This window comes from Phodopus roborovskii, unplaced genomic scaffold (genome assembly GCF_943737965.1).
Source record: "Phodopus roborovskii unplaced genomic scaffold, PHOROB, whole genome shotgun sequence".
NCBI lineage: Eukaryota > Metazoa > Chordata > Mammalia > Rodentia > Cricetidae > Phodopus > Phodopus roborovskii.
In genome coordinates this window covers 8077261-8219751 of record NW_026126516.1, presented here as the reverse complement: position 1 = coordinate 8219751, position 142491 = coordinate 8077261, and the positions used below count along the sequence as shown (strand labels likewise).

Here is a 142491-nt window from a genome sequence, read left to right as displayed (position 1 = left end):
TTGTGTCTGGATGTCCCCATCTGGAAGGACACTGTCATGTTGGATGAGGCCCACCCTAAGGAGACCTGATGGCATCATCTTGACTTGTTTACGTTTGAGAATCCTTGTCTGGCTGGCTTGTTCTCTGCTGCAAGTACTCAGTAGATGGTGTGTGTGAGTGTGTGTGTCTGTCTGTCTGTTTTTCTGTGGTGTGTGTGGTGTGTGTGTCCTATTGTGTTAATTGGGGCTGGCGCGGCGGCGGGCGGAACAAGACCGGAGGCGGGAGGAAAAGCCCTCCTCCTTACAGGGTCCCTAGTAGAGAAGGGGACAGGAGTACATTCATGATTGTGTCCATGCAGTTCTGAGTCCTCATGGCTGCTGGCCTGCCCACAATGGGTGTCCACAGCCTCTTTGCTGGCTGATGCGTGAGTGGGAATAGACTAGACAGCATTAAGATGGCTTGCTTAACTCTGCTCAAGAAAGGAAGCCACTTAAAGAGACAGGAAGGAATTTCCCTCCCACCTCCCAAGGCTCCATCCATCTCTTAAATGTTGAAAGATCAAATTTCTGGAATCTACCTCCTCTGTCTCATTGGACCAGCGCTCCATCAGCCTGGAGACCCAGGAGATGCTGGCAGCATGCTGCAGCCTGTTGGAGGGCTTAACTGGGCAGCTTGGATTCCAGACACTGCCCAGGCCAGCTCTGCATGTGTTCAACTTCAGTGTGGAATCATCCCTTCTCCCCTCTGATCTTGTCTCAACAATGGAAGGGTGTTCCCTTTGAATTTGGTGTCTGTTTTCCTGGGGCCATTCGCTAAAGAGCTATTGATGTGGTATCACTGCCCTGGCTGGGTAGAGCTCCAGTGTGATCCAGAGAAGGCTGGATGTGGCTTTGGGGTTGCTGTGTCCTTTGCCTTAGCCACCCCATCCTGCACTTGGTTGTATGCAGTATTCCAAGGTGTGTGTGTGTGTGTGTGTGTGTGTGTGTGTATGTTCCAAGGGGGTAGGTTCCAAGGTGTGTGTGTGTGTGTGTGTGTAGGTTCCATGGTGTATGTGTGGGTTTCCTAGCTATGCGTGTAGGGCTGTTATGACAGGCCCACAAAGTTCTCTGGCTGATTCCACTGCTCAAGCATGGCTCTGTCAAGTCTTTTTTCCTTGATGGGCCTCAGTTTTCCCAAATGTGAACATGGACAAAGGTATCGGGCTTAGATGACCTGTCACAATGACTCCCGACTTCAAGTTTAGGGTTTAGTTTAATTTGATTACCACTGGGACCCTCAACACCAAGATGACATTGGGCCTCACAGCCAGTGCCAAGATCTGATCACACGTGAGCTCTCTGCTGGCCTGGCAAGGGTCGCGTGGAATGTGGAATGTAGTACAGGCAGCCAGTCAGTTGCTGGTCTCCATCTCATACTGGTCTGCTTGTTCTTTGAAGACCAAATCTCTCTTTCCAGTGTGATCAGCACTAAGTTGGCATCCCTGAAAAACCAGCTTCTGTGAGTGCTTCAATTGTGTGGGTGTTCTCAGCTCCTTCCATAAGCAAACCTTGGCTGTTGTTGAACAAAAGGGCAAATGCTTCTCCTGGGGTGGACTAGGTCCTTGCTGAGCCTCCTTTGCTCACTACAGCACTAACCAGATTATCTGCTTACCTGGGAGGAGACTAAACTTCAGATTGACAAGTAGGGCCCTGGCCATCGTGGCAGAAGCCTGAAGGTGCAGTGTGTTTGAGTCTCACAGTAACCTTTTGCCGATGGGCACAGCATTCCCTGCTTTGTGTCCAGGTCCCTGGCCTCTCACAGCTACTTGGTTAACAGGTTAGGCTGGTGTAGCTTCGGGCGGCTTAGGGGCTTACCAACTCCCAACCAGAACTGTTTCCTATTAGGTGCTTATGGCCCTGGCACATCCTCTGAAGATTCAGGTGCTCCTGACTCAAGAGATCTTGCTTTGGGGTCTACACAGAAACACGGAGGAGAAAGGCAGGGCGCCCAGAGTTGTTGGGAAACGTGCCACGTGCATCAGACTACGATGCGGCTGGATCATGCTCAGTTAACACGGCCTGTCTGAAGAGTAGGGAGAACAGCAAAGGGAGTGGATCCAGGGGAGAGGATGGAGTAGAGACGTTCTGCCTTGTGGGGGGGGATCCGGTGGGAAGCCCCCTGAGGCTGGCACACACAGCGGAACACATGCAAGGGATTTGTGCAGAGAGGAAGTGTGTCGGGAAGCCAGGCCCCGTTCCTAGTCTCTTCATCCCTCCAGATCTGGAGGAATCCAAGGAATTGGAAGGGGAAGTGCTGGTAAGAAGATGAAATGAAACCAGGGGTGAGGAAAGTTAGATGTATGCCACGACCACGCAGACGCCTGTGAGCTGGAATCTCGTTGATTATTCATGTGGACTTGAGATCGAATTGGATGCTAGCTATACGGGGCACCTTGCATACAGAGGGTAGAAGTGTGTGGTGTCAGCATCCTCTATACACAGAGCATCTCAAACAGGTTGCTGGGCACGACACAATTCAGAAAGGGAAGGTCAGCAGTTCAAGGTCAATGTCGGCAGTCTGCTTGGATGCTGGGCTGTCCCGGGGTGCCCAAGTGTCTCTGGGTGAGGGTAATATTTGGATGAGTAGATTAGGGCTAAGCAGCTGGTTCTTCACCACACAGGTGGGCCTCCCCCAATCCATCAAGGACCTGAATAGGTAAAAGAGACTCCTTGGAAAAAGTTGAGGATGCTCGCCTGACCACCTTTGAACTGCAGTTTGAACTTTTGTTGGCTCTTGAGCTACCTGGAAGCCCAGATTGCTTGCAGCAGGATGTCTAGCTCGATCTCTCAGATGAGGGTCTTGGGGTTTGTCCAGTTCTTTCTGCTGTGAGTACTGGTGACCCATGGCCTCTGTTTTCACCTGAAGCCCTGATTGACACAAACTTGAAGCTCCCATTCCTAACACTGGCAGTAGCCCTAAGCTGTTCCCTGTGGCTGTTACCCAAGTGTAGTCTGGACAGTGGAGCTTTTAGTGGGATCCAACTCAGGCCTCTCTCAGGAGATGGTCGCTGGCCTGTGCTGATGCTGAGGTGCCCTCGGAGCTGGGGCTAGATGGAAGCAGATGAGCTAGCTGGAGGGAGGGGTATTCTTTGTTTGGGGGTTGGAGAAATGACCAAGAGGTTAAGAAAATGTATTGCTCTTGTAGAGGACATGGCGACTCACAACCACCCAGGACCCAGTGCCCTCTCTGGCCCCCATGGACACTGCATGTACAAGGTGTGTGTACATACATACAGGCAAACATGCACACAAAACGAAAATAAATAAATCTTGCAAAAGAGAGGTACTCCTTGTTTCTGCCCAGGTGGCACACGTGCTATTTTTACAAACAAGGGATGTGTCATTTGGTGAGGGGGGCAGGGAAGCCTCCTTTTGCGAACCTTCCTCTGTGCCTGTTTGCTTTGTTCTTGAATTCTCATAAGATTGCCTTTACATACATTTCCCTCTCACCCACAGCGGGATGCACAGCCTGCAGGAAGATGTATTTCAAGGTATTCCTCAGCTGCCTAAAACCAGTGAACGGAGAAGGCCTTGTGTAAACTGTGTTATTATTGTATGTGCATACTAATAACACTGTTAACTTTATGTAAGATAGTGAGAGATGCATAGTAACTAATAAAACAGGATAGGTATAATAATATGATATAATAAAAACACCAATTTGAAACTGAAGAGTTATTTCTGGAATTTTTCCAACTAATACTTCAGATCAGGGTTAACCTTGGGCAGTCATTGCTTTCTCATAGATGTGACAAAAATAGTTCAGCTTCAGAGATGTCATGGTCCAGTGGTGGGGCAGAACATTCCAGCTTCATAGTGGCCAGGGAGTGGAGAGACAGGAAGAGGCAGGGCCAAAGATGTACCCTTCAAAGGCCTAACTTCCTTCAGCAGCATCCTACCTAAGTTTCCACCACCTACCAGAATAGCTTTACCAGCTGGAGACCTTCACTAAAGCCTTCAATAAGAGCCCAGGAGTCCATTTCCTGTCCCGAGACTCAGGTGTGAAATCATCTGTCACACAATGTGTGGGGAGCTTGGACTCAAACTGAGGTCTGGTCAAGTCTGGGTCCTTAAACATGAGCCCTGGAAGTTTGTTAGTTTGGAGACAATGTTGAATGTAGCAGTGCAATGGGAGCACTCTCCCCTCCCCCCCTCACACACTGTAGATAGCCTCCCCCGTCCCAGCTTGGGATGGGCCACTGGACTGATTGATTTGTGGCCTCTGAGTTAATGCTAACCTTGCTGGATGGGGTCTGCCAACCTTTTCCGCTAGTAAGAACACCGAATTTGCAGCTGCAACTTCCACGTCCTCATAAGGTCCCAGAGGGTTGGAGATTAACCTTGGCTTTGATGGTTTTACAGATGACGTGTCAGTTTTGTTGGATAGGAATGTGTCCAGTTTGGCAGACAGAACAGGTATGCTGGGTCTGGACCAGAGTGAGGCCAGCCCACACACATGGATTCCAGTAATGTCCATGGGCACGTGGGAGGGACCAGAGCCTTAGCAGGTGGAACCTTGGAGGGTTATAGGCACTGTAGGAGTCATAGGAGGGGTCAGAAGGCCAGGGTCAATACAGGGTAAGGACAGGAAGTGGACTGGAGAGGCCAGCTAGCCAGATGAAGCTGGGACAATTATGCCACTCAATGAGCCACATCACTGGGCAAGGACAGGGCAGCAGGCCCCTGGCTCAGGGTGGTTGGTCCCTCACAGACCTGCTTTCAAATGTCTTCTCTCTCCAGTCCTCCAGAGGACTGAAATCATAAAAAGGTGTTGTCTAGAGGGAGACACCTCTGTGGGGAAGAGACTGTCCCTTCACAAGAGTCCCTAGCCCTCCCTACCTCCAAATCAGGATGCAAACACCCCCAAGAAAGACGATGTCGCCTGGAGCCTTGGAAAGATCACAGAAGCACAGAGTCCTGGGGTGGCTGCCAAACCCCAAGTTTGCTCCTTAGTCTAAGGCTGGAGAGGAGAGGAGAGTGGTGAACTTATGGGAAAGTCAGCATCCTTCTCCCGTTGCCGGGAGATGCAGCTCTTGTGGAAGCTCAGAGGCAGCTTACCCTTCCTGCATCCTTCCCTTCTAACCACGCCTACCTATCTCTAGGATGCATCTCTGGGTAGGCTCCAAGGATGGACCTCCAGTCCACACCAGCCCTTGCCGTCAGGGAGGCATGGGGATGAAGGAAGGATAGACGGGAGGGTGACAGGAGTATGTGGGCAGAGAGACAGGGCATTGGCTTCCTGGAATGACCAAGGAGGGCCCCAGAAGGCAGTGGCCGGAATCTGGTTGGGTTGGTGGGTTGACAGACGTGGGTTTCCACTCATGTGTGCATCTGAGATATGTACACACAAGAGCTTGGAGCTCAGCTTTCTCAGGGCCAATAGGTGAGGTAAGACGCGTTGGATCCAGGCCTATTCATAAAGCTACTTAGATTCCCAAAGGGGCTCCCTTGATCAGGCCAGGTTGACAGAAGGGAGATGCGTGGAAAAGGTGTGGTTCAGCCACCCTGGGTTTGACTTTGGAAGGAGGTCCTGGACTGAGGAGGAATACAACGGCCACTGTGACCAAGATGGGGCTAGAGAGAGATGGAGAGGCATACTCCAGACATCCCCGCAGCAGCATCACAGGCCATCTTCCTTGGCCTCGTGGCATGCTTAGAAGGTGTATGAGCATGTGTGTAGAGGTGTGTGTATGTCTGTGTATGTGTCCTGCCACAGCAGATTGTTGGTAGGCAAGCACAGCCTGTCCTGGAGACTAATACCCAAACTTTGGCACCAAATGAGCAGGTGCTATTCTGTTCCCAGGACTCGGTGGTGGCCTTGAGCCTGGCAACCCACTGAACACCCACAGACAGGCAAGATCAGCAAGAGGAGATCAATGCCGCATTGGCTGAGCAGGTCAGGTGACCTTGATCTGCTGACAGCAGCGCTCAGTGGTCCTTTTCTCTATAGACTAGGTTGGTGTCCGGCTCACAGAAATCCTCCTGCCTCTGCCTCCCAAATGCTTGTATTAATGGTATGCCTGGCTTGACTCTTTTCTCTAGAAGAGGAGGCCACCCCAGTGAATCTCCTGAGCAAATGGCCCGGGTTCCTGGCATCTGGCAGGGGAGGGTCCTAAGAGTCCCAGGACTTCCACTAAGGTTCCGACTAGGGGCTTGCATCCCTGTACTTTGACCTCTGGATGAACCCTGGAAGGGTGGAACCCTCCCGAAGTGACCAGGAAGTCTCTGGGAGGGCTCACCTCTCTGCTATCTGGCTGTCAGTGGTCAAGGCTGTCCTCCTTTGGACAATGACAGGACAGGTCAGGTTTGGAGGACTCAGGACGAGCAGGTCCGGAAGCAGAGGCACACAGGTGGGAGGAGGTGAGAAGTCAGCTGCGCTTAGCTCAGGGGTGTTTTCTCACATCTACAAAGGCCTGTCCCTGACCATGGCCTGTGTGGTCAGCTGGCTGGCCGGGGCTCTGACCTCTCTGCAGCCTCCAGGCCTGGGGGCGGAGGGGTGCTTCTCTCTGCACAGCTCTGCAGGCTAGGCTGCAGCTGTCCTGAGGTCTCACGCTTGGCCTTCCTGTGTCCCTAAAAAAAACCACTGAAAATCACATCTTAGCCCATTCCATTCAGCTGATCAGGTGGGCCTCCTAAAGTCCTTCTCAGGGCCTACATGCCCACCCCAGTCCTGTTGTGCCCAACCACCAGCTCTCTTCACCATGGTTCTGTGACAGGGGTCACCAGAAGCTGCTCTGGACCAGAATTTATAAGTTTCAGTGGCGCCCCCTTGTGGCAAGAGCTCACTTGCAAGTGATGGGCTCTCCACCTCCACTAGGATGGAGGAAAGGTCTAGAACTTTACAGTGGGGCACTGGTGGGGGTGGGGGTGAGGGTACAGGGGTGTAACTTGCCTTTTCTGATTTCAGGGTTCTGGGCTTCACCTGTGGCTTCACCTCAGCTGACATGCCATGCAGCAATCAATCCCCATCGACTGGCTTTCCACAAAATGAGACTTGCTAGAATGCTGCTTAGAGCTTTTGTTAAGAAAATAAGTAGCACAGCCCATCCCCTATAAAATCAAACCAAAATGACTTTATCACCAAGGAAATGATTTCCAGGGGTTCCTCTTCACCCCAACTTGGTCTGTGAAGCAGAGTCAGCCCACAGTTTGTGGGTGTGACTTTTTTTTTTTCTTTCCTGTTTTTGTTGTTTGTCTTCTGAGACAGGGTTTCTCTGTGTAACCCTGGTTGTCCTAGAATATTCTTTGTAGACCAGAAATCTGTCTGCCTCTGCCTCCCAAGTGCCAGATTAAAGGTGTGTGTGTGTGTGTGTGTGTGTGTGTGTGTGTGTTTCTACACTCAGCTTCCAGATATAAATTTTATGGCACATTCTATTCTGAATACTGATTCTCTGTGTCATCAGTCTGGAGATTTTAGGAGAAATCCAGGATTCAGAGAAGCACAGAGTTATATTTTGGGAGGTGAGTTCAAGGTGAGGATAGAATAGATGGTGTGTGTGTGTGTGTGTGTGTGTGGGACTTGGCACATAGTAGGTGTACCCTAAATGTTTAAAGCTGGGGTTGAGGCTGCTGAGTAATTATCCATTCCCCATCCTTAGCCTTACGAGGCACCTCTGCCTGGCACCCTATTCGCTTTGTCTGGGTGGCTCTGCTATGTTCCTATTCTATTTGCCTTGGTAATAACTGTAGTTCTCTAGGACCTACACATTAATTAATTAGCACAGGACAATGGATGCAAATGTGTCTCCAAAGAGGGCACAGAAGGAGTTGGTGTGGGTCACCACAGTGTGTGTAGGTTGATTGTTGATCATGTTCCCTCAGCTTTTCCAGCCTTGCTTGAGACACCTGGCTTTCTGGGCTGTGATAGGTTCGTTGACCCTTCATGTCTGGGCTGGGCTCAAACCCAAATGACTTCACAGGGTCACATCTCTCCTTCCCTCTGAGTCATAGAACTCTTTCAATTCCTTGGGCAAAATCCAGGGCAGCGGAACCCCTGCCCTCATATCCAGATCTGGCGCTCACCAAGGACCCTATGTGCCTCTGAGCAGGCATCCGCCCCAGCCCTCACCGGGAGGGGTGTGCACTCAGGAGCCACTGGCCTGACTGATGCAGACCTGAAACCCACAGAGATGACCCACCAGAAAGGACAGCTCAGCCTCTGTGAGCTGGGACAGGATGGAGGGAGGATGTCGCCTCTTCCTGCTGGCAGAGAGGGTGGGTGCTGGGCTCTCAGTCCCCCCCCCCACCAAAGGGTTCTAGCAGTCAGGGCTACTCAATAAAGCAGTGATCCAAGCAAGCATGGAGCACAGCAACTTAACTTAAAAATACACTGATTAAAAAAGGAGAGAGCACGCCTTTAATCCCCGTCCTAGGGAGGCAGAGACAGGCAGATCTTTGTGAGGTCAAGGCCAGCCTGGTCTACAGAGTGAGTTCCAGGACAGCTATCCAGAGAAACTCTGTCTTGAAACACACACACACACACGCGCGCACACACACACACACACACACACACACACACACACACACACACTGCATCTTTTTCTTAGTTTTTTAAATTATGTGTCTGTGTGCTTCTCTCTCTCTCCCTTTCTCTCTCTGTCTCTCTCTGTCTCTGTCTCTGTCTCTCTGTCTCTCTCTGTCTCTCTCTCTCTCTCTGTGTGTGTTTCTATGTGAGTGCAGGGGCTCCCAGAGGCCAAAAGAGGGCTTCAGATCCCCTAGAACTGAAGTCAGTTCTAACATGGGTGCTGGGAGCAGAAAGTGTCATCTGCAAAGGCAGCGTGAACTCTTAATAGCTGAGCCACCTTCCAGCCCCACAGGGTGGCATTTCAATCAGGGGCACATCACCCAAAGATGAGATAAGGGTCAGTCTTGCATTCATCACCTCAACCACTTATGATTTCTTTGTGTTGGGAATATGTTTAAAAATCTCTGCAGTAGCTAATTAGAAACAAACAATTAATTGTGGGGCACAGTTGTCCTACTGTGCCACAGATGTGAAGAATTCTGTACCCTCTAACATCTTCCTGCTCTCTGCTTCCTCTCTGCTCCTCCTGGCTTCTGGTAATCACCGGACTGCTCTCTGCTTCCATGGGATCAGTTTTCCCTCCCACTTTCAGATGAGAGCATTTTTCTATCTGCTCCTAAGACAGCACCCTCCAGTTCCGTTCTTTCTATGGTTAAATAGTATTCCATGTATACATGTACCACATTTCCCCCCTGCATACCTCTATCATTGGATCCCTAGGTTGCTTCTCTATTAGGGACACTGAATAGCGTTGTGTTGAGTTTGGATCACATGTCATCACCCCCCTTTGATTTCGTGTCCTTTGGATATATCCCTAGGAGTGGGATTGACGGATCATGTGGCAGTTAGCTCTATTTTTTTTTTCTTTTGAGGACCTGTCAGCCCATTTTCCATAATAGCTATGCTAATCTATTCCCACCAACAGTATGTGGGCATTCCCCTGCAGCCTTCTTACAGAGATGAGAGTGGGGTTGAAGGAGCCACCAGGAATGCTTCTATAGTTATATGTGCCAAGTGGTTGGACCTATGAGCTCTCTTCTGGGAACTGGAGGTGGGTTCCCAGACACAGGACATACCTCACAGACCTGTTGTGAGCATCACTACAGATCATTCACCATCACTCTGTCCCTTCACTCTACCCCTTCTTCATGCTTTGTACTGGTTTGGATGCTGCCAAGACCATACAGAGCCTGGTCCAACCCTGGTTATCCCTATAAAGAATAACTACAAAGAATAACAGTGTGATATTTCTGTATCCTCCTGTGGGGTAAGCCATGGGTTCCCATAGCCCCTGGTCAGGGGCAGCTGGCTTTCTGGGGACTCTTCAGGCCCTGCCACCAAGCATCTGAAGGCATTGAAGCCTCCCAGCCTGTGAGCAGAGCTGGTTGGCAGGAAAAGCCAGGCTCACTGTCTCCCTGACCCAGGAGTCCCAGCACCCTATGGCTCCGTTCCACTGTGTGGCCAGGGCAGCTGTCGTTCTGGAGGCCAGTGGTGGGCTCTGGGTGATCATTTACAGATCGGGGGTGGTGGGGGGAGATAAGGCTCTTGTGGCTGGCTATTAGCTTGTCCCTTATGGTCATAAAGCGATGGCACCGCATGGCCACACTCTCTGCCCGCCCCCCCTCTTCTGACTGCCTTTTATTGTCCACTCTTATCTCTCCCTCCCCATGCCTCACCCTGTGCAGATCCCCAGGACCATAACCTTCTTCAACTGCTGTTGGATTTTTTTTGTGACCTTCTGCCCCAGGTGTGGAAGGAGACCTTATCAGCAGGAGTGGGAAGGCTTGGCAGGCCCAGCCTTGGGTGGTCAGAGAGGGGGATAGTGCATTAGCAAGGCTGAGACATGAGAAGCCCAGTACTACAAGGGTTAATAAGGATTCATACTCTAGACTAAAAATTCCCTGTCAACTTCTGGTGCACCTCACCCCTCTCAACGAGCTTTTGCTCCTCGGGGAGAGGGATGGGGCTGGGTTTGTTCCTCTTCTCTTTCTTGCACACCGTGGCTTCTCTCGTTAGGAAATAAGATGGGATGTGAGCTTCTACGTGACTAGGGATCCTGAGAGACTCTTGGATTTCTGTCTCTATGTCTTTAAATGGATTCAGATCCTGGCGTGCTCTGTCTTCTTAGGATGGAGGAAAGAATAGCCATTGCAGGCTGGAGAGGTGGCTTGGTGAGTAAAATGCTTGCACAAGGACCTGAGTTCAGATCCCCTAGCATCTGTGGAGAAGTGGCATGCACCTTCAATTTCAGAGCTGGAAAGGTGGGGACAAGAGGGTCTCTGGGGCTTGATGGGCAGCCACTCTAGCCAAATCAATAACCTCCAGGTTCAGTGGAGATGCTGCTTCAAAAGAAAAAACATGCTGGAGTGTGATTGGAGGGAGTAAATGACACTGACCTCTTGCCTCCCACCGCCATGAATAATCTCGGATGGATGACAATCCACCACAGTTTCAGAGGACATGAATTCACATCTACCAAGTGTGGGGTTTGAGTCGTGATGGCCAAACTTTGTACTTCCATGTGTACCAGAGGAGAAAGAGGGCAGTTTGGGCTTCATGGAGATTTGGCTGCAGAACTTGGTGTTGCCATTGGGCAAATCCGTCTCCCTGTGTCTCAGTTTCCTGTTTGCAAAATGGGGCCGATGAGGCACCCTACCCAGGGACCAGGAGGACGGAAGCAAGGGATGTCCTCGCTAATAACAAATGCTTCCCAGGTGGCAGTAACTGACCATGATGATGAGAGGAATCACGGGCGTACCCATTGCCCAGGTGAGGAAACTAAGGCTACAAGAGGGAAGCTGACACATGTTAGGCTGGGCCAGCCTTAGCCCAGCACATATCTGATGCCTCATTCACGCAATTTCTCTCCTCGATGGATTGCTGCCACTGTGGGCTCAGCCTCAACTCCACACCGGGACTGGATACTGGCCAGTGCGGCATTGGCTCTCCCATTTTGAACATGCAGTAAAAAGCCGTTACCCAGGTGTCCTGCATCTCACCACCCCCAATCGAGAGATTCTGGTGGCATCCTGAGTGGGTCTTGAGTCCTTGCCCCAAGCATCCAGACCCCCTTTGTGGACTTTGGGGCATCAATAGGGCTTGGGGAAAGATGGGGTGTCTACTGGCTTCCCGCAGCCCGGCTTTCTTGAGTCACCCTCCTCTGGGCCCAGCCCTTGTTTGTTTAGTCTTTCTGGGTTTCAGCACTTTGGCCAACGAGGGTTAAAGATTATTGAAGCAGCTGACAATAAAGTGCCCGGCTCGCTGGCCTTTGCACCCCATTAGCGACAGCAGGATCACCTTCTACACAACGGCCAGAAAGGCGAAAGTGCCAGGGTGTGGGCAGGCACGCCTTGGGCATTAATATCGAAGGACAGTCGCTTTTGCTTGGCAGTTGAGCCAAGTTTCTCTTTTATCTGTAGCAGGGCTACAATGTGTCATTGTTCTCAGTCTCAAAGGCCACCGTGCAGCCCCAGAGTGGACCTGGTGTGGACCCCACCTGGCAGAATAAACATACACTCGAGGTGGCCATGGGCCAGGGGGATATGAGGATTTCCTTCTCCTGAGAAAGCTACCTCCCTTCCAAGTGGGCTGGGAATCAGAGGCCTCCTGGTCTCGCCAACCCCCTCCCTCACCCCATCAGCTCCTCACCCAAGCAGGTGGCTCACAGACTGGGCCCCCGGGCAGTGTCAAAGGCCTTGTGCCCTGGACCTGGGGCAGCTGGGGGCCTCTTCGCAGCATAATGCTTTCTAGGGGCCCCAGACAAAGCTCAAGGATTGAGAGGAAGCTAATGATACTGAAATATAGTTATCGACCTATTTCAAAACAATTTTGAGTTAATCCAGGTGGGTCTTTATGGATGCAATAAACAATCTGGCCACAGATCTGTTGGCAAGCCCAGTCTCTCACGAGCGGATAGTGCGAGGCATTTTACAAGGTATCTATCTGCCCGGCCACGGGCACCATTGTATTTCTGAAGGAGTTTTCTGTGTGTGTGTGCTTGTGTTTAAAAAGAATTCTTTTTGGAAGCAACTATTGATGCACAAGTTGCGGAAGTAGCAGAGGAGTCCCACTTCCCCTGCACCGTCTTTCCCCACAGCCAAATACATTGTCAAGAGCGAGCTTTCCGCTGCCGTATCCCTTGCTGCAGTTCCCATAGCGCCTGCGTAGGGGGCTTCACAGCTCCCACTTTACAGACAGAAAGCAGGAGCACACAGGAATGGGCTTGCTCAGTGACTTTCTTCTTCTAGTGATCCTTTTCATCCAGGAAATTAAAAAGTTACATTTATTTATTTTATTTGGGTGGGGCACACATGTTCCAGTGTGTTCGTGGAGGTCAGAGGACAGCTTGTGGTGGTCAGTTCTCTCCTTCTATCATGTGGGGTCCTGGGATTGAACTCGGGTCATCAAGCTTGGTGGCAAGCACCTTTACCCCTGAGCCATCTCACTGGCCCTCACCCAAGAATTTTTAAAAATGTGATTCCCTCTGGATAGGTTTTATACCAGTCAAACACTTATCAATATTTAAGCACAAAGAGATTGAATTTAAAACAGTTGTATAGTACAAATACAATTTTATCACTTGTTAAAAATCAAGGCAAATTTGCATATTAATTAGACGGGTGTGCCTGATCGTTTTATTTTTAAACATGGAGAATTAAATATTGAGTGAATATTTGATGTTTGCAGGATGCAAAGAATCTCCAGTATCTCCAGAGTTGATTGATAGCTTGGTTTCATCATTGTTACCACTGAGAATGCTTCTACTAATAAATGCACAGCACACCTGGTGTTTAGAATGAGAAATGTTCCCCATTGTCTTGGGCATTTGAACACTCAGGCCCCAGTAGGTGGCACTGTTTACTGGAGGAAGTACATCACTGGGCGTGGGCTTTAAGAGTAAAAATGTAATCTTGCCTATTTTCAGTTGGCTCTCTGCTCCTGTTCCTGCCTCATGCCTGCGGTTTGCTACGCTTTCCCACATGATAAATTGCTTTGGTCATGGTATTCTATCACAGCAACAAAAAAAGTAACTAGTACAGCATACAACAGGAGAAGTTAAGTTTAGGACCATTTTAGAAGTTGTTGGAAAATTCTGTTGTAATCCTAAACCAAAGTTCACTTAATGATATATTTTTGAATGAAATTCAGCAACTCAAATAGTATTTATTTATTTATTTACTTGAGACAAGGTCTCTTGACATAGCCTGGCTGTCCTTGCCTCTGCCTCCCGATTGCTGGGATTAAAGGTGTGAACCACCACACCTGGCATCAAATAGTATATTTTAAAATCAAACATTATATCATAGTCCAGCCCAAAGATGTAATAATTAGATACCTACGTGTTGAGGAATGACAGTAGGGAAACGTTGTTTTCTGTAATTAACCATTATGTTATGTGCTGAAATCTGTATAAGCAGCATAAATAGTGCAATTCATTAAGTACAATAGGGGTTACAGCTGTAGCTGGGTGGTAGAAAGCTTGCTTAGGATGTGTGAGGTCCTAGGTTCAAGGCCCAGTATTGCAAGAGAAATAAACAGGAAACAAACTTGCAACAGTGTTTAATCTGGTCTAAGTTGTCTTCAGCAGGGTTGGTTAGTGTTGTGTGGTGTGACAGTGTTTGCAGCATCATTTGAGCACATTGTGTGCTCAGAACAAGTTTGCAGTGGGGCCCTGTGATGCCAACAGGTAAGCATAGCCAGCAACTGCTCGGATTCCTTATGCATTTGACTTAGAGTTAATTTCCATTTGATGCATATTTAGAAACCTTTTACTGGTGTGTGTGTGTGTGTGTGTGTGTGTGTGTGTGTGTGTGTGTGTGTGAGACCTCCCTACACCTACTGTGATGGTTTGAATAAGAATGCTCCATGCCCATGTATTCGAATACTTAGGCACCATTTAAAATGATTAGGAGGTGTGGTCTCGTTGGAGGAAGTATGTCATTGGGGGGTTGGTTTTGAGGGCTTAGAAGCCCAAGCCAGGCCCAGTGGCTCTCTCTCTTCCTGTTACCTGCAGATGGGGATGAGAACTCTCATGTAAATCCATGCTTCCCACCCTGATGACAATGGCCTAAACCTCTGAAACCGTAAAGATAACCCAGTCAAATGCTTTTCTTCATAAGAATTGCATGGTCATGGTGCCCCTTCACATCAGTAGAACAGTGACTAAGGAACCCATTCTTAGTCATGTGACCCCAGGCAGGATCATGATCTACAGTTGGAGAAGCTAAGAACTAGACAAAAAGAGCCTACCCAGGATTCCCTGCTTTTTGCGTGTGCTCCATTTTTGCGTGTCTGTGTGGATAATTCCATGCCAGTGTGGCACATGTGCAGCTTCACAGACCTCTTGTGGTACCAAAGAGCTCATGCTCTCCCTCAGTCCCAGGCCCTTGCTGATTGCTTCAGGTATCCCCGAAGCAGTGTCTTTCTGCTTGCCTCAGCCTCCTTATCCCTTTGATCTGTTCTCTCTCTTGTGTGGGTACCAGAGGAATATGTACCACACGTACTGACCAAGTACGCTCTTGCGTTCATTAGAGGTTGGGTGATGCCCCCCCCCCAGTGACCCATCAGTCAATGGCAGAGGCATGCCACTCACATCTAAGCCTTCTGCTTAGTCACACCTGGAAGTAAAAATCTTGGGTCCAGTGGGACCCTTCACTGTTTTCTGTTCCATGGCCAATGGCAGTGTGATTTGAAGTATGCCCTGAACCTGAGTTTGGATGCAATTTCCTTCAGAGAAGGAGTGATGACCTCACCCTGCAAGGTTAGAGATGGCGGCCAGTGGCTACAATGGGGCAGGTCGGGCAGGGCAACCTTTAGAAAGGCCAACACTCCTTGTCCACACTCAGGTGATGGACTGTGAAACAACCCTCATCATTTTTTTTCCATGTCACTTGGGAGCCAGAGCATCTGTCCAGAGTCATGGCAATGACCAACTAAGAGAAATATGGGTGTAAAGAGGCCTGGGAACATCCTGCGCTGCCAGGTGCCTGGGGGTAGATAGAAGAGGTCACTGCTCAGTCTTGGGAACTTGCCCATAGTGCCACTGTGCAGAGCTTTCTGGGTTAGCGAGGGTCTGTCTGATTTCAAATAATGTACCCTAGGGTAAGGTCCAGAGAGCATGTCAATGTGTGTAGACCCAGGAACTTTCTCTCTCTCTTTCAATCCGTCTTTGGTTTTGTTTGGAGACAGGGTCCCAGGATGGCCTAGAATTTGTTACATGGCCCACACTGGCTTCGAACTCCCTGCTTCCTACTATAATTTCTGTGGAGGTTTGGGATTATAAGTATGCATCACTGTGGCTGGCCTCCCTCCATATTTTTGTCTCTGAGCATCTCTTCACTTGTCATCTTCATGTCTAGGGGTTGGGGAGGGACATGTGTCCAGCAGCAGCTAAAGAATCAGACACTTGGGTTGGGCATGGAAGCACACACCTTTAATCATAGCACTCGGGAGGCAGAGACAGGTCTTTGAGTTCAAGGTTCACCTGGTCTATAGAGTGAGTACCAGGACACCCAGGCCGACACAGAGAAACTCTGTCTTAAGTAAATAAAAGCAGACGATCAGATATGACTAAGAGGAATGGTAAATCTTCCACACAGTGAAGGCAATGACCAGCTGGCAGTGGGCCTCCTTCAGCTATCAGTCATACTGGGGAAACTGTGTTTGGATTTTCAGGTGGTGAAGTGAGGTTTGTCAGGACAGTGAGAGTATCTCAGGAAAGCCTGAGACAGTCTTAACAGACAAGAATGGAATCCCGTGAGTGAGGGAGTAGCCAACAGCAACATGGGGGATTGGTCACCATGTGCATACTTGGAAGTGTTTAGTTACTTAACATCCTTTCTCAATGTGTAGCTGTCGTCCAGATTAAGTTAAAAAGAACATATTGTCTGGACTCCCCAGGTTAAAGAAAGTGGGACAATAGGCTTCATTTATCCATCCATCCATCCATCCTCTATCCATCCACTAACCCATTTATCCATTCATCCACCCACCCACCCACCCATCCATCCATCCATCCTCTACCCACCCACTAATCCAGTTAACATTAACCATTATACCTAATATATTCACCACTCAAAGCAAACCAGCTTTAACAGTTTCCCTCAATGCAATAAAGTTATTTTCTGTAACAATTGTCCAACAGTCAATTTTAATTATTATTTTCTTGATTCTTAGGTTCAAAAAATAAATGCAAAGGGAAAATTAATACTAAAGGTATTACATTTCACAAACCAAGACTTTCACTTTTCAAACCTCTCAAGTTACCAATTTGAACAAATTTACAACTATTCTGAACATACCTTCTAAATGATCTACATACCTGATTTTATTCATATGTGTTTTTTGCAAACTTTTCACCTGGAACTTTCATCACCCATTTGTCAAATAATAGGTAATAAAATTATGCTATTGTGAAGGTGATGGCCGGGTTATGAAATCGCATCCATAGCAGACACAATTATTTATAACTAACACTACAAATATTTTTTAAGTTTTTTAAAACTCTTATAAATAAATAAAAACATCATATACCAAAATTAACTAGACCCAAAGTTTATACAACTCAGTGAAAAATGCTGTGGGATTTATTTTTTTCTGAGAAGAGAGTATGCCACTGGCATTATGGCTGTGCATAGTGTTAAGAAAAATCATGTCATTTTTTAGCTGGTCTTAACTGTCTTGAATAAGCTATAAATAAGTACTTGGGGACACCCTCCTCTTGTAAGCCCACCCTGATACAGTGTGACCTGCCACTAAGTTAGAAACTTCTGTTGGAGATTTCCATCCTGGTCAGAGCTCCTATTTTAAAAAGAATCTTTTGTCTATCACTGACAGTTCCATACCTAATAAGCAATGCATATTGACATCTCCACCACAGTTCTCCCCTCCCACCCACCCGCAGCTTGTTTCCCTCTCCCTTGCCTCCTACCCTTCTTTTTCTGGTAACCCACTGTCCAGGTAGTGCTGCTGGAGTGTTGAGCACTCTTGTCTTGACCTTGGGCAGATGACCATAGCTGCAGTGAGTTCCAGAAGAAGGCACTCCGATAATCCTCCCCATCCTCCAGCTCTACATTCTTTCTGTACCCTATTCCTTGGTGCTCCCTGAGCCTTGGGCAGGGGTGGGTTTTGATACAGATGGTCTATTCAGGGCTGAGCACCAACAGTCTCCTCTTACTCTCAACACTTAGACCAATTATGAGTCTCTGCGTTAATTGCTGACCCTGGCCCCGACCCTGACCCAGACAGAAGCAACTCCTGTTAAATTTGTTATACCTTGGTGCTTTGTTCCAAGCTATTAACCTAATAGCTATTTTTTTTTTTTACCTACCCTCTATCTACCTATCTATCACCTGTCTGTCCATCTTCCATTTATCCATCTATCATATCTATCAATCATGTGGTTGTTTATCTAGATATCATCTATTATCTTACTATTTATTGTTACATTTATCAATGTAACAATCATCTATCATTTATCTGTCTATCATCTACTGCTTACTGTCTACCTGCCATCTATTTATTATCGCTCTCTCTCTATCTAATGCTATCAATCATGTGTTGGTTTATCTAGATGTCATCTATCACCTATTATCTTTCTATCTATTTGTATAACTATCACCTATCAATATATCAAACATCTATCATTTATCTGTTTATCATTTATCATCTATACCATCTGTCTATCTATCATCTGCCTGTTTGTCTGTCTTAGGGTTTCTTTTGATATGAAGAGACACCATGACCATGGCAACTCTTGTAAAGGAAAAGATTTAATTGGGAGTAGCTCTCAGTTTCAGAGGTTTAGTCCATTATCCTTACAGTGAGATATAGCAGCATGCAGGCAGACATGGTTCTGGAGAAGGAGCTGAGTTCTTCTTGATCTGTAGGCAACAGAAACTGTGACACTGGGCCTAGCTTGAGTGTAGGAGACTTCAAAGTCTGTCCCGACAGTAACACTCTTCCTCCTACAAGGCCACGCCTACTGAAACAAGGCCACACCTCCTAATAGTGCCATTCCCTATGGATCAAGCATTCAAACACACGAGTACATGGGGGCATACCTACTCAAACACTACACTATCTGTCTTTCTGCTGTCTGTCCGTCCATCCGTCCGTCCATCCATCCATCCGTCCATCCATCCATCCATCCATCCATCCATCCATCCATCCATCCATCTATTATTCCCTTATTTTTGAGACAGGGGCTCTCCCTGGCCTGAACCTCACTAATTAGGCTGGGCTGGCTGGCCAATGAGGTCTAGGCATTCTCCTGTTTCTCTCTCCCTAGTGCATGCTAAGATTATAGATGCATATCATCACTCTTGGCTAGCTTACGTGAAGTCCTGGGTGAACCTTCATCCAAATGATGTGTATCTGGATAAGAGAAGGCGCTGCCTAAGCTGAGGGGAAAAGTGGCTGACACCTTGACCTTGGACTAAAACTGTAAGAAGGGACTACCTGTTCAGAGCGAGTGGTGGCAGAGAATGCCCTGAGATGTCAGTTCTTGCCTTCCATCTTGTTGGAGACATGGTGTCTCTTTTGACTGCTGCTGTATATGGCAGGAGAGCTGAACCACAGGCGTCTAGAGATTCTCCTGCCTCCACCCCCTCATCTCAGCCCTGGAGTTACAGATGCATGCCTAGTTTACGAGGCCCAGGGATTCAAACTCAGGACCTCAGGCTTGCACAACACATACTTTACCCATTGAGCCATCTCTCTAGCCTAAGTATTTCTTTCTTTATTTTCCCCTTTCCCAAATACCAATTTTACACCCATTTCTAGAGAATCGAGAGAAAGGAAACACTACTACGCTCATTTTGTGAGAATTAACTATGATCAAAACCCAAGGAGGGCATTAGTAGAGAAGAAGATTGACCAACTTTAACCCTCTATGGACACTCATACTTTTCACTTAATGCTATGTTCCAGAAGCTTTGCGCCACAAGGGCACCATATGTTGAGTGATCAGTCAACACACCCTACTCATGCATGACTACCCATCCCGGGAACTGGTTAGAGCTCTGTAGTCCAGTTGCATGTGGGTTACATCTCCTCAGTCACAAAATGAGCACAGCAGTGTTTCCTTTCTCTCCATTTTCCAGAAATGAGTGCAAAATTGATACTTCCTCCTGAAGTATTTAAAGGAATTCACAGGTTAAGCATGTGAGAACAGCTTTTTGGGGGCGGGGTCAGGCAGGAAAGAGACGGAAGGTCATAAACTAAAAACAGAGTCTTGGACAGACATGGCTCTAGTTTTTCCTCTCTTTCTTCTTGTGTCAGTTTTGATAAACAACACCTCCCAAGGAATCTTCTTCACACGTCACCCAAGTTGCTGGAATTTCAGTGAAAAGTAGTCTGACCTAGAGACCCTTGGAAATAGCTCTGCAGAATTCTGGGAGAGAGGAGACCAGCGACAGGGTATAGCAGACGCAAAGGCCCTCCCCGAGGCCTGCATTGAAGAGTGGTGACGAAGACACATTGAGTAATGGTGAAGCCAGCAGGGTGTGATGGAGGAAAGACTTGCTACATAGATTGCTGTCTGGGCTTTGTTTTATACTCAGAGAGATGTAGTTTCTACCAGAATGGTGTCATCATCTGCATTTGTGGTGGCCGGTTTTGTACAACAACTTGACACAAGGTAGAGTCATCAGAGAGGAAGGAGCCTCTGTTGAGATCATGCCTCCAGGTAGGGCATTTTCTCAATTAGTAATCGATGGGGGAGGTTCCTGACCATGGTGGGTGGGGCCATCCCTGGGCTGGTGGTCCTGGGATCTATAAGAAAGCAGGCTGAGCAAGCCAGGGGAAGCAAGCCAGTAAGTAGCACCCTTCCTCTGCATCAGCTCCTTCCTTTAGGATCCTGTTTGAGTCCCTGTCCTGACTTCCTTAATGATGAACAGCATTGCTGAAGTGTAAGCCAAATAAACTCTTTCCTCCCCAATTTTTTGGTCATGGTGTTTTGTTGCAGTAATAGAACCCAAACTAAGAAAAATTGGTACCAGTGTAAAGGGGGTAATACTGTGGCAGACCTGGCAATGTTTTGGAGAGGATTGGAAGGACTTTGGAACTTGGGGCTAGGAGAACCATTTAGTGTTAATAACTCAGTGGGGTGTTCTTTAGGTGCTTGGAAGATAAGAAAGCGTGTTAAGAGCAGTGCAGGAGTTTCAGAGGGAAGTGTAAAGATTCTATCAGGGCCATTTGTTATTTTGAATTAAGGTTCTGTGGTTCTGGTTAGCTAGGGCTGAAGAATCAGCTGTGATTAACAAGATACCAGAATTACCAAAGAGAGGAACTTGCCTTTACTGGGGTACTTGATTCTGGTCAGCTGGAGTAAAGAAGTTAGCAGTGAATGAGACCAGCATCACTGAGGTGAAATCTTCTGGGAAGTGTTTCCTGAGAAGCTGTGTTCCAGAGGCGGCCAAGGTTGTGTCTCATTTTGGCAGCTGGACTTGGTAATGTGTAAGCGTCACCCAGGTGTACTGGTTTCGAAGACATGGAGGGGTCATGGAGAGTGGCTGAGGCTTGGCACTGTGAGAGGTCAGGGGAGGCCGTTGGCGAAGGTGCAGCCTCAGTGGCAGCTGAAGGCCCAGGACTGAAGGGGTCACGCAGAGAAGCTGAGGCTTGGCACCACGAGGAGAGCCTAGGAGAGGCTTTGGTGAAAGTGCAGCCCAGTTGCAGCAGCAGCAGAACCTGGCATGCTGGAGATGCCCGGATGACCACCGAGAGCAGCAGCGGCATGGAGTGGAGCCAGCAGGAGCTTAGAAGACATCTGTGTGTGCTGAGGAGGGCGGAGCTGGAGAAGTGAGCCAGGCCCTTTGGAGGAGCTCAGGAGATTGCGAGGGAATCCTAGGTAACTGGACATCGAGTCATTTATGCTGTTAGATTTTGATTTTGCTTGGTTCAGATGTGGACAATGCCCTGATTCTTCCCTTTTAAAGAAAGTATTTAATTTTGACTTTTAAAGGAGCCCAAAGATGGGACTCGAACTTTTAAAAGAGATTAGTTTTTTGTTTGTTTGTTGTTTGTTTTTGTTTTTGTTTTTTTTGAGACAGGGTTTCTCTGTGTAATAGTCCTGGCTGTCCTGGAACTCACTTTGTAGACCAAGCTGGCCTTGAATTCACTGAGATCCGCCTGCCTCTGCCTCTGAAGTGCTGGGGTTAAAGGTGTGCGCCACCACTTCCTGGCTGAGATTGGATATTATAAAAACTAAAATTGTAATATGTTTGAATTTGTAAAGACTGTGGGACTTTCAAAATTATGATTTTAGTGTGTGATCTTGGGGATGAATAAGAAAGGAAGGGCTGTGGCTTAATATTGATGTGTTTGTGGATCGGGCTTAATATTGATGTGTCTGTGGATCGGGCTGACAAAGGGTCAGTTGGGTGTCAACTTGACACAAGCTAGAATCATCAGAGAGAAGGAGCCTCAGTAGAGGAAATGCATCCATGAGATCCAGCTGTAAGGCATTTTCTCAGTCTGGGGGGAGGCTCAGTCCACTGTGGGTGGAGTCATCCCTGGGCTGGTGGTCCTGGGTTCTATAAGAAAGCAGGCTGTGCAAGCCAGGAAAAGCAAGGCATTAAGCAATTTCCCACCATGGCCTCTGCATCAGCTCCTGCCTCTGAGATCCTGCCCTGTGTGAGTTCCTGTCCTGACTTCCTCAGTGATGAACAGCAATGCTGAAGTATAAGCCCAATAAACCCCTTCCTCCCCAACTTGCTTTATGGTCATGGTGTTTCATCACAGCAATAGAAACCCTAAGACAGTGTTATACCTCAAAGGTTTAATGCCTCTTGAGACTGGACATAGGGTCAGAAACAGACCAGCCAGGAAGTCTCTTGGTCCAGGAAGGTGGTTGTGTTGCAGAAGGGCTGTAAAGATAGGGTCATTGGGATGCAGTGATGGGTTGGATGCTGGTTAAGGGAAATGTCCTAGTTTGCTTTCCATTGCAGTGAAACAGCATCAACAGTAACGGGAGGAGAGGGTTAATTTGACTTACAAGTACTGATCGAAGTTCATCATGAAAAGAAGTCAGGGCAGGAGCTGAAGCAGAAAGCCCTTGGAGGACTTCTGCTTACTGCCTTGTTCCTCACAGTTTGTTCAACCTGCTTTCTTATACACCGGAGACTACCTGCCTAGTGATGGTATTGCCCACAGTGGTTTGGGCCTTCCCATATCAATCATCACTAAAACCAACCAAACAAACAATGCCTCTACAGCCTTGCCTGCAGGCCAATAGCACACAGACAATTCCTCAATGGGCATTCCCTCTTCCTGGCTATGTCTAGGTTTGTATGAAGTCGTCAAAAGCAACTAGTACAACCAGGACTTGTAGAACTCAGCCTCAGGCTCAGAGTGAGGAGCAGCGGGAACTTAATCAGGGAGCGGGGCATGTGGGGGCCGGTCTGGGGGTGGAGCATCGGGCACAAGTGGAGATGGCCCTTGTTGCTGTGCGTAGTGCTGCTATGTACAAAGAGGGAGTGTGAACTGAGGGGTCAATCAATCCTCACTCGTGTTCAGAACTAGGAAAGATCTCTCCAAGACCCCCTCATGGCTGCAGTCAGTGTATAGAGGCCAATACTCCGGTCACCAGCCCCTCACAGCCTGTAGCCTGGATGATCACTCTTCCTGGTCACTGGGCTTCAAAGATGGCCCACATCCTCTTCACCCCTCAAGCAGAGGGGTGTGCAGAGAGTTACAGTTGCCCCCTCTCCCCGTTGCTGGCTGCACCCCAGTCCTGCACACCTCCTCCCACGTCTCTCTGCAGAAGCTGTGTCCAGGCCTGCTGCTGGTGGCCCTTTGTTTCCCTACTTGTGACAGATGGGAAGCTTGGGCTCAGGGCTCCTGTGCACAGGGGCATCCTGTCCACCCTGCCAGTGACAGCGCACTTCCTCAAGACAGTTCCTGCCTTCTGGCAGGGGCCCTAAAACTTTGGGGTGTCCTCGTTTTCTCCAATGCTTGATTGACATCAAGAGGAACCTTAGCATGCACGAGAGCATGGTAGAGTAGCTGAGACTCTTGTGATCTCATGTTTGAAATGGAAGAGCTGTCGGACGGGTCTTTCTTCATATTGAGGTCCCACCAAGCATCAGCGACACTCCAGATCCTCTGCCCTCTACACGCCTACTTCTCTTCTGAGTAAGTCCTTGGATTCCTTGAGAGTACTGTGACCTTCCAGCAGGAAGATTCTTTGTCTGGGGTGAGGGTGGCCCATTAGACCTTGAACAGGAACCCTAAGGCTATGATGAAGGTGGTCAGGGACAGAGAACTTGAGTTGTTAGGGGAAAATGTGACCTATCCAATCTGAATATTGGAAGCCTCGTATGATGGTGTGAAGTGAGAGCTGAGATCTTTGGAGAGGGTGACTGGGTCATGGGGGGGGGATCTTTGAGGGCCAATAAATGTTTCAACTTGACAGAATCTAGAGTCACTTAAGAGGCAAGACTATAGCATGCCTATATAAGGAATTATGTAGATTAGGTTAGCCTCTGCGCATCTCTGGGAGGAATTATCTAGATCGGGTTAAGTGAATGGAGGGGGCAGCACCACTCCTTGGGATGAGACTGTGGACTGAATGCAAAGGGTAAAAGGAGCTAACACTACCATCCCTCTCTCTCTGCTTCCAGAGAGGAGCCAGCTGCCAAGCCTTCCACACCCTGACAGATCGCACCCTTACAATGTGAGACAAAAGAAACTCTTCCAACCTGAAGTGGATTTTGTCAAGTATCTTGTCACAGCAATGAACATGGTGTTTAGTAAAGGATGGAGCCCCGCCCATGGACTAGTGGCCTTATCAGAGGAGACACTCCTGTTATCCTGCCTCTCCACTGCTGAGAACTTACCTGAAAGATAGTCGGCCAGCCAGAGGGTGCTCACTCACCCTGGACCCTGCCTGGTACAGCAGTGGTTCTCAACCTTCCTAATGCTGCAACCCCTTAATACAGTTCCTCACGTCGTGGTGACCCCCAACCGTAAAATTATTTCATAGCTATGTTGTAACTGTAATTCTGCTACCGTCATGACTTGTAAATATCTGATATGCCATCCCTGTGAAACGGTCACTTGACCCCCAATGGGGTGGTGACCCACAGGTTGAGGGCCACTGCACTAGAGTCTTCATTGTCTTGCCTCCGAACTGTGGGGGATAGGTGATTTCACTTCCCCTCTCTGATGGCTGAAGAGTCTCTACACGACCCCACAGTATCTGTGGGGGGCACAGATACTGACACGGGCCTGGAAATCAGGGCATGAGCCTGCCTGCAGGTTCACACATCGCCCTGGGCGCTACCATCCCTCCAACTCCCCCTTAAGGTAGGTGGACTGCATTATCTCCTGGCTCTTACCAGCTTAGAATTCTGTTCCAAATCCATCCATCAAACACTGTTTGGAGGGCTTTGAAGGGAAACCTGGGTGTCGTTACATTATCTTCCACACCCACCTCACAGAGCTTTCAAGGCTCCTGATTGACGTGTCTAATGGACCAGTTTTGGGGTTAGAGGGGTCTTGTCTGTGAGCCATTTTCATAAGGAGCTAACAGGTCACCTTTAAATCTTGCAGGTGTGTTGGCTCCTGGTGGCAGACTCTACCAGAAGGGAAACAGCTTCTAGACCAAGATGTCTTTGCAGCCAGGAAGTCCCCAGCCTTCTTCTGTGGGGCAGGGCCAGCTCAGTGAGTGTGTGGTGAAGAGACCAGTCAGCCACACTGGGTAAATGGCAGAGGGTGTGAAGGGGAAACCCACTGGCCCAGAAAGCAAAAGTCTAAGCACAGCGAAGCCTGGCCCTTCTCCCTTTCCTTCACCCCTGGCCTTGTCCCTAGTCGAGTTGCACAGCTTTCTGCTACAAACCTGCTTGCATACATTTCCCAGCTTCCTTTGCAGTTACTTGTTCATGTGACTAGCTCTGGCCAATAGGCTGTGAGCACAAGAGCAAGCCCCCCCCCTTCGGATTTATGAGCTGCTGTGGCTCCCCTGACTCCTTCCCGCGTATGGAAATCCTGAAGTCCATCAAATGTGGCTAACAGAGCAAGACTGCTGTAGAAAGCCTGAGGTATAAGCAAAGATGTGAATTTTCCTAGTGTAAGCCGGTTGGATACAGGGGTTGAGTGTCCCAGCAGCACATCCTGGCTCATCCTGACCAACCTGTCTGCCTCTGCTGGCTGTGCTTTCTTGGCAAGCTGTCTGACTTGGTTCCAGCACTGTATCAGGGGACTGTTGAAATGACTGTGTGGGGAGCTAGGGAAGCAGATGTCACACACACAGCCAGTGCCCTGTCGAGGCACAGTCCCTGCCCAGCACTCCACTCCCTGTGGAAGTCAGGGTCTGACCCCTAAGCTACATCAGCCTGCTGCATTTGATCAAAGTGGCAGCAGGTGGTGGCCAGGTGTGAACCAGTGCTTGTGGGAAGTGTGAACTCTCTGTTTGCCTGCTAGGGAGGCGGAGCCAACCCGCAGTGGCCCTTGCCTGGGTTGGGCACTTGGAAAAGGCTGCATAGCAACAGAAGGACCCAGTGTCCTCCAGCCCCTTCTCTCCACAGGAGCCAGGTTGGAGGGCTATGTGCAGGAATGTTAGATTGAAACAGTTCTCAGTCAAAAGTAGGTCAGGTTCTAACCAAAGCCAGTGTGTGGGACTCAGTGGTAAAAGAAGAAGCCCTTCCAACACTGCCTTTTCAGGCTCTACACCAGTGGTTCTCAACCGGGGTTCAGGGCCCCTCTGGATTCACATATCAGATATTTCTATTACGACTCATAACAGTAGCAAAATTATAGTTACCAAGTAGCAACAAAAGTAATTTTATGGTTGCTGGGAGGTCACCATAACCAACTGTATTAAAGGGCCGCAGGGTTAGGAAGGTTAGGAAGGCACTGTTCTGCATGATGAAAATGAAACCTGACCACACTCACCAAGCTGTTGCCTTGGGGGCTGCAAAGGTTCAGTCAGGGCTGAGTGTCTTGCTTTAGGATGGGTTTCGTGTTGATGCTGGTTATGTGGTCACCGGGAAGGTGTGATTTGAGGACCACAGTGAGTACCCTTCAGCCCCTGTGTTTCCTGTACCGAACTCATCTTTAAACCAAACCCTGTGGCAGTAACTGAAGCCTGAGCTTGGTGCAGGGGCTGTGTGGGAACCAGAGGCTGTTGTGGAGTTCCAGGTGGGGCGTCAGGGTACGTCTGAATGGCTTGGGCCAGGATGTCTTCTGTCCAGCTGTTATTGCTCTTGGGCATCTGGCGGTTCTTGTCAATGTTTTCTTTCCAGCTGCACCACACAGGGTGCGCTTCCTCCATGTCAGCCCGCTTTCCAAGCCCTCTGACTTCAGGCTGCAATCCTGTGCAGATGGATTCCCGTGTTGGGGTGACAGTGTGGGCGGTGAACGTGTAGATGTCAAATGCCCTTGTAGGTGTTCCGGAGAGGACTATCAAGTAGGGAAGCCAGGTGGCCTGGTGGAATAGAGGAGGAGGGAAAGGAAGCCAGGAGCAAGCATAGGCATCCTTGCTCTGGGCTCCCAGGCTGCTGCAATGTGAGTGTCTCTGCTCATTGCATGCTCTGTTCTCCTTCACGATGGACTGGACAAAGCTCCTGAAACCTCAAACCACGGCGAGCTCTTTAACTTTGAGGTCAGGTGTCTTGTCTTGTCACAGCATCAAGAGAGAGCTAAATGTAAGGGTTTTAGGACTCTAACATATTTGGAGGAAGACACAATTGACTGTGATAAAATGTGACATACAATGAATGACAAGACGCTTGGAAGCAGAGAGTGTAGTGGGAAATGAATGGGGGGATGAATAGAAAAGAGGACTTTATGTTCAAAATATGTTTATTCTTTCAAAAGCTGGTGAGCACATGTGGGAAGGGTGTGGCTTCTCTGCAGCCAATCAACAGCTTTGCTGAAGCCAGCTTATTTGCTCTTCAGTGAGGGTCACAGGCACTTTTTCTGGCCCCTCTTGCTTCCACACCTTTACCTCCCTCCATCTCCTCTCCCTCCTCCCCTCCCTCCTCCCCTCCCTCCCTCCTTTCATCCTTTCCTCCATGTCTTCTTGTTCATTGGCTGTACTGAGGTCAAGCCATATTCTAGTGAGATGGAGAAGATGACAAAGGTCATCCTGTCTTTATAGTGCTCTGGGTCCTGTAGACGTGTTGGTGAACAGGATACATTGATCCCAGACCTGGCAGACTTGGGTCTAGAACTGAATGGGCCTTGGGAAGATGGGACAGAAGAAGATCTCAAATTTCCTGCCTGCTAGTGTGCCTTTTTGTTTTATTCAAGTCCAGACCCAGGGTCTGCAGACTGTTTGGGCTCCTGGTGGGCACTGGGGGGTGTCTTGGGTCCTCTGAAGAGGGTAAGGATTTGCTTCACAGTCTTGTGGACGTTGAGGACACAAGGGCCTTGGATAATACTCAGACATGGAAGCAAAAGCTTCTCAACTGTTTGGTGCAAAGCTTCCAGGAGATTCAGGGGATTGTCCTCTGTAGGAAGAACAGAGACCATCCTGTAGCCTTCCCCATCCCAGAAGGCTCTGTAGTGAATGCATAATTAGGCCCTCTGTAATTACCAGTTTGAATCTGCCTAGGACACTCAGGCTCCCACCCCCTAATTTACCTTATAAATTTATTCTGCTAAAAAAGTTGAAAATGTCAGTCTTCTGTGAGCGCTGCATAAATGAATTATCTACCCGGATGACAGAAGGTGGGGAGGAGGAGGAGGCCTGGGAGGACATTCCTCACGTTGAGTGTCTGCTTGTCTCTACCCTGAGCTCGGCCCAGCAGCGAGCTCAAAGAGGCTGCTTTCTGTGCAGGAAGAGGGCAAGGTCACCAGGCTCCGCCACTGTCTCCAGGAGGGCATTCAAACCAGCTCCCTGAGAACAGCTTTGGGGACATTTCCTACTGAGTATTAGTAAACGCTAATCGGTCATGGGTGGTGAAGGTCCCTGTGTAAAAGGCAAGGGCAGGAAGGGTCCAACCAAGTCCTGCAGTCCCCTCTGTGCCAGAATGGTCTCACTTGAGGACAGAAACCTTACTGGATCTCAAGGTCTCATTCCCTTGTTCCGCAGAACAGTCACTGCAGTCTCATTCTTGGATAAAGAACTACTGCATGAGACTAGAAATGTGTGTTGACATTGCTACACGGTGACACATGCCTATGATTCCAGCACTAGGGAGGCTGAGACAGGAACCCAGGCTTTATAGAAAGATACTGTCTTAAAAAGAAAGAAAATGAAAGAAGGAAGCATACAAGCCTTAAGACTTCAGTACCAGGGCAGGTGGCGTGGATGCTGGTGTTCTTTCAGAAGCCCCTTTAATCCTGTAATCCTAACAAAATGGTGGCTGTCGTTTCCAAATCTCCATCTAGCCTTTCTCCACTCCAATAGTTGTCTACCTCCCCCCCCCCCCCCGCCCCACCCAAACAAATGGCTCAGCTGCTATAAATTTAACATTTTAATTTTGGCAGTTGGGTTATAAAAACCACAAATGCAGCCTGTTGCAACTTGGTGACCAAGAGAAAATGAAGGATGGTGATCGGCTCTCCTCAAGTCTGAGAGGACACTGCTGGCCACAGAAACGTTCTTTCCTGCCACTGTCCACAGTTGTGGTTTTCCCGGCTTGTGGGTGTATTTGGGCTTTTATGTTAAGACCTCGACGGCTCAGACTTTAATGCTCCAGAATGTGTCAGTCACAGGCAGAGGCGAGTAGGTGGAACCTGAGTAGTCCACTTTAAGACGGATGAAGCAGTTGGAGGCATAGACTTAGACATTTTTCCTCTGCATATTCTTGAACTTCAGCCTGTTCACAGCACTGAGCAGATAGACGGCTTGTACATGCATCCTTCGAAATTCATGTTGACTCACCTTCCTTTTTACGTGACACTGAGAGGTGGGAGGGGAATGAACCGAGGGGGCTCCATCGTCACAAATGATCAGTGCCTTAAAAAGGAATGGGAGAGGGGATGGGGACTCCTCTCTTTGCCTTCTACTGTATGAGATGCAGTACTGGTCCTCTCTGGCAGATACAGCACCGCCCTGGAAATCCTCGCTGGCCTTTGACCTTTACCCTTCAGAGCCGTGAGAAGTGCATTTCCATTGTGTATAAATTGGCTGCTGTAGCCACACAAGTGAACCACACCAAGCTGCTTTATCAACACTAGCAGAATATTCACAGGGTCAGGGAAAATTTCTCCTTTTGGATGAAAATGTTGAGGTGTGGGCCGTGGATTGAACTGGATGTGAATTCCTGTAAAATTGGACATTGACCTCTGTCCACAGTATTATCTATAATCTGTTAAAAACCTACAGTGTTCCGTGTCCTGCATTTTCCCCAAGGGACTCCTGACCGAGGCATTGGCCTGAACCAGGAGGACCTGGGATGCTTGGAAGGGCACCTGCTTGCCTAGCTTATGGCAGATGCAGCATGGATTTGAACCCAGGCCTATGAGGATGTAGGCATTATGTTGGTGCCCACCCTGTACCTCTTACAAAGTTCCAGGAAGGATAAACTCAATCTAAGAGACAAAGGACTTGGCATGCTTTCAAGCTCTATCCCAACAGTCAGGATGGCCTGACTGACAGCTCAGCATCAGAACCTTCTGCTGGGCCCCATGGACTCCGAGTCCATTTATTCTGCCGGAGACAATGCCCCAGGCACTTTTCTCTTTCACTCCTCACCACTTTCTCTCTGTTGTTTGTTTTCCTGGCCATGGTCACAGCTTCACTTCCCATAAGCCCTATCTGGTATTTTCTGTTAGCTGGTGTCCTTGCTTGGTTCAGAACTGGCTTACCTTGGTTCTTTTCCTTCCCCTCCTTCATGTCCTGATCTACCTTGAACTTTTGTCATCCCTATTCTAGTCCTAGGTCTAGTGATAGCTCTGGTACCCTCTTCTTCTTGGAGGATGGTTGGAGTGGGCTGGGTGGAGGACAGAGTCGTGTTTTTGTGGAGACAGGCCTGGGGGATTGGAGTTCTGACTTGAGCATTCCCAGTCTAATGGGGATGGTCTCTCTCTTGCTAGAATGAGCTAATACAAACCCCTGGCAAACATATTTAGGCAGGGTATCTCTGTGACTCAGGAGGCCTGGAGAGAATGGTAATAGTGATTCTCTTGGTAAGAGGGACAGACAGACAGCCACAGGTACATCTAGGGGACTGCCATGTCCTCCATCCAGACAGCTGCCGTTGCCTTTTGTTTGATGTCACTGGAATGATGTATTGTGTTTAGGTTTGTTTGAACTAGAAACCTGGGTATCAGCCCGTAAGTAGAATTGCTATCTCAGTCACAGAGTGCTTGTTAAGGTGTGTCCAAGGAGAAGTCACAGGGTAACGGTAACAGGACTGCTTTGTGGCAGAGGCCAGGATTGTCAGCTCACAGGTGTGCTGAGCCTGCATTCCAAAGACACCCTAAATCAGAGACAGCCATGAATTTCCCTACATTGTTCAACAGCTGGGCACCTTTTCTGGTGCATGCCTGCCTATCTGTATCCTGGGAGTAGAGAGGGAGGACAGGGCTTGCAGGCTAGGAAGTCTCTCTCATCCCAGGCCATAGGGAGCCCTTGGGGCTGGTAGGAGGAGTGTGTCTACAGATCTACTCATCACTTCTAAAGTCAGCTTTAGACCTAGCCTCCATTTTTCACTTAGTAGAAGCCCTTGATGGACGCCGTGGTGGTGGCTGAGGCTAATTGCATGGGGCCTAGAGCTAATACAGATGCTGTAATTCCTGTCCCTTCTCACAGCTCACTAGGAGCTTCTGATGAATAACGTGTGGCGTTCAGAGACTGTGTACATCAGTCGCATGTGTCACTGGCAGAGGTCTGGCAGGGCACCAGAGCAGTGGGGGAAACACAGTGCCACCTTGCCAAGTCTTTAATTAAAAGAGGAAATATGTCAGAACCTACTCGGCCACTGTCCAACCTAACAGCTCCTTCCTAGTGTCAGTGAATGTTGCTGTTAAAGTCTTGCTGTAGTGCTAGAGAGGTGGCTCAGTGGCTAAGATTATTTGTTTCTCTTGAAGAGGACTCAGATTTCAGTTCTCAGAACCCAAGCGGGGCTGGCTCACAGCCCTCCATAACTGCAGTTCTAGGGGATCTGATACCCTTTTCTGACCTTTGCAGGCACCAGGTACGTACATGGTGTACATGCGTATGTGTAGGCAAAGCACCCATATGCACAAAAGAATGAATAAATAAATCTCACTTTTTTTGTTTGTTTGTTTTTTTAAAAAAGGACTTTGATGGGAGTCAGCCACTCCACTGAGCCGGAGCGAGGAGAAAGACTATGGGACATGCCAGGGCTGAGAAATGGCCACCTGGCAGAGGTCTTCCAAGTTTTTTTTTGGGGGGGTCTCCCTGCAGGTCCCCCATGGCAGCCTGGAGATCTTGCCTCTCTGCCTCCCTTGCGTTGGAACAGTAACCTTCAGAGATCAGGAAGAGCCTGAGATTCAGACAACTCAATAAAGTCACAATAAAACATCCAAAGCCTTCCATTCTCTCTCACTTCTTTAACTCAATTTATTTTTCATTTTGTGGACAGAGATTTAGTCTGGGTATTAGTTTATGATTTTTACTGAAGGAATTACTCAACACACACACATATAAAAAGGAAATATTATTTTTATCATTTATTTTGTGGCATGTATACCATAGGACGAGAAAACAGTGAAATCACTTCAGTACTGCTGTTTTTCATTACAAAGTTATTACATATAGAAATTACTCCAAATTATCTGAAATGAATGGAAATTATGAGGTTTAAATTCCCCAGGTTACTGCAGGCACAGCTCTGGAAATTTATTTTGTCATCTTGCTGAACATAATTGCTACAACAAAATTTCTTCCATTTTACAACTGCGGTATAACTTATTTATACCGCTGTAGCGGTAATTTTACATCAATAAGTTGCATGGGAAGGAATACACAGGTGGTAATTGAAAACAATAATTTGTGCCGAGGTCCAGGTGGGATGGTTGGCTCAGGAAAAAAAAAAAAAAAGGCTCTAGTTACTGTCGGCAACAGCTTTGTGTCACCATGGCCTCTTCTCATCCCCTTAGTCAATGTGGGTCGAGCCATCCATAACGCCTTCCATCAGTGTTCTCTGGGGCTGGGGTGGTGAGTCACATTTGTCCTCTTAGCCTCGTGGCTGACACACTCCATTCTGAAAACGGGGCGTGGAGAGAGGGGGCGCAGAGCCCCCAGGGGCCAGGTCCCGCTTTGCCTCTTTGCCAGCTCCTGTCCTCTTCCTCTGCTTTCCAACTTGCCTCTGGGTTGGGTGCATGAGGTACTCGGAGCTAATTAAGGTGTGTGATAGATTTCAATTGGAGTGTGAGTTCTTGCCAGAAACATCGACAATTCGATCCCCCAAGCACGGCGCACAGTGTTAAATCCACTAATGCTTTATACATTACTGTCTTCCTTCCCAGCCGGAATGTGTGGTCTGGGTACAATACCGAACCAGTCCCCAAACAGGCGTCCCCACTCTTCTGTTCTCTAATTGTCCCTGTTAAGCAGATAGAAATAATGAAGCTGCAGATGCCTGTGCCGAATCCCAGCAGCTGACGAAGCCACCGTCTACATCTGGGGGTCCAAATGCAGATTTTAACAGTTGACCATAAATCTGCCCTGTTTAGACTCCAGCTCTTCAGGGTGAGCTGGACACAGGCCGGAAATGGGCTCCTCCGCTCCTGGTAGTGGTCCCTGAGAGACTTGTGGGAGAAAGCAAGCACAAGGCGGGGGGCTCTGTTGCAAGTTTAGATGGGGAATATTATCATCGCATCTATATTTTAGAAGCCATTGTTGTTTCAAAGATCCCAGAGGCTTAAGATCACAGTAAAATCATTTTTTTTAAAGACCCAGATTAAACTAATATCAGAATGTTCGGCAACTCAGCATCTTAGTTCTCCCTGGGGCAGCATTCATCGTCTTTTGTTGTGGTAAATTGTCTGCCTTGTAAATGGTACCCAAAATGCATCTTCAAGATAACGTAAATTTTGTTTTATATTATATTTTACTTTCTCTTTTTCTCCCTCCCTCCCTCCCTCCCTCCCTCCCTTCCTCCTTCCTCTTTTTGATGCAGAGTTTCAGGCAGTTCAGGCTGACCTTGAACTTGCTATGTGCCCGAGGATGACCTTGAACACCCGATCCTCCTGCCTCTACCTCTCAACAATGTATGTTTGAATATGGAACGTCTTAAAACTTCTACATACCATAGAGATGCTGTTGCCCAGCCCTTAGGAACTGTGCGGTCCAGCCTTAGTGGATTTGCAATTCTAACCCTTTCCTCTTCAGCAGGGGTAAAAACAGTGACATATTTTCTAGGATGTAAGCTATCTTTGTTGAAAGCCTGCGTGTGGCTGTTTCTAAAATGACGGAATAACAGATGAGCTCTCCTTTTGCTTTCCCAGCATCACTGAAGCTGGAGCAAGGTGTTGGCTGGCTTTTCCTTTCCTTCCTTTCTCCTCCTCCTCTTTTTCTTTCTTTGTTTTGATAAGCGCCCCCTTGCAGTGTCCTTATTAGCTTTGCCTCGTGCCTTTTCGGGAGGGTTGCTAGCCTGACTCATGCCTCTTGCTCCTTCTCGCTTCTTCCCCAAGCCTTCCTTCCCCCTCACTTCCTTTGTAGTGCATTACAGCACAGATAGGAGTTTTCACATCCTGGGCCTTGGGGGTGGGGGCAGCTCTCAATTGAATCAAACTTGTCTACAACTCCAGCTTAACGTTCCCCGAAACTTCCTCCTTCTCATAACTGCTTAAGGATACCAGCTAATTAATCCTCACAGCCTCATCAAACCCTTGTTGGGAAGGTGATCCTTACAACTGCCTCCATCTCCAGCCCTCCCCATCTCCTGCCACCAGGCACCTCCTTGTCACCCCAGCTCTCAGCCACAGCCTGACAGCCAGAGTCAGAACTGAAAATTCCCTTCTGAATCCTGTGCTTCCCCCAGAGGAACCATTCCACCCCTTTGAGCCTCCCCAATCCCTTGTCTCTGCTGTAAACAGGGCAGCTGGCTTGGTCACCAGAGCACTGAACTCAGCCTCCTGAGTGGGCGCCATGTGTGAGTATGTCTGAACAGGAAATCTTCAGGGAAATGCCTCCTCCCCCCTCTACATTTTAAGTCACAACAGACACACTGAGACCAAGGAAATCGGCATTGAGATCCTTTGCTATGTACACAGGGATGTAAGTACCCAGCACTCTGACCCCTGTCTGTGAGAGAGGTGAGGGCACAGGCTTGGTGATGGCTTCTCTACCCAATCTGAATTGATGACTCAACTGAAGAATTAAAATTAGCGAGGCAAGAAAATTCCAAGCGAGGTGAGAAAGCTATAGAAATAGTCCCAGATCCCTTAGTACCGAGCCATTCAGTAGCACTTCTGATGACAGGGGCAGAGTTAGGAACGTTCAATGTGGGTGTGAATCTTTTTCACATGCAGGGAAAGCGTCACATACTGGGAGCTGGGCAAGGGTTGTTATTATTTTTAATTAAAATATTTTTAAAGGAAAATGAACCCTGAACCAGGAGTCTTCTAGCCGTGCCTATTTCAAGCACTTGATTGTCAAAAATCTACTATGATATGGAGCCCAAGTCTCAGTGGAAGGAAAAAAAAAAAAAAAAAAAAAAAAAAAAAAAGGAGAGAGGAAGAGGCAGTGATCAGATCTTAATTTGGGCACGTGGAAAGAACAGATCTAAGAAGACCGAGAGTCAAGTTTTGGGGGTACTGTTTAGCCTGTAGGTGCCAAGGCCTAAACCCTCTGTGATCCCTCAAAGCCTTCCCTGAACCTAGAAAGGACATATGATAATTGTAGGTGGTAGGCAGGAAGGCTTACCACACCTCTCCTGTCCACTCACCAGTCTGGGTTTGCTCTCTGAAGGTTCTAAGCCAGTGCCGGAGAGCCGGAGGGCTGGCTCAGCCTGCACAAGTGTTTGTTTGCAGAGCCGGCTGAGGGCCTGACTTGGATCCCATGAGGCCCCACATTAAGGTGAGAGGAGAGAGCCGACTCTGCAAACCACATACACATCTTGTACATAATCATTAATTTAAAAAGATTCTAAATCACAAGGAAAGACATCATGGTCATCTTGGGAGCCTTCCTATTGTGTACAGGACTTACTTAGGGTTTCCACTGCCGGTTATTCTAAAAAAGAAGGTGCGGGTGCTCTCATCAGAGCGTCTATTGAATTTTTCGAGTCTTCACAGTCAATAAGGTTTAGAGCTTGGGAGAACAGAAAGCAGCAGGCATAGCTTACTTTGGAGTTTGCCCCACACTTGTGAAAATGAGAAGACTCGCCTTCTCTTTTGCATGCTTTTTTTTTTTTCCCTTAAGCACCAGAAATGAAACCCAAAGTAATTTGGTAAGCTGTGTTGTTGGGTCCTCAGACAGCTCCAGAGTTATCTGTCTACATCTCAGAGGGAGGATCCCTGTTAAGGAGAAAATAACAAAAACAAATGAAATGTCAGTTTTCTTCCTGCAAGGACTCCAGGGCTTCCCATTTCCTCCACACTTCTAGATCTAGATCTTTCCAAATTTTCGTAAAGACATAAGATGAAATATAACAGCTCAGAAGGCAAAGACAACATTGCAGACTCTTCCACAGGCCGCAGTCTGTGCCCAGGGATTGAGAATCCTTCAAGGAATTTTAAGCAAAAAGTTGTTTTTTTTTTTTTTTTTTTTTTTTTTTTTGTGGCAGGGGTGGGGGGTGGGGGCTGGGGGCTTGGGTGGGGGCTGTGGTGGGGTCCAATCAGTCTGTCTCCACTGTATGGCTTGTTACACAAGGCACATGCAGGGAGTTAGAACCCTGCATTTAATAAAAATGAGCTTTGATTTGGCGAAATGAATTTTAATTTCTGAAGATTCCACTGTACAGAATGACTCTCCTTTTCGTAAAGGGTTGGAGGCTGTGAGGGATTCGCTCTGCAAACGGAATGTGAAGCCCAGGAAAAAATAGCAGGGGAATATTTGGGACTTCAAAAAGCTTTGTGTTATTCATATGTACATTCTTCTGCATTTGTCTCTATCTGATCAAGTTCAGTGTCAAGGGCAAAGCACACAGTAGGCCTATAGCAGGTACAGGAGAAATGATGTTAAGGTTTTTACACAAGGGGTTCAGGCCCAGGTTTGTACCTTTCCTCTTCTGGTTAGTCACTTGCACCGTGTGTGTGTGTGTGTGTGTGTGTGTGTGTGTGTGTGTGTGTGTGTGTGTGTGCGCGCGCGCGCGTGCGCGAGACAGAGACACAGAGAGAGACAGAGAGAGTGAGTTGAGGGAGTGACCTTTATTCTAAACAAGGGTTCATAGATGGGTGGATTTGTTTGAGGGAGTTTTGGATACACCTGCCTGACCCGGGGTCCTCAGCAAAGGCCCTGTCTGACCGACCCAGCGCAGATAGAGCCAGGGTGGGTGCCCGGGAGCCAGTAGCCTAAGCAGGGGTCGAGCGAGAGGTCAAGGTCGGCCGAGAGGCAGCTATTGATCTGGCTGGGAACGCGAGACACGGAGCGCAGCAAGACTAAAGGGGGAGCTGTGAGACCAGACATTAACAGCTTTCAGCGCAAATGATGCTGTGCCAGACGGGCAGAGGGAAAAGGAGGAGACTGGAGTGGCAGCTGGGATCGCTCGCTGCTGCCTGCGCCCGGCCGCCTCCTGGGAGAGGAGGAGGCGCAGGCCCGGGCAGGGAGGCCTCTTGTCGGCGGCCGCGAGGTGGAGTGCGCGGCGGCGACAGCTCGGGCCCTGAACCGGGCCATCAATGCGCGCGTCTTCCCGCCGTCGGGGTAGCACGCAGTCCGGGAGGACGTGCTCCGGGTCAGTCCCGGCTGCACAGCCGCTTCCCGCTGCCCCTTTCCGGGTCCCCATCGATGCTCGAGTAGGCAGCTGACTCCGGGGCCCCCAGGCTCCCTGTTTCCTAATCGAGCTCCTCCTCCTCCCTCGGCCTGGGCCTCTGGCCGGGTCCCGCTTCCTTGTAGCCATCTCCCCCAGAAGGTGAGGGCCACGTTTGAATTTCGCGCCCAAGGTGGCAGGCTGCAGCTGGCACGCTGCAGTGTTTTAAGTCCAGACTTGCCCCTGATGTGCTGTGTGTCTTCGGGCTATGTCCTAACCCTCTCTGGCCTTCATTCCGATCTGTGGGCCTATGGAAACAGAAGACTAATTGATCTTTGAAATTGAAGCGCGTGGGGGGGCATGTAGGGGGTGTGCGAGTAAGGCCGGTTTATGGATTTCTTGGGAGGTTTATTAAAGGGTGGGTGTGTGAGCTACTTTTTTTCCTACTCTGGCCACTTTCCTGGATTTTTTTTTTCCCCAGTGGAGCGGGATGGGTTGAGAGTAGCCGCTTCCAGACCTTGACCACGTGGAGGGGTGCATGTGTATGTGGTGGTGGGCAGCTGCACGCGGCCTGCCTGGCCTGAGGAAGGAGGTGCAAACCCGCCCCCACCCAGCATCTTCTCAGCTCGTCCTCGCGACGGTCCGTGGACCCTGCAGCCCACGGTGCTGGAAACTGCAAGCTGGGGCACATTGTACAGTGATTATTTTGGGTGAGGTGGGAAGAGAGATCCTTCTGTCCTTGCACTTAGCACTACGTGCTCTGTTGGTGCCATGGCCCCACCCATGGCTTTCAGAATGAACAAAAGCCCAGGTGCCCCCTGAGGAACAGGCCCCGAGAGAGGCGGCTCGCCTGGAGGCCTTGCAACCTCGCCAATCCCTGGGCTGAAGCTGGGGCGCCGGCCTGGGGCGGGGTGAGGCCGGTGCAGCCAGCCTCACCGCAAAGCCCAGCCCCAGCCAGGCCCCGACCCGCCCTGGCGGCCGGGGAAGGGAGAGGGGTCCAGCCGCCTGGCTCGCCCAGCGCGGCAGGCCAGGTTATCCAGTAGACCCAGCTGGTCTCCTGGAGGAGAGCGCCGAGAGGGGGCGGTGCTTTCGGGGACTGCAGCCTGGCCTTGTCCCCGGGCCACGGGCAGGCCCCCACAACTCCCCTTGTCCTCGCCGGCTGGAGATCAAACGGCTGACAAGGCGGCTCTGTCCTTCCCGGTCGGACAAGCAATTTCAAGTCCGATCCCGGGCGGTGGAGGAGGGGGGCGACTTCCAGGTTGCACAGATTTCATAGAGGGAATTGGGGGGCACCTCACCGAGTCACCCTCCTGCAGAGAGCTGGCCACGCCCACTCCTGGATCTGTGTGTCGGAGTCTTCTCCCACGTGGAGTGCCCCTGCCCCTCTAGCGCGTGCTTCCCAAGGAGACTAGGGTGTGGGGGCGGGGCAATGCTTGACCCCTAGAAGTTAATGGGGCCCGGAACGGCCAAGATCCCTCCTGGAATGGGATTCAAACAAAATGGGCCCTCCTTAGTATCTTCTATTTTGTTCTCTGAGAGGATCAAATCCCCACGGTTTACATGGAGACACTTTTTGGAAGTTTTTACAAAACATGCCCCCCCCCGCCCCAAGTAAAGCCTACTGTAACTACTTTTCCAGTGAAGCAATATTTTCCCAGTACACTCACGCCCCCCCATTCCCAGCCCCCCCTTCCTGAGTGGGTGGGTTTGGACTTGCTTGGACGCAGTGTACTTCAGTAATTCACACAGCACCCCGCCCCCTTTCTCAGGGGTCCTGCTCCCGAGGGAGGGGGAGTGGGGGCAAAGACTTTATTTACTCCCCCCCTCCCCTCCCGGTTTTGCGAAGCCGGTGCTTGGGGATAAGATCAGCTCACAAAAACAGCAGTTTGCACGTGTGGCCGGCCTGGGTTGCGGGTGTGCGCACTGGCGAGTGTGTGTGAGTGCGCGCGCGCGTGTCTCGGTGTGTGCTTTCTTGTTCTCTTACAGGGTACAATGTTAAAAAGCCACCGCTAGTCGCCCCCAGTGCTCCGACTCTCTGGGTCTTTTTGTCTCTAGAGCAGATTAAACGTCACGTCCGCACTTGAACTTGAATTTTATCCCATTGTACAGAGGCAGCCCCAGCCACAGAGAGACCGAGAGCTCCCGGAGAACCCGGACTCCGCCATCTTCACGTTGCAATCTATAGCTCCCGTCCACGCCCGCACCGACCCGGGCGCACTGGGCGAGCCGCCCCGCAGCCCCGCTCCCCCTGGGCCCGCGGCGCCGGGCAGCGCTGGGGAGCGCGCGCGGGGACCCGCAGCCCCTCCGGCCGGCGCCAGCCTGCCAGGTGACCCGGGAAGGAGCCGCTCCCGGAGTCCCCCAGAGCCTCGGAGGGGTCAGCCTCCGAGAAAGAAAAAAGCAGGCAGCGCGCAGAAAACCCAGAAAGAGCCGAACCAAGGCAGTTTTTCATTGCTTTTGGGCTTTTGAGGGGGCGGGGTAAAGGGGTACGAGACAAGTCCCCAAGTTTTCTTTGCTTTTTTTTTTTTTTTTCTTCTTTTTTGAAAATTGTTTGCGTTTTCCTTCCCCCCTCCCCTTGGGTGGAAGTGCGCGTTCCACCTACCAGACCCCGAAAGAAAAGTGTCAGAGGCCGGTGCAAAACCCGGCGTAACTTCAAGAAGACATTTACAAGTCTGAGAGGCCAAGCACTTTGAAGAAGTGTGAGAGATATTTTTCCTCCAAAAGAATATATTTTTAAAGAAACCAGCCAGCCCGCGGCGAGCAACAGCAGTTTTATCATTTATTTTTGCCTTTTCTATTTTAGACCAAGCCATCTTCCTGGCTTTTTCTTTTTTTCAAAAACAAAAACAAAAACACAGCCCAGAAGAAAGAGCAAAATAAAGACGAAGAAGAAGAAGAGGAGGAGGAGGAGGAAGCGAGGAAGGGCAGAGGCACCAACCCGGGCAGAGGAGGAGGCGCGGCGGCGGCGGCGGCGGCTCGGACCCCCCTCCCCGGCCCGCATCTGTGCAGCTCTCCGGGCGATGCCAGAATAGATGCCGGGGCAATGTCCCGCCGCAAACAGGGCAACCCGCAGCACTTGTCCCAGAGGGAACTCATCACGCGTAAGTGTTTGCGGCGCGCGTGAGGGGCCGGCGGCCGAGGCTTCGGGCGCCCGGGGCTGGGGACACCAAACCGGACGCAGCGGCCGGGCGCGGGGCCCTGGGAAAGTTTCTCTGCAGCCGGGGGGCAGCGGCTGCGGGCTCCGGGCCGAGGAGGGGGCGCGCGGGCTTGCAGGCGGCTATGCGCGCCGAGCCGGGCTGGACGCTCGGCCCTCCAAGCGGCGTGTGTGGCGGCGGCGGCGCTGGTGGCGGGGTTTGGAGAGGAGGGGGAGGGGGCCGAGGAGTGGAGGGGGAGGGGGAGCCGGGAAAAGTTGGCGAGCGCGTGGGTCCGCGCTCGGAGGAGCGGGCTGACCGAGCCCCGAGTGCGCCCCGGACCCGGGGACCTACAGGGTGAGGGGGTGGCCGCGGGCTTCGGGTACCCGGTCTCTGCGCCCGGCCAGGCAGGGCGCCGGCCGCGCTGGTGCTAGGATTCCGAAGCCGCCGTCCCCTCCCCTCCTCTCGCTATTTGCAAAAGAATCCAGCTGCGCAGCTGTTTGCTGGGCTGGAGCACCCCCTCCTCATTTCCCCACCTCCGTCTCCTGGGACGGTCTTGTCTTCTTCCCCCCCAGCTTCCAAAAAAAAAAAAAAAAAAGGTGTGGGGGGGAGGATTTTGGTTGGTGAAAAAAAAAAAATCCCTGCCACGAGTTAAAAAAAAAAAAAGATTGTCAGGAGTGGGAAAAGACGGATGCGCTTATAACAGTAAAAATGAAGAGAGGGAAAAAAAAAAAAAAGGACTGGGAGAAAAATACCTATCAGCCTCTTATCCATCTCTCTATCTCAATATCTTTCATCTTCCCCATCTAAATAAACAAGGCAGGTCGCGGTGCAAATCCGCCGGATTTCAAGCAAGTAGCGGGGCTCGCGAAGTCAGGCAGCAGGGCAGACACGCAGCAGCTTCCAACGCCCCAGCTGGGTTCATTTAGAAAAGAAAACGCCAGCGCGAGCCGCGCAGGTACGCAGTTCTCCGGAGCCTGCCGGGTCCCCGCGCTGGCACCAGCGAGGTCGGCTTGCACAGCTCCGGGCCGGCCCCAGATGCCGCAGCCTGCTCGTGCCTCTCCCCGCGTTCTTTTGGTCGCGGTTGCTTTTTATTTATTATTATTTTTTATTGCAATAGAAATAAAATTTCCTCTGGGTGCCATCGAGACCTCAGGCAGGTTGTAATCTTGCAATCCTTGGTTCACCTCGCTGCGCCGGGGCCGGGCTCCCGGTGCTGGAGCTGTAGAAGGCTGTGAGCGTCGGCTGCCGCCTAGGACTGGCTGCCCTATGGTCGAGAGCCGAATATTTATGTTATATTTTAAAGAATTTAAATAAATAAATAAATATATAAAGGGGCTCTCCCCTCCCCTCCAACCCAGCACAGGAGCCATCTGCTCGAAGCTATTGCTGTTCCCATCTCTCCTTTGTTACCGCAGACGCGTTAGTAAGAATTTGTGCGTTTATTATTATTATTATTATTATTTTGAGGGGGGCTATATATTAAAGTGAGGTTCTTGGGAGAGGGATGCCTTTTAGGGAAGGAGGGAAGAGGAGCTTCCTTTATTTTCTTTCAATGTTGTAATGTCAAAGGAGACTTGCTGGTTGTATTTAAAACAAAATGTTTTGCAACCAGATTTGAGCCTGGTCTCATCAAGATGCATTTGACTGCTTGACATTTATTTCCTTCCTTTAGTAAGCCACAGCTATGGGTTATTTTACAGCCCCTTCCTACCTTTAGGTGCGGTGGTTGCTAAAACATTCATACTTCCAAAGCCTAATTTGTCCAGGAGGCAGTTTGCCCTTGGGAGCCCCTGTGTAATTGTAAAGATTGTTTTTTGAGGAGGGGAGAGAGTCGATGGGAAGGGTGAGAAACTGGTAGCCCCAGCTCGGCTCACAGGAGCATTTGCAGTTGAGTATTAGGGAAAGGGCAAGTAGGTTTGTCGTCCCTCTCTGGGCATCCCTGGGACATCCTGAGCAAACTGACCAGAGGGACCGGTGGCAGCTGGGCCTGGGGGTGAGGGGTGCGTGGGGTGACATCCTTCCATTCTGCCTTGGTTCACTGTCTCACCCTTGCTCAGAGCAGCTAGGAAAAGCCAGCTGAGGCTGCAGCAGAGGCAGAGAAGGCAGAGTCTTGGGAAGAAAAGAGGGATAAGAGACCAGGCTGCTAAGCAATTCTACCTGCCTTGGGGGGGGGGGCAGGGAGCCTGGTCATTGTTTAAGGGGCTTAAGCCAAGAAGAGTGGTCCAACCAGTGCTCAGAAAATACTACTTATCCCAAAGCAGCTAGCTTTTCTGTCTTTGCCGTGTCACCCGGAAGGAGGCAAGACAGGGATGCAGGAGATGCACAGTGGCCTGGGGAATGTGACTATCCACAAACCATGGGATGCAGGAGCCCTGGTTGCAAGGGTTCTGAAGCACTGGCCAGCAAAGCAGGTGTTGTCACAACCCCTACAGGCACTCACATGTAAGATTTCAGATGTGAAGGAAACCATCTAAAATGTGGCGTATCGTTTTCAGTTGGGTGGCAGCCTTGGGCCTGTGGGGCAGCAGCTTAAGGTTCTTTGGGGATGATGCAACTTAGAATCATCAATGGCTTAGGAAACCAGAAAAACACAGAAATAGCATCCATGCTCTTGGTGTGTTGGGGGTAGGGTAGGAGTTAGTTACATTTTACAGACAGGGCCGGTAAGAAAAGGAGCAAGGGACTAGGAGAGTGGGCGACAGCTGGAGAGGGAAACCTGGGCTTCTGGTTTGTTTCAAAATGTGTGACCCAGATGGATTCGGCTTTTCAAACAGGAGGACAGACACAGCCATTAATAAAAACAAACACAAAACAGCACAGGGACAATGGTAGAGAGGTAAGAGAGGCAGGCACTGGTCAGGCAGAAGGAAGGGCCATGTCAGGCAGAAGAAATGTACTTTAGAGTCGGTGGGAAGGCTAGAGGCTTTCTGAAGAAACAAGGGAGGTAAAATGGAGTGGCCAAGTACAGAGCCCTAATTAAGCTAACTTTTCAATCACCCACCAACAGGTTTCCATAGAAGGTTGATAATTTTTTTTTGTACGCATTCATGATTTTGCACAACAACCAGAGACCCAAAATTAGCTGCATTAGTTAGGCTAGCTGTATTAATTCCATACTAGCCTCTTCAAGCTGGGTTTTGTGATGTTGTATGTTTTAAAGGTGGCTACGTTCACAACAATCTGAACCCTAGGGTACAGTATATCGATAATGGCCCACTCTCTTACTAAACTGTATCTCCGGTAAATGTCATAGGACATGGACTTTCTTTTATTTTTCTGTTTTTGGCAGTCAGGTAGGGGCAGTGAAGTCTGTCTGTCTTTTGCACAGAAGGGAAGCCCGTGTCATTAGAAGTGTGATATGTCAGCAGCTTGGATTCCATGGGAGAATAAAAATATGTTCGTCAAAGGTGTTATGCCAGGTTGGTTTTATTCATTTGTAATTCACACCAGAGAGAAAACAGCCATGAGCATATTTTAACAACCCCAATATTTTTTAAAGGGTATTTTTTCCTCCTCTTATTTGAAGATTTTTTTTGTATAGATGCATATTTATTGTTTAGAAGGGGAGGCTTTGGCAAATCTTGTCTGCTCTTCAGAATACTTCATAACAGAAAAACAAGTCGGCTCTGCTGTGTTGGGGTGAACGCAGTGGCTCCTGGGGAGATGGCCTTAGAGACTTGAGAGGGTCGGGATTAGATGGGTAGATGCACTTCTCAGCTTGCCACCAAAAGACTCAGGGCGTCTTCCTTGGCCAGCGGAAAGGTCAGCGTTGGTTGTATGTGACAATAATTAGAACTATGTCTCAGGTGAAATGGATACATGTAAAACAGTCTAGCTATAGACTCTAGTTTCCTACAGCAGCGAGTAGGTTTGTAGCGCCTAATCGGACTCTGACTCCTGACCGCTCCTCCCCGCCTTTATTTATCCAGTTTGCACCTCCTATCTCCATTGCCTTGCACTCTCTGTTGCTTGTAGAGATAAAATACTTTCCAAAGTAAACTTTCAGTGGAATTGGCTTTTGGTTAATGGCAAGCCTGATGCTCCAAGCCTCGCCTAGCGCCTCTTGTCAGCTAGGGGGCGCTCGGTGCCCGTGTCATGTCTACGGTGCCTCTGCCGCGGTGCCTGGAAACCCGCCTCCATCAGCTGCTTAGGCCGTGGCAGCAACAGCGGCTGCAGTTTGTGTCGCTGCAAAATGTCTTAAGCGTGAAGTTGTAATATTGATTTTCCGGCAGAGATTCATGCAGGACAAAATGAGAATATAAGTTTGAGAAATCTATTTTCAAGCTCTCGCCATCGATTTGTAAACCCTTACCTGGCAGGTGGGGAGGTATCTTTTTTTCCTTCAATTTCCTTTTCTTTTTAAACGATTAAAACAGTTATTCCTGAATGGGCGTATGTCCCCTGATCTGTCCATGGTCTTGACGTTCTGAACATTTTGTTTTGTTGTGAAGACATTCAGAATCCATTTAGGGAGTCTGGGAACAGTGAACATCATTTTAGGGGTGGTCCATCTTGGTGTATGTTACCTGGTTGGGGGGGGGGGCTGTCACTGAGAATTGCTGCCTAAGGGAGTCCTGGACCCAAGACAGCTTGATGGATGGAAATATTTTACACTCCGTTTTGATAGTACTCCCAATGCCTTCTATCCCATAGTGAGCCCACAGAACTAAGGGGAGCTAGCTCTTTCCCTGAAGACTTACCATAACTCAAACAATGTGGACAATTTTGTTTGTAAAGAAGGAATGTGTGCTTGCCAGGGCCAGCAGCAGCCGCGCCTCTCGTCCTGAGGCGGTGTCCTTCGTGGATGGCATGTCGCGCTTGTGTTAGTATTGGGGAATACAATGTCAATGGTGGGGTGACTAGATCTGTAATGTCTGCCTTCACTTTAGAGTTCAGAAAACATGCACACAGCACAGTGAGCTGAAGTGGCGTGCATACGTTCAGTGGGGTACCTGAAGAGCTTGTTCTGACACAGCGAAGTGCTTTTATTCTAACCTGAAAGAGAAATAAATTAGGTCAGACAAAAGCCTTTGCTGTCATCAGCTGGAGGAAGAGGGCCCGCCATTTATCTGATGAGTTCTCTACTTCATTTAGTGTTTGAATCCGGCCAGTTGCAAGCATACTATGGAGGCAAGTACAGAATAACTGTGAAATGAAGACTGTGGTATCTGTCAACCTTGGGTCTGGGCAGTGGCTTTTGGCCTGCAGAGAACTGTTTTTTTTTTTTAAATTCAGTTTATAGGAAATTCCCAATCATTTGCCTTGGAATTTGGGGGCCTGTGACTACACACCAACACAGATATTCAATTCGTGGGGATATATATATATGTATGTATATATATATTTGGGGTGATGGGACAGATGGTGGCTGGATGTTTTCCTGTGAAAATCTCTCATTCATGAAGGCAGGGCTCTTTGGCTGCTTGGTTGGGCCTCCCTTTAGCTTAAACTCTCCAAGGGTTTTGTCCCCAGGTTAATGCTGATGTCACATCTGGGGGGGGTAATCTACCCTGCACTGAATGGTCGAGGCATTGATGCCGGCTGAGCATCCTGCCCTGAAGACTTCATTAGCTGTAGACACACTTGTGTTCTGTTTAGTCGGGAGGAGACAGGAGAATGCTGGGGATGGTGGTCCCATGCCATACAGCTGTTCCGATCATGGCTTTGTCCTGTCTCATCACTCATTTGACTCTTATAATCCTGTCTGGGGGGGGGTCTTGAGTGCTCTGCCCTCTACCAGTCTTCCGGCCTTATAAATCTGTTTCCCCGTACTAGGGAGCTGAATACTGGCCTGTGTGATCTGCTCACACTCTGTTCCCCGTGTCTCCGGTTTGTAGACTGGCTTCCCTGAGTGCTTAGCTTTCCCAGGATGTACCTAAAAATTGCTGGAAGCAGGCTGTCAGGGGGACATCATATATCTGTGTCCTTCTCAGGAGCTGGTGAGAGGTGGGTATAGCAATCTCTTGTTTACTTACAGAATGGAACTAGACGCTGGGCAGTGCTGTGTTCTGGGGACTCTCGCTGGCGTTTTGACATACGCAAGTCTTTTGTGTAGCTGCTGAAGTTCCAGAATTTCATTCTCCCCTCTCCCCAGTATCTCCCCCCCATCTTTCTCTGTGGCAGCTGATAATTTGCTTGGGTGTGGAATTAGCCGGCTCAAGCTATTTACTGCAATGAAATGCCAGACCACACAAAATTAAGTAACTTCAAAGTAAAAAGAGTTAAAAAAAAAATCCTCTGTTTTGCTATAACTTTTTACGACCTTGTTCCACTGAACTGCTAAAACACAAATACATTTTCGACAGCTCTAAGGGGCCTTCTAGAACAGCATGCGGAGAGACTCGGGAAAGCTGAGTGCCAGTATTACTGCGATTAACAAGTGCCCCACTCAGATGGAGGCATTGCCACAAACCAAAGAAGACGCAGTCAGCCATATTTAAATTTCTACCTAGGACATGGGAAGGAATTGCTGCCCTGGTGGGCTTCTCAAGGCCTCTGAGGACCTGGATGCCCCTAGAGACCCCTTATCCCCTGTCTTTGAAAACCCAAACATTAAACAAAACAAATGCCCTCATCTGGCCTCAGAGAACACTCTTATATCAAATCGTTGTAGCTCTGAAGCTAGAAGGCGCTTGCAATTTCATGGGCAAATGTGTTTAGAAGGTGTTCTGTCGTTGGTAGATTTTTTTTCCCTTTCTCTTCCTTTCTTTTTTTCTTTCTTTTTTCCTTCCTTCCTTCCTTTTTTCTTTCTTCTTTCTTTTTTCCTTCCTTCCTTCCTTCCTTTTTCCTTCTTTTTAATCAGCTGTTTTACTTATTGAAGCATATATTGATTCATTCTCATTTGTTGTGAGCTTGGCTTTTCATTTTAACTTTTTGGTATGTTGAGGGCCTGTGAGAATGTCTGAGTATAAATTTCCTTATTCCTTCCAGAGGGGAATCCAGCTTGCTGAACTCTGTTTTGGGGGTTCTGGGGAGCTGTGTGCAATGGGAGAGGGGTACTAGCACTAAGCCTGTGGAATCACTTTAGGCGATGTTTAGATGTTGATTTTAATCTACCCACCTTTCCCCAGGCCAGGCTGTTAGAGGACAGTCTGTGCAGATAGGGATCCCCTGTCCCCACATGTGATTTCCCTACCCAGTGTCTGTCAACCAATATAAGTGAGGGTCCCCTGTAGCCAGGATATCTTCATGGATCAGAAAGTCACTGCCTTCCTGGAATGCTGACAAGGCTCCATCATGCCGCTAGGTGGGTCATCTTAGCCCTATCCTGGTCTGTTTCCCAGGAAGAGAAGCCAACTCCATTTTCACATTCTGTGCAGACACATTTCTCTCTGTCTTTATCCTACTTGCCAGAAATGGTGAAAACTTCAGGCCAAATGTGGTGGCGCATGCTTTTAATCCTAGCATGGGAGACAGAGGCAGGTGGATCTCTGAGCCCAAGGCCAGCCTGGTCTGCAAAGGAAGTTCCAGGACAGCCAGGGCTACATAGAGAGATGCTGTCTGGAACAACAAAACAAAAAACAAACAAACAAAAAAAGAAAAGAAAAAGAAAAAAAGAAAAGGAATGGTGAATTTTTCAAATTTCAATTTGAATTGTATGCCATGGTTGACATGAAGCAGTCAGGTGGCAGCCAGATGTATGCTATGGCCCTGTCCTCCTGGGGAGGTGGCTCTTGGAGAGTCTTAGAGAGGCAGGGAAGTGACGCCTGGGGCCTGCTGGACTTGTGAATCCACTGGGGCCAGTGGTCAGGACAGAAGATGTGGAATAGAGTGTGTAACTCCTGCTTTGGACCCTGAGTTGGGACCTAACCCTTTGTGACTCAGCGTAGGCAAGTGCTACCAGTGTGCCACACACTTTGACTCTCTCTCCCGTGCGGGGCACTTCATTATTCCCTCAGCTGGAGAACTTCATAAAAACCTCTGGCCGTGCCTTGCGTCATCTAGTCATAGATCATTTTCTCCCCCAAGAATTGATTCCGGCTTTCTCCCACCCAGCCCCCTCTTTCCCTTCCTATGGCTGTTATTTTCCCTCTGATCCAATACATTAAAAATTGATGGGAGCTCCGAAAGCGTTGTGCTGTGCAGGGTAGGTGGCGTTGCTGTTGCTGTGCCTCTTGGTGTCTCAGTCCCCCCCCCCCCCCCGGAAGAGTCTGAGAGGAACCCTTTGCACACTGCTGGTGAGCACAGGCTAGCGGGTTGAGGCTCCGGCTTCCTAGGAAGCAGGCATAAAATCTCCAGTCGGAGGAGGCAGAGCTGGGTGGGTGCTGAACATTTCTTGTAAACATACATAGGCATTGTGATGGCGGCTGTGACGTTGGTGGCACACTGATTTAACAACCTGCCCCCTCTCCCCTCAATCCTTCCCTACTGTTTCCACTTACCTTATCGAAATAGTACGTATTGTGTGTTAGACATTAAGGATGGAGATTTGGAACTGAGCAGAAGCAAAGGCGAACATGAACCCATGTGCTGTGTCTGTAGCAGTGTGTGTGTGTGTGCGTGTGTGTCTGTGTGTGTGTGTGTCTGTAGCAGTGTGTGTGTGTGTGTGTCTGTGTGTGTGTGTGTCTGTGTGTGTGTGTGTGTGTCTGTGTGTGTGTGTGTGTGTCTGTGTGTGTGTCTGTGTGTGTGTGTCTGTGTGTGTGTGTGTGTGTGTAGCAGTGCACACACCCCATTGCCTGGGGACAGTAGGTAGCTAATCTCTTGGCTGGAATCCCCTGAGGGGCAGGTGCAGGGAGGTTGTGGATGGGCAGAGCCCTAGGATCTGTGTGCACACAGGGGACTCTGAGGCCAGGTAAGGCCTTCTGAGCCTTGCTGGGGGTTTGGCGGCTGCTGGGCTGGGCTAGTGTGAACAGCTCCTCTCTATTTCTGTCTTCTGTCCCAAATTCCTTCCCAGTAGAGCTGAGACATGGGAAGTTTGCCTTAGGATCAAGGGTTTCCCCTTCCACTTAACAATGCTGCCCATTATTTGTGAAGCCTGATTTCATTGCCTCTAAATGCGTTTACCAGCTGGGAGAAGGCCCAGCCTTGTAAATAAAATGTGGTTTTGTTGTAAAAGAAAATCTAACTCCCTCTCCACCCTCCCCCCCCCCCGTGTGTGTGTGTCTGTGTGTGTGTGTGTGTGTGTGTAAATATGTATTTGTTCACGTGCTTTATATTTAGTATTTCCGAGCTCTCTCCAACCCTGTGGTACCCAACATTCAAGCAAGTTGCCCACTGCATCCATCCATTCATTTTTCCTCTTTAATGAGTCAAGCATTTTAGCAACCGCTGTTCTTATTCGGCTCATGGTGTATTGAGAGCAATAATATTTTGCAGGCTGCCCGACACTCAGGGCTTTTCAGGAAAGTGCATGTCTTTTCAGAAGACCGAGTTACCCCAGTTTGTGGGGTGGGGCTGAGGAAGGAGCTGGTTTGTTGAGTCTTGGGTTGTGATGGGTGCTTTCATCTGTCTCATCTGTGTGGCAAGTGGGACTCACCACCTCTGGAAGCAGAGGCTGGGTCCTCCGGGGCGGCACAGAGCTGGGATACACAAGTGTCTGGGCCTGACGAACATTTTCAGTACAGGGCTGCCGAGGAGGGTTCCCAGAGGCCCAGCCTTCCTTTTCTCAGGTCTTTCCCCTTTTCTTCCTTCCGTTATTGATACAGTTCTTAGAAGGGACACACACACACACACACACACACACACACACACACACAGCATGCCCAGCCCATATCCGCCTGCCGGCGGAAATGAAACCACAGCCTTTGGGGTGTCTCTGAGAGCTTCTGCCTAAGCTTTCAGGCCCAGTCAGCTCCTGGCCCACCCACTCTAGCCCAGAAGTTGGGGTTCAGTAGGACTATGCTGCCTGAATGTTGGGGGGGGATCTTGCTACCTTCCTCAGGAGAGAATCAGTAGCAGCAGGCCAGAGTTCAGAGATTCATTCACACTTGGGGGCGGGGAGAGGAAACCTCTCTTCTCCCTTGGTATTTATTGGCAGGCCACGCACGCTGGCATTTTCAGGAATTTTACTTTCAACAATGAAAGTGAGAGGGGAGGTGGCCTTTATTTTTTTATTTTTCCTAGTGCCTTCTCCTCCTAACTCCTTTAGTAGTGGCAGTAGGTTGGGGCCCAGTCTTAAAGCCAAGACCTAAGTTCTGAGCTGAGCACGAGCCGGCACAGCCTGGCCTGTCTGTAGGGCTCTGGCACCCAGGTTGGCTGCCTGTGTAGAGGAGACACGGAACTCAGAAGGACAGCTTGGTAAACAGTATTGGAGACCTTCACACCCAATTACCGGGGTTCACTGGGACTGGGGCTCACTGGGCTTGCTGCATGAGGAAAGCAAGAAGACAGACAGACTGAACACAGATGGACAGACACACAGCCAGATATTACAAAAAAATGATGCTGGTTGGAAGTCTTGGTCAAAGAAGGTGTGGAGGGGAGGGATATTGTGGTCAAGCATATATGACATTTACTAATTTTCATATTAGTCTGCATTTCTTTGGAATTAAGAGAATTGTTTTGCAATTTTGAGGCCTGAAACCTCCTAGCAGAGAGGACATAGGTCAAACATTTGAGAATTGTCCAGGTGGGTGGGCATGGCTAAAAAAGTTAACAACAATAATAATGATAATAAATAATAATAAAAATATTATTGCTATCATTGACGGTGACTCAATTAAAAGGCCAAATGGAACCCTTCCCTGTGGAGAACAACGTTAGGCTGGGGATGTGGGTTTACTGTTTTTATCAAAGGCTCTGAGTACCAGGTGCATTCCCAGGCCGACTCAAGGCAGGCACTGAAAAACCATGCCAGATACAGCATCTCGCACCTCACTCTGCCTGATTTGAATTCTCAATTTTATTTTGCCTTCCTTTTTTTTTTTTTTCCCGTTTTCTTTTCAGCTCATTTCCTTTGTGCCTTTTTTTTTTTTTTGACCAAATAATATTTTGACACCCTCCTCCTATTTATTAGTGTTCCCTTTCTGCAAATGGGGCACAATACATCCTTATATTTCTAAAGGACTGTTTGCACAGCCCTCTCTTTTGGCTCTGAAATTATGTATATGTAATTGGTAATTAAAGGTACAAGCTTTTCAATATAAACAGTATTGCTCAATGTTAGATTATTAAAGGGAAAGGAGGCACCGAATAATTACCTTTTACGTCTCGACAAACGATTTACAGGAATCCCGTCTTTCCCTCGAACCTCCAGCTTGAAGGTTGTGATTACATTTTAACCATGGCAAGGCAGCTTTTCATAAAGATAAATCGGTAAATTAATTACGTAGCATTGTCTTCAAGCTCCCTTTTAAGTAAACTCCCATTTCTTTTTCAAGTGTAATTAATGGTTTCTGGGCAGTGTGGTGAGGATTGCCCCTTTACCTGTCTTTTTTGGGGGGGGGTTGTTATTGTTGTTAACAATATGCAGATAACGCATTTAGGATTTACATGCCTGTGGGGTGTTTCTGCCATGTTTTTCTGGTGTTTGTCTACATTTTATTCACAGAGGGCCCTGTGTGCCTCTCAGTGACAAAGGTCAGAGACTCAAGGTGTGATTTCCATTGGTGGTATCTGCTCCTCTCCTTGTATCGTGGGTGGTTCCGGGGAGCACATTCTAAGTTACGGGCCTCAGATGCTGCATTCAGTTTTGCACATGGACTCACATAGGCCCCGAGCAAGCTTATGCTCAGAAAACGTGGGCCCATGGCTTACATGTAGTGTTGCAGATGCCACAGAGTATTTCCCTTCAGTTTTCCACTCTGGCTCTGGCCCATTAATAACCTCAATGTCACGGAATGTTATCTTCCTCTTTACTCCTCCAGCTCCTCTGTGCCAATCATTACCCTCTCCTAACTGCTGTACAGTTCAAATTTACCTTCCTCCCTGGTGTTAGACCTGTGTGGCTGTTCCCAGAGCCTATGAAGACCCAGCCACGTGTGCCTTCTGCCCAGCTGACATGGGAGAATTCCAGCCAGGGTTGCCCAGACCCCAAGGGGAACACAAAATCTTCTTGTCCCTGCCTTTGATTTATTATGTCACTTAGATGCTGAGCTTTCCAAGGATCCCTTGAGAAGAGTGGCTGATTCTTGAAGCATTTATTAGCTTCAAAATATTTAGATCCCATGCCCCTTCCAAAATAATAAGGTAAACAACAAAAGGGAGTGTCCTGCCTGCTAAAGAAATTTAAAAACATCCAACCCATTGAAAGTGTGGTTTGAGATCTGCCAAGAAATGACTTTGGAGTCTGAAGAGGCTTTTTTTCCTCTTTCTTTCTTCTTTCCTTCCTTCCTTCCTTCCTTCCTTCCTTCCTTCCTTCCTTCCCTCCCTCTCTCTCTCTCTCTCTCTCTCTCTCTCTCTCTCTCTGTATTGGAATGAAAAGAAAACCAACTGATAGGAAAGGACGGTGCGAGCTGATGAGCACTGAGAGTTTTATGAAGGTATGGAGGCTGAGCAGGAGCACAGTGTGCGGGAAGCCAGCTCCCTCTTCGGTTTGCTTTTTTCTTCTGCATTCTGGAATGTGACTCTTCTCTGTCAGCACTCTGCTTCTTTCTCTGGGCAGGACTGGCTTTCCAGTGCCTGTCTAGGTTTCTGGGTTTCTGTTTTCCAGGTTGGTGCCTGGCCAGGCCTCAGGTAGAAGAATGGGAGTTGGAAGGTCATGAATGGGAGGCTGAGAGCATGAATGGAAGCTGGTGGGAAAGGGCAGGGCTCCTGATGGGGTGAGGGGTTGGGCCACAGCGTTACTGCCTTGCTTCTCAGCCTAGCCATGCATTGGAATAACCCGGGACAGTTTAGAGAGTGGTGATGTTTGGTCTTTGATCTGGAGTGGGAAGCTCTCTGATCGATGCTCAGATACCCTGAAGTGTGCGTGCCAGCTCATGCTGCTGGCAGCCTGGGTGTGTGTGGCATGCTTGTGCACACGTGCGTGATGGGAGAAATTGGCAAGGTGTGCTCTAGGGGGCCAAGAATCAGTGCTTCTGTTATGACCGCTGGACTATGATGGCATGGGGTGGTGGACTCCAAATCTGGGAGGATTTTGGGGTACCACAGAAACTGGCAGTAAAGGGGCCTGCTTTTTATGGGAAGGGATGGAGGGAGCTGGTGCCTGTGATCACCTAAGCCCATCTTTGTCTTCTCTGCCCCTCCCCTGTCTCCTTTCTGTCTCCAGCAGAGGCTGACCATGTGGAGGCTGCCATCCTCGAGGAAGACGAGGGTCTGGAGATAGAGGAACCTAGCAGCCTGGGGCTGATGGTGGGTGGCCCCGACCCTGACCTACTCACCTGTGGCCAGTGTCAGATGAACTTCCCGCTGGGGGACATCCTGGTTTTTATAGAGCACAAGAAGAAACAGTGTGGGGGCCTGGGCGCCTGCTACGACAAGGGCCTGGACAAGGGCAGCCCTCCACCCTCCTCTCGCTCTGAGCTCAGGAGAGTGTCCGAGCCAGTGGAGATCGGGATCCAGGTCACCCCTGATGAAGATGACCATCTACTGTCCCCCACGAAAGGCATCTGTCCCAAGCAGGAGAACATTACAGGTATGACATTTGCTCATCTGATGGCTGCTGAAACCATGCCCCCACAGCTGGTCTCGTCTCCCAGACCTGGGCCATTAATGCTTGGGGAGGTGCAGGGCCTTTCTAGATCCTCTGGGGAAGGAAGACAGCTGAGGGAGGCTGGACTACTGCATGTTGGCAACTTGGCTTTTGGTGAGGGAACTCTATCTCGTGCTTAATCCAGAAGTGGCCTGGAGCGCAAGATGGAAATTTGGGGGTTGGCTTGGCCCTCTCTTTATTGGTGATCTTGGCTCGGTCCCTGGCTTTGGAGGCAGGCTTGGTTTGGACTCTGTTGTTCCCACCCTGGATGCAGTGTTTTTCTCATTTCTAAGGTGGAGTTCAGGAGACCTCCCTTTGTGCCGACTGTTGTAAGGACTCAGAAGGGTCAGGGTGTGGCAGTACCTGCGAGGGGGCTGGCCATTTGAGCCATGAGCCTGCTTCTGGTTTTACCTGAGCCTCACCTTAGAAAAACCAGCCTGAGCTCTGATCCCCTAGGGGAGAATGAACATTCTTTTTTTTTTTTTTTTTTTTTTGGCATGCTATTTGGTTTTACTTGGGTAGCTGTTTTGTCCCAGGTACCATTTGTATCCTTCACTGGGATGTGCCTACTTGGTGACTTTGCTGTACATCTTTCCTTCCTGGCCATACCGTGGCTTGCTAGGGTCTCCCAGGGAGCCTCTGTGTAGTGTGCGAACCAAAGGTTTTGCTTTTGGAGAGTGTAGGGACCCTGTTCTACTGTGTTCCCACAAAGAGGCAACAAGACAGGCTTTAAAGTTTGTGCAGACGAGGATTCAAGTCCTGCTCTCTGACTGTGGGCTAGCTGCTGCTTGAGTTTGAGCCTCAGTCCCCTCTTTTGTCCATAGGGAGAGAACAGTCCTGGCAGGCCTGGTGTGGGGACGGAGAAAGAAAGGGTTCCACAAGTGCTTTGGCTGTGGGACTCCGCTCTCCCTGGTTCCCTCTGGTTCTCTCTGCATCATGTCAGTAGGTAGCCAGATGGGGAAACGTAAAGACAGCCACTGTGGTGTTTGGGTCACAAACCCTAAGGACACCAAGCGTAGGCCAGGACCTCACATCGGAGGCGTCAACCTGCACTACATGGCAGTTGCACACCTTTGGGCCCCAATTTGTCTACCTGTACGCTGGGAGTAACCGGACAGCCTGCCAACCCTTGCAGACACAGGCTGGACAGTGGGGGGACCTGTGGACTAGCTTAGCCTTGGCTCTGCTTTCTGGTGGGTACCTGTGGGAATCAGCTATGAAAACGCCAACACAACCAGGCATAAAAACACGGCCAGCATGACACCCCACCGTTAAGGCAAGAAGCGAGTCCGGTACCTTGTCTGTGTTGTCAGACATGGCACTTGGGATGGATTTCAAAAAGTGGGATGGTGGCTGGTCCCTATTTACTTTCATCTGCTGAGCCTCGCCTCCAAACCCTCATTTTATGTTGAAGGTCTTTCCCTAGGAGAGCCTGTGGATCACCGTGGGGAAGTTTGCTTAAGAAAACAGCTAAATGTGACTTTTCAAAAGGCAGTTAATCTCCCAGCGGCTTCATCCTTATCCTCCAGCACCCCACCCCAACCCTGCTCCCGCCCCACACTGTTAATGACCCACCGTATTTTTATTTTATGAGTGACAGGAGGGAGATACCCTCAGCCCTCCTGTTCAGCGGCAGGGCAAGAGAAGCAAGGTGGGGGGGGGATGGATTTCTTCATCCTAAAAGAAACAGGTAGGATTAGCCCTTAGAAGTCTAAAGAGATATGTTTGTTCAAAGTATTTAAAATGTTGCCCCAATGAAAGGCGAAACACACTCTGTATGCGGTATCAGCTACAACTGGTCATTTCATTCTTAGGACCCAACCCACCCCTCCTCTCCGCCCCAGGGCCTTCTGGTCCCGCCCTACTTGGGTACCAACTTTTCTTTTTCTTTCTCTCTCTTTTTTTCCCTCCATTTTATAGAAAGGAAAGATTAAAGAATAAAACATCAGTGACTCAAATGTATAAAGTAATTTAATATGGTGAGAGCATTAATTATTTTAGCTTAATTGAATTCTGAGGACTCTGCAGTCCTTGCAGCTTGGTAGACAAGGCCTGTTTATTATTTCTCTGTGTAGATTAACAGTAAAGGAAACACAGATAACTTTCAGTTATTTATTGTAAAATAAATGTGTCAATTCATGTGTAAAGCAAGCTGCTCAAAGATAATTGAGTCTTTATATTTTAAGAGGGGAGCTAGGAATCATGGACTCTTCTCCACCCAGGCTTCCGGAAATCCTTACAGCTGCTGTCCAGGCCCCTGGCACACTGGCCTCCGTGAACCCCCTGTTCCTGCCTCCGGGCTGTGGCTCGGGGACTCTTCCCAGCTGCTGCATGTCCTGCTGCTGTCTTCATTGGCCTTGCTGGCCCCTGCCAGTAGCTGGTGAGCAGGTGGCTGCTGATTCTTGGGACTCTGCTTCTGGCTGTCCAGGGTGGTTGACTCCATGGAGGGGTGGCTGCGAGAGGGGCCCTGCAGCCTTCGCTTGGTTCACATCACCTTTCCTCTCTACTAGAAACTTCTAGAAGCAGGGCCCCAGAGATGGATGGAGGTGTTGAGATTCTTCCTGTCCTTAACCGTGTCCCCAGTCTTAGAACTGAGTTGGGATTTGACCAGTTGTCCAACCAAGGTGTGGCCTGGGTCCACAACCTTTCTTTGGCAATGTCATTCTGGAAATGGCTATAAATAGTCTGTGATCTTTTTGTTGTTTTAAACTACAGAGGGTTAAGAAGGTACAGAGAAGAATTTATGAAGCTCAGCTCCTAGAGGGCACTCCCTCCCTCCCTCCCTCACTGAACACCTATGCTCTTCCCCTTGAGAAACTGACCCTTATAGGGAATGTGTGAGGACATAGCAGTCTTGCCCTTGATGGTGGCATGTTGGTCTGGGGCCTCCTGGATGTCCACTTGCTGTGGTAGAGGAAGTTCCTGGCAGTTGGTGTCAAGGCCCACCTAGAGATAGTGGTACATGGCTATAAGAAAAGCCTCTGGCTGGAGGTCTGAGTCCAGAGTGTAAGTGGACTTATGGTAACATCCGCCCGTGTAGGTCCTAGAGATAGCTGGTGATGCCTTCCGGTCGCTTCGCCCTGCCTCAGGCAGGGGCCCTGTTTGGGCACTCGGTCCCATGCATCCAGGCCGACCTGGATGGGGGATGAGGGGATAGATGGTTTGCTGAGGGCTTGTCTAGGGAAGGAGCGGAGAGGAAGGGGTTCAGGTGTTTGAGGTCTGAAGCTGTGTGGGAAAAAAGACAGGATGTGAGGCCGCCGGGCTCCCAGCCCTTCACAAACCCAGTTTCCTCATGTGTCCATGCAGCTCATGGCGACTCAGGCCTATGTGTGTGTAGCTGGTATGGGCGGGGAGGGGCACACGTGTGATACACATGTACAGTGCACGTATGTGCCCCCCACGGAGGTTTCCACAGTGCCACTCTGCTCCCAGCCACACACACCGCAGGGTTCTAGGACAGGCTCAGTGGCAGTCCTGCGGAAGTTCCCACTAGGTTCTGAGATTCACACACCATAAACAAGGGCAGGGTGAGCTGGGCAAGGGTTCACGTCCACCCCTCTATCCTTTATCACACTTGTGGCACAATGTGATGTCTGTCGCAGTGCCTCACCCTGGGAAGGGGACAGGGGGCCTTGGTGACCCCTGGATGGAACCCAAACACCTTTGCTCCAGCTGGTCTGAGGGCGAACCACTCTCCTTTTCCAGCCTCCCTTTCTTCCCGCACCCATTTTTCAGCATCACGAAGAGGACTTGATGAAATGAAGCCTAGGGAATACCAGATAGCTCAGATCAGGTCAGAGGTTCAGCCCAGCAGAGGAAAGAGTGGCCCCGGCTGAGCTGCAGTGGGAAGCCTGCTTTCTCAGTCTCTGTCTTGGAGCTGAACCTGGTCCTCTACATCAGCCTTACTTAGATGGCCTCACCCTGTCCACACCCAAAAGGGGGTCCAATGGGGGAGGAATCTGCTCTTGACCATCCCAGAATGAAAAAAAGAAATAAAAGGAGGACATGACTCTTCCTAAGGGGTTGAGGTTTTTTGTTTTTGTTTTTTATGGATGTAAGGGGGAAAAGCGGCAGAGAGAGGGACATCTGGGAAAGTCCAGAATAAACATGGCCAGATCAAGCCGAGCCAAATTTGAGAGAGGGGAACAGAAAAGTAAGAGAGATTCCGCTGACCAAGAGGGGCATCCAGGCTAAGAGACTGGCGTAGCCAAAATGGCTGAGTTAAGTAGGGGCCCCAGGAAGATGAGGGGGAGGGGAAGCCCCTGAGCAGAAGTTTAGGGTGGGGGATGGGGGATGGCAGCCAGGAGGAAGGACCTTGTGAGAGGCCAGGACTGAGGGATGCTGGGAGAGAGAACCTTGCAGCCTGAGTCCACTTTGATACGTTAACGGGCATCTCAGTTATTTAATGGGCATCTCAGTCATTTGTCCCAGGTTTGACCCCTAAGACTGCCAAAGCCTAATGTCAGTTTTCTGAAACGCAGGCTATAGGGTAGGAGGGGCGGCAGGTCCCTAGCTTGGAGGTGATGACGGGTGGTTATCACAATGGTGACTGTGCTAGCTGAATGTGTCTTCACTAGAACCCTGAGCTGGGCCCAGGGTGAGCCTGGAGAGCCCTCGCCCAGACAGGGATTTGGTTTCTGGCTTCAGAAACTTACTGCCAGAGGGAAGGGGCCCTAGTGAGCCCGACTTCCATGCTGCTCTGACTGAGGATTCGCTGCAAGCTATATAGAAAATTCGATGCGGAAAAACCAAAACATTACGCTAGATGTGAGAGAAAGTAAATCGGTGGCTTGTGCTGCAAGCTGGAGATAACCCACTTGCAGGCGGTCTCAAAATACTTGCATTTGATCTACTTGGAGTTGTTATTTTCCCTCAAAATTAAGATTAGTTAAATCCGTGCATATTGTGGCATGGATTACCTCTTTTTATTATTAAATCATGACAACTAATTATTAGTTTCGTCTGCAGTGAGGAGCAGGCCCGTGTTCTGTCTGAGGACCATAGCCCTGGGTGAGCACTGGCTGGTGAACTGACCTCAGAGCTCAGGAAGGTCTGCTGGGAAGTCCAGATGGAGGTCCCAGCGGGCCCTCAGCACTGTACTAGATGGATTTCTTGGGATTTCTCAGTTCATTCTTAAACCTCCAAATAGGTATTTCTAATCCTGTATTGTATTCAGGCTTGGAAGGTTCTTGGAGAAAGTTAAGGAACTTGCCCATAGTGAAAGGGAGTCAGGCCTGCTTGGCCTGGGCAGCTTGCATAGGCTTTTAGGGAGAGGAATTGTGTCAGTTGTCTGGCAGATCTGGAGTAGCAGGCAACCCTTCTGTAGCCTATCTGGCATGACTTTTGAAGCCCGTGCTGGAGTCTGGAATCTAGATACAGTCAAGAAAGAACGTAAATTCTGGTCTAGGACCCCACAACGGTTTTCCAGCCATTTGCTGGAGGGGAAAGGGTCAAGGAAGGGGGGTGTCCTATTTGTTTTCAAGGGAGAAGAATCCAGACCTTGCCCCAGGCCTCTAACACTTGACCCTTGACATGCGGCTTTGGAGAGGCCTGTGGCAGCTGAGCAGGCTATAAGATGTGAATTTCCATGGACCTGGGTTGGAATTTTTTTTTTCATTTGTGACTATTATTTGTTTTATTTTATATTCATTGTCTCAGTTGTTTTGTTTTATTTTGTGGCATTGTGGGTTCAAGAAAGTACCCTTCCAGGATGGATGGTTTACTGTAAAATTTACTTGATGTTGTGTGATTAGACCAGGGGCTGTTGTTACTGGGGAAGGCTGGCTCAGAGGTGTCATGGAAGAGCTGGCAATGTCACCACAGACTTGGTGGCTTATCTGAAGTTAGCTCCCTAGTCAGGATAGATGGAACTTTACTAGCCATCACTGCCCAGCCCTGAGGCTTGGGGGCAGTTGTCCCTCCCATCTCCGAGGGTCTCACTTCACCTGTAACTGGGGTGAGCATGTACATGGCAGGAGACAGAGGAACTGTGCAAACCAGAGCAGTGCCAGTGCCAGTCACAACCCCACTTCTGAGCTGTAGTCCAACTTTTCATTGAACAAAACAAAAACAACAACAAAAAATTGTTTTGCTAGAAGGGTACCTCCTTCCCCTTTCCCTGCCCTGTTAGGTGTGGGTCTTTATTTGCTAGATTGGCCTATTCTTGTAGCAGCAGCTTGATCAAGGAGGAGAGAGAGAAAGAAAGAAACTTGGCTCTGAGGGAGAATTTAGCTGCGTTCAGTCTTATAGTTTTTTTTTTTTTTTTGACAGTAGTTAGCAGTTGACTTGAGTTTTTAGTGTGTGTGTGTGTTGGACAGGGTTTGTTGATGGCGGTGTTGTTGGTCTCATGCAAAGCTAGGGAGATGTGCATCCATGACTATGAAAGTAGCCAGCCTGGCCTGCACTCCTATCCCCCTGGAATTATCTTTTCACTCGAGGTTGAGGTTTTCCTTGTTGGACTTTTAATTTGATGCACGTGCCACTATTTCCAAGGGCCTTGTACAGATTAACCCTCATGTAATCCTATGACCTTATGTAGTAGGTGTTTTAAACCCCGCTTTAAAGAAGGGAAAAACAGCAGAGATGTGGTCACATTTGAATCTTGGTTCCATCTGCTGTCTCCACCCTGTGAACACTGTCAATCAGCTGCTACTTTCGTTTTGTAGGGGAGGCAACTGAGTCATAGGCAGGGAGTGCCTAAGTCTGTGGGTGTTTCTGGAACCTGCCTCCTGGCCCTTGCCCCGGAAGGAGTCTTCCCTGAAGCATCTCCTCCTGTGGGACTCTGGGTTCTTTACTGTGGTAGGTTCTGGGTTTCTGCTCCTAGCTGGGTAATGGGTGCTGTCTACTGGGGCCCGTTCTGAGAGCGAGTGGGACCTGGAGGACAGTGCCACATCCTGCTCTGTATACATCTGTGATTAAGTGCCCACTGTTGGCTGTGCTGCCCCAACTGTAGGATGACTTCCTGGGTCCAGGTAGAGAAGAGTCAGGCTGAGGGTCAGGGATCTGAGACCTGGAAGGCCTATGCTTGCTGTGTGATCTTGAACTGGCCCCTCCCTCTCTGGTTCCCCGTCTTCTATGCTAAAACATGAGAAGGGCTGTTAGGTGGTACCCTCAGCTTCCCATCTAAGCCCTTCATACCCACCCGCCTGGACTTGACTTATTTACATATAGGGACTGCTAAGGGGGGAAGGTTGCAGGTCACAGGTGGCATCGGTTTTGTGGCTTCCCTTACAGCATCCCTGGACCTTGTTCTAATGATGAAAGACCCCACTCATCCCCACTCATGGTGTAGCCCTAGGCAAGCAGATGGTGCCTTCCAGGCAGGACAACCCCACCCCCCCTCCACAACAGTCACACCTAGAGATGTGTGCCCATGGCTGTCTCCCATGGTGGACACAGCCTTAAAGGGGTAGGCCAACCGTGGGTGCAGAGATCAGGGCCTAAATGCAGAGCCCTGTAAAATGGCTGCATCCCCAGTGCCTGGTTTATGCCCCCAACGAAGGCACAAACGAATCCCAGTTAGTGTCCTGCAAGAATAAACCTGGTTACCCTTGAACTGCCTGAGTGGCCCTGTTTCAATTTTTCCAAGACAGACCAGAGTTCTGGAGAGGGTAAGAGTCCAGTTAGGGATGGGCCCTTGAGGATGGAAGGCAGGGTCTGGATTCTTCTCCCTTTAAAAACAAATAGGACAGCCCTCCCCCCTTCCTTGACCCTTTCCCCTCCAGCAAATGGCTGGAAAACCGTTGTGGGGTCCTAGACCAGAATTTACGTTCTTTCTTGGTGCCTGAGCGGGGTCTGCCCCCACCCCCACCTTAGTTCAAAGCTAGCCAATTAAGAGACCTTAAACAGTGCGGTCGTCTCTGCATCATTGCCTTGTAAAACTTTCCCTGAAAACTAGGCAGTCGACTTTATACTCGCTGGGAAGGGGAAACAAAGGCATGTAATTTTCCTGACCTGGCCTTTGCTTTGGGGAAAATGGGAAAGAAAGTCATTTTTGTAAACAGCCTCTGGAGCTGAGCCGCAAAGGAGGTCCGCGCTTTGAGTCGGGGGTCTGTATATTTTGCAGTTCAGGGATCTGGAAAGTGGCCCGTGGTTGTAGTGGTGGTCTCTAAGGTATCAGGGTTTTTTGAGGCTTGTGGTGGGGATCTGGGGGTGGACATCAGAATCTTCCCGACTCTGAATCTCCTCTCAGGCTCTTGGCACAAGGCACCACTAATGCAATTTCCCATGCGCCCGGACGGTGCAACTTGCAAGAATCATCTCCTTTGCCGCCTCTAGCGGCCAGCAGCCCCTCCCCCCACCGGGCCTCTGACCCTCTCCTAGGCTCCGGAGAGAGGGGGCTGGGATTGCGCTCCTCCGGTCTGGTCTGGTCCACATGATGTGCACCTCAGATCCTGCCTCCTCGGAGGGCACTCTGAATTTGGGTCCAGCAGGAAAACACAATGGCTTCCCCCCAAATCCGGCCGCCCAGTGTTTTGGCCGGGTGCACGGTGTCGTATGAACACCCAGAGCTCGGTGACTGCACCCGGGCCTCTCAGGCTGCAGGTGACCCTTCCCAGACCCACCCGGGTCTGCTCCCCGCCCTGGGCCATGGGATGAGCCGCGTCCTCCTCCGGCCACTCCTGCCCGCCCTCCCAGCCATACACGTTGATTGCACCCTGGGCGGGAGGCCGAGGGGAGCATGGGCCATGCATAATTCCGGGGCTTAATGGACCAGCTGCCCGCGCGGGGCGCAGGGCGGGCGGAGGCGCAGCTGACCCTGCCGGCGTCTGGCCTCGCGGGGCAGGCGCGCTCCTTTCTTCTCCCGCTTCGGGTCGGAAGAAGGGGTGGGGGCTGGGCGAGCCGAAAGGCCACTCCATGGGGTGGATTCGTCGTTTAAACACCCACTCTTGCAACTTTTCCTTTGGGTTCCCGGGACTGTGCACCTATTCGCAGCCGCCAGGACCCGCTCCTGAATGAGTAGCAAGTGCAGGTTTCCGCGAAGCAGGCTGAAGCCCTAGATTTTATTCTTTTATGTGCCCCATTCCCTACCCACCTCCACCCCTGCACCTTGAAGGCCCCCCCAGCCCAGCCGCAGCCCAGCAAGCAAGATCCTGGCTCTGAGCCAGCCCCTTTCCCGGGCTGCTGGAGAGGGATGGGGGCGGAGACCCAAGGTCAAGGGCGGGGAGGCCGACGGCTTTGGGGCCCTTTGTGCATGGGACGCCCCTCCCCCCACCGCCAGCCTCCCGCCAACCCCCCACCCCGTCCTCTCTCTGCCCAGAGTGCGTGCACCAAGTCGAGTGACCCCTGGCTTGGGGAATTGCGTTTCTGAATCCCTTGGAGGCTGCCGGTGGTCTCTTGCCCGAAGACGCCAGGGCGAGGGGCCAGCCTCCCAGCCAGTGTGACTTTTGCCCTGGGTCCTGGGTCTGCCCAGGGATCCCCTCTCTTGTTCAGAAGGGATCTTAAGCTCACCTTGGCCTAACGATCCAGGTGGGCCCGAAAGGAAGGGGCCTGAGTCCCTTGCTGCATGCTTGAGTTCCTGCAGAGCAGCCAGGCCTGCCCGAAAGTGGGGGTGGGGGCGGGGGCGGGGGCGACGACAGGACCTGCTATTTTAGAGTGGAATCTTGGGGTCGTGGCTTTGAAACACTGTGGGACAAAAGTTTTCCCAATTGGATGGGAATGGAACCCTCCATGGAGTGAGGCAGAAGGCTTGGGATTCCTGGAAAGGAATAAAACCCCTCCTCAACTCTGGCCACTTCCCTTACCATACCCCCAGAGAGAATTCGTATGCAAATTGTCACCTTGCTAGAATTCCGGTACTCATGCTGCGTCTTAAAAATTGGCCCCATTGTCGACGCTCTCCAAGAGGCCCTTACACAGTGGAGTTGTCAACCAGTAAGCTTTTTGTCGTTTTTTGAGAGAGGGTTTCCCAGTGCAACAGCCCTGGCTGTCTTGGAACTTGCCCAATAGACCAGGCTGGCCTCAAACTCACGGAGATACGTCTGCTTCTGCCTCCTTAGTGCTGGGATTAAAGGCGTGCGCCACCAAGCTGGGTCTCAACCAATAAACTCCTAAGAAAACTGTCAAACATTTTTCTAGCACTGACACTCCTGAGATAAACACGTGTGTTGCTTGCCCGTGGAAGATGAGTGTTTGCTTTCACAGGGCCATCTCCTCCAGCCTAGGATTGGGCTCAACTCTTCGTTCTCCATTATTCAGAAATAGGTGTGAGCTAGACAGAATAAGTATGCATTAGAACAGTAGGGCAAGGTGGTTTTAAAAATGTGTGTCCGTGTGTCCTTGGATCTGACCTCTCTGGGCTCTGTGTCAATAATGTCTTCCTGGCATTTTGAGGAAGAGTTGGTCTTCAAAAGAAAAAACAAAAAACAAAAACCACAGTTTTAGCTAACTCCAACTTCGAGTAACTGGCTTTTCTGGTGGTGTCTGAAGGTACTTGTCAATTTATTTGAAAAGCCTTGGGGAGCAGCATGCTGTTCCCGGGAACGGAAACCTGCCCGTCCTGGACAGGAAGGGTTTCTCTCTGCCTGAACTTGCTCTTGGATTTCTTAGACGTCTATCTATGTCAGTTCCAACAAGATAGAAACTGCCTTTGGATATCTGTAAATAAGGGTGAAGATCACAACCCTGTCCTCAGAATGGGCTGGGACGAAAAGGCAGGATCTGTGTTTGATTAATGTTTATGTACCTGATGATGAAATACCGTGTGTGTGTGTGTGTGTGTGTGTGTGTGTGTGTGTGTGTGTGTGTGTGTGTGTGTGTGTGTGTGTGTCCCAGCTCTGCAGTCAGAGATGAACATTTTAGTGTCTTTGGAGGCTAGGTCTGTGAGAAGATGGGTCATTGTTCATGCTTTGCTTGTGGGACAAATGTCCTGGGGTTTTGGCTTAATGGCCATCACCCTAAGAAGACGACTGGTTTTTCACTTATGTTTTTCTTACTTTGACAACTGGAAAGTGATTTTAAAAATTATGCATGTCTTTTTCCCCCCTCTAGATTTGAGTTAAGGCTTAGGGCAACTTAAGTGGAAGGTTTTCCTCCAGGGCCTGACACCCAACTTCCCTCTACAACCACACCCACCCCTTCCCCCGACACTCTTCTGGGGACAGATGTATAGCTCTTTCATGTCGGGGTGCCAGAGTGACAGAGGGCTGCCTGGCTATGTGGCTCTGAGCCCTGGGCTGTGTCCTCAGGGTACAGGTGGCTTTGCTTGGCTTTGTTCAGGAGCGGTGTGTGGGAGGTGTGCGTGGAAATGGAGCCCTCTGTCAGCTGGATCCTGTGGCAGTTCAACCCGCCGAGGGTGGTAGCTGCGGGGGCGGAGGAAGCCTGCTACAGCGCCCATGGCCCGCACTTCCACTTCGGCTGCTTGGAGAAATCTCCACGTTTTTGCAGGATTTCCCACAGCATTTCATCCCTCTGTGGCACCTGCACCCCGCTCAGGCGTTTGATAAATATTTGTTGTGGTTGGAGCATCAAGTGCCACCTCAGAGCTTAGGCACTGGGGTGAGGACTGGAGCCTTTAGCACTGCCTGTCCTGTCCTTTAAGAGTCCAGACCCTCAGGGGCCGCCTGCATCTGTAGAATGGGGACGTATTTTTTTTTTTTTTTTAACTTACCAGTTCTCATCTACACAGGAGCTTAAGCCAGTGGTGGATTAAAGCTATGACTGATTTTGTGGTATATCCGAGAGACTGTTATTGTTTGGGCCCTGGGGGCGGGGTGACTAATTTGCAAAGAGGAAAGGAATCCAACAGCTGCTGTATATATAGGATGCTGTTTTAATGCAATGAGGAAGCATTTGGGGGCTTTAGGAGGAGGCTTACGGCATACCGCTAGGAAACGCCCCTCACTCATCTCCATTCATTTTCGAGGCTCTTCTGTACACCCACCCCTCCAGCGCCTTATTGTTGGGGAACATCACGTGATTCATGATCTTAATACCTATTGCTGTTACTGTTGCCCTTGACCTGAACCCCCTTTCCTGTCCCGATACTAGCTGCTGGCCATGGAAGGGTAGGGAGCAAGTTGCGGGTGGATGGAGAGGGTGGGTGTCGGGGATGCTTTATAGACTGGGCTTGGGAGGGAAGCGTACAGCAGGATGCCTTTAAAGTGCATAGTCTTGCTCAATGCAGGTGAAGAAGGAACTCTGGTTAGCCCAGTGAGGAAACTCTCCCTTCCCTTTCTCTGCCTCCTCTAAAAGCTCACAGAAATCGGCATCTGCATACATCGTGCACACAGCTGGCTGCTATGAAATGGTACCTTCACTAGGGAGATTCAGACCTCCGGTGGCCTGCGGGGGGGGCGGGGAGGGGGAGCAACATTTTTCCTTTTTTTTTTTTTTTTTTTTTTTTTTTGGTAATTTTGTATTCCAGGATGTTTGGTTTCTTTTCCCTCTGCAAATGCTGGGTGACCTGAATTCGAGTTTTAATAATAACCTCTTGCTGGACCCAAAGCCTCCAGGCCAGTCCTGCTCTTCAGGCATACTGACCTTGTGTTTGGAGTATTTGCCTGCTTGGGCTTGAGTATGGGACACGTTGGGTGCGAACGCTCTCATCTTCCCTCGCAGGACCTTGGCAGAGCCCTCGTTCTGTTCCGGCATCTGAGCTGGAGAGGGGTGGGGACCGCAGATAGATGGGGGCTGGATCATAGTGTAGGCTCTCAGCCAGGTGTGTGCTACTCTGTAATTGAATACAGACCTGAGTGAGTTCCATACGGGCATGCAAGGATGGGCAAGGGAGATATTGAGGTTCTCAGCTCTCTCTCGGCTGAACCTGGAATCTCAAATTTTCCCCAAATGATGCCTGGAAAAGCCAGGGAGCAGCAGAGATCCTAGGAGCCTGTGCATAGTCTGTTTGCATGGGCAGGCTCTCAAATCTTTTGTTAGTGGCAGTTACTTAATTAACCCACAGATTAGGGCTGCCTTCTTTTGACACGTGCATGTATTTTGGGGGAGAATATTCTTGTCCTCCTCAAACTCCAATCGGAACCTCTCAGGAGCCTCCGGGGGAGCTGTGACCTCTTCTCTCCCTCTTGTCTCCCTTCCTGTCCCTCCTACCCACCCTTCCCTTAAACCCAAGTGAGCTTGTAGCTGAGTGGAGGACAGGCGCGTTACACACGGCTAAATAAATCATGTTTACGCTTGGCGTTCTTGGTAGTGAAAAAGCTGTTGGCTGTTTCCACTTCCTTATTTCTCAGCATTTGCTTCCTACCTGTTTTTGAGTACATGCCCAGAAATAGTAGTTTTGTCAAATGAGGGGATAATGCCAGCCAGCCTTTTCTGCTGCCAAGGAAGCTGCTGGATTTTGCAAAACAGAGTGACGTTTTTTTTTTAGTGACACTGATTCCCCCCCCCAAAGAAATTAGGGTGTGGAATAAGGGACATTAAAAATGCAGAAAGAAAGAAAGCAAGCAAGCTTCCTGGCTCCGTTTGCTCAGGGCTTATAGGAAGCAGGGTTAGAGAAGGAGGGTCTGGGTTTCGTTGTTGCTCTTGGTGCCTTTTCCCAGGGGAGCAGGCAGCCATAGGAGGTGCAGAGGCTGTTCTGGGTCCTGAGAACTGAGTCAGGTTCCTTCTTTTCAGTCCCAAGACTTCTCAGATTTGGAGATACGGTGCAACGATTCCTTTTTCCTTTCCTGCTGTTCAGTTTCTGGGTCTGTGTAGTTCTGGAGACCTCCTGCACAGAGCTTACTGCACTTCCCTCCGAGGTGCCAGTGAGGGACTGAGGTCCCCGCAGTGGGCACTTGTTGGGTCACCACTGACATTGACATGGTTTCTGCACAGTCTGAGCCACGCAGGCCTTCTCTATGTTTCATTCATGATTTTTGGGGGCATCTGAAAAAGTCACTTTCATTTGGGTCCTCCCTGCCAGGCAGATTGCTTCCTGGGTAATTATAGCCACGTGCAGGCTTTCGAATTATAATAATAATAATAACAATCATAATAATAATACGTCAAGAAACGATTTCAAAAACAAGTGAGTGATAGATAAACACACGGTACTCCTGGAGGAAGGTGAGACCTGTGTACCCTGAAGGGTTCCTTCAGGAATTCTGTCCATGGTCTTAGCATGGCCAGAATTCCCGTCTATCTGTTGCAATAATAGACAGGGAAAAAATTGCAATGCAATCAAAGTAGGTGCACTATGCTTTTTCACAATTTTAATGGGAATACTCTGTAGTAGAGATGGTATTTCCATCGAGGGCCGCATTGCCAGCATCTTTAATTACATTAAATAGTGGCATAAGCCTCGCTTGAATGTAAACCTCCAGTACAGCCACCTCCGTGAGCCTGCTGGATTGACTCGTAAGCATCAGTGTTGTCAGTGTTAACGTGATAACCATCTTTATTAAATTAATCCCACCAAGTGTTAATTTTTACATATTTTGTTGTGCACATGCCCCACATCACCTCTGGTGTGTTAGGAGATGAAAATGGATTTCACGGGGAAAAGAAAGAAGTAGGAAGGTGACTGTTAGTTCTCCTGAGTCCCCCTTGAAAGGAAATGAGTGATTTCTTTTTCTTTTCTTCTTTTTGTTACCACCAAATGCTACTGGGCTGAAAAGCAGCTCACAATATTATATATATGTGTGTATCTATATTGCCATCTACATACAGGAAACTGAGGGAAAGAGACTACTTGGTTGAAAGTAATTACAGGCCTGGCCTGTTCAGTTCTCTTGTCAGTAACATTTCTGACTTCCCTTAGACATGTAAAGAGACAGAAAGACCCTGTCCTTATGTGAGGCAAAGCATTCAGCCCTGGTACCCTGTGTCCATTCGAAAAAGATACAAAGAGATGAGAGGGAATGACCGTCAACTAAATCTAGAGGGGAGCTGGAGTTTTTTTGGAAGTTATAATAGGGAGATCAATTGCTTATAACTAACACATGCAATCAAAATGAAACACGCATTGAAGGACTAGCAGGGATCCTCTTTTTATATTTGATTTTTTTTTTCAACTTTCTTTTAACCAAGTATCCTTCGATAGTCCATGTGAAAGAAGGGACCCTGCTGACCCGGAGGCTGAGTCTGCTGCTGTCCTAGTGGAGTCTTATGGGGTCTTCTGCAGAAGGGCAGCTCCATGCACAGCCCCATGCCTTGAGCTGCAGCCACTGCACTAACCCCTGGGTTGGTGCTGCCTTTTATTTATTTATTCATTCATTCATTCATTCATTCATTCATTCATTCATTCATTCACTTATTTATTTATTTATTTATTTATTTATTTATTTATTTATTTATTTATTTTTGGCTCTCTGTGCTGTTTTCTTGCCCCGTTCTCTGGGATCCTCACAGTTCAGACTTCTGTCTACCTTCTATTTATTCTTTGAGTTCTCCCTGGGGTGTGTGTGTGGGGGGGGGGGCTCAAGCAGAATCCTGGGTTGGAGCTCCTGGTACCTTCTAAACTAATGACCGCCTGAAGTGAGCAGTTTTTAAACATATCTTCTGCAGGATCAGATTTTGGACAAGGGTCAAGTTCAGTGTTTTCAGGTTACTGGTGTCAGGCCCAGTGGATGATGTCTGGGAGGGTAAAGAAGTCCTTAGGTTAAAACTCCCAGGAGGCCCCAAATCTGGCAGTTCATTTCCTGGGTTGTTTCTCTCTTGTTTTCACTATGGGTCCCCCATCCCCACCTCTCCATTCTGCAGCCATAAATGAAGGGAAACATGAGGACATGTGTGAGGGATGCTTGATGGAGCTTGTGGTCGGAGTCTGGCCCTAAGTTAAGTTTTATCTGCGAAAGGACTGAATTGTCCTGACCCCTTGGTGTCAAAATTTTCATTCTTGGAATGCAAACCATGTCCTCAGCTGTTGACTTCCATTTGTAGGCAGTATCTCCATGGACTGTGATTCCCGTGGACACATGACTGTTCTGGAGTCAAAGGAAGACATTTCTCAAGTAGTGACTGTCTTGTATTGAAAGGCAGAATCTGATAAGGGCTGGAGCTGCTCTATGGCTTTTGGTTAAAAGGCTCAAGCTGGGAAATGGGGATTTCTTCTGCTAGGCATTGGATATTTCTGTAGGTAAGATTTAGAGTATCTTTTCAGCTTCAGCTTTGTCCAGGTAGACAGATGGCTTAACCTATCCATGTTCCGACACAGGTGTGTGTGTGTGTGTGTGTGTGTGTGTGTGTGTGTGTGTGTGTGTGTGCGCGCGCGCGCGCGCGCGCTCCTGCTGGCGGTATGTGCTTGCATCCTTCACCTCTCTCTGTGTGTCATTGATACACTCACATACATTTTTCTAAGTAGTCAAACACGTGGCCTCCTACTCTGGAGTCCCTAGGCCATGCCGTTCCCAGAATCCTGGACCCTAGTTTGATAGGCTATGCCTGCCAATATCACAGCTGAGGATCCTGTTTGCTGTTGCTAAAGCCACCAGGCTCTGTCTGCAGGTGATTGTGGTTGGCTTGCATTCCAGCAGTTCTGAGAACTCCAGGCTTCAAGTTTCCCCAGCAGGTGCCCATCTGGGGCCTGGAATAGTGAGACCCAAACAACAGGTCAGCTCCTGCACCTTACCTTAGGTAGATCAAGAAGATGCTTCAGGGTCATCTTGATACCTTAGTGGCACCCATACTATTCTCCCCTTAGCCACTGGGGCCTTTGGGGAAGCTGTTGGAAGATTCTGGAACAAGTGGTGTCACCTGTTTTTGGCTCTGGGTACAGAAGATTTAGACAATTCCATGTCGGGAGGAAGTTAGGACTGGCAGCCTTTGGAAAAAGTGCTTCTGGACTCTGGGAGGCAGTACCACTGTGATCTGCTTCTGATTGCTAGATACAGCTGCCTGACAAGCTGGTCTCCTTTCCAAGGCCGGCAGTAGGCAGAATGCAGGTTTTGGTGTACTGTTGGAGGGTACAACCCTTTCTCTGCCTCCCTTAACCCTTCCCTGGGATGCCTGTCAGGGGGAGAAAACAGTGATGCTTTTTGGCAGATGCAGGGATGCCAGATGAGGGAGGAGCTTGGAGAAAGGCGGCCTGGCTCCTGATCCGAAAGATGTGCTGTTTTCTTCTAGGGTAGCAGAGCCTTTTCACGCTGGGTGTAGGAAAGATGTCCAGCTGTGCATGCGGGGCTGTGAGTGGTGTCCCTGGGTAGTCATTTCAGGAAAAGGAAGTAATGATAGTTTTTTAGGCTCAGTCCTGAGCAGTTGCCCGTGTTCCTTGAAGCCATGACCAGCCATTTTCTTCCCTGCTGTGGGCACCCAGGCATAAGCATCACCTGCATAACCTTCAGTCTCTTCCAGCTACCTGCAAGGCCACCCACCCACCCACCCTAGAGAAAGCAGCCCGCAGAAAGGGCAGGGGTAGGTTTGAATCTTGTGTTTATGTCTTTCATGTGAAGGCCTGGAACAAACTCTGTAAGCTGTGAGACCCCATTTCCTGGTGAGACCCCATGCTATACCCTTGTTGTGAAGAACAATTGTACCCCACATCCCTGTCAGCCAGGAACTGGAGACCTATGATGTGATGGCTATCAAACCCTGCTGTGACAAGGGGGGCATGTGACTCACGAGGATCTAGAAGTGAGAAGTGGGCACTGTGGAGCCCTTACCCTCCTCATGGAGGTTAGTCATTTGCTGTGGGGCAGCGAGCCCAGCCACCCTGTCACTGACTTGCTCTCTGGCTCTGTCTTGGAGGCTTGGCCTGGCCTTCTAGGTTTCATGGCAATTGAAAGAGTTTATTAGGGGCCTTGGATTTTCCTTCCTGCTTTTTTTTTTTTTTTTTTTAGCATTACCATTTATTTCCTACAATGAAAGAACAAAAGAATTTACTTGTTGAGTTTTGCTTCCCAGACCTGGGTAGCTCTGACAGTGAGCGACAGAGGTTTCCTTAAAATCATTTCTATTTTTTCCATCTCAGTTACCCCCTCCTCCTAGAAAAACCAGTTGGAGAGAGACGAGCGAAGGCAGGCCCGGGCCTTGTCTGGTGAGCTACCCAGGCCTGTCTCCATTAAGGTGCCACTCCACCCCTTTGAAATAGGAAATTGCCAAAATGGATGTCATTGGCTGCTAATTAGATGAATTTTAACTGCAGGATCATTTTACCAGCTAATACTGTTATTATGTGCTTCCTTGTGAACCCGTGGTGGAGCTGTTACAGTATGAGATCAGCCTCCACAGCCATCTAGCGGAGTTGGCTTTTTGAGGTTCTTCTCCATGGCAGCTGGCTTTGCCTACTCCCACTTTCTGTGTTTAGTGAGAGGAGACCCTGAGATGTCCAGACTGTGGGCTTCAGTGCCCCTCCTTCCCAGATGTCATGGTCCCAAATACTTGGGCCTCTTGACTAGTCCAGCAGCTACGGATGATGGCCTGTGCCTGTCTAGGCTCTGAGCAGGTGCTGGCTTTCAAGTGTAATCTGGCTTCACCTCCATCTTCTCTCTCTACTAAACCGGAAAAAGAATCTTAATTTCCTGTCGGGCTGGGAGGGGGTGGGCTAGAGTCAGGATAATAATACTAAAATATGAGCAATGCGTTTGGTTACGTTATTTTTCTCTACCCCCTTAATACACAGCATTTTTTTTTTTATCATCCTTAAGACAAAGTAGCTGGCAAAATATTTAAGTGATCAGAAACAAATGTTTTTATTTGCCTGCGTGCGAATTGGGTTATCTGCCTATCTTGTTTATGAAATTTGGGGCTGCCTCTCCCGCACAGTATGTTCGCCTCTCGAATCTTCCCCGGCTCCCATTTCCATATTTCTGCGTGCTTGTTCTTTGTTAATCACTTGGCAAGCGCTTATTTGAATATTAAAAATTTCTTTAATCATCAAACGCAGGAGCACAGCCTCATGAATATTCATATTCTCCCCCCTCCTCAGACTGGATTCTAGTTCATTACCCTGCAGTAAAAGCCAAACAGCCATCAATCGCCCTCATTACTGGCTCTGGCGTTTTGATTGGCTGCTTGCTGCCCATAGCTTTTTTTTTTTTTTTTTTTTTTTTTTAAATTTCCCTTCTCCTATGAGCTGTCTTATACCTGCCAACAACTTAAAAAAAAAATCAACAATGCAAGAATAAATTTCTCTGGTTGAAAACAACTTAGCAAACTTGTCAAACAGCCCTTGTAGCTTGCTGGTCCCTCCCCAGACACTGGGACTGCATCTCTCTCTCTGCGGTCCTCCTGGCCCACCCTAGCCCCCCTCCGCAACAAAAAATAAACAACAACAAAACCCACCCAAAAACAGAGGGCAAAAAGGGAGGGGAGAGATAGAATTAAATAAATAAATAAAAAAGGAGAAACTTGAGCCTCAGAGATGAATATTTGTCAAGAGAGTTGACGTAAGTTTCATTTGCATAATGACTTTGTACTTCTGCATTAATAAAATTTGCATATGAAGCCATGTTAATTACTCCTGATCATGCTTTTTGCATTCATGCATAGTAATTTTCTCCGACTTGTGAGAATTAATGTCTTGGCACGAGGGGGGGGCGGGGGAAGGGGCGCGGGGACTGTCAGGCTCCCTCGCCAGAGTCCCTCGCTCACACGCGCTGGCGTGGCTGTCTGTCTCCTTCTTTGATCTCTGACTCATTTCTGCACTATCAGTAGGAGTTCTCGCCTTTAAAAAATTGTATCCGTTGAAAGGCACCAGTGGGGAGAAAAATAAACCTCTCCGTACGGGGTGTGCCAGGCCACCTCTCAGGCTAGGAACACGGAATCTGCCACCTCCCGGTTGCAGAGTGGCGGCCCCGAGGATGCTGCACCAGGAAGGCTGCACTGGGAAGATTTGGTTTTCCTCAACCCGGACTGGGCGGGTCCAGGCATTTTTTGTGTCTTCACACTCCTGGCGGTGGGCGTGTCGCTGGTTAGTGCGCATGTGCAGGGCATGGAGCCCAGCATCTGCAGGGACTGCTTGGAAGAGAGGTGGGCTTCAGGTCCTCTCCGAGTACTTCACCCCCAGGAAGGCATTAGCAGTGACCTTGCCCCCTGTTGGGGTTTTAGCAAACGGGGAGACCAGAGGCCTTCTGGGGAGACTTTTTGGATATTCCTTCGTAGGTGGCAAAAATGAGAGAGGCAATAAATATATCCCTACCCCACAGGAAGACTTTACCCCATGGCAGATTACAAGTATCAATTTCTTATTTCTTTCCTCCTAGTTAAAACGTACTTTTACCATAAAATACTGAGCCAGCTAGGGGTTCATTATTAGCTGCTTGGATCCTAGAAGCTGAGATGGTGGCTACATCCCTCTGCTACATCCCTTGGTGCACATGGATCTGTTTAGACTGGCTTAGACGGTGAAAGAAAGTGTTCTTTACAAGGAAATAAAAACTCATATTGTGCATGTTACTATTGTGTTTGTGTTATATGTAATGGGTGTGTGTAGGCATGTGTGCTGTGTGTGGCACACGGGTGTCACTCGGGGACAATTTTGAGGATAAGTTCTCCTTTCCGCCTTTATGTGGGGAACCCTCGCCTTCTATTCTATTCATTATTTTGGAAGTGCTGGGAATGGAACCCAAGACCTTATGCATACTAAGACAGCATTAGCACTGAACTCGAGCCCGGGGGTGGGGGGGGTGGGATGAGGTGGGGGGAGGAGTGCTGTTGAGGCTTGTAGGCTGCTTTGAACTGGAGCAGGCAGGGTGCTCGCTGGGAGAAGGGTGCAGAGGGAAAACACAGGAAGCTCCAGACCTAGAGATGAATGAGGTTTTGGAGTAAGGATAGAAGTGGCTGTGTTTACTAGGTGGCTGGGTCCAGCTGCAGGTGACCCTGACAATCCCTTTAAAAATGTAAAGACAGAAAAAGTGACCACCCTAGGTCACATGCTAGGAAATGGCTGAGGAGAAGTCTGAGCTCCTTTTCCGTCTGTCTAAACGCCATTCATCTTTCTGTCTTTGTGTCTCTGTTCCTGTCTATCCCTCTTCATACTCCCCCCACCCTGCCCAGGCTGATTTCCTCCGTGTGTGGTGTGTGCCAGGTGCACAGCCTGTTAGCAGGTCTCAGGCGCCTCTGTGTTCAAGGCCAGCACCCCTCCCAGCTGAGGCTGGGAAGTGGGCAGGGCCAGGCCCAGAGACATGGTTCTTACCATTAAGTTTCTTTTAAATTAATGTTCACATACTGTGAAACGTACTCAACCTGCCCCATTTGTGGCCTTGGGTTTGTGTACAGTGTTACACAGCCATCATTACTGTTTAATTATCACCCCCCCCCAAAGAGCCACAACCCAGGGACCCTCAGTCTCCATTGTCCCCCCAGCCCCTGGTAATCACTGCTCAGCCTTCATGGATCTGCCTGCCCAGGAGCTCATCAGAGAGTTATAGGGTGGTGGCTTCTCACTCAGCTTTTGTGGGACCTGGATTTCAGAAGTGCCTCTGTGTGCAAAGCTTAGATGTAAGCTGGGTCTAGAGGGGACTTCCTGTGGAGTAGAGGTTGCTCTAACAGTCCCATAGGGGCCCCACACCCTCTTGGCCTTGGAGCAGGTAGACTTCAATGAGGTTATCATGCCTGATGAGGCCTCGTGGCCACCTGTGTAGCCAGGGTGTCATCACCTGGTGGCTTCATCTTGACAGACCCTGGTACAGCTCCAGTGACATCCTTCTAGGCTATGGCGACATGGTATTTCCTTTCTGCTCCTTGGCCATAATTCCCATCAGAGTCAACTCTGAGAAGCTCTTGTTGGCATCTCAGCCATGACACACAGTGCTGGCCAAGTTACGGCTCTCTGTAGAACCCAAAGGTCTTTTCCTTACATGGATGGATGTGCTGAAGTCCAGGGTGCTCAGTCTTCCTTCATCCCTACATGGTTTCAGGACACAAGGTACCCTGGCCACTCTACTGATCACTCTACCTCAGCCACAGTCATGGGGGAATGCGCATAAGCAGGCTTTGGAGACACTGTTGTATTTGTGGCCCTCCTCTCGAGCCTCAGTTTCCCCCAGTGGAGTGGTAGGTGATCCTCCCTGTTAGGCATGGTGGCTGCCTTATACTTAGTGATGGCTTCTGATGATCCCGAGTTCTTCATGGTCTAAAAAGAGGACCTACACAGGGATCCAAGGCCATTAGTGGATAGGGTGAAGTACAGTATCTAATGCAATGGGCTTTGAGGCCAGCACTGGCCTTGCATAGGAGCTAAGTGATACTAGCCTCACACTGCCCTTTCTTGAGTCTCATAAGAAAACTGCGGTGTGCCTTTCTGCTCTATGTTTTGTACTGGAACCATTCTTGGGCTAATCGGTCACGCCCTTCTGGGGCTGTGCCAGCCCAGAAACATCTGGGTTCTCTTGTATGAATATATGACTACCTCAGAGGGATCCAGCAGCGTCAATGCTGACACTGGCCTCTTGGCTGGACATCAGCGAGCTCCAAGCTTGGGGGGGGAGGGGCTCTTCTCCAGTGCCTTTATTCTGTATTGGCACATTGGCGGTAGGATTCTGAGGAGGTCCAGACTGCTAAGGTTTTCTGTTTTCTGTGGCCGTGGCCACTGTTTAGGTCTGTGCAATGGGTGTCCTCCATCATTGTGCTCAAGGGCCATGCTAGAAAGCTGGATTGGAGAGGGGGGGGGCTTGCATGTTTCCTGGGAGGAAGGCGTTCTCTGTGGTGGCTGTGGAGTAGGCAGATGCCCACCTGTGAAGATCTGCAGGTGCCAGGAGGTGAGGCTTCAGCCTCCCCTGCAGAGCTGGTGAGGCTTCAGCCTCCCCTGCAGAGCTGGTGAGGCTTAGCTGCCCATCATCTTGTTGATGTTTTCTTGTCTCTCTGATGCTTCCCTGCTCAATTATTTACCCAGGGAATTTGGGCTTCTTCGCTTGTGGTTTTGGCAAGGGCTTCACACAAATGTTTTGCCCTGGTGGTCTCTTAACCATGTAAGATAAACGGCCAAATCAAATACAGGCCTTGCTGGTAGTGGAGGCTCACTGTGGGGCCGGGTGGAGGCAAGACAGCCCCCCCCCCACACCTCCAGCCCTCCTGTTCATTGCTGTCACTGACTGTCAGATGAGGGATCGGGGACTCCTGAGCCAAGGTGAAGACATTGAGAGGGGTCTGGGCTATGCTAGGTTTTCTTCTGGGAGGGGAAGGAGGAGGAGGAAGTCAGGACATGTTGGGAGCAGCTGGGGCTTGGGTGCTGCTTGACAGGGTCTGGGGAGAGGTCTCAGGAGATCGGCTAGGCAGGGGGCCCAGCCGGGTCCCTTGGAGGTGGACCTGAGGTGGCTCAGGACTGTCCTATACTGATGAAATTACAGCGTCCCTGCCTCTTACAAAGCGGGGTTGCTCACACTTTGTGATAACAAAACCTCAACTGACACCTGCTCTAGTTTCTTCCTAAAGACCCCGCTTAGGGAATCTTAATTGGGATTGGGGCCTTGATAGGCCTTCTGTGCCCTAACCCCCTGCACTAGGCCCCCAACGGCAGGGTCCCTCAGAAACTATGTGGCAGCTGCAGGTGTAGCCCCTGCTAATGTCCCCTGTGCACCCTGACCCCTTCACCCTTGCTCGGGCCCCAGTTGCCACCCCTGTAGGGCTGGTGTCCTTGGGGCCAACCGCTCTTGGAGGCTGTACTGTAGCCCCGTGACCCGAGCCCCCTCCTGTGCCCCAAGCCTCTTATACAGTCCAGGGCCCAACTGACCAGTCTTTTCTATTGTTTTTTCTCCAGGGCCGTGCAGGCCTGCCCAGCTGCCATCGATGGCCCCCATAGCTGCCTCCTCTTCCCACCCTCCCACATCCGTGATTACTTCACCTCTGCGTGCCCTGGGCGCTCTCCCACCCTGCTTCCCGCTGCCTTGCTGTGGCGCACGCCCTGTCTCGGGCGACGGGACTCAGGGTGAGGGTCAGATGGAGGCTCCCTTTGGATGCCAGTGTCAGTTGTCAGGTAACAGAGCCGCTGCGGTGGGGGAGGCGGGCTCCCGGGATGGCGGGCTGTGCCCCGGGCAGAGCTGGGAACCCAAGGCGGGGTCCCAGGGGAGATGCACCCCCACCACACACACTCAGAAAGCTTTTTGGGGGACGGCAGCGGAAGCGGCAAAGGATGTCAACTGAATTGTAAACCCGTGCCGGTTCCTAGGGGTCATGCATCCCTCCACCTCCAAATTCCGAGTCTCGCTCCCAGAATGCATTGCCCAACCTCCAAGTTTCATCTCTTTGGGCTGTTTAGCTAAAGTTTAATTGGATAACACTTAACATCTGAGGTTTCCTTCTGCCCCTTGCCTCTGCCGCTCTGCCACCCACCCCAGACAAGGGTAGGAGAGGATTCCTGGGTTGTCTGTGTGCAGTGCTGGAGCCGTTCAAAGTGCTGACTTTCTCTTTGGGACAATGTGTTGCCCATTAACTTAGAGGGAAAAAAACATTTGTCCCAAAGAGAATCCTTTTAAAAAAGCTGTGGCCACGGGTAGCAGTGAAACATTGTGGGCGTCGGGGGCGGAGACTATGAAGGTTGGTAGCTCTGGGCAGACCCGGACCTGCTCAGTTCCCTCGACTGCTGTTGGAGCCCAGTGGAACTGCAGGTTACACAGAGGGTGTCCACAGCCAGGCGTTGACAGGGCCCCCACTGCCCTCTGCCCTGTCTCCTCAGCAACACAGACGTCTGTGGCCTAGGGTCCCCGCGAGGTCGAGGGGGGAAGGCCCTCCCTGCAACCTCACAGTGGGGCCTGGTTTGCAACACACTGTGGCTTCGGGAGCCAGGATGCTGACACAGACTCACGTGGCGAGCAGCTGTGGCCTGGTTTCCGTGGCCAAGGCCAGGAAAGGGAGAGGGTGGCTGCAATGGTAGGGTACATTCAATCTGTCCCTGCTACACTGCCAGGCACGTTGCGAGGTTTCTCTTGACTCAAGCTGTGAAAAGGAAACTGTTTTTATTGGGCATGTTTCGCTCTTCATTGACACGGTCTCAGGGACTTCTCTTATTGTAATGTAGGCTTTGCACAAGGCCGCAAGTAGCCCCTGCTCCAGGGGAGACCTCCTCGGCCTCCCTGCCAGTGGGGTGGTCAGTACCATCCCCCACACTCCTACCATGGAAGGTGGTTACCATTGGATCTGACATCCAGGACAGGGAGTTTTGGTTCCTTCTGGGCTTATGTCTTGAGTGTGTAAAGCAGAGACTGAAATCTCCTAAGGAAGATTTGAACAGCTTACAAGGCTTCCTTCCTGGCTAGCCTGGTTCCCAAGGCTTCTCTTCCTGGCCAACCTGGTCCCCAAAGCTTCGTGTAGCTTGGAAGGGGGGGAAGGCTGCACTTTCAAAGACCAGCCAGAGTGTTTATGACTGGATTCGGTCAAGTTCTGCATGTAGAAACACGATCTCTTTGTCTTACTTGCCACTGGGGTGTGCTTAACCCTCTGCTGGCCCCTCCTGAGGAGCCGCCAGAAAGGAGGGCTGGGTTGCCTTTGATTTGACTGGGCTCTCCTGGTACCTTTGTGTCAAGTGCAGAGCAGGAGCCATTCCTGTTACCATTTTACAAATGAGTGATAGGGGCAGAGGCTGGGAGGCCATGGCTGAGCCCTGTTCAAGAATTGGCTTAGTCTTGGGGATTAGCTCATCTAGCCACATGACCTCTGCCTAGGCCCTGTGGAGGACAGATAGGGTCTGCAGGGTCTTGGCAGCCAGGGGAGTCTGCTGTCAGTCTGTCCTCCCTTGTGTTACTTGTTTTCTTAGTGTAGCTGTCTGTCCGGCATTTGTGTGTGGGCCGAGGCTTTGCTTTCCCACTTTACAGGTGAGCTTCAGAGCCCCGAGTTCTCACAGCTCAGACTTGCTCATCCTTTAGTTTGCTGTTGGTCCTTAGGCGCATAGGCCGTGTGCAGACACAGGCAGAGTCAGGTATGTGGGTGCCTTGCCTTCCTCGAAGCTTACAGTGTGGGCACAGAGGCTGATGGGAGGGGCGGGAAGAACACAGAGAGGAAGTGACACCTTCTTCATGTGTAGGGCAGAGGCCGCCATGGATGCACTCCAGAGCTCTGTGCTGCTCTGTCCGTGTGTGGTGATTGCAGTGCTGTGGAGGGGCGCAGCAGCGGGGTGGGGGGGTCTGAGTCCTGGGGACCTCTCTGGGAGCTGGCTTCTCAGGGACTCGCTGAATGTCTTTCTTCCCATTCGTGGTCCCATATCCAGTGCCCTTCCCAGCCATTGTTCTGCCTTGTTAACTTAGCCTGATCAGACTGCACTGCTGTGCTGTGTTTTCTGATAAAGTTTGACACATTCAAGTGTCCTCTTCCAGTGGGTTTTGTCCCTTTGGTTCTGTTTCTGGCACTGGGCTGTTTGCTGAAGTGTTTTCAGTGCCTGTTTAATTAGTAGCTGCAGAGGAGGCATAAAATTGCCAGGAACCCTCGAGGAAGGAGGGGCGGCAAAGACGGAACACTGCCGTACTCAGTGCGCTCTGTCCCTGTTCTGATCAGGATGCTTTGAACCTATCTCTTCAAATTAACTGAGGAGAACTGAGCTTCACACAGGTTAATTGCGTGCCCACGAATACACTCTTGGTTATTTATAGAAGAATTCATAGGAGAGAAAACTACCCAGATACACCCAGGCCCTGCTGGGACCTCACCCATGTTTCCCTCAGATGCTTACAGCTGGGAGAAGGGACACAGGGACCTATTATTTTGTGGGTTCCACAGAGATCCTATGTGACTTTGGGTCAAGGTGCTCTTGGCAACTGAAAGATCTTCTCTCAGATTTATCAAGGTGGCTGTGTAATCAAGAGCCATAGCTCTGTCCTGTGCCATCTGAGGACCAGAGACCTTGACATGTCATTGTTCCTCTTTAAGCTTCTCCTCCTTTTCCTGTTTAAAAAAACAAAAAAGAAAAACAAAAAAACCAACCAATCAAACAAACAAAACCCCCAAAACCCCCTCCCCACATATGTGAATGTAATGTTGAAAAGCAAGGCTCTGTGCATGGATTTGTGGACTAGAATGGGTTGGGCTTTTGTGGGTCTGGGCCTGTCCAGGGTCCCAAGATAGAATCTGACAGAGACAGCTGAAAGCAACTGGGCTATATCCTGTCTTCAATCCTTCCCTGATCTGAGGCATCATGAGCAAAAAGTGGCCTTCAGAATGTATCAGGCGTGTGGCTGCACCCAGGTCATCCCCTGTCCCCCATTCTCTCATCTGTGAAATGGGCATAAGGACAGGGCGTGCTCTAGGGTTGTATGGAGGATTTTTCTCGAGGTCATTTAGGGCAGCTATTGAGAACAGGCCTCACAGGCGTCATGATTCATACGCAAGCAGAAGGGGTTTCACAACCTCGATGGCATTGCGTATCTGGCACCCGGTGGGAGCTTCCTTTAAACTGCATCCCTGGTTTCCATGCTTAAAAGCATTTAGCCTCCTGGCTGGCTCCATCGTGCACCAGCGTTAGGAGGTGGAACGGGAACTAGGAAACTTCATTGCATATTTAGAAGCTGTAAATGGTCATCAGCCAGAGTGATTAATGCATGTGCTTGGCGAAGTTCAAGGTCTCACGCAAGAACACACAGCATCCAGGCTCAGGGAAGTGGAAGTGTTTGGATTTAATAGAGGGAGTCAGTTGCAGTCATTAGTATATGCTGAAATCACAGGGCAATCTTGTAAAGTTAAATTCAATTTACTTTTCTACTGAAACTGTGCTTGCTGTGTTATTTAACTAGTCTGGGGTTTCTTGGCATGGGTTAAAGGGACAATAAAGATAAAAGAATACCTGTAAGTAAATAGTAGGGTTTAACAGTGGAATCTGTCGTTTTCTCCTCCTTCAATTATATCCCAGTGTTCGTTTTGTGTTGGTTTTTTTTTTTTTATAACTGGAGCCCTCCAATGGGATGCCTAGGATCAGACCACCCTAGCTGTGGAGGCTTGATGCAATTAATACAGTCTGTCTGGAAAGTGGCCTTATTTCTGGAAGTTTTATGTTAATGATATGGTCTGTGCGATGCACATTTCATACCAAAATGAAGATGGAGCTGGAGTTTCTTTCTGGACTGGGTTTGATTAGCAGCAGGGGCTCCCAGGGCAACCACTCTTCCAGAGGACAGAGATTGGCACGCCTCCCTGGTCTGCCCTGCCTGGTGGGTGTGGTGTGCTGGGGGAGGGGGCCTCCATGGAGACCAGAAGGAGGAGGGCCGTGAGGGTGTAGTAGGGAACTGAGTGTGAGGGATGTGTGTGACGAGCCTCTGGGCAGAGGTGATGGACACACTGGTGGGCTCCACTGCAATGCGAAGCTTTTGTGGGGAGGGGTGCTTTCTGAGCTCACCAGGCCCCTGTGTCAATAGGGCTGGCTCTGTGGAATTATTAAAAATTTAGAGAGCCCTACTGGGAATGTAGCTCAGTTGTCAGAGTGCTTGCCTAGCTTGCATGGAGCTCTGGGTTCATTCCCTAGAACCACACCGAGTAAAGCAGGTGTGTGGTGCAAGCATGTTATTCTCACACTTGGGGAATGAAGGCAGGAGGATTAGAAGTTCAAGGTCATCCTCAGCCACACAGCGAGTTCATAGGTCAGCCTGGGCTATGTGGGGCTCTGTCTCAAAAAACGAAATCAGTGAGTCGTTTGTCCCTTCACAGTGTCTATACGACAAAGACATCGGTAGCCTCACCCTCTGGCTGACATTTACAGTATGGCTGGCGGTTGGTTCCTGGGGACAGGTTTCTAAGGTGGACTCTGGTGTCTGTGTAGTCTTGGGATGGTCCCACTGTAGCTGCTGTCTCCTGTGCCTGCTCCAGACCTGCACACCATCCTCCATGACATGAAGCAGGTCCACCAGCGGCCATAGAGAGCTGCAAGGCGCCTAGAGTTTGGCAAGCCAGTGTTCATGTCGGCGAAGGTAGCCGAGGCCGACAGCTATTTGGTGGACTCCAGAAAAAGGCCACTGTCCATGTAACTGGCAAATCACACCTTTCAGCACCAACAGGGGCTCAGAGCAGCTGGGCAGTGGGGTCAGGGGAGAGACTGCAGGTGGCCAGTCCAGGCAGGACTCACTGGGCGGCTGTCTTCAGATGAAAGGGGTCATCCCAGCAACACAGACGCTACTGTACCCTCTGAAGATACCATGACACCCTCTGCTGGCCCTTCAGAAGGCAGAGCTAAATCAAAGAATTCTGTTTAGATCTGTACAAGATGTTGCTGTTTTTCTGCTCTGACAGGAGAGGCATTTGGAAGAGCAGTTTCTTTTTCTTTCTTTCTTCCTTTTTTTTTTTTTTTTTATAGCTGTCTTAAAAAGGAGTTTGGCTGTTTAGCACAGCTGGTGCTCATTACATTATGGACCGGCAATAAAATAGCATGTGTAATTAATTTTTAATGCAGCGCTGGATGCAGCACTTTCAAGCAGTTAGTGGATGTGAAGATCCAGCGCTGGCTGCGGACATCAGAGACCTCAGAGCTAGGCAGCCACAGGCTCCCTTAAAGGGGATTTGACAGTGTTGGGAGAGGCTGGGTGCCACCCTGCATGCCGAGGGGATCCCATCCAGAAAGCAGTTTGCTACGCGTGACCCGGGGTTCAAATCAACCCTGGATGAACCAGGAATAGGGGTCCCGATCGGACATCTCACCTGACCCCTTCAGTCTCTTGTTGGGGAAACTGAGCCAGGCAGTGAGGAAAACCCCACAAGACATGAATGGCTGCCAGAGCCAACTTGGCTCTGTGTCTCTTGGGCTGTGCCCACTAGGCCATACTGCCTCTGTTTTCATTTTGAGATGGCAGCTCTTGTATCCCAGGCTGACCTTGAACACACTTGGAAACAGAGGATGACCTTGAACTTCAGATCTCCAGTGTTAACTTGGGATGCTGGGATGTCCGGTCTATCCTACCATGCCCTGTTTTGTACTGTGTAAGGACTGAACCCAGTGCCAGGTAAGCACTCTTTGGATGATGGTACCACATCCCCAGCCTGCACTCTGAACCTCCCCTTGAGATCACACTGAGAATTAGTGAAGGGTACCTGTTATCCAAGGGGGATGCTTAAAATCCAATTTCTGTGTTGCCAACAGGCGCGACACCCTGGGCACTGGACTTGGCGGTACTCATGAATTTTTTTTTCTTGCCTCTGCTGTGGGGCACTTCCCTGTGTATGCCCTATTCTGAGAACTCTCTGGCACTGTGGTTGCTGTCCAGTGTCTGGGAACTGTAGCATAAACTCTTGTTTGGCTTAAGCTTACGTGATCTGCTTGTATTAACAAAGGAAGTCCCAGCCCTAGGGCATCCTTGGTCCTGGCCTCCGGGCTCATGAGTGTGAGTGCATGGCCCTGGGGCTGCCCACTCCCCTTCTCTGAGCCTCAGTTTCCTCACTTGTCAAACAGGGCAAAAACAGGTTTGGGAGGCACTGAGAAAGGCCCGTCAGGGTGCTGCCAGGGCGGGAGGTAGCAGGCTGGATGACCTTGGGTGAAGAGGCCCTGTGATGACCCATCTACTGGCTCTGTGGCAATCCTCACCTGCTAGTGCCTTAGCATGAATGAAAGCCAGAGCAAGGCCCATCACTGTCTTCTCCTAGGACTTGCTTCTGTTATCTGCAAAACCTACTGTGCCCAGCTCGGGCCCTTGACCGTTATCTTGTCGTCATCCTCTAAGAGGAGGTAACCTCATCCCACTTGAGTGAGCTCTGCTGGGGAGCACAGGCTACCCCTTGGGGATCACACAGCCCGAACCCACCGAGGGGCAGGTGGAGCTCTGCTCGGCCTCCAAGCTCTGCTTTGCCCATCCCCTGGCGCTCCTGTTGGGCTGCAGTAGCTGCTCGGACCTGCCTGACATACAGCAAGCAGGCTGGCGAGAAACCGGCCAGCTTGGACATAGTCCCCGAGAGGGTCCCCTGGGTTCTGTGTTTTACTGACCCTGCCCTAGAAATGGGACCCTTGGGTGTGTGAGAACCAGAATGTTCTAGAGACTCCTGAGGTGGGGAGTGGGGAACGCTGCCCTTCCATCCTGCTTGGACAGTGGCTGCTTTGACTCGGGCGCTCATGTATGACTGGACTTAAGAGGGACACAAGGAAGAAGAACCCTGAAGAAGAAAGGTGGATCCCTATGCCTGGGTGTCTGGTGTCTGGGTGGGAATCTGGCGTGCCCCGGGCAGGCTTGGTGCTCTCTGCCTCCCCTGTGGTTGTGGCAGAGCCTGCACCTGCAGGTTCACAGGATGCTGGTGGACATTCTGGGGCCCCAACAAGGTGAGATGATGTGGGACAGGTCCACAGGCAAGTAGTCTAGGGAGAATGCTTGCTTTCTTCGTACACTGTGGAACCAGTCCCCACACTCGGGGAGAAACTGAATTTGCTGTTGTGGGATGGCTTGGGGTGCCACATTGAATGTTGCCGTGGTACAAGGACATGACCATGGGATTAAAATTCTAAGTGTAGATAAGAATTACAATTTTGACTTTTTTTTTTCTCCCTTTTCTATTGCTAGAGACTGAACCCAGAGCCCTGACCCTGCTTAGGTGAATAAAATGACTCATGTTTTCCAGATCTGCAGCAGGGGCAGAAGGAGGAAGGATGTCCACTGTAGGTGTGTTACAGTGGACTCCGGGTTGTTGAAACCATGAAATACAGCTTATCCAAAGACAATTGAGGCTGGCCAATTTAATCCAGTGGTGGGGAGAAGCCATGGGGTGGGGATGAGGCATGTCCCTCCATGTGTGGTTTTCCAGTTCCCGTAAGACTTTAGAGGATCTGTGTCCTGGCCAGTTCTGTGGCCCCCTTTTCATAAGTGTCAGGAGGGGGCACAGGACCTCAGTGTATGGTCACAGGCAGTGGAGACAGCAACCTTTACTTTGACTTCTCACCCAGGGCCTTATATCTAGCAGTGGGCTCACCTGGTGGTGATCGGGCTGTCATCTGTACAATCCCAGCACACACGGGGTCCTTGGCTAGGGCCTTCTGAGTTTTGAATTGAGACTCTCCTTGGGGGTTGGCTTCTCCCGTAATGAACAGGTGAAGAAGACACTGGCATCTAAGATGTAGCATGAATGGTATTGAAGGGTGGGCCGGATGGTGTCTTCCCTGAGACTGGGTACTGCTGCTGCCTTTCTTGCGGCTTCTACCTGGCAGGTACAAGTAGAGGGAGGTGCAAACGTGAATCACGGGCTCCTATGGGCCCTGGACAATAAGACCATCTATATTTTATGGCTTCTGTAGAAGGGGTCAGAGGGCTTGGGTCTTCTCCAAGGAGGTTAATGCGAAACCAAAGTTACTATCTGCAGAAAAAGGCAGATGGGATTGGTTCATAAAACTGGACGTTAATTATTGCCTTTCTTAATAAGGTGATGACTGGCTGATGGGGGTGAGGCCTGCCGTGTGTGTGTGTGTGTGTGTGTGTGTGTGTGTGTGTGTGTGTGTGTGTGTGTGTGTGACTATAAGGTTAACTGGGCTTTAGTTAAATCCAGGCTTGGTATTGTCACTCCGGATTTCCTTGTGTTTTTATTTATTGACCAGCTCATTTGTTCTGTATTCTGTATTTCATCGTAAAAGAAACCATTGGTTGATGGGACATGGTATGCCTCAGATTTTCTTTTTATTTTGTGTTTGAGAGAGGGTCTCATGTAGCCTAGACTAGCCTTGAACTTACTGCCTCCATCTCAGTGCTAGCATTACAGGTGTGGGTCACCACACCCAGTTTCTGTGGTGCTGGAGATCAAACTCAGGGTCTTGTGCACACTAGACAAGCACCTTATCGCCTGAAGGACATCTCAGCTCCTGATGGATTGAGTGTCACAATGGTTCAAAGTAGGACCATGAAATTAATTTCTTTCCTCCTGAGACAGGGCTTCTCTGTGTAGTCTGGGCTCTGTAGACCAGGCTGGCCTTAAACTCAGGCATCTACCTGCCTCCTGTGGCACACCTATACCACCCTAGATATTTTTTTATTGTGGATAACTATATATAAGATTTCCACTTTTGGTAGGTGGCTGTCACTGCTGCTGTTGCTGGCTAAGTCTAGAGTCTGGAGCTTGATGGGACTTGCTCTTCCACTTGGGGGTGACCCTAACCTCATCTTTTTGACTGTTTTTAAGTATGCGCTCCAGGTGCAATTGTGTGGCCGTCACCTCCTCCCATCTCTGGAACTGTCTCATCCCTGTTAAACAATAACTCCACGTCTCCTCTCCCAGCTCCTGGCAACTACCGTCCTACTTCCTGTTTCTATGAATGCCACAGCTCCAGGGACTTTGTATGGTTAGAATGAAGTGTACCACATGTGTGTGAATGTGTGTGTCTTCTTTCCTCTGCTCATCCATGGAGTAGCAGGTGTCATAATTTCTTTCCATTCTAGGACTATGTAATATTCCCTTGTGCATATGGATTGCATTTGCTCTTGCATTTATGCATCAGTGGGCACTGGAAGGCAGCTTCCATCTCTGCCTAATGTCAGCACTACAGCTGGGTGTGTGTACCTAGAAGTCACATAGTTGGGTCATAGGTGATTCTCTGTAGTTTGAAGAGAGTCATCCAACTATTTTTACAGAGGTTGCCCTGTCCTGTAACCCTACTCATGTTCTACAAGGCTCCAGCCACTGGGTTTTAGGGCTAAGGAAGCCATCAACAGAGAGATGAGAACCAGCGGAAGGGACAGAGTCAGTGCACCCTGGGTATGAACGGAAGCCAGGCCCCATTCACTGAGGCTTAGCATTGCTTCAAGTTTCCTAACTTCCCTCATGAAAACTTTGCCTTCTCAGTTAGCTGGTTTTAAGCCACCAGCTAGACATTCACCCAGCATGAAGATTTGGGGAAGAAACTTGGGTAATTTGGGTGATTTTTTTTTTTCCACTGATTTGGAGTCAGCTTGACAGAAAAGTTCTGTGTTAAGAAGGACACCACGTTGGCCATTCTGAGCCTCAGGGATTTCTGTCTCACGTGATCCCCTTGCTGGCCTCACTCCCTGGATTGGAGGAAGGGTATCCAGTGTGTGGCCTTGGGTCCTTTGTAGATTGGCACCTGAGTTATGAGAGGTGTGCAAAGATGATTGCTCAGGCCAGTGCTTCACTCTGATGCTCTTCGTGAGAGTCCTGGGTCTGGCTATAGCAATTGAACACATGTTTGGAGTTGAGGAAGCTAAAGATTCAAAGCCAATGCCTTGGCTTCCTTTAGAGGCTATGGCGCATGGTCCCTCTTCACTTCATCCATCTTCAGGGAACTCCAGGAGTCCCTTGGCCTCTGGTCACATCACCTTAATCCCTACCTTTGTGGCCACATGGTGTCCTTGGCAGTGTGCCCCCATGTCCTTTTTTAAGCAATGGACTAAGGGTATACCTAGACCGTGCAAGGTAGTCTTGTATCACAATCCTTAATTTTATCCAAAAGGACCCCTTTTCTAAATAAGGTCACGCATGGCTTTCGCTGATTTAGTCGCAGACAAATATGCCATTCTGAGTCTTTCTTACCAGCCCCCTGCATGCTCCCTGTTGCTGGACTATAGGCCTCTCCAGGTCAGGCACCCCACTTCGGTTCCTTTGGGGAGATGCTGAAGTCTGGTGCAGTTCTAGACACTGTGTCATCCTGCTCGACTCCAGCGTGGGTCCCCCGTGAGATGACCACAGGAATGCCACGTTTCCCAGCTGCCTGGCACCTCTGGCCAGTTCTCCTCATGTCTATGGCAAGCTGTGTGGCCACATCTGTTCCCGCCAGTCCAACCTGTGTCAAGAATATAGAAAGAGTGTGGGTGTGTTTGGAGTTGGGGGGGGGGGTGTTCAAAAAGCCTGTAATGATTATGAGAAAAAAAATTAACAGAGTTGAATAGAAGCTAAAAATAGCTGGACACACATTTGCCTATAATCTTTTTTTTTTTTTTTTAAGAAAACGTAATTATTTTTGTAAAGCAGCTCTGAGGAGCCAGGAGTATTTTTAGCCCATGTCTTCTAGGATGCTGGGCATCAACTCGGGAAAAGCATCTCAGAACCCACCAGAGGGTAGTGATGTCACCATATCGGGTGACAGCTCCTGGGGGAGCAGGGTCTGACGTTGAGGAGCCCTGTCCTCAGGCCTACTTTGCTGAGTGTGTATTTGCTAGAAGAATAGTTCTTGAGGGTCAGACTGTGGCTTCTATGGGTGATGCGGCTGGGGACATCCTGGTCACAAATGGACAGGTAGCCTTTGCATTGGCTGGTTGACAGCTGGCTCAGCCCTGGGTTGAGTGGGTGGGGATGGGGGGTCTTGTGGTGAGACCAACCCAGCCTGCTAACTCAGAAGGACCTGCAGGGGTAACTGGAGCTTTAGGGAAAGGGTTCTAAGCCTTCTTGTTGGGAGCCAAACATTGCCTCATGTCATCGCCCCGTGTTCCCATTGCCCCGCCAGGGTTGTTGGGCCTGGCGTAGTCTCTGTAATAAAAATCGTGTGTGTGTGTGTGTGTGTGTGTGTGTGTGTGTGTGTGTGTGTGTGTGCGCGCGCGCGTGCGCGTGCCCATAGGAAGGTGTGTAGCACTCTCTGTATATGTGTGTGCATATATTGGTGTGTGTTTGTTGTTTGTAGGTGTACTTTGAGACTGTGAGTGTGCGATGTTACGATAGCACCGTGTGTCTGGTGTGTCTCTGGTACAGTTGTGTTCTTCCCGGGTTGTGGCATGTGCTGACATGGCTTAGCACTGCAGCCTGCTGTGGTTTTGGTATGAGTGTACCTCTGAAGACAGATTCTCTTCCCAGTACCTGCTGTGGAGTTCATTGTACCGAGGCCAAAACATTGTGACCAGTCCAGAGCGTGGCCACCCATGAGTGTGTGCGGGGAGGCCAAAGGCTTTGAAGTAGATGGAGGCTTTTCCTCCTGGCTCTGACAAGTTGTGGTTGTGGGTGGGTGAGAAAGCCCGTTTCCTCATCTGAGACATGGGGACGGTGCCCACTGAGTGTCCCAATCAGCCGTGACAATAGTTACGCGAGCGTCACTTAAACCCTCCTCACCCTGCTCTGTGAGGAAGGCATTATCATCAGTCCCACTTTACAGATGGGGAAACTGAGGTGTGGTGACTTCAGGCATGTTCCTGATGAGTCTTCCCCGCTTGTGATGTACTCACTGCCTCAAGCAGCAGCTGGGCTGGTGTCACTGTTACATTTTATTGTTGTTATAACTATAATTATCATCCTCAAGATCATCACGGCGGCCGTTTCCTGGGTGGAGATACTCCTCTGGTGCGGCTCCAGCCAGCCCTGACTTCCAGCCCTGTTCATCCTTTCCGGGCCTCTCATCTTCCATCTACCAGCTTTGAGCTGCCTCTCTTCCATTTTGGGTTTCTGTGTCTGAGGTCTCGGAGCCTTTCTGCTCTAATTGAGATAATGAACCCAGTTCCCCCCAACCCCCAGAATCTCAGCACTAAAAGGCAAGTGCAAAGTGATGGTTTTCTTTCGTTGACCTCTCCTTCCTTTCTCTCTTAATACACATCTCTTTAAGAAGGGATTGACTGGATGCAAACAGCTAATAACCTACGGATTTATGGAGGCAGCGCGAGCTGGCTTTATAAGCTCGGATACCTGCAGTTAGCGTCCTGTCTCTTTAAGCCGAGGCTCCGGCTTGCCGTGGTATTTTACAGTGCCTGGTTTCATTTATGCTGGAGCCAGACTTACTATGTGAGCGTCGTCCGCATGCTGGAATTAGTCTTAAGCTTGCTTCTGTGGCGTTGCCAAATTCCATGTTTGTGTTTTATTTAGAATTCTTTTCACGGCCAGCCGATTCTGTGCCGGCACACACAGGCACTGTTGCGCCCCATGGAGAAAATAAGCAAGCTTGCGTTTTCTTTGGCAGAGGCCGTGGCCACAATAGACTGTGGTCTCTGAGACATTTTTTAAAAGCTATTTTAACCCATAACAGATGCATAAAGTCGGCTCAGGCATGCCAGTTTTCTTAGTTTTAATTAAAAAATAATTACAGTCTAATGGGATGTTAGTGACACATTTGGATGAATGGTCGGTGACATTATCTGCAACTTATAAATTAGTCCCTCTCCCTTGGCTGGGGCAGGGCTGGGGAAGATTTGGGAAGGGACATTTGCATATCTGTTCTTAATTGCAGGGTGGGGGCTGGGAGGGTAGCATCACAGGGTTGGAGACTGAGGGACAGGAACCCAGATCTTGGTCAGTAGCACTCAGTCCCAGCATGTGTGACATAGGCATCTGACGGTGTCTTTCCTTCAAGCATCATCAGATAGGAAACTCACCTGCAGAGTCCTCTCACATGTGGAGCTGGGGTGCCAGGCCCTGTAGGACCGCTCAGCTCCCATAATCCCCACTCTTCAGAATGACAGCTAGTACTAACTAGGACCTGTTGCCTACAAGAATAAGAAGGTCCACTCGGGAGGCAAAGGGACAGAAAATGCAATAGTATCTTGCCAGGTACAGAGGCTGTGGAAAGCTTGTAGCCCACACGCTATGGAAACCTTGTCACTCGCTGGAGTCCCAGCAAAGGCAGGTAGGCTACAAGTTTGTGCGTTCTGGGGTGTCTGCAGATACTAGCTGGGAACACATGGGGCAGGTCATTGCATTGCCACTGCCTAAGAGGCAGCTAATCTATGGTGACCCATGATCCCAGGTTCCCTGTGCTGTCTTGGGAATCTGGGAATCAGAGTAGGAGGGGCCAGTGTCCTGGGCTCAGCCTCTCTGCTCCTGTTCACCCTGCCTTCCTAGATGGGACAATTCCAGATGGCCGCAGTGTGCGGCTTGTCCTCTTCAGCAGATGTGAGGAGCTGTGTCATCCTATCCTTGGAGATGAGGAAAAAGATCCACCTTAGCTGTGTGCCTGTGCACACACTTGGTCATGGTGGCTGTCCCTCTAGGGACTGTTCTGGGGGCCTCTGCTTCATTGCCAGGTTTCTGTCACAGGCATCACCCAGATGTGTCCTAGGGGCCACTGGGCTGAGCTAGGACCTGTCTGCCTTAACTCCCCACTTTCCCTTTGAAGACTGCTCTCCCTTCCAGCGTTTGGGGGACACACCCCATGGCTCATGACAAGGTCTGGGGCTGGCGCTGAGTCTTTATTTTTACTTTCAGGGTGGTGGTGGCGCTTCCTGTTGTCCGGGGTATAAAATGAGTGTTTCTTAGACAAGGTTTTCCTGAGCCCAAATTCCTCCTGAGTAAAATTAAGTTCTTCTATTAAAAACATGAGTCACACCAGCCCAGATGAGAATAGTTTTGACGTTCCTCGAATTTTTTTGGAAGGGAAGCATCATATTCACGCTAACTCTTACAATTACACCTCACTGCTGGGTGATCCACCAGATGACTGGTAACCTAGCCCTGTGCCGTTGATGTGCGTGTGTCTTCGTCTCCTTTACTGTCGCTTACCTAGGGCTTCTTCCTGTGCTCTGGGCTCATCAGATTTCCTGCACGTGGTCTTGGGTATCTAATTGCCGTGGATGATTAATGTCTGCTTGATAAGGTTCCATGTCTGGCTGCTCACGTGAATCCTAAGGAGATGGGAGTCCAGCTCTGTCTCAGAACTGGCGGGTGGTTCGCCCTCCCCAGGGGTTTCTGCTCAGGTGGGGGTGGGCCCAGACATCCCTGATGATCAAGAGAGGGGCCTAGGCAGAGAAGTGTCACTGTGGCGGGGGAGATGGGGGCTGGAGGGTTGGACCTGCTTTGGGAAAAAGTAGCCAGGCTGGTGAGGAAGTGGAGAATATTGTGGCCATGATATCAACTTTCCTGAGCTGTGTGTTTCTCTTACTGTGACCTCTCAGGTCTAAGCTCACCCTATTGCTACAGATTGTGGTAGGGGAGTCCCCCTGATCCTGGGACTAGGGTGACATCACCTCTACCCCTTCCTTGTAAGAGCCTATTCCTGCCAATTGTGGTCTATTCCTTCTGCCTTTAGACCCCAAAGGTCTAGGTCAATGTCTTGCTGCAGTAGGCTGTCTCTGGGGGCTTCTTGAGCCCAGGTCAAGGCAGAAGCCCATTGTGACAGACTCCCTGGGTCTGTCAGTCAGGAACCAGTTTCCTGTGATGTGGGCTGCCCGCTCTAGTCCTGAGAAACAAGGGCAGGTTGGTGTAGTTGAAGGATACTGGCTCCAGGAAGTGCAGCTGTCAAACAGACCTGAATTGTGTCTCTGCAGCTTTGGGTGCAGCCTTTGAGTTTTAGAGATGGGGGGCGCATTTTGCTCTTATTTCTCCTCTTTCAGAGAGTTGCTGCAGCTTACCTGCTGCTCTCTTGAGCCCTGGGCCAGGAGGAGATTCTGGTACCTTGGGGAGATGGTGGGGGGGGGGATGACGAGTGAATGGAAGCCATGGCTGCAATGGGAAAGGCTTTGGGTTTGGAATGGGTTATAGAGTGTGGTTTCTGAATTTGGAATAACACTTCTGTTTGGGATGTGGGGAGCGGGGGTGGGCAGGGGTTCAACTTCATTTACTTGTATTAAACTGAAGTTTCCTTTTTTTTTTTTTTTTACGAGTTAGAAGTAAAAGCCCCAGGAAGTGATGAGAAACACAGTCTGGAGAGGCAGTTCGTTTACTCATTAAATTTTCCATAAAATAAACAAAGATTTAGAATGGAGGACCCAGCTGCAGGGCGCTCTTGTGGGAGGGGACACGTTCAGTGTGAACTCAGTGGGAAGTGGACCAGCAGGCCAGGGGCACGTGTCGGCCCAGGAAGTAAGGACAATAGGCCCGAGTGTCCAGGAGAGGCAAGTGTGCACATATACATGCGTGTAAGCATGTGGGCACAGTAGTAGTTCACACGTGAACATGCATAGACAGGCTTTTATGTATGTACACATGTAAGCAGGCATGCACGCATGAGCACATGTATGGAAACATGCAGATGCAGGGGCGTACAGGTGTAGATGCATGCATGTGCTCATGTACATGCATGCGCAGTGTGTTCATGTGCATTCACACACAAGTGTGGGCTGTCTATGTGTTTAGATGCCTCTCTCTCTCTCTCTCTCTCTCTCTCTCTCTCTCTCTCTATATATATATATATATATATATTGCGCCATTTGAGGGATGCCTCTGCTTCTCTCTGAGGGCTGCTTGTGACTACCTGCTGTGGTCCCTCAAGCAGGGATCCAGAGCCATACATGACTTGGGGTGGGTGTCCATACCTCTTGATGCTCTCATGGTACTGCCTGAGGCGGAGTGCAGACCCCTATGGGGAGCACAAGATGGGCCTTTGCCCTTTTATAAGCTGGAGGACTCTTCACCTTCATGTTCCAGCCTCAGTTTCTTTCCTTGCACAAAGAAGATAATGGTGTTATGCTGGTCCATGTGTGTGCAGGACTTGGTGTAAGGCTACTACATGGCAGACTCTAGGCTGTGACTGACCTTCTTGTGTGGTAAATGTCCACGTATGTGGAATGAAGGTGTCTTGTCCATAATAATCTGATGAGTCTGCAGTAACCCCAACGCAGAGGGATGATGGGAAGACCGGGCCCCACCTTGGGACTCTGCTTGCCTAGGTTTGGAAACCCATTGGTCAAAGATACCCTATGCTCCAGTGGAAGGCATGCCCCCCCCTCCATCCAGCCAGAGTGAGGACCTCCCTAAGCTGCTGCTCAGTTTTGTCTGACTGTCCAAACCAGAGCAGGGAGAATCCCGTCATGGCTGGCTTCAGGCAGTAGGCTTCTCCGTCCTCGTGTGAGCAGCTTGGGCTCATTTGGGAGCCTCCTAGACTCAGACAAAGCTAGGCAAGGTGGCTGAGTGGACAGTGAGATCTTGAAATGGTTTCTCTCCAGAAAAGATGTGGACAGTAAAGATCTTTAGGGACAAGATGGCTAAGAAAGCTTCATACTTGCGCTGGGCCCTTAGAGGCCTAGCCCTGGCTGCGCCTTGTTCTGTCACATGCCTCTGTGGTCTCTGTGGGTTTCCACCCCAGGGCCATGGCCTGTTCTCCAGTCACCCAAGAATTTCTCTGCTGATGTCAGCAGAGGCTGTGTGTCAACAAGGAGTCTTAGGGTCCACTAGGAATGTGAGCTGGGGAGGCAGGAACCTCCTCCTCCCACCAGTGGTTCAGTCATTGCCCGTTTTCTCCTCCTCTTCAGGTCCTGCAGAGGTGATGGCTACTTCTGTCTTAGAGATGGGTGAACTGAGGCTCAGAAGGTCAAGGTCCCCTGAGGGAGACAAGCACTGTGCCCAGTCCCACTCTCTTGGACCAGCTTTGCCACACAGTGCCTCCTCTGACAGGGCAGGTCGGGCCTTCTCACTGCCACCCCTGTGTCCCAGCACTCCACAGAATACTTTTGTCCGTGTGTCTGCCCTGGCTGCAGTCCAGCTGCACTGTGTCTGTGAGTTCCTCTTCTAAGCTGACCCTGGTTTAGGGCCAGGGACCATGATCTCTGTGTCCCTACATTAACGTTGTGCTTGGCTCACCAAAGGACTGAGTTATACCTGCTGGTGTGTGGGGAACAAAGTACTGATTTGGTTGGCATTTGGAGTTGAATCTTCAGCCTCTTTGGACAAGATGGTCACTGGGGTTTGCCTACCAGCCAGCCCAGGTGAATTGCTGTGCTTCAGTGAGAGGCGTCTCAAAACATATGATTGTTTGAGGAAGAAACACAGACAGACAGACAGACGCACACACACTCCACATACTTACATACCACAGGCACATATACATCATACCCCCCCACACACCACAGACACACACACACACACACACACACACCCCACAATACACCACACACACACATACACACACACACTCCCACACACATACCAGAGACACACATACACCATACACACACACCCCAAACACATATATATCACACACACACACTCACACACACATACTCATACATCACACATATAGCACATACCCCCCCACACCACAGACACACATAAACCATACACACACAACACACACACAGTCTCACATATACACATGTACACCATACACACACATCCTATATACATATGTACCACACACACTCACATATATACCACACACAAAACTCACACATACATCACATACATACACACACACACACAAAACACACTCATACATCACACATGCAGCACATACACACACTCACACATACACACACAGGACTGCAATAGAAATCACACCATCAAGGGATGGGAAAGGTTGTGTCCCTATAGCCTGCCGTACAATGGAAGATAGACCCTTATTGATAGTCATGGAAAAGCAGGAAACATGGCTGGCGATGATGAGCTGCATAAGAGGAAGAGGTTTGTGTCAGCCTTAAGCACTGGTGGTTTCATCCTAAGGTGTTTTAGGTAAGGAAAGAAGGGCCTCTGTCTAAGACAGAGATCCAGATAGTGTGTGCTTCAGGCTCTGTGGGTCAAGACTGCTCAACTCTTGACTGTAGTTAAGAGATCCAGACTCCAGCACTGGCACAGCCATGACCCCAGTAAAGCACAAAACTTGCAGCCTGTGCTGCTGTGGCAGATGACTACGGTGTTATCACCCACAGGGATATGCATGGGCATGTATGCACTCATGCACACACACACACACACAGGGACATGCATCCACATTCATGCTTACACACACACACACACACACACACACACACACACACACGCACGCGCGCAAACTCACACAGCCTTCCTTGACATCAGTTGAGATACATCCTGAAGTGGAGGGCTTTAGCTCTCTTGACCAGCACCAGGGCCCCTCCTACTTCTGTCCCAGAGAGAGTGGGTCAACTGATCCTGAGCATCAGTAGGTGAGCCCCAGTGGCTCAGATGTCCCTTCCTTTTGTTTCATCGTCTCTGGTGAATTCCAGGAAGCCCTTGCTGCCTCCCCACAGGACTTCTACATAGGACTGCAGTGGTATTTGTCAGTAGTATCTAGGATGTGCTCTAGTCGGGGGGACCTGAGCAGCTCTGGGAGTAGGGATGAGGGCTGGCGTTTCCTTTGCTTCGGTGGAGGCCGACTGTAGGGTGGGAAGTAGCTGGTTCTGGCCTCTCTGTTCACATACCCCCAGCTTGCTGCCCTCACTTGCTGGCTGGAGGAGGTGTAGCAGTGGAGTTGGTACCATTCCTCCTCAGGCCAGAGAGCTCATCCCAGGAAGCCTTGAGGCTCCTGGAGCCTACCCAGGACAAGTCAGACAGGCAGGAGGGCCTTCATGCCATGGCTCCCTCTCCCCTGGCTGTCGCTGCGCTTGACTTACACCAGCAGTGGGAAGCAGAAGAGCCATTGGGGGGAGCATGGGACTCCTGAACGCCCAGACCTGTCCAAAGTCTTGCCATTCATCACAAAATGAAATTCCCACGGGCAAAGAGCTTTTCTGGGAGTTGCAAAATTGAGTTATAAGAAAAATCACACTCATAAATAAATAAATAAATAAATAAATAAATAAATAAATAAATTTATTTCTCTTTTGTTTTTGGAAACAGGATCTCACTATGTAACCCTGGCTCTCTTGGCTCTCACTATGTAGACCAGGCTGGCCTCGAACTCAGAGCTTCATCTGCCTCTGGCTCCCAAGTACTGGGATTAAAGGCATGACCCATAAAAATCTCATATCATTTTAAGTTCAGAATAGAATTCTGTTTGGGTTGGGCAGCATCCGTAATTAACTACTCTTGGACCCATGCTGCCTGAGGGCCTTGCATTGAATGTACCCACTAGAACATGGGGATCCCCAGAATGAAGACAACTCAGTTGGGGTGTCCCTGGAGGTTGGTTGTTGGGGGTCCAGACCCTCTAGATACCCTGCTTTGAAGAAATAGCCCAGGGTTAAAGCACAGTCACTGCTAGCTTCAGGGTTCCCTTGGCCACCAGCAAGGTCCGTAGGGGCTTTCTAGATCCCCTGGGACCCACTTTGTTCCTGCCCTGAGAGGTGTTGCTGGGAAGTAGCCAGAACATTATCTGTCTGCAGAAGTCATGTGACCAGACACATGGGCAGGTGATCTGGGGCCTAGCACACCTGTCCGAGTATGCCCTTGATGAGGGCAGTGCCATACAGGCTGTGTCACACTGGTCATACATGGTGGGCTTCCTCTAGGCTCTGTGCTAGGAAACGGTGGTTGCTGTATGTGGATGTAGGTGGCAAGGTTTAGGAGTTTTCCTTATGGCTTTGGTATTTTGGCCATCATTGGGAACCCAAGAATGAAGAGCACTCTGGGTCTCAGTTCTGTCTAAAGTGTTCCTTTCCTAGTCTGTGTCTGCCTGTTTATGGCACAAAAAGAGAAGTTTCTAGACCCTTTCCATGTTCTGGGCTGCCTGGTACTAGCCCTGGCAGTGGAGGAGGCAGCTGATGGAGGATGCTGGTCGGTCACTGTGTTACACTTTTGGCAGAGTGTCACAGGAGTACTGGCTTGGGAGTGTGCATTCTACGTGGAGGGTGGAGTTCTGAGGTCCCCTCCTCGCATCCCTCTGGCTGGCCCACCTCACTCACAGCTGATGGCTTTTGCAGACAGGATGAGCTCGGATGGTGGCTAGCCAATGGGGGCGGTGGTGGTCTCAGGTTTTCTGGCCTCCCTGCTGTCTCTCTTCATCTCAGACTCCCTGGGAATGGCTAGCCAGCTTGCATAACTGATGACTGGGTTCAGGACTCTGCCTGTGTCCCTGAGTCATTGTACAAGAGGCAGCTTCTTATACCCTAAGGCAGGTATCCATGCAGTGTCCAGAAATTCTTAGGAAGAAAGGACGAAAGAAAGGGAGGGAGAGAGGGAGGAAGAAAGGAGGGAGGGAAGGAAGGAAGGAAGGAGGGAGGGAAGGCAGGCAGGAAGGCTTTCCATCTGTAGAGGCTAAGGATGGAAGGCAATAAGGCTCTGTGGATGCTGAGGACAGCCTGGTGAGGTTCATCTGCTTAGGTACAGACACAGGGACTTGACATACTGCAGGATTAGTTACACAGCAAGCTCTCCCTGCTTCCTTTCTTACCCCACAGCCTTCTATCCCTTCCTATGTTAATGTCCTATAGGTGCCTTGGGTGGGGGGATCCCATTTCCTCATGCCCCTCCCCACCCTGGTACATTGCCTGACCCACAGATGTACTTAGCAGACCTATTTGTATAGTGAGCAGATAATGAATGGGCACTGAATGAGAGCTAGGGCAGGGTCTTTCCCTGTGTTCACTGGTGCCCAGCACAGAGTAGGTGCTCACAAAGTGCTTGTTCAGTGAGTGAACTGCAGACAGCCAGTCTTCCCCGCCTTGGCCCTTGGAGTTCCATTGTGCACATTCTCCCCCATTAACCTTGTCGGCCCAAGCTTTAAGAGAGGAAAGACATGGATTCTGCAGTCTCTCACCCTAGACCCACATAATCAGCTGCTAGAAAGGCTTCCATGATTCAGGGACATCTCATCCTAGAAGCTTCTCTATTCTGTCTGAGTTGCTACCCTTTCTGCTTTCCATGCTGCATCTAAGGTCACAGAGCACAAGAACAGAGCCCAGGGACACAGTGGAGTGGTCACTGCTGGAAGCTGTTCCCCATCTCCAACCTCAGTATTCCAGGGTTTATTGAGATAACATGTGGCTGGACTCAGTCTTATACTGGCCCTGGCATAGTAGGGTCTTGAGAAGGCTACCGTTTGTTCTGCCGTCAGGGGTGGGCCCTAGGCACTGAGGGTGGAGATGATAGGATAGGAGCTGGCTTTGCATGGAAATAATCTCTCAGCAGCTGCCCCTTTCCCAGAGTGCTTGATGGGGAGGTGCAGGCTTGGTGGTGCTGTATTAGACTTCTGGTCTACCTTCTTCCTCTCCAAAGCTGGGGCCAAAGCTCTGAGAGCTTTGTTCTGGCCATCTTTTGGCCTATCTCATTGTCTCCAACTTTAAGTTACACTAGGTTGGGGAAGCTCCATCACGCCGTCACCTTGTACCCATAAGTGCTGTTGGATTTGGGCTCCAGTAGCTAAGAGGTAATCTCCACTTTCTTCTCAGGGCTCTTGAGCTGTGTGGGCCTAGTAGAGACTGGCCCTTTCTCTCCTCTCTCATGAGCCCCTGGCCTTCCCCTGGTGCCCTCTTAGGTTCCCTCCTAAGAGGGGGCTGTTGCATTGGGCCTTCCTGCATGCCTGGGCTCTCCTCTTCTCTACTCTGAGGGGTGCTTTGGGTAGATCACCAAATTACCACTCGCCAACTTCCCTGATGGAAACTCCAGCAGGTGGTCAGTTGAGAGAGAAGACTGTTGTCCACCATTCTTGGAGTTTACTGCAGAGGGAAAAACTGTGGTAAGAATTCCTTGAGTTCCCATCATGGGTCAAGGGATTGCCAGGGTGATGGCTTATTCCTGTCAGCTTGACCATGTCTTTACTCACTGAGGGGAGACACATCTCTGGGTGTGCCCTAGGGTGTTTTCAGAGGGGGTTGAGTGAGGATGGAAGACCTATTTAGAATGCAGCCGCACTGTCCTGTGACCTGGCCTTCTGGAGTGAATGAAAGCCGGGAAGGGAGCTGAGAGACACAACATCCATTCTGCTTTCTGACTGTGAGGGCCTTGTCACCATGCTTTTTCTACCACAGTAGACTGTCTTCCTTTGACTGTGAGCCAAAATGAATTCTTCTTGTTTTACTTCGATGTCAAGCATTCTCTGTATGTGGAAAGGATCTAAAAGACAGGGCCAGGCAAGGGGCTCTGGTGTGTGCATGCTTGAGGCTACCACCTCTCCCTGGCATCTGCCCGGAGAGCTTGGTATGGGTCCCAACAGAGGGTGAGCAGCATGCTGTGCCAAGCCGCAGCCTGGATGTCAAGAGGTCCGCTGAGAGTCAGAGCCCACATTCCCAGGGACAGAGACATCTATTTATTACCCTGCAAAGCAGGAGGAGGAGACACCAGAGAACAGGGTTCAAGGGAGGACTCTCCTGAGGCCTGCCGTCAGCCAGCGATGCCCATCTTTAGGCTGCCTAGGACAGTGTGCAGAGCGGAGGTCCAGCTGGCCACTGGAAGCGTCTGAAGGCAAACACGTTGCTCTAGGGCAATGCTTCTCAATCTGTGGGTCTCAACCCGTTTGGGTGTTGAGTGACCCTTTCATAGGGGTTGCCTAAAACCATCGGAAAACATAGGTATTCACATCACAGTAGTAAAATTACAGTTATGAAGTAGCAGCACCGAAATAATTCCATGGTTGGGGGGTCACCGTGACGTGAGGAACTGTACTTAATTAAGGGCTGAAGCATTAGGCAGGTTGAGAACCACTGATCTAGAGTAAGAGTAGTTGCTCATTTCCCAGGGAATACCTGCTTAGTTTCCAGCTGAGTCCTAGGTTTGACACTTCACCTCTCTAAGTCTGAGAGGTTCCTCTTCTCTAAATGGGGAAGAAACATATAGGATTCACCGTGAGATGGGCAGTGATGATGGTGCTAGTACATCCCTCAGCTTGTTGCCAGGATTGAATCTAGGTGTGAGTGTACGTGTGTGCGTGTGAGTGTGAATGTGTGCGTGTGTGTGCGTGCGTGCGTGTGTGCGTGTGCACGTGTGTGAGTGTGAGTGTGCGTGTGCGTGCATGTGTGTGCGAGTGTGCGTGCGTGCATGCGTGTGTGCATGTGAGTGTGCGCGCGCATGTGTGTGTGAGTGTGTGTGTGCGTGCGTGTGCGTGCGAGTGTGAGTGTGTGCATGTGTGAGTGTGTGTGCGTGTGTGTGCGTGTGTACACGTGTGCTGTTTTCATGCTCTCCTTCCCAATTCCAGCAGTATTTGTGTTATGTCTGGTATGTAACAGCTCTAGCTACTGGCCAGTGTGATCTCCTTCAGAGCTGGCCCAGCTCTTGCTTTAGGGTTGGAATTCCTGGCTAAAATGCCTTCTTTCCCCACAGATGTATCGGCACAGACCCCTGGCCACTTGCCTCACCCTTTGGGAACCTGGGGTGGCATGTGTCCCTTTTGGCCTGCCTTGCTCCAATATTCTGCCTTCTTCCTGCCTGCTGGGGCTGGCTGAGCCCATGGGCCTGTGCAGTTCTGTGTGGCCCAGGAGAGGCCTTGGAGCCATACCTTTTGCAGCCAGTGTGTCGCCATTAGCTTGTTGACCCAGCATGCCCTGTGCTGGCCTGGGAGACCCCAGATTGGAGGACGATGGAGTAAAACTTCATCTTCTGGAAGCTCCAGGCTCACTGACAGCTTCTGTTCAGCTCTATGGTACCAGCCTTTTGCCCTAGGCCAGGGACATATGGCCCTGGGGGTGTGGAGGGGCTTGCAGCTTAGGTCTTGGAGCAGATTTGCAGGAATCTGGGACTGTGGCTATGGACACATGGGCAGTTGAACACCATCTCCTTGCCTTGGCTGTCTTGGTCCTAAAGTGGAGGCATCTTCTTCTGCTTGGGGCTGGGAGGGTTTACATACAGGCTTAGATGCTCAGCAGGCATGACGCCTTGTACAGCTGTCTACATCAATGCTTAGAATCTTGGGTTCTGCTCATGTCTCTTGACTTGGGTAGTGTGTCCTGGTTTTGGCACTCAGCAGTGGTGCTGGGCATGGGGCTTCTTTCAGTGGGCCAGGGAATCTGCTGTCTCTTTAGCACTGGCCACACCTGGTCTTCAGTGCCTGGACAGAGGGCTCTTCTCCCTGCTGCACACGCCTACCACATCTGGATTTCTGTATACTGTTGGTGGTGGGTTCTTGGGGTTTAGCTACCTACCACCTGTGTTTTGTGTTAATAACAGTGTTGTTTCAAAAAAAAAAAAAAAAAAAAAAAAAAAAAAAAAAACAACAACAAGAGTCTCTGTCCGTGGTAGAATTCATTGCCTTTGAAGCGGAGGGATGGAGAAGTCAGGGGGAGCTGTTACACAAGAAATAGACTGTCACAGCTTGCAATTTGGGGAAACAGAACTGGCAGAGTTTCTTTTTTTCTTTCCTTCTCAGGCACTTTGTATTATTAAGATACTCTGTCTTATAGGGGATGCTGGATAATTAATCCTGTGGAGAGGTAAAAGCAACAAGCATTCGAAGAATATATTTTAATAATGAAGAAGTTCTTTAGTATGGACCAGGAAAATTGCTCTGGACTGGTAGTATGAGAAAGAGAGGGTCTGTCTGTGTGTGTTGAAACGTTCTCTCCCCTTCAGAAAATGGGGCTTGTGTATACATACACACACATACACACACACACACACACACACACATGCACATCTAGCCAGAACCCTGCTAAGTCTTCTCTTTTCAGTAGAAAAGAACCAATTATGTCTTGTGGTCGATTTCCAAAAACCACTTTTGATTGTGTGATTTGGTTGCATTGGAGAGCGCTCCAATCAGCCCCTTAGACATGAGAAGGGAGAATAAAACCCCACCAAATATCTGGGCGAGACTCTCAGCATTGAGATTATTGACAGCAATCAGGATTCTGCGGCTGTTGAAACTTCGCCTCTAATTGAACTAGGAAAGGTAAACCCGGATTCAGGGCTCTGCACGCTATAATTGCAATAATTTAATTTAGCTATTTAACCTGTAATTCAGTGGTATTTATTAAGGAGCATGGGAGAAAATGAGGCCATTAGGAGCCAGAGATGAATACATTGAAATGAAAATGAACACTTCTAACTGCCAGTTGACCCTCGGTTTGTAGCAGTTTTTATTAGGCTGGTCACGGTAATTACCAGGACGTGAATCAGGGAGGAAAAGTGAATAATTCGGTAATGAACATTTTTATTCATTATCTCACATTTCCAGGAAGTGGAAAGTATTGGGAAAGTACCAGCCATGCTCTTTCTGTTTGTTTTTCAAAACACGATTGTTTGTGGACAAAGCATTGTTCTGTGACTTGGGAGCCTGAGTGAGGTATGTAGGCGTGTCACTGGGGCTGGCATGCTCCTGGAGTGCACCCTAGGAGATGGCGATGTGCCTGACAGGAACAATGAGAGGCCACCTCCTCCTGGCCTTAGATGGGCGATGGTTTTCCATGGTAATTTGTGACATCGAGGGACATTTTTCCTGATGCACTGGTCCCTGGTAGGGGAGGCCAGTACTTTTGGGGCCCGAGGGTGGGTGTCCGGACGGAGCTGTACGTGGGAGCTGGAAGCATGTGGTAAGGGTACTCAGAGTCATTGTCTTAGGGATGCTACTCCAAGGACACCATGAAGACTGACCACAGAGGTGCATTGGGACGTGCAAACACCTGTGGCATCCTTGTGATAATGGGAAACTGGAAGGGAGCAGATTCCCATAGGAAGAGAACCGTGACAGCAGACACAGGAAGGAACATTACACAGCAATTAAAAGTGGCAGCACCACAGGCATTTCCAGGGATGGGGGAAATGCCAAGAGGGACAAGAATAAATTCAAACTCTGACGGGAGGCTGTAGCTGCTATAGGTCTGACACCAGAGCGAATGCCTGGGCCTAACAAAACATTAACGCTAGGGCTTACGCTCTCTCCCACACCCTTCTCTATATCTTTTACATTTCCTTCAAGACGAATTTGACCTTTGAAAAGCAGAGATCTCAGTGACCTCAACCCCCAAAGTTTCAGTGACTTTTGCTGATGAGAAAAGAAAGTTTCTGGCTGGGTACCCTGTGCCAGCAGCCTGTGCCAAGCCTGTGGTTTCATTAGCTCTGCCTTTCTCTTCCCAGAAAACCATTCCGCCCTTAGATGTAATGGGGATGCACTGAAGATACTAGTGTCAGCGGGCTGTGATTGATCAATTCCCAACACCGCTCCACACCCCTATGTCCTGAGAGATACCTTCTGTTTATCGATGTGATTTCCACACCCCACTCAGGGCTTCAAATTCTGAGGCAGGAGCCCAGGGTCCTTCAGAGTCCTGTATCCCAGGGCAGGGATGTGTGGGAGATGATCTCTGAGGATGCCGCTGGTAAATTGAAGGATGGCTTCTGAGTCTCCTCCAACCGAATGCTCACCAGCCTTTGCATTGGTCACTGACACTCAGAGAGATGCACTAATAATCCTATTCTGTGCATGCGCCTGGGTGGGGGCCAGAGTGGGTGGGCCTCTCCATGTTATCAGAAGAAGTTCACTAGATATGCAGGTCCTCCATCCTCCACACCCCAGCAAGGTCTTCATTTCCTTCTTGAATGCCCCTCGACACCTCCTGACACCCAGAGGGGCTAGAGTCTTGTCACATAAAGAAAAAATTATTCTCTTTCCAATTTTCAGTTTCTCATCTTCACTCATTTTCTTTATTGGGTGAACTATGGATATTAGAGAGAGAGAGAAAATGACATTTCTGCCATGAATTCAAAGCGTGGGACCCTGCTTTGCATAGAAGCTTCTGCTGATTGGCAGGAGGGGCCCCTGGGTTTCTAGCCTCCAGGGTGGTACGTGGCACTTGCCGGGTCCCTGATGCTGTATGTCCTCTGCCCAGGGACCCTTTTCTTTCTACATACATGCATTTTCTTCTGGCTCTATGTCAACAGCCTTCCATCTAGAATGTGCTCTTAAACTAGGTGGCAGTGAGTAGAGGTTGGGTTGTGCACCCAAGGACTCAAGGAGCAGGGGGACAGAAGGGCAGGCCTGTGGCTCTTGGCTCTGATTTTGGTTCTCAGTTCTTCCAAATATGAACAACAACAACAAAAATGATATGTAAACTGCCATGTATGACAGTAAATCCTCAAGTACAGGAGTGAAGTTCCCGGCACATAGTAGGGTCTTTTTCGTTTTACAATTTCCAGCCTGAGCCTCAGTTAATATGGTGGGCTCTCTTCCCAAAACACCAAGCAGACGAGGTACCAAAGTAAGCAGAGGGTGTTGGGCCTCTGGGATGTCTTCTCGACCTTGGGAAGCGTCAGGGGTTTTGAGGTTGCAGGTACACACCATCCATAGGACTCCATTTCACCTGTAAGACCCTAGAGACCCCTTCATATGCTGCCAACTCACCAGACACCCGCACACACCCTGACCAGGAGGCATTTCCCTACACTGCTGTCACCCTTGCAGCCACCTTGAGGGCAGGCCCTCGCCTGCTGTCACAGCTGGGGCCCAGCATGGTCAGGAAAGCTGCAGAGCAAGGGCTGTTCTGAAAAGACAATGACCTAGGCCTGTCACCACCAGCTCTTCTGGAGCCAGCTTTGGGTGTTTGGAAAGGACAAGGAGGAGCCGCCTCTTGCAGAATGGGTCAGCCCACCTGGTGCGGACAGGGAAGCTGGGGTGTTTAAATGTTGTCCCTGCCCTGCTTTTCGAGACCCAGAAAAGGTATTTGCAGCCAGTAGGCACCATGCAAAGAACGCAGCCATCCTTGCTCGCTCGTGTAGAGGAACTTGGGAACCTTTCTTCCCCCTGGTTGCCTGGTTACAAGATCATCTGTCACGTGTTCCCAGAGAAGGGGGCTTGGCTGGGGAGATGTGGCAGGCGGTGGGGGGCACCGAGAGACAGTGTCTGCTGTGGGAATCAATGAGTACCTTCGATCATATCACATCCCATTTATATTACACCGGACAGCCCCACTGCCCAGCTGCCCTCTCAAAGCCTCGGACCGCTGGGGCTTTTTTGATGCATGAATGAAGACTGGGAAGTGGGCCAGGACTTGGCTCCTGGGCTTCTTCATCATTTATTAGCTTCTAGTTTTAATTGTTTCTCGACTTCTTTCCAGATATTTATCTAGGAAGAACTGTCAGTTCTTGGTGCATGGTGCAGATGCGTGGGGCGGGAGCCGACTGCAGAATTTTAACAGCTCTTCTGGGTAGAGGATAGGAAAGCATCTCAGATGAGTCCAGCAGGAATTGCTTGAGTACCTACTATGCACTGTGTGGTGATAAGATTGTGCGGTGTGTGTGTACGTGTGTGTGTGTGTGTGTGTGTGTGTGAGAGAGAGAGAGAGAGAGAGAGAGAGAGAGAGAGAGAGAGAGAGAGCAGGGCAAGCTCCTGCCCATGAGAGATCAGTCTTCTTGGGGCGCAGGCAAAGGGATGGTATTTGTATCATGCTTTGAGTGCTTATATGCCAGAAGTCCTGAGATTTGGGTGAACTGTGTGGCCTCTGGTTGGGGCTTTGGATTCTCAGGCTGTAACCCAAGGCAGCCGAACCTCACTTGGGATAGTTAATGGTATTCTGAACTGTTCAGTAAGCCTCAGGAGGGCAGGCTACTGTTGAGGGTGCTGAGCCCAGAGAAGTGTCCTAGTATAGAGTGGGACCGGGTTAGGATGCCAGGAGTGCCTTCTTCCTTTGAGTTCTAGTCAACCATTGGGGACAGAAGTATGATGGAGTGTATTGCAGAAGAAACCAGGGGAATGTTGGGGAGCCATTAGATAAGGACTGAGCTGTGGGTCAAAGTGGACGGCCATGGGTGCCTAGGGTGGGTCTGCTGGGCAGGATTCAGAAGTGTAGGTCAGGGAGTGCTGGCTGGCTCATTCAGAACACTTCAGAGAACATCACCCAGATTTGCTTCTTGTGAGTTAGGTCCTTCCTTCACCTGAGTGGGATAGCAGTCTAAGAGCTGAGACCTGGATCGGCCACCTCAGACATCAGAGACTCTGGACCAAGGCCAGCTAGAGTGGGAAGGGTAGGGCTCTATCCTGCAAGATGCCCTCCGTCTGTCAATGGGTTCTGTGGGAAAATAAGCTGCACCCTTAAGCTCTGGCTCTGCTGTATCCCTTGGGGGCCATGGTAAGATGGGATTGCCATGTGATCATGATGAGATGCCCATCCTCGTGTCTGGCTATTAACTTCCTCCTTGAGCTGTTGCCATGGAAGGTAGTATGTCCCTTGGTTAAAGGCTGGCTCTTGAGTACATACCCCAGGCCTGGTCTTGGCTGCCTCCTTCCCTTCCTCTAGGACTAGCCCCCAGACAACCTTTCTCTCTCTCTCTCTCTCTCTCTCTCTCTCTCTCTCTCTCTCTCTCTCTCTAACTCTCTTTCTTTCTCCCTCTTTCTCTCCAAGGCTCTTTTATGGACAGGGAATTTCACAACCAGGGACAGACTGAGAGAAGTTAGGTGCCTTGCCCAGTCACTTAGCTGTGGTGTTAAATTCTTTGCTGAGCGTGTTGGTCACATGAACTAGGGTTCTGAGAGGCTCCGAGGGCAGAAATAGGATGATGGTGTATGGACCACACCCCAGGCCTCTTCCTGGTGATACTGTTATCAGTCTGTATTACCAGACCAGTGTAGGGGAACAAGAGGGTCAAGCCTGGATCTAGCCCTAGGCTAAGCCTCCATAGAGGAAAGACAGGCCCCTGGGCATGCTTCTTTTCCACAATGTTTGGGAGAAACCATAAGCCCCAAATGCATCATGGGTCAGGCATGCTCTTGGCTCCTCACAAAACCACCATCTTCTGGGGAACTGTCAGATTTCCGGTTTGCTTTAGGGCCATGTTGATGGTCAGTGACCACCCTGCACTCCAGTTCCTGAAGCTGCAGCAGCCTGCACCAGCACCAGCACCAGCACCAATGAATTGGCTGCCATGTGGGATGTCATGTTTCTGATGATGTAGGTAAAGGAAGTGATATGACTTGCCCACTAGCTTCTTGGGTAGCCTGTTCAAACACATTCTGGCTTGGGAGACAGAACCCTTCTGGAATTTGAACCTAGATTATTGAAAGGGAAATAATCACCAGCAATGATCATGGGATGCTTCTTCTATGAAGCCTTTCTCCCAGGGGACTAGCACTAATGCTAGCGGTGGGATCCGATGACCTGGGTATGTCATTGTCCCTTACACCTTGGACACTTGTTCTGATTGTCCTAGGCTTGGGCACAGTCACTCACTTTACATCTGCGGAAGGGAAGTGTTTTTGCAGCATGTAAGTGGATTCGGGGAGGTCGCCCCCTCTGCTGCCGGAATCTGAGTTCCCTGGCGCATTGTGCCAAGTGGTGGTTATTATTCCTCCAGAATAATGTCCTTTTTTTTTTCACTTGCTTTTAACACTCTGCCCTTGGCATCTGTTGCAGGCATTGTGGACGAACGGAGACTGTGTTCTGACAATGGGTTAAAGCAAGCTCTTATTGAAAAGCATTCTCCACTTAATTACGTTTCCTTCTTCTGGAAGCTATTTTAATTTTTTTTTTTATAATCACATGTTAATTGTGTATTAGCGGGGCCTTTCTGATTAGTTGAAAACATAATGAAACCTTTGTAAACAACACAGAGAGAGAAAGAAAAGGGGATGTGTGAAACAGAGCCGGTAGTGACGAGCCAGCTCTAAGAGGCCCAAATAGCTACATTTCTGGGTGCTGCAGAGGGGGGGGAGCTGTACCTGCGAGTCCCCTCCCCCTTTGAATGGCAGCTCCAGTTGCAGGGCCAAGTGGGGCTAACTGATCTGTAATGGACAGGAATTTGTTCCCAAACAGCCCTGAGATGGGATCTTGTAGCCCTGTCTTTTGGTTCACTCATTCATTCACTCACCCACCACTTAATCATTCACTCACTCAGTCAGTCGCTGGTTTACTCACTCATTACTCCTTCACTTAGTTACTCATTCATTCACTTACAATCATTTGTCCACTGACTCCTTGTAGTCTTACCATCCAGGGGCCATGTCTGCAGAGCACTGACCAGATGCAACACCCCTCACCCGCCTTTACTGACATGTTTCTTACCTCTTCAGTGCAGGTACTAGGCAGATCGTGCTTGAGGAGAGTAGGGATTGCTTGTTCAAATTCGGCTAAGGCTTTGGAAGCTGCACATCCAGGTCTGTCCACCCCGTGTGACTGGAAACGCTGGCATCTGCAGGGGTAGCAGGATGCTGTAAGGAGCCTGCAAGGGTGTGCCTGTGTGTGTGTGTGTGTGTGTGTGTGTGTGTGTGTGTGTAAGGAGATGAGAGTTAGCATGTGGCGGTTGCCTGAAAGTAGTTTACTGGTATTGTTTTGTTTTCTGCTTTTAATGGGAGCCTTGTTTCTGGACAGAAGGCCTGAGCCCAAGTCCCTGTTGTGGTGAGCCAGCCCCAGAGCCCTGCTCTGTTCCCCATTTAAAGGGCTGGGCTCACGGGCATTTTTTGCAGTTCCCAGGCTGTTATTAGGGAAGCGTGGCTGGGGCGCTTCAAATGAAAGTGCTACTGTGTGTGTGAGCCAGGTTCACCGTGCGCGCTCCAAGGAAACGATGCCAAGACGGTCTTATGAACAGGCGCCAAGCAAAACACGCGCGCTCCGTCCAGAGGAGCCAGCTCACTTCTGCAAATAGAGGAAAAATTGACTTTCTGATTTGGAGTGTTTTTACAACTAAGAAGAATCACTTCAGTGATTGTTCTAAAAATAGCCCAGAAGCAGCACACTCTGGAAGGCCCCAGGATAGTGAGCGTCCCTTAATTGTGCTTTTTATGTAATCTCTCTAGATCATTTTTTTTTTAAATCACTTATGCTTGCGTGGTCATCCCCCACCTCCCCATATGTAACACAGAAATTCGAGAGTGGTCTACGCAGCAGAAACTGTATTTTTATCTCTTCGACTTCAGGAAGTGTATTTGGGTTTTCGTCTCATGCAGCAGCCGCTGCAAGGCTCGCAGCTGAGCTGCCAAATCTAGGGCAGACTTTGCTACCCTGCCCCAGTGGTCGCCGAGCTCTGGAGGGAGGTGCGTCTCACATGGAGGGGTGCTGACAGTGGGCAGGGGCTCTGTCTACTTTTACTTTCCAAGCTGCTATCCCCTTTCCAAGGCAGGGAGGCTTCGAGGCTGCCCTCAGCTCTGAGATTTGTCAACAGAAAGGAGATGCTGTGGTCTCCTTCACTCTGCCCTCTGCTTGCTGTCCTTTCTAACCTTTCCCTTCTCTCCTCTACACCCTGCTCTCACTTTTTTTCTGGTAGGCTCGAGGGGGTCGTCGGCGGTGGTGGGGTGGGGGCAATATAGAAGCTGAATAGTCCAGGACTGCTCGCCCTCTGGGCTGGGTCACTCTGCAGGGGTGGGAGGAACGGCCTGTGCATCATCATGGCCTCCTAGGCTTTTGCCCAAGAGATGCCAGAAGCCTCCCTCCATTCCTGCTAGACATGACAATCAAAATGTCTCCAGACAAAGGCCCCTAAGGGGTGAAATTGAGAACCAGTGGTCTAGCCTGTTTTCCAAGACTAGAAAATGGCCGAGGAATGTGAAGATCTCTTTTTATGTTGCAAAATAACAACAGGAAGGAGTCTAAGGCCTTAGAAATCGAGATTAAATTGCACTGTCAGATTTTACTCCAGAGCATATTTTAATGTTACACGATTGGCTCTGATGTAAGAATGACTACGATGTGTTCCGTGCAGGCAGCAGGGATCCCAGGTGGCAAGCTAGCTTTCAAAGGCGTCACCTGAAGAATGTGTGTGGTCAGGAAGGCTAGACCAGACACCTGTACCTTCAAGTAATCAAGCTGGTTTTCTCTACAGTCTTCCCCATTCTGAGTACCTAAGATGACCATACTGGGAAAATTGGTTCCTGTTTTGTTAAGACAATGTCTCTTTAACTCAGGCTACCCCAGAACTTTCTATGGAGCCTAAGCTGGCCGTTAGCTCACAGTAGTTCTTCTGCCTCCCAAGTGCTGGGATTACAGTTAGAAGCCACCATACCTTGTTCTGACAGTTGTCTTGGTGAGTAGAATCTTTTTAGGAATTTTCTGGTGACTCTGGAATATTCCCTGGGACTTGCTTGGTTTTGTCATCTTCCCTTTCTTCCCTGCCTCATACCTCGTCTCCACTCCCCTCCATCCCCGGAGGGCCCCTTCAGGACTCAGCCTGCTCCAAGGCAAATGCCTGTTGTCATGACCTGTGCTGTAGCCATTTCCAAGAACCATGTTCTATGGCTTTAAATTAACTCATCACTGTGACACTCTATAGGGCTGGGTGTCAGGTGTCATTTCCTCTCAACACACTCATCTTCAAGAAACCTAGAATTGGGTGCTCAATGGGTTTTTGCCCGGCTCCTTTGGAACACCATGTGGCTACACAAGAGTCATTTTCTGGGCCCAGCCAAAACTCTAGCTTCTACCGACAGCTCTCAGCCAGCTGGCCAGCCAGCCAGCCCTGAGGCTCTGCAGACATGTGGAATTCACAGGATCCCACCTCCTTTGGGGTCTGAGCTTCATGGTTTCCGGTTCTCTGACACAGTATCCAGGTCCAGGGACCTTCCGGGCCCCTTCCTTACAGTTCTAGGCTGTGGCTCCCCAGCTGTAACCTCTTCCGACATCACCAGTCTTTGTCACTGGATGGGCTGGCTGCCCATGCCTACTTCCTTCTATCCTAGGGTGGAGGGAACAGCTGGCACAGCTGGTGTGGGTCACAGGCTGTGGCTGGACCTGGATGCTGGACCCCCCAGCCACTACGCTAGGGTTGTCAGGGTTTGGAGGAGGATATGTTATAAGCATAGCTGTAATCGCTGTCTGATATTAATTTCTTTCCGTGCCCATGCCCGTGCGTGTCACCCCTATATTCCTCATTTGTGTGTGTGTGTGTGTGTGTGAACATGTTCTTAATGTCTGTCTTCCACGGTGACGATGTTGGCCTGCATCCTCCACAGTGGTGATGTTGGCCTGCACCCTCCACGGTGGCGATGTTGGCCGGCATCCGAGCCCTTTGATTTTCTGATCGTTCATCTGGGCACCCGGAAGCTAAGCTCCAGTGCTGTGGGGCTGAGCCTGGTAAGGATGACCACAGCCCGGCTGCCGGCACAGGGCTGGAGGAAGCTTGGCAGGGTGGCAGAGGGAAAGCTGTGCAGAAGAACCGTGGGTTTTTCATATGGAAATGTGAAATAATGGGGTGATTAAATAGAGCTGTATATTAGAGTACATCTGACATCAGAATTACCATAATGTGCTGTAGCCTTAGGCTGAGTACTTTATTTGCCATCTGCGTCGGCCCAAAATCCCCCGGGGAAGCGCTAAAATATTCTGAATAAACTCAGCTCCGGTTCTTATTGAGAGTAAAATACCATTTGTGGCACGTCGTATTGATTCGTCTTAATTGTGGTGCAAAAAAGAGCAGTCACTGGCTGATGACTTTTGTGCTTGGTGACAAGCTGGCTGGAGTTGCTCTCACACTGCATGTAGTTGGTTAACCTGGGTGGACTGTCGGCCTGCTGGGACCAGGTGGGCACCTGGACTGCGGCGAAGAGCCGCAACACCACCCCTGTCCCCGCCTCAGGCTGTGGGCACAGCTGGGATTCTCTGCTAACCCCTCCTGGGGGATGGGAATGTGTGTGTGTGGGGGGGGGCAGAGGGATTTCATTTGGATCCTTCTGTGGGGCCCCTCCATGTACCCAGCCTGTCATCTCCTCAGCCGCACAGCAGCCCTGACACCAGCTCTGAGGAAGAGGAGCCATTTACCTCAGCTTCCATCTGAGGCTAGAGAGACACACTGCATGCCTAAGGAAGCAAATCAGGAGAAGTGGGGGCACCTACCCAGGCTTACCCGGGTCTAGCTGCTCCCTGCTTCGTGGCTGTGGAATGTGGTGTGTACCTCAGCCCGAGGGGGAGGAGCGGGGGTGGTGGCGGTGCTTATAAAACGCATTAAAGATAAAAGAGTCGTTGGGGGGCTAGCACTCTGTGACCCACATGGCACTGCCCCCCATTCATAAGGTCCAGTTTTTACCCTATAATTGCCTATCATTATACACAATTTAAATATTCAAACATTCTCCACAAACCCTGGGCTAGCATGTTTTTATTACAAATTCAGAACAAGGGAATAACCTTTAACTTCAGAGACAAATGAGACAAATTTACAAGTGCGTATCTGCTGTTTTCTTGTGCTTTATCAATCCCCGTGGACCGGAACACTTTCGCTATAACACCACTCAGAACAATATACATATATTACGACTTGTTTGTAGTGTGTCGGTAATGAGTCCCCTCTGCATTAGCTAACCTATATAACTCGGGCATTGAGGCTCTCCATAACGTCAATTATCTCCTCAGAGCTAAACGTACACTCCATTAAAACGAGATTTACTGCCCTGGCCATACTTCTTGGGGTAGAAAGTGAAAATTTTTGTGGATTTAAGGAAAGGAAGAAGGAAGGGAAGAGGGTTTCCTGGGAAGGAAGGAAGCCATGACATAAGAGGTCCTGTGTCACCTGGGCTGCTGAGTGTGAGCGAGGTGCACACACCTGCACTCTGCCTTTCCTGTTTGTTTCCTGAAGCCACTGCCTTTTGACCATTAAGCGACAAGCATGGTTTGCCAGTTTCTGGCACATTCTCTATGCACCTCCTGCTCCAGAGCTCTCGAAAACCCCCCACTGGGTGAGGGTGGCATTGAGTGACTGAACCACTCAGATGAATTTGTCCATCAGCTCCTCATGTCTCACAGGAGGGGGCTGAGGCTAGCACAGTTGGAGAAGCTCTTGCTTGCAAGCCTGAGGATCTGCCTTTGATCCCTAGAACCTATGTTAAAAAAAAAAAAAAAAAACCAAAAAAAAAAAAAAAAGCCAAGCATGGTGATGTGAGCCTGTGGTCTCAGGCCTGGGGAGGCCAAAACAGGTTTGTTCCCTGGAACTCTCTAGCCAGCCAGCCCATCCTGGTTAGTAAACTCTAGACCCAGTGTGAGAGACCCCATCTCAAAACAAAAACAGCAAATCCAGGATGGATGGCTCCTGAGAAAGAGCATCCGAGGTGGCCTCTGCACACACTTAGACTACCTCTCCCCTGAACACTTGCACTTGCCTACACAAGAGCACATGGACATTGATCCACACACACAAAGAAAAACCCACTGCATTGGTGCTGGCGTGGTTCAGAGAAGCCCATGACATGCAGATTTCAAGGGATCTGCATCCCATGCCTTCGCATCCCATGCCTTCTGCATCACATGCCTCCTGCATCGCATGCCTTCTTCATTCCATGCCTTCAGCATCACATGCCTTCTGCAAGCCTCCTGCGCTTCTTCATCCCATGCCTCCTGCATCGCATGCCTTCTGCATCCCATGCCTTCAGCATCAAATGCCTTCAGGATCACATGCCTCCTGCATCGCATGCCTCCTGCACCCCATGCCTCCTGCATCGCATGCCTTCTGCACCCCATGCCTTCTGCATCACATGCCTTCAGCATCCTGTCCTCCCCTCTCTTCAAGTCTGTGACAAACACCGATGTTTTCAACCTACTCGGATATGCCTCTCGGTCAGCGATTTCTCTTTGTTTTGGAGCGGTGTGGCTGTTTCCCCGAGCCTGACATTGCACACCTGGTCTAACCACAAAATTGAACGGTTGAAATAAAGACTGTTTTGGGACATGAGGGTGCATGGTGCCTACAGCTGATGTTCTGTTCCACTTAGCCTAGACCACCCTGGTCCTGGAGGTGCGGATTCATGGTTCTCAGCTATCAAATGAGAGGTTTAATGGGATAATCGACCTGCTTGAGAAACTGATAGAGAGCTGCCTCCTACATTAGAGGCCTTCAGAGATTGGTTTGAAGTTTTGTTTTTGTTGTAGCTTCCACATTTGGGACAATAGAGGGGGCATCTATTTGGAAACTGTCCAAGGGCTTCATGGGCATTCTTTGCTGTAGATTTTACTAGACAACACAGTTCTTGACTTGCAAATGCCCTGAGTATGCTTTAAAAACATTACTTTTCTTTTTTACTATGATCATTTTTACTGAGAATTTTAGAAGATGGAATTTATATCTTAGACGGGTTCCAGACCCTTCTAAAGTTCCATCTCTAGTGTTTCCTCTCTTTGCACTGAGGGTACCATCTCCGTGCTTTGTGCACTTATTTTCCTCTGCTAGCCTGACTTCTCTCTCCTTTCTAAAGTTAACTTTAGGGTGACCCCTCAGAGGGTCTTCGCCAGGGCTCCCAAGTTTCCAGGACTCACTTTTCTTTAGGGACCAGTGGCTTGAACCTGTGCTAGAAAATCCCGTAATCCCCAGTGTCTTTCTGGACCGTAGTTACTTGAAAGCAGGCCTTCATGCTGTGTCTGGATGCTTACAGGTCCTGGCTCACAGTGCTTTATACTTCCGTGGAGTGTAGAGAGAGCAAGAGGGAGGGTCCAGCACAAGGATAAAGGGTGCAGGGAAGTTGCTGGTAACATTTGCATAAAGGTACAGTTTCTGGGTTTCCAGACGCAATGCGACCTTGAGATGGAACTCCTGGGAACAGACTAATTCTTAACATCCAGCCTTTAGTGTGGTTTGGGAGGCTGAGGGGGTGGGGGTGGGGCCAAACCTCCACCCAAGGCTCTGGAATGCAAAACTTGTGGATTCTGTGCCCTGGCTGTGGCATCTGCCACTTCCTCCCATTCTCCAGCAGGCAGAGCTCCATCCCCCGGTCATGGGTACCTTGCAGGTCCATCTCCCTTACCCCAGCACCTCTGGTCATCTCAGGTCTAGCTTGAATATTGTCACCTCCAGCCCCGCCCCCCAATCTTTCTGCATCTGCCCTCAGTTTCTCCGAAGTCCTTTAGTAGCATCGGCTCAGCCTGACGATATTCTGGGTAACTGGCCACCACCGTGCCCATACCCCAACCTGTGGCCTCCTGGAAGGGAGGGAGGCAAGACTCAGTCACATTTCCAGTAAGACTTGGCTGTTGAGAGGACTGTGTGGTGGTTGCTTTGCCACTGTGGTGAGGGTGGTGAGTACAGAGCTTTTCTCCCAGGGTGAGGTAACACCTGGTAGATGAAGGGGAAAAGAATAAGATTTTCTCAATGTCACACCTCTTTCTTCTTGGCTTTTTTTTTTTTTTTTTAATTTTTTTCTGCACTTGTAACCCTACTACTTGGCTTCCCTGCCTGTCCAGGGCGTTCACTGGCGTTCACTGGCATAGGTGGACGACTGCACTGAGTGCTCCATGTCCTCTTCAGGGACAGCTGGCTGTGGACAAGGATACAACATGAACCCAGGCCAGGCGGACCTGAGTGTGAATTCTGGATTTCCCAGTTAATAAGCAGTGGGACTGTGGGGCTTGCTCCCCGTTTGACATCTGATTTCTTTCTCCTAAGGCGTTTGGGTCAGAACTGTTTTTCATGTGATTCAGAGGTAACAAGGCCTAGGTCAAAAGAATGCTGACCCGGCATGAAGTGGGCTTGGCAGCCTGAGGGAACACAGGTGGGAACAGAATACGGTGAAGGCTGCGGGCTATGCATTTTCTGTTTCCGGGTTACCTGCCGTGTACCCGGGAAGTATAGGATAGGGGACCCATCTTGAGTAGTTTACTGCAACAATCACCGCCAGCCAGGCCTCGCTTTTCTTGCTATCCATCAACTTGACCACAGTGTCAAGTGGCAACAGGAGCTTCTGTTTGCAGAGGCTAAGGAAACAGCCCAGGCCACAGTGAACTCCGGGATCACAGGGCACAGACGTTAAAGCCCAGGCACGATCGTAACCATGGCAGGGGGGGTGGTTGCAGCCCCAGCACTTAGCTTGGAATCCAGCCGCAAGATGGAGTCTAAACAGTCCAAGGCCAGTCCCGCGCCGTCCTGCCTTTAGTTTCTTCTTTACATGGTCACGGTGTGCAGTTACTATGAGGTGTTAGGACAGAAGCTAGTGTGGCACAGATCTAACCCAATGCAGCCAAGCCCATGGCTCTTTCATTAGTCCCCCAAATTTTCCCCCAGCACCATTCGTACAAACAACCCTGTGCTTCTGTGTGTTTTTGCACGCGCGTGTGCATGTGCATACATGTTAGAGGCCAGAGGACCACCTCAGATGTTATCTACTTCTCAAACTTTTGTTGACAAGCCTAGAAATTGCCAAGTAGGGTAGACTAACTGGTGAATGGGCTTCTGGGAACCTCCTGACTTTGCTTCCCCACACTGGGATTCCTAATGTGCATCATCAAGCTGGGATGTTTCCTTAAACATGAGTTCTGGGAACTGAACTCAGGGCTTTGGAGGCAAGCACCTTACTGACTGAGCTATCTACCCAGTCCCATCACCCATATTTTTCACTAAATAGATACGAGGTAACCTCCGGCTCACCTGGACTGTGAGCTGTGCGTGTCTACCTGCCAGAGGAGTACCAAGCGCATCCAGGGTGTCCAGTCATTGAGTGAAAGGTTCTCTGCTGACAGGAAGAACTTTCAACTTTATTCAGTTCTGTGTATCCCGACTCCCACGCTTGAGCTCTTGTGTACTGGGACCCACAAACAGCAGAGAGGCCCAGGCTCCCTCTTTGCTCAATGCTGTCTGATGCACAGGCCAAAGAGGATTCAGGGAGAGCAGATGGATAGGTGGATCAGTCTGTTAGACTGAGGCCATCACTAAGTGTCAACATAGTTGTCCCCACGCCAAACCCTGACCCCACCACTGTCACAGCTACCACGGAATCACACCCTTCCGTGAATCTCTGTGGATCTATTCCATTCTCGTGAGCCAATCAGCATGAATTCATTTACCACAATTATAGCCTAAAGCAACACATTTTGGCTTCTTTTTTTCCTTTCTTTTGTTTGCACATAAGCTGGGATGGAAGGAAAAATATGAAGGCACAGGTGCCTACCCCCACCCTAGGTTTCTGAGTTCTGGACACTTCTCTTGAGTGACTTTTGTCTTGACAGCATAACACAAAGGTACTGCCACTTGCCAGCTGGGGGCATCAGGCAGATATCCCTTTATCTCCTCCAGTCCTCAGTTTCCCCATTGTGGAATAGCACTAATTGTACACTGGTTGGGTTTGCTGAGCCGTGGGGAAGGTACTTGAGGCCCCTGGTGTACTCATTCCTGCCTTGTGGTGCAGATTTCCTACTGTGTGTTGCTATCTCTGTCATATTCCTCGTCTCTACTTTGTGCCTCCCAGGGCTGAGGTCTGACTGAGTGAATTGGGAACTGGCTGGATGCTTGTGGATTTGTAGGTGACCAGGAACACTCAAGGAGCCCAGTTGACATTTTTCTCTCTGACGTCATGAAAGAAGAATTTTTTTTAAAAAATTTATGTTGGTGCTGGGAGATTTGGGGATTGGATCCAGAGGCGTCCTGCATGTTAGGCAAGTGCTCTACCATTGGAATACACCTCCAGCCCAGGAGGCAGTTTTTAAATGAACACGGGACCTATATGTCTCCTGAGTAATGGTTGTAGGTATTGCCATTGTGGAGATGTGGAGACGGCCTTCCTAGCAGTTGTTGGCTGGTGTGGGGGCAGTGGTAAACGATTAGGCCAGACCGGCCTTCCGCTTGGGTACTGGATGAGGAGGGTCACTGACAGGCATCCACGAATAAAACGTTCTGTCCCAAGTTCAGCTGTCTCAGCATCATGTGGTTCCTTCAGTAGGTCCCCCCAAGTAGCACATGCCACCCGCAGGCTCTCTGGCTCTGTAAAATGGCTCCCTTGTTCCAGCTTAGGGTGAAGGTCTGGGGTGGACCTAATGGAGGCTGTCTGAGGGCAATCAGTGCCCTTGCCTGACAGAGTACTGTTATTGTGAGACTGACCTCCACACCTGCAGAGAGGGTGACAGGCGTTGTGGTTGGCGGGTGTGTGCAGGAAGGCCACTGGGGTCCTGAACAGGGCTTGGGAAGATGGTGAGGGTGTGGCCTTGCCACTTCCTGGCTGTGACTCCTGTTCTCTAAACTGCATGCCCCATGATCTAGCACGAGTATGACCCTCACCCCGCTTCCCTCGGAGGCTGAACTAGACTGGCATGAGCCGAGGCTGCGAAAATGACAAACCGCTGTGCAGTGCTGAGGGGTCCAGGAGGCCCACCGGTTCCCCTGCTTGGACAGATGTGTCCTTTAGCATCTATAGATTTCTCTCTGGAGTTGCTGTTTTTGAAGCAAGCTGAATTACAATTCACCCAGGCCTTATTACCAACAATTAAACCAAAAGGCATTCCCCCAAAACACCCACAGCCATGCACAAGGATGAGTGACAAAAAGCCAAAATGTAGAATGCCTCCTGCCACATCTATACAGCAGTGCATGGTTTACAGAGCAGGAAGGACTTCATTGCCTTTCTGTTTTAGTGACTGGGAATGAAGGCTCAGAGAAATGACATCACTTGTTTGGTTACACCCTTTTGTGAGCAAAGCACACGTGTTAAGTGATGGTCCTTGTCAGAACGGATCTGGGGTAAGATTCTGCATTTGAAAATGCTAAGAGAGCCTCTTGGTAGCTGCAGGAATAAAGGCTTAGTGTATGCTCTAAAGATCTATGAAAATTAAGGCGGAGGAAGCAAAAAAGGCACGCGGGGCACTGGGTTCTATGAGCTGCTCCCTGTGATTCAGTGAGACAAATCCATCTGGCATTTCCAGGTCTGTAGGACAGGATTGATGCTTTTAAGTAATCTGGACCCAGCGGTTGGGATCTTTAGCAGCAGCCGCCATGGCAGCAGCTCAATGCCAGGGGACCCTGTCTTGTCCGTCAGCAAGGCAGCCACCTCCTACTGCAGGACATTCACCTGTGTGCAGGTGGCGGTGAGTTTGAGGAGAAGCAAAGTTTGGGATAAGCCCAGGTTAGCCTTGAGTCGAAAGTTACCTGCTGCCTAAGGCTCTTCTTCTAGCCGTCTGTGCATGTGCGTGTGCTGTGTCGATAACACACTTACTCAGTTCTTGAGTAGAAAGATGTTCCAAGTGGCTCGTCCAAGACTCCCTGACATTGTTTTGTTCTTAAACGTGAGCAGCCCCGTGCTCAGGGCTATTTCTAGGCAAGAGAGAGCCATGAGGTCATTACATGGAAATTAACATTTTATTTTAAAAAAGAAGGGGGTGGCTGGAAAAAGAGTTGCTTAGGGACTTCAAGTGCTGGGAGATTTTCTTTTCTCTCCTTCAGGTACTGGGGAGGCTGCTGCCTACACTGAATCTTTGAGTTCTATTGTGGGACATTTAGGGACTTCTGGGGACAAATGGCCCTGAAATCTGACCTGATGAGTAGGCAGCCCTCTTTGTCCTCACAGTTAACTATAGAGGTGACATCCATCCGTACACACCTTCAATAAATGTCTGAGTTTTGGGCATGTACTTCCTTAGTATTATTATTTTTTAATGTAATCAGTTATTTTGGCTACCTAATCAGCTTTGGACTTCTGTATTTGTTGGATAGTTGCTTGATTGCTAACCATAGAACAATCTAGAAAAACATGTGGCCCCCAGATAAAGGGACAGGAAGTGCTTCAGAGCTGTTTGAGGAAATGGAGATATTGAGAAGAGATGGAGCCCAGTTTAAGAACACCCCAGCCCTCACCAGCCATGTGCCATAAATCCATTACTTAGAGTGTCTGGGGCCCAGAGAAGGGCACAGAAACTACTGTTAATTTGACCTGGGACCTCCTAGGACATGGTACCTCATTTGTGTTCGTAGTTCCAAAGTATCTGAAAGGGGCTTATATTTACCTTCTTAAGAAAAACACACACACACACACACCACATAGACATATATACATACCACAGACACAGATACACACACACACACACACACACACACACCACATAGACATATATACATACCACAGACACAGATACACACACACACACACACACACACCACATAGACATATATACATACCGCAGACACAGATACACACACACACACACACCACACAGAGACAACACAGACACACACACAGACATACATACATACCACATACACAGCCTCACACACATACCACACACATACACATAGAGACACCACACACACACACCACACAGACATATATACACACCACAGACACAGATACACACCACACACACACACACACACACACACACACACACACTGTGAGAAGGAGTCTACAATCTGTCTTTTGGCTAGTTCCATGTAAGCTATCTGAGGCAAGGCATCCTGTTCCTCAAGCACATTAGCTAATACACTGAGCATGGGGGTGGGGTGGGGTTAGGGCTTTGGGAGAAGGCACTATCCCTCTGTTAGTTGAAGACCCTGATAGTGAGCATAGAGATTACCCAGGCCTTGTGAAACCAGGCTAAGATAGAAGATTCCCTTTAGGTGTCCTGCGCAGAGTACAGACCCATCCAGACAGGCTGCGACACCCGGAGAGAGCAATTGCCTCTGATCTCCAAGACTGGGTTTTTGTTTTTCTGTTTGTTTTTCTGGGGGGGGGGAGCTGGTGTTGAGGATTATACATAGGGCCTCATGTGCGCTAGGCAAACACTCTACCACCAATTCATATCTTTAGTGCTCTCTTGGCAGTTTAAAAAAGTGGAGAGAGACCTGGAGAGATGACCTTCTGCAAAGGTACGCAGTTGCAGGTATAAAGACCCAAGTTCAATGCCTAGAATCCACCTAAAAAACAAAGTGTGGGGTCATGCACTTGATTCTCAGTGCTGGGGAGGTGGGCAGAGGGGGGTCTCTGGGCACACTGTCTGTGAGCCCCAGGTCCCAGTGAGAGACCCTGGCTCGAAGAAGATGAGATGGTGCTCCATAGGGAATGACGCCTGAAGTTGTCCTCTAGCCTCCACATGCATGTGTACACACACGCAAACACATCTGCATGCAGGAACACACATATACAGCGGAATGAGGGTGCACTTCAGGATTCTTTTATCTCCTTCCCCTCTGCTTTACTTCCTACCACACCCAACCCACAGACACACTATCAGGGTAATCCCTGGCTTGCAAAAGCATGTCTCCGATTCCAGTGCTGCTTGTCCTGGGCCTGTTGGTGCTGTAGTCCAAGGGACTCTCAATCCTGCCCCGTGATGGCATAGTGCTTTTCTGTGAGCCATGGCTCACTAGTGAGCCTGACTTAGAGAGGTGCACACTGGAAACTGAGGCCAAGGTGGACTTCAGAACATACATACACAGTGAGGATGCAGCCTCCTAGGAAATGTAATGAACTGGTGGGAAGTGAAGATGATGTCTATCCAGGATTATAGAAGTCCCAGGACAGGCTGGGGTAAGCAGAGATGGGGGCTTGTCAGGCCCATTCCCACGGCCTTGTCTACCATGGGGTATGGTATCCATTCTTGTTTGGCTTTGCTGAGGAGTTTGAAACTCCTGAATTAGTGTCAGCATTAGTATCTTTTTTGATACAGGCAAGTTTAAACAGAGGAGAGGGGCCTTTCAAGGCTGAGGGTACCATACTTTGTGCCAGGTCTGGAATGAGAGGCCTATTCTTACTGAGCCGCTGCATCCGATGAAGGCAGACAGGCCTGTCCACGCCTGTCTTTCTCATGTGAAGCATTAGGAAGGTTCTGGCAGGCAGAATGTGGCCTCACATCGAGGTCAACGGCTGAGACAAAAGCTTCAGCCTCCATCTTGAGATCGCCCCAATGACTGACAAGTGAGGGGTGTTTTGGCTCAGGGCCACTAGTGTCCACTACCATTTGTTACTGATGTCACCCGAGCCAGTTGTAACAAATCAACACGTGTGGCTGTTCATTCTGACTGCTGTCACATTTGGCGACCTCCTTTCATTCCTTTGTCTTCTGGGAGAAGACATCAAACTACTCTTTTAGGATAGAGCCCCTTCCCCCACCTTCTGCCCTTCTCGGGGACTGTGCAGCTGATTTCCACACTGCGGGGTGTGTGAGGGCCAAAGATAAGGGTGGCGTTCACAGAGTAGCAGACTCCTGAACTGTGTTAGTCTTGCTTCACATGGCTGGGTTCCCACTGGACAGTATTTTCTGCACAGATACTGGCCCATGACACAGAAATTTCCTGTGGCTAAAATCTCAAATGTAGGCAAGGAATCACAGAGCTATCTGGATGTCTGTCTCTAGTAGCGCTGGGAATTGAATGTAAGTCCTCATACATGGTAGGCAGGCGTTCTACCACAGAGCTTCATGGCAATTTCTGTAAAAACAAACAAACAAAAATACATTAAATTTGCAAAGCAATGGAGTCAGTAGTCCCCAACGGGAGGATGAGGTGGAGTAATTTTTATCCCAGAGGAGACTTTTCTGTCTGCACCATTGTAGGGTGAGGATTTCCACCCCAGCAATGGACTAAGAGGGTGGGGTCTACATGTCAACAGGGACTGAGTCAAAAATCCTGGTCTAGATGGTATGGGGCTGAGGTTTCTTACCCTTGTCACTCTCTTCCTTCTGGTCCCCAAATGATGAAAATAAGAATACTTTCTGAGGGAGCAAAGCCAGGCCTGTTGAATGCAAGCTACTCCCTGGTGACTTGGGGCCTGCTCATAGATCCTGTTATCCCCTGCCATCTGGGTGGGCCCAATGAGGCCTGTCCACTCTTCAGCTGCAAAACCGAGACTCCCAGGAGTCATGGGGCCATCTTATAGATCCCATTGTTCCTGCTATCTGGATGGTCGCAATGAGGCCTGTGTACCCTTCCGGTGCACAAGTGACTCCAAGGATCCCCCCGCCTGCTCACAGATCTTGCCCTCTACCGTGAGGGCTGTCTACCCTGTAGCCACCCCAGCTCCACCACCGCTGCTCACGCTCCGTCTTTCTCTTTCGTGTTTCCCCAGGTAAAGATGAGCCTTCCAGCTACATTTGCACAACATGCAAGCAACCCTTCAACAGCGCCTGGTTCCTGCTGCAGCATGCACAGAACACGCACGGCTTCCGCATCTACCTGGAGCCCGGGCCGGCCAGCAGCTCGCTCACGCCCAGGCTCACCATCCCGCCTCCACTCGGGCCCGAGGCTGTGGCGCAGTCCCCACTCATGAATTTCCTGGGGGACAGCAACCCCTTCAACCTGCTGCGCATGACAGGCCCCATTCTGCGGGACCACCCTGGCTTCGGCGAGGGTCGCCTGCCGGGTACACCGCCGCTTTTCAGCCCACCACCACGCCATCACCTGGACCCACACCGCCTCAGTGCAGAGGAGATGGGGCTCGTGGCCCAGCACCCCAGTGCCTTCGACCGAGTCATGCGCCTGAACCCCATGGCCATAGACTCTCCCGCCATGGACTTCTCGCGGCGGCTGCGAGAACTGGCTGGCAACAGCTCCACACCGCCGCCCGTGTCCCCAGGCCGTGGCAACCCTATGCACCGGCTGCTGAACCCTTTCCAGCCCAGCCCCAAGTCCCCGTTTCTCAGCACGCCACCGCTGCCACCCATGCCCGCGGGCACGCCGCCGCCGCAGCCACCCGCCAAGAGCAAGTCGTGTGAGTTCTGCGGCAAGACCTTCAAATTCCAGAGCAATCTCATCGTGCACCGTCGCAGCCACACGGGCGAGAAGCCCTACAAGTGCCAGCTGTGCGACCACGCGTGCTCGCAGGCGAGCAAGCTCAAACGCCACATGAAGACACACATGCACAAGGCGGGCTCGCTGGCCGGCCGCTCGGACGACGGGCTGTCGGCTGCCAGCTCCCCAGAACCGGGCACCAGCGAGCTGCCCGGTGACCTCAAAGCGGCCGATGGTGACTTCCGTCACCACGAGAGCGACCCATCGCTGGGCCCCGAACCCGAGGACGACGAGGACGAGGAGGAGGAAGAAGAGGAGCTGCTGCTGGAGAACGAGAGCCGGCCCGAGTCGAGCTTCAGCATGGACTCGGAGCTGGGCCGAGGCCGCGAAAACGGGGGCGGTGTGCCCGGCGTGGCGGGTGCGGGTGCCGCAGCTGCGGCGCTGGCGGATGAGAAAGCTCTGGCACTGGGCAAGGTGATGGAGGACGCCGGGCTGGGCGCGCTGCCACAGTACGGGGAGAAGCGTGGCGCCTTCCTGAAGCGTGCAGGTGATGCGGGTGACACGGGTGCTGGCGGCTGCGGGGACGCAGGTGCACCTGGCGCGGTGAACGGGCGGGGCGGGGCCTTCGCACCTGGCGCAGAGCCCTTCCCCGCACTCTTCCCGCGCAAGCCCGCACCGCTGCCCAGCCCCGGGCTTGGTGGCCCCGGGCTGCACGCCGCCAAGCGCATCAAGGTGGAGAAGGACCTGGAGCTGCCGCCAGCCGCGCTCATCCCATCCGAGAACGTGTACTCGCAGTGGCTCGTGGGCTACGCCGCTTCACGCCACTTCATGAAGGACCCATTCCTGGGCTTCACAGATGCGCGCCAGTCGCCTTTCGCCACGTCGTCCGAGCACTCGTCCGAGAACGGCAGCCTACGCTTCTCCACGCCACCGGGGGACCTGCTGGATGGTGGGCTGTCGGGGCGCAGCGGCACGGCGAGCGGGGGCAGCACGCCTCACCTGGGTGGCCCGGGTCCTGGGCGGCCGAGCTCCAAGGAGGGCCGCCGCAGCGACACGTGCGAGTACTGCGGCAAGGTCTTCAAGAACTGTAGCAACCTGACGGTGCACCGGAGGAGCCACACCGGAGAGCGGCCTTACAAGTGCGAGCTGTGCAACTACGCGTGCGCGCAGAGCAGCAAGCTCACGCGCCACATGAAGACACATGGGCAGATCGGCAAGGAGGTGTACCGCTGCGACATCTGCCAGATGCCCTTCAGCGTCTACAGCACCCTGGAGAAACACATGAAAAAGTGGCACGGTGAACACTTGCTGACTAATGATGTTAAAATCGAGCAGGCCGAGAGGAGCTAAGTGCGTGTGCTGGGGGGCACCGCGTGCGTCTGTATAGCATGACCATCGCCAACCATCCCCAACGGGACCCGGTGACCGGACTGGCCTCTGTGTCCCCAGGGCCCAGGGAGGCGGCAGTCCAACCTAACCTGTGTCTGCGAAGTCCTATGGAAACCTGAGGGTTGATTAAGGCAGTAAAAATTTAAAAAAAAAAAAAAAAATTGTGGAGCCTTTTAACTGTGCAATAATTTCTGTATTTATTGGGTTTTGTAATTTTTTGGCATGTATGTGCAGGTACTTATTATTATTATTATTTCTGTTTAAATTCCTTTAAAAGATTTTGTTGGGTATCCATCCCTTCTTTTTTAATAACCCAGTAGTAGTTTGAGCAATGACTCGCAAGTGATGTAGAGGGAAGCTATCTTTTAAATTATAATTTTTGTGTGTGTGTGTGGGGGGGTGCTGCTTTTTTGAAATTTAAGCTAAGCATGTGTAATTTCTTGTCAAGAAGCCAATACTTAAATGACTTTTAAATCACTTACTTTTGTCCTGAAATAAAAAAATAAAGTGGCATGTGGGTTTTTTTTTTTGTTTTTGTTTTTTGTTTTTTGGGTTTTTTTTTGCGGGGTGGGGGAGGGAGGGGTGGCTTTCAAAAACATTTTTCTTTTTTTCCGGGAGGTGGATGTACAGCGGATTACAATCTTTAAAAGTGTAGCACTTTGTTTTAGCATCGGATTGGAGACGTAGCACTGATGTCCCCCCGAGTCACAGAGACCTCTGTGTGGAACTCAACTTTCATGTTATGGAAGGGAAACTTTGAGGGGGTGTGTGTGGCAAGTGAGCTTCTCCCCCACTCGGGACCCCAAGAAACGTTTCCAGGGTGACTCTGGGAACAGCCCCAGCCTCCTGCAATTGCGCATTAGCAGGAGATATGGTCCTTTTCTGGGGAGCCCGGTGTATCCTGGGAAGCCGCCTCTGCCTTTTGCTGTAGATTTGGCTGTATAATAAGGGCTGAGGGTACCTAATGGGTAGACAGTCGCGGCCTGCGGTGGCAGGAGAAAGAGACTAGCGATGTTCTTTTAGGGTTCTCTCAATGTGATGCCCCTTTGTCTTTCGCCCCCTCCCCATCCCCAGCCTACAGATAAATCCCACATGTCCATTGCTACAGGGGTTAGGAACTGACCTTGTCTCAAGCAGACAAGTGGTCTTGATGGTGGCCTAGGGGCGTTAGCTCCAGGACCTCTCATCCAGTGCTGTCAGCACTGCAGGGCAGGGGAATCTTGCCTGTTCTTTCTTGCTGGAGCAGTTGGGAGGAGTACCACCCAAGGTGACCCACACTGCCTCCATTTTTGTTTGTTTCCTTCCTCCAATTAGTTGGGACATACTATACATTGGACTTGTTCGGATTTGATGTTTGAATTCTGTTGACCCGCACTTTAGAGCTTTTGTTTGCATTTAAATTAAATGGCTTCTAAACAAGAAATTGCAGCATATTCTTGTCTTTGGCCCAGAGGTGGGTTAAACTGTAAGGGACAGCTGAGATTGAGTGTCAGTATTGCTAAGCGTGGCATTCACAATACTGGCACTATAAAGAACAAAATTAAATAATTTATTGGACAGTTTCTCTACTGCCATTCAATTTGATGTGTGTGCCTTGAAAACTGATCTTCCTATTTGAGTCTCTTGAGACAAATGCAAAACTTTTTTTTTTTTTGAGATGAAAAGACTTTAAAAAGCAAACAAGAAAAGTACATTCTTTAGAAACAAAAGCCACATTTACTTTAAATTAAAAAAAAAAATTCCTGGTTGAAGATAGAGGACGTGAAAATGCCATAAGACCCAATCAAATGAAGAAATAACCCAGCACAGCCCTGGACATCCATTAGCAGAATTGTTTTCAGCCCCTTTTATTTTTGGGACAACGCTGCTTAGATGTGGAGTGGAGGTGATTTTTACTGCTGAATTAAAACTCAAGTGACATAAGCCGATATCGTTGAATGAAAAAAATAAACAACAAAAAACAATTCAGGAGCAATGGCTAATTTTTTTTCTAAATTTAAATTTAGTGCACTCTGTCTTAAAAATACGTTTACAGTATTGGATACATACAAGGGTAAAATAAATCGTGTGTACGTGTGTTGGAGCGATCTTTTTTTAAATTTTATTTTCAAAGTTTGCTGAATAGGTTATACAGAAATGCCACAATGGCTACGTGTATATTGTTTTCTTTTGGTGACGGGGTTTTAGTATACATTATATATATTGAAATTTCTTGATTACTGTCAAAGTGGACCAGTATTTGTAATAATTGAGAATGCCTGGGCATTTTACAAAACGAGAAAAAACAAAGTCCTTTTTTCTTTTCCTTGAAACGGTTACAGTAAGTTTTAAATGGTGGGTCTATGAAATCTGTTCTGTCACAGTAACTGTAAAGTCGGAGTTTTAGTAAATTTTTTTCTGCCTTGGGTGTTGAATTTTTATTTCGAAAACAAATGTATAGAAACTTGTATTTGGGGATTAAAAGGGGATTGCTACACCGTGTAGAAAAAGTATGTAGAAAAAAAAGTGCTTAATATTGTTACTGCTTTGCAGAAAAAAAAAATCACATTTCTGACCTGTACTTATTTTTCTCTCCCCACGCCCCTCTGGAATGGATATATTGGTCGGTTCATATGATGTAGGCTCTCGCTGTATTTTTACTGGAGCTTGTAATTTTTTAACTGTAAGCTTGTCCTTTTAAAGGGATTTAATGTACCTTTTTGTTAGTGAATTTGGAAATAAAAAGAAAAAAAAACAAAAATAAACAGGCTGCCATAATATATTTTTTTTAATTTGGCAGGATAAAATTGCAAAAAACAAACAAACAAAAAACCTCACCCACATTTGTTTGTTAAGTCCTCTTGGACGGGGTGGTGGGGGGGAACAAAAGGAACAAGTCAAACGCTTTGGTTCACAAGTCATTTTAGTTGTACATACTCTGCTGGAATTGGCCCACTCAAAGAACTATTGGCTTTGGGCTTCTGTTTGAATGCCCGAACTTTGCATCAAGCATCCTTGGTGCGGCCACAGCAGATTCAACGGGAAGTGCTTTGTGTTGAGTGGAGAAAAGAGACCCTACTCTCTTTGGGAGACAGTGGATGTAGGGGTGAGAGGTCCAGGTTACCTCTCTACTCTGATATGGCTACTGTGGCTGCCCCCTCCAGCCTCTGACCACCCTCAAGAGCAGAGAGAGAATGAATCCACAGCTGCTTTTGTCCTTGAGCTAACCTGGATGGGTAAACCGTCTGGAAGGAGCAGCTGGGCCCAGGGGAGCCTCTGCCACTGAGACTGGTGCAGTTGGGGCTGAGGAGGGCCTGGAAGCACCTTGGTCCTTCTGTTCCGTGGAGAGCCTGCTTGTTTTACATCTCAGCTTTGCTGCTTTTCTTTGCAGTCCATCAGTTTCAGAATGGTGAGGGCCTGGGATGAAGGAATTCTGTGCCTTCCTATCGTTCTCTCCCTCTGTGTTCCCTCTCTGTCCTCCCCGGTCTCCTCCAATCCTCCATCCCCTCATTTCCTCCTTAATTTTCTTCCCCTTCTTTGTAACCTCTCCCCGCAACACCCCCCCCCCTTTTTTTTGTAAAGCCAAGTAGCTTTACTACAATGAAATGGTAGTTTATTGGGTGAGGGGATAATACACTTTTCACACATATCTGTATCAGGAAGCCATTGTTTTTAATTTCAGGAAATGTAAGAAACTATCATTTCGGGGTATGGAAGTGCGGCCGTGCATCTTTCCAGGCGGGTCCTTAACTAAATGCAAAGAGCCTGTCTCACTGTTTTCTGTTTGACTTGCCTTTGCACAGTTAAAGGATGGGGGCCAAGCAGGATGCCACACCTAGGTCCTATATGCTTGTCCCAAGGCCTAGGGTTGCCCTGCCCTTTTGCTGGCCTGCCCTGTTAGCTGCCTGGGAGGCTCTGTGTGGTTCTCCTTTGCCCATAAAAGCTAGCCAGCACTCACCAGCTCACCGGTCACCAGAATGCCAGGACTAAGCCATCCTAAAGCACAAGGATTATGTGTCTCTGTCAACTGCAGAGAGAAGAGGAATTTACTTCTCTTATCAAAGAGAAAACCAACCAACTAACCTCCCTGAAGCAGGTGACCCAGCCAAAGGGCTCTAGGGAGGGTGACCCAACCGACCTCAGGTCGGGTTCCACACTGCCACAACTTCACCCAAAGTTGCCCCCAATTGGAATCTGCCACTTGCCATTGGAGGGTCTTTATGGGGGGGGCGGGGGTAGAGGAGAGACTGGACTACTCTAAGCAAAATGTGAACCCAGAGGTGAACAGCCTTCCACCTGGGCCTTCCGTCCAAGGTTTTGTCGAATGCAGGCGGATCTGTGAATTTGGTGCTCTCTGTATCAGCCCTACATAGCAAAGGCACATTGATTTCAGCTGTTTGCTTTTGTACTGGCCAGGCGAAATATTTTTATCACCTTTTCTATTACTTATTGTATGAACTTTTGTTGTTTGCCTAGAGGGTTTGTCTCTTACAACAAGTTTGGAGCTATTTATTATTGCTTGGTACTTGTGCTCTGTTTTAAAAAACAGGCACTTTTTTTTTTTTTAATTATGGATAAAATGTTGAGATGACAGGAGGTCATGTCAATACGGCTTAGTAAAATATTTATTGTTCCTTTTCTTCTCTGTATACGATTTTGGGCCTCTTCCTCCCCCCCCCCAATGTCACAATGTTGAGTTCAGCATGTGTCTGCCATTTCATTTGTACGCTTGTTCAAAACCAAGTTTGTTCTGGTTTCAAGTTATGAAAATAAATTGGGACATTTCACTTGATCTCCAAATCTTGTCTTTTTCTGTGTCTTTTAAAGGTGGGGAATGGACAGCTTATTTCTAAGGGGGGAAGTGAAGGTCTTTCTCCATTTCCCTTTTGACCCACACCTTAAGACCATGGTCAGGAGGGGAGACAATAATTCAGCAAAGCGGGGAGGTTTGGAAAGGTTCTTGGCCCTGACTCCTCACTAGGAGGGCACATAGTGACACTTTGTCTAAAACAACAACAACAAAACAAAAACAGACAAAGAAAATGACTATGAAAAGCAGTTTACCAAAGATAATTTTGATCTTGCTGGACATTTTGTGCCACAACCCCTCTCTAGTCATCATCAAGCACTCTGTAGTGGGTTCAGTAGCTGCAGTTTCTTCAAGGAACTTCTGCCCACATGATCTTAAGCTCAGTTCAGTTCCAGGCTGAACCACATGCAATGCAATGACTTATATTTGTTTTGGCTGAAACAAACAAACAAACAAACAAAATGGCAGCATTGCTGGTGCTGTCTGGAAGCAGCAGCAGGGTCTCAAGTTCGAGGCCAATCTGGGTTCCAATGATGAGATCCAGGCCAACCTGAGGTACATAGCAAGATCATGTGTGAGAGAGAAATAAAGAGACAGAGGAAAGGAGGGGAGGGAAGAAAGGAAAGAAGGTAGGGAGGCAGGCAGGCGGGCGGGCAGGTGCACCCGCCCAGGAACTGGAAACCAGTGTACCATCTGTTGCTATCTGTGCAGGGGCTTTTGGCTTTCCGAGTGCAGAATGAGGTTTCTGGGCTAGACAGCCTCTCTGGCTGCCATCTCAAAGAAGGGATCCCTTCTCTTCTCTTGCACTAGCTGTTAACACAATGGAAGAAACTCTCTTTGGGGTTCACCAAAGTCAAGCCTTGCACAGTAGATGAGCTTTTAACTTGGTTCTCCCAGGTTGAGCGCAGAGCAGCTGGATGGAGGAAGGCAGGGCCCCAAGTATGGGTGCGTGGGTCAACAGCGTATGGTTTTCTCCATAAGCAAGGACCACACGAAGGGAAGGAAGGGTCCCCTGGGTTCTTGACCTGTTCTCTTCCCAAGTTTCCTGTTCTCGAAGGGACAAAGGACGTTCAACTGAAATCACCCTGCTAACCCTCAGGCGCTCATCATGAGCTGAGTGCTATGCTAGAGTGTTCCTAGGGAGGGTGCGATGAAAGGAGAGAGAGAGACATGCCTTGTTGCCACTGTGCTCTGTGGTTCCACCTGCAGAGATTACAAGAGGACAAGGGTGGTATATGCTCTCCGTGTCCCATCTGCACCCCGAGCAAATCAACATCCTACCGAGAACCTGTCGTATGACTCAACAAGAAGAGTACTTTCAACTCTGCATTGGAAGTGGCATGGGGAGTGGCTAGGGGCAGGGAGCAGGGTCTAGAGCTTTAGGGGAGAGAATTCCTAGGGTAGGAGTTTTCCCTTTTCACAGCCTTTCTCCCAGTTGGCTTAGAAACGGGCGTCTGGGCCTTGGTGTTTCCTACCCTGAGACCCCTTGAATAGCAGAGCTGAAATGCTCTAGTGTCTTCTGATAAGAACTCATGTAATGAGCTCTTTTGGGGGCCCTCTTCTGTAAGCCATGGAAGCAAATGGTTAGGCTGAGTCACAGAAATTGTTCAGATGAGTGAGTTAACAAATTCTCACCAATAGCTGGCTTACACAGACCAAAAAAAGGCAGGGGGGGGGCATGGGACAAATTGAGTACAAAGTAGGGGCAATGGAAGGGTATGGCCCATTTCCTACCAGTTTCTTTGATAAATGGTGTTATGGTCTCAGATCTCAGATCAGTCAGTTCCCTTTTCCCAGTCTGTTTCCTTATCTGTATGGCAAAGGGCTAAGACAACAGGAAGGAACCATTTTTTTGCCTTCAGACAGAAAGCCCCTAAGGGTGATGTGGGCTGCCCTGAGATCCAAACACTGAGAGTGATTTGAAGGCTTCCTCCATGACATAAATCATGGAATCTCTGCAATTCCCAGCCATCCCATTGCAGTTTGGGCACCTGTGAAGTTTCTGGACACCTCTAGTCATCCCATTCTGAGTTGCAAGGTCCAGCAATTAAAATGAGAAAATTTCCTTGTCTGCTTTGGAGATAAAACTAGATGAATGGGACTTTTTATGTTAATGTGATGGAAATACATAATGAATCTCATGTAACTTTCAAGCCAGGGAGGATGAAAACGCTGACTCTCTGTGCAGGTGAAGCCTGAGCCACTAATTGCCTGCCCTGAATATTCTTCAAGACGGCTTCATCGGATTCTGATTGCAAACCATCGAGGATGCTTAAAAGACGTCAAAACACGCCGAACCCGGAAACCAATTTAATCCCCAGAGCCAGGCCTGAGCTGGATGCCTCTGGCTTGTCTTTTGCTCTCAAGAAAAGAAGCAGGGTAAGGAGTTTCTAGGACTAGGTAGTGTGGGCAGTGAAGGGCGGGGTGAAAAAGAGGGAGACACACATCGGCCAGGTGGCAGGAGGGTGGGGGTGGGCTGTCCCTTCAAAGACAATCGAGGATTCTCCAGGAAGATGAAGGCAAATGAGGGAGAGAATGTGCATCCGCAGGGTGTCTGGGGGAGAAATTCCACGGTGGTTGGAAGAGCAGAGTCAAGTTCATAGAGACGCAGAATTCTAGTGCTGACTGGAATCCTTAAACATCACTTAGTATATTCCTAGCTGACATAGGAACAGGAACCCCCCCAAGACCCCAAAGTACCCACATCCAGTCATTGATTCATGAATACATCCCACATGCATGCATCCATCCACAGAGCCATCCATCCAAACGTTCATCCACTACCCAGTCACCAATCTAAGCACTCATCCATCCGTCTACTCACCCCCCACTCACTCAAACATCCTCTCATCCACCCACTCATAAGTCTGTTCACTTCACAAACATCAAAGACCCATGCTGTGTCACAGATACTAAGGGAAGTTAAAAGTAAATAAAACTCTTGCCTTTTGGGAATGTTTATTTCAGTGGGCGGAACAGGTTATCCACAGATCCACTCACCCAGCTACCAGTCCATCTACCTACTTGTTTGTCCATTTCACTCTCTTGAGTTCCCACCTGGTGGCCCACACTGCCAGGACAGCCAATGCAGCCTGCCACAGAGTCACTGTACCTTAGCTGGAACCGCCTTGGGAGAACAGGTAACGAGGGCTTGGCGTGTTGACAGATAGGCTTCAGTGGGAAGCTGGAGCCAGAGTCTCTCATACTTATGTCTCCCTTTACTATGGTTTAGTTTTCAGACCACAGTAAAAAAGGAAATTATAATTTTGTAATGTCTTATCTTATATTAAAACAAATCAAAATAGTGCAGCAATGTCTGGTTTAGGGACACAGTACAGTTGTGATCCTAGGGGCCCTCTATAGAACAAGTAGAGGAATATTTATCTGTTCAAGTCCCAAGTGATGTTGTGTAGCTCTTGGGCCAGATCGTGGAAGATTTTGTTGTTTGTTGTTGTTCAAAATGCACTGGAGACTTCAGTCTCCAAAGGTTTGGCTAGTGTCTCATCGACAAAAAGGAGGCCTGGTATAGGGACAGCGCCCCCCACCCGCCTCTTCCCCTCCTGTCAGCACGGCCTGTGGTGCTCCTGTCCTGTGTCCTGTACAGCATGGAGGAGGATGGCCCACTGCTGGATTCAAAGTGATCCTAGGAAGCCCAGAGGGAGTCGACAGGGTCATGTCCCCCACACACTTTCCACACTGGGTATGACCCTGCCCTTTGCCTGTGCTGGGTGCATGATTGTGGGTTTGCTTTGATCATCCGTATCTTGTCCCAAAGCTATGTCCCTGGAGGCTCTGGGTAGCGTGTATCAAGAGCCTAAATGATATTCTGAGTGTTTGATCTGGGGATGGTGATGTCATTCTTGAAAAAACACCCTGGGTGTACTAATTAATGATTCCCAGACAGAGGGAAAAGCTAGGTGCCCGGATGGTCACTTCAGCATTGTGTTAAATATTTTATTACTAATTGGTGTTTGTCCTTGATCCCCAAGGCTCTGAGAAGGCCAGTAAGAAACATATAAGAAACAAATGAGTAATAAAACACCAGGACCTGAGAGACCAGGACATAAAGTAAATGTGCATATTCATGAAAATAAAACTGCATACTTAAACCATAAACTGGGGATAAGCTTCCCGGCAGCCAAAGGGAAAAAAGAAACACAAGCATGGTCTTTATTATACACGGTGAGAGAATACTTACTATTCATGACATGCATGATGGCAAAGTTTTGTAAGCAGCTTCCCTGTTTGGCAGCAACAGAGTAAATGAATGAAGAGTAGCTTACTCATTAGGAAATATTTACTTTGGTAATAACATGGAAACTGTGTGGAATAATGTTAACATTTTAAAGGCTAGAAAGGGGGACTAGAGAGAGGGCTCAGTGGTTAAGAGAACACACTATACTTGCAGAGGACTGAGTTCAGTTCCCAGAACCCATATTGAGGGGTTCACAATGGCCTCCAACACCAGCTCTTTGGCATCCAGCACCCTCTTCTGGCTTCTGCAGACACTGCACTCACATGTGCATACACCTATACACAGATACACACGAATGCACATAATTATAGAAAAATAAAACGTACAACATAAAAAGCTAGAGAATGCTTGGATGCTATGACCACAAGCTTCCGCTTTAATGTGTGGATGTAGATTGGGCACAGATGGTAGGCTATACCTAAGGAAGTTTCACCTACTACCAACGGACAATCTGCAAATAGTTTCCCCCTCCTGTACCTGTATTTGTAGGAACCATCTCATCTTTTCTCCTTAATCTCTGTAATGACTTCTGTTTTAGAAAACTGTCCCAAAACAGCTGCGATCCAGCCAAAGATCTAGCCATGCATTTGTCCACTGAAGCTGTCCAAGAGGGAGAGGACAAGATAGGATATGGCTACAAGCCTTTGGGGTCCAGGGAGTAGAATGTGAAGGAAAATGGCCCCCAAAGGGTGTGGCACCATGAGGAGGTGTGGCTTTGTTGGAGTGGGTGTGGTCTTGTTGGAAGACGTATATCATTGTGGAGGTGAGCTTTGAGGTCTCATATGTGCTCAGTATCCCCCCCCCCCCAGTGCCTCAGTTCATTTCCTGTTGCCTGCAAGATGTAGGACTCTCAGCTTCTTCTCCAGCACCATGTCTGCCTGCTAGGCCACCTCCCACCACGATGATAATGAAGTAAACCTCTGAAACTATTTCTCTCCTTCCCTCCTCCCTCCTCCCTCTTTCCCTCCTTTCCCCTTCTCGTTTTCCTTCTTCTTCTTCTTCTCCTTCTTCTTCTCCTTCTCCTTCTTCTTCTTGAGTCTGGGTTTCTCTGTGTAGCCCTGGCTGTCCTGGAACTAGCTCTATAGCCTAGGCTGGCCTCAAACTCAGAGATCTGCCTACCTCTGTCTCCCTGATCCTGGGATTAAAGGCATGTCCCACTACCATCTGGCAAACTTCTGAAACTGTAAGACACCCCAATAAATCCTTTTAAAGAGTTGCTGTGGTCATGGTGTCTCTTCACAGCAATAGCAACCCTAGGATATAGGCTGAGCAAGCCATGAAAAGCAAGCTAGTAAGCAACATTTCTCCATGGCCTCTGCTTCAGTTCCTGGCTCCAGCCCTTGCCCACTTTCAACCACAGACTGGAAAGTATGAGAAAAATAAACCCTTTCTTTCCCAAGTTACTTTTGGTCTGTTAATCACAGCAACAGAGTAGCAAATTGAGACAGTGTGGGAGTGAAGGATAGAAGCATCAAGGTAAAGAGCCTGTCAGGGACCCATGAGAAGCCTGGAGATGACAGGAAGTGCCCTCTCTGACCAGGAAGCTGGAGAGGTTACATAGCTAAAGGCTGGCGAAACCATGCTCACCAGTCTTGCTTGGGGGATTCAGGAGTCTCTGTCTGCTGAGCAACAGTGCATTGCGGATGCTAACACTGTCATGCTGGGAGAGAGAGGCATGCTGGGAGCTGTCTGTCCTAGCTTACAGCTGTGCCCTGGTCTTGCAGGCTGTGGGCTCTGAATCCAATTGTGCAACCTGATTGTGCTTCTGTTCCCTCCTTTGTACTACTGGGGAATGGCCATCTGAGGGATCTGAGGAGGATCCAGATTGTGTACTCTTTGCCCTGCCCATATCAGCATCTAAAACAAGGTTCACTGTGGTGTTAGGGTTTTTTATCTGCTGCTGACAGGTCCTTCTAGAGGAATTTTTGCCACAGTTCTTTTGACTGTGTGGACAAGAAGAAAGCTTTCAGGAGCTCTGTACCAAGTTGCTGGCTGTGCAGGCAACATGGAAGTTCTACCGTCTCGCTCAGGGCATCCTGTCACCTCCATCCCCTCAGAGCGGGTTTTTCCTCTGAGGACTCTCATCCATCTGACTCCTTAGTTTGTAATTTCAGACTGTGAGCTCATTTCTACAGATTTCTCCCAAATGCGTCTTCAGTGTCCTGGCTATGAAACCAGCCTTCAGAGCTTCAGCGCTTTTCAAGGCCGTATCTGGGGCCACCTAGGGACCTTTGCTGATAGCAGAGCGCTGTGATTTGAATGTAAAATGTTCCCAGTGAGTGCATGAGCTGGAACACTTGGTGCTCACCTCAGGGAGGGCCTTGCGGTGGGGACTTGCTGGGAGAAATGGGTCACTAGGGTGCAAATGAAATGTGACCTGCTGCCACGCCTTCTCAGCCATGATGGGCTGTATTCCTAGGAGCCAAATGTAGACCCTGTCCCCTGAAGCTGCTTCTAGCCAAGTCTTCCATGGAAGCAACAAAAGAATAAAGAATACAGGAAGAGACAGTCTCTGTGGACCCCATGCACTCACCATTGCAAAGCTTTAGTTCCTAAGAAGGGTCGAGGTGGTCAGCACACTTCCTTAGCTGCCTCCCGATGAACGCGACTTCTGTCATGGCTTTGATGAGTAACAACAAAGACCCCAGCTGTGTGCATGGGGCTCCATATGTACAACGGCAGGTAGACATCAGAACTCAATGTCCCTACTTCCCTTTCTGAGCCTGTGGAGTCAATTCTTAGCAGGCTAGCTTTCTTTCTCTGGTTTTTGTGGATTCTAGAGTTCATGGATTGAATATATCACACACACACACAAATACATGTGTGTGCATGTGTATGATATACCACTGAGATATGCGTTTATATTTTAATAAATGCACACTTATATAAATAACACAGGATAGGAAATATTGGGGATATTTTATCCTTCTGCAAGTCTCTATCAGGGACCAGGAGAACTTAGCAATGGGAAATAAATATTCCCTTAATACCTTAATGCTTCATTTTGTATTCAAATTCACATAACTAACTGCAGTTTACATTTTTGCCACCACTGTCAGGGAGCTCAGTGTTAAATTTAATGTTCAATAAAAATATCAGAAGTATTCATTTCAGGTTTTTTTTTAATTCCTCTTTCTATATTCTTTTTGATGCAGCATTTTAATAAGATTATTCTTTAGGTAATTTTATTGCAACCTCATGAATATTGAAGATGCTCTTATAAAGAACTATCAATAAATAAAGAGATGATGCCCAGTGCCCTACAGAGCCATCCAGGGTGCTGTCCACAATGTCTGCTCCCATCCAGGCTCCTGCTGCATTTACCATCCAAACCTCTGCGGCTGAAGTGCTCACAGCTCTGATATTGCTAAATGGCTCTGCTTCTAAACTCTGTACATTGTTCTTTGTGTTCTTCAGACCTGAGAAATGTGGCATGTCCAAACTGTGGTCCACGGGCCACATGTGGCTGAGGAAAGCTATGAATCCAGCTCTGCACAAAGTCATAAACTGACTTAAAATTTTATGAGATTCAGTTTTGCAAGCTTTTTTGTAACATGATTATGTGGTTCTCAGGTGTGAACATTAATATCAAATGTTGGACCCACCTGTGGGGAAGGAATTGGAATTTATTTCGCATGTGTATGATGTGGCGCATGTTTGGAACGGACACACAGAGGTGTGTTGGTGTGCTCTCCTGGGTATCCTCACAGAGGCCAGAGGAGTTAGGTGTCCTGCTCTGTCATGCTCCACCTTCTTCTTTCAAGTCAGGGCCTCTCACTGAACCTGGGGCTAGGCTGGTGATCGGCAAGCCTCCGGTACCCTTTCCTCACAGCAGTGGGTCACAGGTGCGTGCGTGCGTGGTGTCACACCTACTTTAATCTCATGATTCTAGGATGCGTGGTCTCATGCCACACAACAAGTGCTCCTACCCACTGAGCTATCACTCCAGCCCCAAGAATAAGGAGGTTAGATCTGGGCAACCCTGACTTTTGTAGGAATTTCATCTGTTTCTTGTCTGCTAGCTAAGTGCCCGAGGGCTGGAATCTTTCTGCCTCCGTTTCCCTACATGCAATTCGAGAAAAAGGATACCTGTAGAACTCCTGTGAGGATCCAGCAAGTGGAGGCAGGGCCAGTGGTACGTGGAGACCTCACTGCCTTTTCTTTCGTTAGTCCCTACAAAGTCCCCCCTCCCTCCCCACCCCCCTCCCCGAGTCTCTCTCTCTCTCTCTCACACACACACACACACACACACACACTGTCTGGCCCGCAGTAGAGGGCCAGAATCCCTGGGTACCTGCTGGTGTCCTTGGTGTTTTTAGCCTTCTGTGTCCCACCAGCCTGTGCCTCAAGGAGCCCCTCCTGGTAGAGAGATAACTTTGATTCCTGGCAGCTGGGCAGGGGGTGTTGGCCATGAGGGGAGGGGATGAAGGGGCCACCTGTAGAGGTCACTGCTAGTCTGTCCACCTGTCCCTTAGTCTCAGAAGGTGGGAAGACCTGGGTTAGGAGCCACACCTGTGTGGTCACTCTCCTGCCTCCCTGCCCTCTCTCCCTTCGCTCCTTGGTCCGCTTAGTTGTGTTAGGCCCCTCTGAGAACTCCACACTCTGCTCTAGGCTGGCTCTTTCTGGGCCTCTCCTGATACTCTGGCCCCATCTCCTCCAGGTCCTCCCTGCCTCCACCCTCCGGGTTGCCTGATTCTCAGGTTCTTCTACACCATCACGAGCTTCTCTCTAGCAGCAGCTGGCCCTCCCTTCCCCCCAACCCTGATCATTTTCAGAACCCCGGGAAATGAACCCCATCCGGAGTCCCTGCTGTCATTGGGGAAAAGCCCACAGGTGTCCTAAACGTACAAGGCCTGGGCACAGACTCCACCCTGCAGCTCTCGAGGGATCTTCTGTGAAGTGTGTGGAAATGCAGACTCCTGCTTTCCCTGCTCAGAATGCAAGGGCTCAGGGTGAAGTATTTGTATCCTCAAACATGACTCCTGGAAGGTTCTGAGGCAGGCGATTTCTCAAGGCAGTGAACAAGAAGCAAGGTGTGAGTCCAATACACAGCAGTCTTTAGGGCCTGCCTAGCCTAGTCTGTGACCTGGTTAGCATGGAACACCCCCCCCCCCTCGCCCACAGCTCTTCCTGAGGCCTGGCTCCCAGGGCAGACACTAGAGAGAATGGGAGGTGCTGTGTGAGCCTGAGGCTCAGGCCGAGGGCAGCTGTAACGTGATGAATGAAACTCGGAACTTGGGATCCTTAGCCCATTAGAGTCCCAGCTCTGCTGCTCTCGTCCCCTTGGTGACCTGGGCATGTCCCTTCACCTCTTGGTCTGACCCCTCCTCTTCAGATCCACTGAGGGGACAAGCTGTCTGCACAACATGGTGGGCGGGACTGATGACATCATGCATGATGACACAGGTTGCAGAGTTTCTCCCTTTAAACTAACAGTAGAAGATGATGACGGAGTAAGCAAACCACTCAGGTGATGGCTCCCATCCCGGTCCTCTGCATTTGCCACCAGCCACTCCTCAGAGAAGCCCCCTGTTCCTGCTGGAGCCCCTCAGGCTTTCCCTCGCTGACCCCACCCTCTGGAAATGCCTTACCCCTCAACTCCTGCCCCTGTTGTCTTCTCTGGCCTCTGCCCCTGCTTCTGGACCCCCACACCCAGGCTGTGTGATGCTTCCCCATCAGGGAAACTTTCCCTCATGCAGCACCCTGCAGCCTTTAGCTCAGTGGGTCCTGGAGGGCCTGTGTGTCTGAGGTGTCCTGTGCCTGGGAGCACCTACCTGCTTGAGGGGTAATGAGGCCTGGCAATCAGGTCTTCTGGGGCTGAAACAATGGGCAGTTAGAGCCCCTGAACCTGCGCTGGGTGCCTGGCTCCTTACTGTGGGACCCACTTCTGTGATGGCCTCAGATGACAATACTCTGGTGGGGGTGTGGTGGGGTGGGGGTGTCCATGCCTATTACTTTCACTCAGGATGTGTGGTTATAGAGGCTAATCGGCCCATGTTAGAAACCCATTAAGCCCCCCCCCACCCCCACCCAATCTCTGTGACCATTCTGTGACTTGGTTTCTTCATCTGCAAACTGTGATTAATGATAGGACCTACCTGCTTTGGCTGTTGAGATAGCTAAATGAGACACGGCGGGTGAAGCGCTAAGCCTGTCGTGTATATCGAACATTCGGTGAGCCTGAGGTCCAGACACATCAGCCAACTGTCGAAACAAACGTTCCTCTTATGCCCACAGCTTGTCCCAGTGTAGGCTTCTTTCTTGCTGATTCACAGTCCTACCCGGTGGCTGGGGGACAGCCCTTCACGTGGTGATCAGTGGCTCCTTCTACTGTTGTCAACAATATATATTTAAACGAGTTAAAAGTCAGTACAGTTAAACCCTCGTTCTGTCCCTCAGTTGCTCTTGCTGTTTGTCAAGTGCTCTACAGTATGGCCACTATCAGCAGACAGCACCCACGTGGCATGCTTCTGACATCACGGAAAGCTCTGGGATAAACCTGACTGAGAGGCCTCTGCCTTGAGCCGTTCACGGTGGAAGACAGCACGCTGTTCCGTAGCTGTCCTGACAGACATGATCACTTCTGTCCCTGCCTGGTTGGCAGGGGGCGGTGGCATGACCCTGCCATCATTTCAGGGACCCTGTAGAGGGATCTATCTTGGGACTGTATTGCTACTGGACTCAGTGTCCCAAGTTTCCACCTCACAGCTCTGCTCAGCTCCCTTTTATTCTGCCACACCCCGCTTATCCCCATAGTGCTGTGTCAGGGCAACAATCGCTGGAATTCCCCTAACCCCTCAGAAGTCAGGGAGACCTTCTGAAGCTTCCAGACACCCTCTTGTCATGTCTCAGTGGCCCTTCGCAAACCGGTCCCTTGACTGGATGTAGCCCACAGCATGGAAACAGCCAGGCCCTCTGCGCGGTGCACAGGGTTGGAGGGGTCTCGGGTGCAGACCACAGTGCACACTGTAGTCCTTACTCCACCAGGGATGAGATGAGCAGGTATGACCTCGGTGTGGGAACTCAGAGACCCTGGATGCAATCCTACCTGCAAACAAACAAGGTGAGTACCTGGCTCATCGCCTGTGGTCTAGACAGGCAGGCAGGGAACTCCGGTGACTTGTACAGTCTACAAGACTCTTCCAGGGGCCTCACAGCATCATTGCTTAAAGTGAGGCTGCTGTGTGGACGCTGGTGCTTTTCACATTACTGGATAGCTCAGCCTGTCCAAAGGCGCAGGAAGGAGCCTGCTCTGCCCATGGGTTATTTCCTTCTTATCCATGCTGAGTTCCCTGCCTCCCCCCATCCCCCCAGCCTCTGATCTCTGCTTCACCCAGCCTGACAGCACTCTTCCACCCTCCTCCACCTAGGCTGAGACATTCCAGGTGTGTGTGTGTGTGTGTGTGTGTGTGTATGTATATATGTATTTCATATGTTCCCCCATAACAAATGCAGAGTGTGTTATTTATTTATTTATTTAGTCAGAAGCGCCCAAGCATTTAGCAGTTACCAATGATCAAGAGTACATTTTGCAAACAAGTAATAAATTTTAACAGCAATTTGTCCATGAATTGTGGCCTTTGGA

The 142491-nt window shown here is 49.7% G+C and overlaps 1 protein-coding gene across 4 annotated transcripts; it reads left to right on the top strand.

The window, feature by feature from the left end:
- The first annotated feature begins 39297 nt into the window (after positions 1–39297).
- Bcl11b (BCL11 transcription factor B) lies at positions 39298–126023 on the top strand. Of its 4 annotated transcripts, none has more exons than XM_051196574.1 (4): positions 39298–40409; positions 53593–53955; positions 77582–77797; positions 123812–126023. In XM_051196574.1, exons 1-4 carry the CDS (start codon positions 40352–40354, stop codon positions 125821–125823), a joined length of 2649 nt encoding a protein of 882 aa, XP_051052531.1. In that variant the 5' UTR covers positions 39298–40351; the 3' UTR covers positions 125824–126023. The 4 variants fall into 4 exon arrangements, with proteins under 4 accessions (XP_051052531.1, XP_051052530.1, XP_051052534.1 ...); XM_051196573.1 differs by having other exon boundaries at positions 39299–40409; positions 53590–53955; XM_051196577.1 differs by lacking the exon at positions 77582–77797 and having other exon boundaries at positions 39299–40409.
- The last annotated feature ends 16468 nt before the right edge of the window (positions 126024–142491 follow it).

Bases quoted from the DNA above. Each gene is read 5' to 3' on its own strand.
- Bcl11b (XM_051196573.1), top strand. From the start codon at position 40,352: ATGTCCCGCCGCAAACAGGGCAACCCGCAGCACTTGTCCCAGAGGGAA. The intron at 53,956-77,581 runs GTATGACATTTG...TTTTTTCTCCAG, and splicing joins CAAGCAGGAGAACATTACAG to GGCCGTGCAGGCCTGCCCAG. The intron at 77,798-123,811 runs GTAACAGAGCCG...GTGTTTCCCCAG, and splicing joins ATGCCAGTGTCAGTTGTCAG to GTAAAGATGAGCCTTCCAGC.